Raw genomic sequence first — 114,987 nt, forward strand, 5'->3', positions numbered from 1 at the left:
ACAAAGACAAATGACAAATAGAAAAACATTTGCAACTCACGTCCCACATATACCAAAAGCTCTTACAAATTGACAAGTGAAAACATCAGTGGCTCAAAGAAAAATGGGCCAGGATAGCCCACGAAACAGGAAATACAAATGCTCTACCTCACTCTTTACAAAAGATGCAAATTAAAAGCCACTGAGACAGTATTTTTCTACTTAACAAATTGGCAAGAATCTACATGTTTACTAAGGCAGACGCCTGTAGAGGACACAGGTCCTCTCATTCATGGCTAGTGGGAGTGTGAACTGATACAATCTGTTTGGAAGCAATGTGGTAACATCTATTAAATCACAAAGGCATGTTCCCTTTGGCCCAACTATTCCATTTCCAGGGATTTATCTGACAGTTACTTTTTTGCACATGCAAAATGACCTACGTCCAAAATTATTTATTAGAGCATTATATGCAATAGCAAAATATTGGAACCAACCTAGATGGACGACTACATGAATAAGACACCGATTAAATAAATTATGGTACAGCCACAAAATGGAATGCCACACAGTTCTAAAAAGATATGAGGAAATTCTTAAAGAACTGATATGGGAAGTTCTCCAAGATAAGATATTAAGAGGTAAAAGTAAGGTACAGAATACAGGGAACACTGTTAGTGGTTTTTTTAAAGTTAGGAGATGAAAGACTATATTCATACCTGTTTGTACCTGTTTTAATAATACCTCTTAAAGGATACCCCAAGAAACTAAATAGTACTGGATACCTGTTGGAGGAATAGAAACTGGGGGGATTGGGGACAGATTTGGAAAGGAGCCATTTTCTGTATCTAGGTATAGTTTTCATTTTTGAACTATGTAAATGTATTAGCTTTTTTTTTTTAATGGTAACTGTTTAAAAAGAATATGCTGAACAAGGGAATTAAATGGTATTTCCCTTGCTTCACACCAGTTAAAGCCATTCTTAGAAAATATCCTTTCATAAACATAAATTAGGCTGCTCTTTGCATCCTGCACAGGACGCCACTGTGCTGGCATTCCACCTCCCCACCCATGAGTGTCAGCCCCAAGACAAGGGACAGTGAACTGTCATCTCACATACCCTGCTTTGGAGCTCTACTCCAACCATCCTGGATTGATTTTTTAAACAAAACAAAACAAAACAAAACAAAACAAAAAAACGATGCAAAAATAGACAGCCTGGCCCAAGAAAATCTTTCTTTGGGAAACTAAAGCTTATCTCCCAAACCATATGGTAAATTTTTAATGAGTTTATGCAAACTCAATACTCATTATGGAGATACAACTAAATAATTTGGAGTTTCTTATTTTAAGATAAAAATTCATACTTTAAGATAAAGATTCCTTTTGGAAAAAAGAACACAAAAGAAAAAAAAGCCTGTATGCCTCTGACATCTCCCGCCAGTTCTCCATAATTTGTAGTTTCAAACACGATGGTGGTGTCCTACATTTCCTTCAGAAGCAACATTTCATGCTCCACCACTTGCTCGCTTGACATTGGATGCGTGATGGTTAGTTCTTATGTCTTAGATATCACAGACATAAGCAAATTTATGAAGTACTTTCTTTCCGTGAGAACTGTGGCTATTTAAGCCACTGCAGCCACAAACTATCTTGACGTGGGCTGTCACTCTCTGAGTTAAAATGGGGACGTGGAGTTCCCACATCACTGCCCACTGCTGACTTATATACTCTCTCAACTTGTGTGCTAAGCAAGCGCATGTTTGGAAAGGAGAGTTTTGCTCTCTTTCTGGGTGGCTTAGCTCCTGCTCTAATAGTTCCTGTATTCCAGCCAGGTGTCCCAAGATAGCAGGGACAAAGTAGAGAACTGGGGAGGGGCACGAAGGAAGCAGCACTCCTCCATTTGCGGAATCACCATCCACCCCCACCCCACTGCATTACTGCCTCTTCTTTGTCTTCCCAAGCCACACTCATTCTTCAAGACAAGTTAGGTGTCACCTCTTCCAAGAAGCCTTCTCTGACTCTCCTCCTGCACTGAGTACCCATCATTATTTCTTCATCAATTTCCTGGGCCTATCTCATCAAAACACTAGTAACACCCCACTATAATTGTCTTACTCCATGGCTATTTTCTCCTAACCTGTAAGCTCTCTGAAGCCAGGAGCTGTGCTTTATTCATCTGAACCCTCGAAGACTAAAATGGGTCACCCAGCACACAGTAGGTGCTCAGCAAAGACTTGATAAATGAATGATGAGGTCAAAGAGAGGAAATTTGACCTACCGATGGTTAAGAGCCAGCCAAGTGCAAGCCTTTCCTTCTACCATCAGTTAGAAAATACAGGAGGAGATGCCCAGAAATAGGAGCTGTCCACACAATTCAATCTCTGGCAGCAAATCTTTAACTGGATCCTTTTAACTTTCCCTGGACACTGGGCATGACCAGTAGGAGAACAACTGAACGAGCATGTTTCCCCACAAAGTACCTGAGTCATAGAAACTGTACCCACAGGGGTTGAAGGAGCTCAGAAGACAAGGGAGTGTGGTGTTCCCAGTGGGGAAGGCCCCAGTGGAAAGCTGAGCCTCAAAGAAAGGAAGTTTAAGAACTGGATTGTTAGAGAAAAGGGGAGCACAGCAGACAGAGGAAATGGCGCAATGGCTGGGGCAAGCCAATCCCAGGGTGGAAGTGAGCTCCTCTCTTTCTCTACCACCTTCCTTCCCCTTTCCCTGCATGCTGGGTTATGAGCTAGAAGGGGAACGTAAAGTTGACTAATAAAGCCCAAATTATGAGAACGGTAGTCAGAATGCAGGGAGGGAGAAGGAGGAAGAACAAACAGTTCGTGTCAGGGCAGGAGGTATTCGGTGCGATCAAATTCCTACCTGATGAGAACAGGAAGTACACAATGAGTAACTGCAAAAAGAAATCAATAAATAATTTTTTAAAAAGGTTGAACAGGTAAAGCGAGAGCTATCCAAGGAAAAGCAGGTGGAGGTGGCAATAGGAAGCAAAGGACATACAAGGAAGCCAACCTGACTATCGGCTAATTGATATAAACAAAAGTTAAGATCCACAGCTACCCATCAACATACCATGTTTCCCGGAAAATAAGACCGGGTCTTATATTAAGTTTTGCTCCAAAAGATGCTTCAGGGCTTATATTCAGGAGCTGTCCTCCTGAAAAATCATGTTAGGACTTATTTTCCGGTTAGGTCTTATTTTCAGGGAAACACGGTAATAAAATGACATTATTTGGGGACCTGCTGTACATTTTCATATTTTAACTCAATGGTTGCTTATATGTTATATGATTTTTAAGTCTGTTGCCTATAAACTCGGAAACGGTTTAAAAGTTTACGGGTATTTTGGGTTCACTCTTTTTGAACTCAAAGTGTCACTGAGTTTGCCGAACATCAGAAGTACAAGCTCTGAATGAACTGCTCTCAGGCAGCTCTGCCCAGTAATTTGCAGGTGGGCCCATTCTTAGCTTCCGGCTCTCAGAGAATGATGTGTGTTTGTATGTCTCACTTCACCCCACTGATGGGAACTTGGCCTCTGATTGAGTTCGGTTTTGAATAATCAGGTGTTCAAACTTCATAGGAATCACATCTTTTCATACGGAATGAATGCTTCATTGAAGACAAGTGCTTTCAAGTTGCCTTGCTTGGAAGAAAAAAGCAGCCAGGATAGAAATACTTTCTTCCAGAAGTACCCTCCCTGTCCCAGACCAAGTCAACATGGGGAGGGAGTCCCTGGAAAGTGCAGGCCCAGGAAGGGTGGGGGTAAGGCGGGGACTATTTTTAGCCCTGATGTCACCTCCTGACAGCCACTGGCGTCAGTGGGCATAGGGCCTGCCCATTGGACCGTGTTCCTTCGCCTGAGTTCCAGGAGCTGCTGGCTGATGAATGGTTCTTTTCTGCAGGGAAAAATGCACTGTCCAGATGAATGGTGGGATTGTCTGGGGACTTGCTGGGAAAAGGTTCGGCGTATTGCAAAAGGAGTGTTGGATCAGCCAGTGAAGAGCTTCGTTTCCAGGCCTGCCCAGGTCCTCTGCCCTCACCTCTCACCTCCTTACTTGTCCTCCTTTGCCTTCTCTTGTCACCCGCCCTCCTCCCCTTCAGTATCCCACCAGACAGTGGCCTCAGCAAGGAGGGAAGAGAGGCAGATGTGGGGAGCCCCTCAGCGGGAAGGAGGAGCACCCGCAGCCTACCAGTCACGGGATCCCTGCCCAGATGTGACACTGCCAGCAACTGTCTTGCAGTGGCTACAGACAGGCTGGACCAGGTTTAGTGGGTTTCACTTTGGTTGTACCCAAATCCTGGTGTACCTCTCAGCTTGCACCTGAGTGTGTGAAAATGAAAAATAGTGTCACGTCGGTCTGATGTAGATGCAAGCAAGATAAAATAACCCTAGAACCAGGGTGATGGGTTTGAACAAGATTAATTCCGCATCAAGTCATCTTATTTGGAATTTAGGAATCCATACATTTTCCTACCTGAAATAGGGCCTGACTTAACCCCAGAGCCCAGCCGTGGACTGAGAGTAAAGATAGAGACTGTTCACCGGGCCCCTCTGGCAGGATGGTAGCATTCAGACCGCCGGACCGGTCTTCATGGAGTTAGTATTGGTATATAACTACCCAGGCATATAGCAAGGAACACGGGCGGGCTGTGGTCCCAACTCGGTCCCCTCATCTCTCCAAGAAGTAGGTAAGGGTCCTCTTGCCAAAAATGGTAGGCAGCCAGCAGACTGTCCTATGGAATGTGCCTATTGTAAGGCTTTTGCCTCAAAACTATCTCAAGCATGTCTGCCTAACCCTGAATGAAACCTTGTTTGGTTTTCTTCATGTTTATAAACATTATACAAATAGAGTCATTAGGTGCGTGTTCATTTGTGAACGGTTCCTTTCACTGGCTCCATCACACGGTTGCTGTGATTCCCTCCCCCGCCCCCAGGTTAACGCATGAGCCGTCATTTATTTTTCACTGTGTGTAGCACAATTTATATATTCATTTTCTCCTGGGTGGATGTGTATGTTTTTTCCAGTCTTTTGTTATTAGCAACAGTTCTGGTGTGGAAATTCTTTTTTTGGTTGTTGTTCATAATGAAAACGCTTCCACATCTCTCCTAATACTCATAGGGAAGAATTCCTCTAGGGGGAACAGAGTGAAATTTCTGGGCCATTGTGGTATTTTGCATCTTTAGCTTTTCTAGATAATGCCAATTTTTTCCCCCCAAAGTACTAATTTACACTCCCACCAATAGTACTTTGCTCTATATCCATGGTATTGTCTGAATTGTCCATTTTTGCCAGTCCAGTGACATAAAACAGTATCTCCTCCTTGTTTTAATTTGCATTGCGTGATTAATAATGAAGTTGAACACTTTTCATATGTTCTTACCCATGTTTCCTTTTCTACAATGTTCCTGTTCTTATGTCTTCTCTACCTGTATATTACGTGGTTTATCGGTTTTTTTAGTGGTTTTTAGGAGTTACAGATAATAATCTTGTTTGTTGACATGTACTACAAATGTCTTCTCCCGGTTTGGAGCTTTTATTCTCACTCTTTTTCTGGAGGCGTATAAGAATTCTTAGTTAAGGGAGCAGAATTATCAGTCTTGTCCCTGATACTTGTACTTTTGTTTAAGAAATCCTTCCCTACCCTCAAGTCTTAAAGATGGTCTATGATTTGTCTAAAAGGTTCAAATTTTACCTTCTCCCTTTAAGTCCTTATTCAATCCAGACTTGGTTTTTGCACATGGGATGACAGGGCTCCAATTTCATTGATTTTTCCACATGGACAGCTATCGAATACTCTAGCACTCCCCCACCTTTCTGTAAAGCCACTTCTGTTATTTTACCAAGTTTCTAAATATGCTTCGGTCTGTGTCTGGACCCTCTCTGTCTTTTTCCAGTGGTCTTTTTGTATATCCCTGTGCTAATACCTCACTGACTTAATTATTATTGCTTTATAATGAGGCATGATAGCTTGTAGGGCAAATCCCTTCCCTGTCCTTTTTTCCTTCTAGACTGTGTTGGCTAGTCTTGGATTTTTGCCCTTCCACATAACTATTAGAATCAGCTTGCCAACTTCCATGAAAAACCATGTTGGTATTTTTATTGGAAATGCTTTAAATCTCAAGTTCCAATTTGGAAAAAATGGACATAATGTCCTTATATTTTATTGCTATTGTAAATGATACCTTTATCTAATTAAATTTTCCAATTGTTGCTGATACATAAAAATGCAAATGACTTGTTTATTTTGGGTTTATAATTGGCAACCTTGCTAAGCTCTCTTATTAATTCTAACAACTTCCTGTGATTCTATGCAAACAATCATATCATCATGAAAAATAAGAGTTTTGTTTCTTCCTTTCTAATCTTATACCTTATAATTTTTTTTTTCTTTCTGCCTTATTGTACTGGCTAGGAACTGGCAAAAGCAGAAATCCTGTGTTATTTCTTCTTGCTAAAGGATCTTCTTTTGCTATTTCATCACTAAGTGGAGTATTTGCTGTAAGTTATTTTTTATACATAGATGTCCTTTATAAGGTTCAGAAAACTCCCTTCATTTCCTGGTTTGCTAAGTAAGTGTCTATATCATAAGTTAATGTTGGATTTTATCTAGCAGTTTTTCTGCTTTTATTGAGAGAATGGCATGTGAATTTTCTCATTTGATCTGTGAATATGGTAAATTATATCAGGCAATTTCAAATGTTTAACCAGTCTTGCATTTCTGGGAAAAACCCTCTTTCCAATTTAGTCATGATTTGTTGTCTCTTTATATACTATTCATTTAGTTTACTAATATTTTCTTTAGGATATTTTGTTCATGAGGAAAATTAGCTTATAATTTTCCTTTCTCATATTGCCCTCATCTGTTTTTGCTATGAAAAGTTTTTACTAGTTTCATAAACTGAACTGGGGAGTATTTCCTCTTTTTCTATTCTCTGTAAGGTTTGTGCAATATTTTAATAATGTTTCTTAAAGTCTGTTGAAACCTACTTATAAAACTACTGAGGCCTGGCATTTTCCTAATGAGAATATTTTGTGCTACTATTTCAATTTATTTGATTCAATGATTATGAAACTATTTAATTTTTCTTTCACTTTTAAGTCAGTTTTGATAACATATTTCCCATTGATTTGTCCATTTCACCTAAGTTTCTGTGTTATTGGCATATATTTGTTCATAGTAATCTCTTACCTTTGTAATCTCTACTGTATCTGTTAAATGTTCCCTTTTTTTCCTCCTCATATTGATTATTTCTGTCTTCTCTCTTTATGTCTTTATCAGCCTTGCTGGAAGTTTGTTAATTTAATTATTCACATCAAAGAACAAACTCTTTGTACTGATTATCATTTTTTTAATTCTCTATTTTATCCTATATTTGTTTACTACTTCATTAATTACTTCTCAGATCTTTGTCATTTTATTCATTCTACTTTCTTTAGGCTATTTTAATGTTTTTTTTACTAACTTCTTAAATTGGAAACTCAATTTTTTTATTTTAGCCATTCTTATTTCATAATATAAGCTTTTAAAGTTGTAAAACTCCCTTCAAATACAACGTTAGCTGCACATCACAAATTTAGATACCGTGTTTCCCTGAAAATAAGACCAGGTCTTATCTTAAGGTTTGCTCCAAAAGATGCGTTAGGGCTTGTGTTCAGGGGATGTCATCCTGAAAAAATCATGCTAGGGCTTATTTTCTGGTTAGGTCTTATTTTCGGGGAAACACGGTATGTGGTATTTTAGTTACATTACTAAAGCATTTTGTTTTCCACAAGACAGCATATAGCTCCATGATTTATTACAAAATGAATACTCAAGTAACCACCAACTAGGTGAAAAAAAAAATAGAATATTACTTGTGTCCCACAAAACCCCTGAGTGTCCCTTCCTGGTCACTATATTATGCCACCCTCTCCAAAGCTAACCATTATCCTGACTTTTATGGCTATCTTTTCCTGTTTTAATAGTTTTAACTCCTAAGTGTTTGCCCTTAAACATAAGCTTAGTTTTGAAAAATTTTTTGGTTTTGTTTTTTTGTTTGTAAATGGACTCATACAAAATATATTCTTCTGAATTTGGTTTTGTTCACATAACCTTATGCTTGTGAGATGCAGCTATATCATTTATAGGTAGTTTATTCACTTTAATTGCCTATAGTTTGCCATTGTATGAACATATATTGACTTATTTATCATTCTACTCTTAATGGACATTTGAGTTGCTTCCAGTTTGGATTCGTTATGAATAATGTTGCTATGAACAATCTTGTAAGTCTCTAAGAGCATGTGTGCTTCCTCTACTTCTGCTAATTATATATCTATTAGTGCAGAATTAACTAACTCAAAGGGTATGAAAATCTTCAACATTAGTAAATAGTAACAATTGTTTTCTAAGACAGTTATATCAAATTACACTCCCACCAGCAGTGTAACTACTACTCCACAGTCTTACCAACACTTGGAATTGTCTTTTCTTTCAATTTTGCCCTTTCTGATAGGAATGTAATCATTTCTATTTGCATTTTGCTGGTTATAATGATGTTGAACACCTTTTCACATGTTTATTGGGTAGAAGAGAATACTAACCACTGCTGAAGGAAGAATTAATAAACTGGAAAGTAGATTTGGAGAAATTACCCAGAACCTAGCACAGAGGAAAAAAAAATTGATGATGAAATAGAAAATTAAGTGACATGAATGATACAGTAAGAATATTTAACATAGAACTACTTGGAATTCAGGAATAAGATAATATAAATAATAGGAAGGAGTCATATTTGAAGAGATATTAACTGAATTGTTCCAAGAATTGATGAAAAACACAAATCCTCAGAATCAGGAAGCCCCATGAATTCCAAGAAGTTCAAATTAAAAAAAAATCCATATTAAGATTCTTATGTCAAAATACAGCATACCAAAGGGGAAAAGATCTTAAAAGCAACCAGAGAGAAAACAATAATTACCTATTATGGAATAACTATTAGATTAATTTCTGACTTCTCCACAGCAACAAATGAAGCCAAAAGACAGTAGAATAGTATTTTCAAAATGCTAATAGTCAACTTAGAATGTATATTAAATGATAGTTTCTTTCAGGAACACAGATGAAATAAATATATTTCAGACCAACAAAAATAGAAAATTTACTAACAAGCAAACCCCTAAAGCAAAAGACCAGCCCATTGGTGAAATGTGGAAACCATCGAGAAACAGGAAATTCACAGGAACCAAAAAGGAAGACAGGGAACACCTTTCAGGTGTCACACCAATCCTTCTACCCTTTTCCTAAGAACTAAAAAAATATAATTTCCAAAAAGTTAAAAACATGTCTCTTGTACAAATACAAAATAAACATATGTCAAGAACTGTCCAACTTATTTATGAGGAAATCAGCCGGACAAAGGAGCTGATTCAAAGCAGGAGAATAAAATGAAGGATTATGTAGTCATTAAAGAAAGAAGATGAAGATGTTGGAATAAGATTGCTAGATTAAGTACAAAACAAGTTAATGTGCTACGGCCAATAAAACTATATAACCTTTAGTTATATTTTCCATCAGATAGAAATCCTTTTAATATCTACTAGAGAAACATCTATAAATTATCATGCTGCTTCACAGAGTATGGGCCTTTAATAAGTAGTAGAAAGTGAGTCCAATAAAGGTATGTTCCCTACGTAATTAAAGAACACTTCTTTACACAATGCTCAAGTATTGACATTGAAAGGACATGCTGTTCTCCTTTTGTCTTATTTCCAGATTTGAGATAATTTTTAACAGAACAAATCCCCACATAATGAAATGAAAGATGGCAGCACTGTTGGTATCACACAGATGTGGCCATAGCTAAGGTCAAAACTGACCCAACCTAGCCTACTCAACTTCTCTGCTATTGGGAATTGGGACATCCTCAAGGCTCCCACTGGAACTAAGGAGCAAAGTCTGCCATTTTGTGGCAACCATGTTTGTCCATGCTCATACCAAAGAAGTAAAAGCTGGTCTACAGAGAAAAAGAATCATAGATCAAACAAAGAAGCAACGAGTCCAGGTGACCCCAAATGAGAGAAAAGTGAGGATGAAATAACCAACTAGTTTCTTGATGACTTTCTACCCACTTCCTTATTCCAGGCCTTCATGAAACTCAGGCTGCAGTTCTTGGCCTTAGGTTCTGTGAAGTAGTCCAGTATTCTTCCAATCAATTCCCTTTTGTACTTAGAGGGAGTTAAGTGAGTTTAAAAAAAAAAAAGAAAAAAGTACTCCATGATTTAAAAACCCAGAGAATCAAGACAGAGAGCAATGAGAGACTTTGTTCAGTCAATGCAACTCCAAGGCTCTGAGTGCAAGACCCCCTTGATATGCCAGAAGATGTCAGTTCTTATGTGTTTCCTGTGAACCCCGGGTAAGGATACCCTGCTATGCAGTCAAGAGCCACACAGTGGACAGTTAATTAGGACTTTGAGCCAAGAGCTGCACTGGGCTAAGCCCATGAACTCATTTCCACAACACACGTGGCATCTCCAGGAAGACAATCACATCTTTCCTCTTTCTAGCTTTGTGTTGTTCATTCAGTGAGCTCACAGCCCGTAGTAGGTCCTCTGTTGTCTATATTGATATAAACAAAAACACAAGTAAAACTCCGCAGCCCTTTCGTTTGATTTACCAGGTCAATTTGGGGGTCTAATTTTAAAGTTAAAATACCCACATCTCGAATGGGTATTTTCGCTTTTATATTGAAAATTTTTTTTTACATGTTCAATCTTCCACACAAATACTAGACACTAGGACATCTCTTTAAAGAATCAAGGGGAAAGGAGAGAGAGCCACAGGGTGGAGGGGAAGACAGAGCTGTGATGAATGACTAGGAAGATGAGTGGGGAGGGATGGGTCCATGTGAGAGAGACAAGGAGAGGCCAAGATGACATGAATTGAATCTGATCATCTATGGTAAGCATGGGAAAACCAGATATTACCAACTATTTGCCCTGTGTAAATCGGTCTGCAATTACTCTGGTGCATGTGACAGCAAATAAGAAACTGGAAAGGGGCTTTCATGAAGCGCTTTCCAGAATGTGTGAAATAACAAAAGGTTGAGTTTTCCATGTCAGCTCTTTTGTGCAATCACATCAAATAGAAACTCAGCAGGCCCAAGGGCCACTGCTGCTTCTAATTACGGCCCCAAGGTAAGGCAGCGCGTCGGGGGGTATCATCCCAGCAAAACATAAATTCCGCCTCTGTCTCTAGCAGCAGCAGGCTGATTTGGGCTCTGTGTGCTGTGTTTGTTCTCAGCTTGCATTAAAAGTGGCAGGCTGCACCTGCCTTCCAGACACCCTGCAAGCAAGTTTATTCTAACGCTGGTTCTCTTGTTCAAACAACTCAAAGCATGGGTAACAGATGTTAAGCAGAAAAGAAATGAGAAGCAAAGCATTTTTCTCCTTTATGTGTGTGTGTGTGTGTGTGTGTGTGTGTGTGTGTGTGTAGGAAGGGTATTGAATATAAAAGAATTACTACCCTATTTCCCCGAAAATAAGACCTAGCTGGACAATCAGCTCTAATGCGTCTTTAGGAGTAAAAATTAATATGACCCGGTATTATATTATATTATATTTTATATTATATTTATTATATTATATTATATTATATTATATTATATTATATTATATTGTATTGTATTGTATTATATAAGACCCGGTCTTATAGCAAAATAAGACCGGGTCTTATATTAATTTTTGCTCCAAAAGATGCTCTAGAGCTGATTGTCCAGCTAGGTCTCATTTTCAGGGAAACACAATATTGCTTTCTTCTGCAAAAATGATATCCCATCCAACACATACGTGTCAACTCTGAAAGTTTGGGTTCTGGTCAAGGGCCTTCCTTCAGCCATGTGTCTAAGGAGAGCGATTCTCACATTTTAGTGATCACTAGAGTCACGCAGGAGGCCTTGCTAAAATGCAGATCACCAGCCTCACCCCCAGAGTTTCTGATTCAGTAGGTCTGGGGTGGAGTCAAAGAATTAGCATCTCTCCCAAGTAGTCCTGATGCTCCCGGTTCAGGGACCACACTCTGAGAATCACTGTTTTAGGACATAAAGAGAAACAGAAAAGGGGAAGAATCATCAGATAGGTAACCTCCAATCCAGCCTGTTGGATTTTTTGAGACACAGCTGGTTGACAAAGAAGAAAGAGCTGGATTTAGATCTGAGCAGGTATGTGAAAGAACAAGCTGAGAGCAGGCAGAAGAGCGTTTTAAAAATGATTTCCAAGTAAGGAAGGAGGTACCACTGGCCAGAGAGAGTTGGATTCACATTTGCACCGGAGGGGCTGCCCCAGCTTCCTCGGTCTCTATCTCTATCAAGGCCGTGAGCAGGACCCTCCCTCTTCATTTCTTCCCTCTCATAGGAGCTCTGGGAACCCGCTCCCCACCTTCCACCCCAGTTATTGCCACCACTCTTTCTCCTCACTGCTCCACAGAATCTCCCCTTGTAGGAAAACCTGGCTGTGGCAGAGAAAGGAGCTTCCTCAGCTTGGTTCCTAGTGAAGGAGGGCTGAAAGTCAGCACATTTTGGGTTTTGTTGTTTTAGGCCTGAGCTGCAGGACACTGTCTGCCTCCAACCCATTCTTAGCCAAGCAGCCCTCATGCTCAGTCAATCCTGCCAGAGGTGGGTCATTTTTTCTATTGTGGGGTGTGGGGCAGGGGGGGGGCTGTCTTATGGAGGTTGTCAAATTAATTAAACAAGGAGGAATTTAGATTGAGGTGTCTCTAATGCCATGGCAGCCTGTGCAAGAAAACCAAAACCTAAGCTTGTGAATAATTCAAAGTTATGAAATCAAAACACTAAGGACAACCAATCACAAACAGCCAGCTGGGCTGTAAGCCAATCAATTTAGTTCCTTTCTTTGCTTCTGCACCTTCTCTATAGAAGCCTTTCCCCTGGCTCCTGTCAGCAGAATGCTTCTATTAACTACTTCCTATTTTTGTGCTGTCCCATTCAAATGAATTTTTGTGCAAATAAACTCATAAAAATGTTAACAGACTTCAGTTTCTTTTAACAAGAGAAACAGGAATACAGCATTCGTTTTTCCGTATGGATTTTCCTTCCTCGCTGACCCCACCTCCCCACTGGCTCTCAGTGAGATAGTATAGCCTGTAGTAATGAAACAGCCGTGGCTCCTGGCCTCAACTACACACAGTATGAGTCGTGGGCAGGACCACCTCTATACTTCTCAAGGCCCAGTGTCAAATGAAAATGCAGAGTCCTTTGTTCAAGGACTACTAAGAATTTCAAGATGGCAACAGCACAGCATTAAACGAAGCATGGGCTCCTCTACATATGGGGCCATGAGTAACCACACTGGTCGTAGGCCCCTGGAACAGGACCTGGTCATGGGAGTATCTACAGGAGCCTTAGCATTCAGATAGGAAGTTCTGAGCCGTCCCTACTCTGGGATGCTGCCCCACTGGCCTGGAGGGAGCCTCTCCATTGTAGGCTCTGTGGAAGGAAAGAAAGGGAAGTGACGTCAGAAGAACAGGAAATGCAGTCCCTGACCTCAGAGACTCTCCGGGGCCTGGGGGAGGCAGACAGACACCAATCACTGAAGAACAGATTCTTTGAACAACTTTACAGGGCGGGATGATGTGGCTGACCATGCATGCATCTAACTGTGCTTGCTGGCACTTTCCAGCAAGGTTATCCAGGAAAGGTAAACAGAGGAGACCCTTGACGTTCGAGGACAAGAAAGGTGAAATTGCATAAAGAGGCTCAGGCACCTTCTGTTTGATCACAGAAGTTTCTGTCGGTTTCTGGAGGTCTCAGAATTATGTGCAAGTCAGAAAGTGAATTACCTGATCTCCAGGTCTCTCCCAGCCCTATGAATACGTGCCCACCCCAATTTACAGCAAAGTTCACAGGTATATACTACATAACACACTATCCTGAAACTCAGTGGCTTAAAACAACTACCAGTGTTTTAAATCTCGCAATTTTGTGGGTTAGGAATTCAGACAGGACTCAGCCATTCGATTTTTCTGTTTTACATGGTATCAATGAAGGAGGACCCAAGACAGCTTCACTCACATGTCTTACACCGTCACGGGGGTGCCTGGAAGGCTGAGCTCAGTGGGAACTGTCCTCTGGGACACCTATATGTGACCTTTCAAGGCTTGGGAATGCAACATAGTGAATTCTCACATAGGAGCTCCCATGAGCTTCATGGAGCTCTGAGCTCCCAGAGGGTAGGTATTGCAAAGAGTCCAGCAGGGAGTTTCAAGTCCAGCCATGGAAATCCCAGAATGTCACTTCTGCTGCCTTCTATTGATCAAGAAAATCAATAACGCAAGCCCAGATTCAAGTAGAAGAAAATTGGACTCCACCTCTCAATGGGAAGAACAGAAAACAATTTGTGGCCATTATTGATCATTATGAATGTGGTTTATACAAGAGAGAAAATAGGGAACTCCAATCAGCATATCCACGGTCAAAGAAAATGCCTAGACTCGACATTAAAATATTAGGGAATGAATGTACATTTAATGGTTTTAAATAAAATGTTTAAGAGATACAGGCACTATTTTTTATATTGATTTCTCAACACTTTTTTCTTTATTTTGACCAATTGTTTGGGGTAAGAATCTCTCTATTGTAAGTTAAAAAACATTCAAGAATTTAGATTCATGACAATTCCTTATTTGTCTTTAAGGATTCAAAGCACAGCATGTGTTTGCTGATTCGGTGCAAAAACAAAAACAAAAAACTGGGTGCTCACTCTTTTTGGCCCCAGGACTTCCTGCTACAGCCTCGGCGGTTTGTATTGTGAAGCTCTGATTCCTAGAGCTAAATTGTCTTTTTCACCTCTCCACTGTCACCTTGGCCAAACCTGCCATTTTCTCAGCCCCATTTCTCTCAAAGATGGAGACTCTATCCTCTGACTGCTTCTAACTTAAGCGGGGTAATGCTCCTCCATCCAGAAAACTAATGTTTTCCTTACTCTGATTTTGAAATACCCACCATATACCAAGCACTCTCATGGAGTCATTATTGCGCGGCACCCGCCAGCTTCACTAATCATCCCACCCCAAGTGCCATCCATCATACCCTCAGTTTCTACAGACCCTATCAAGGGCCCACCAAACCCAGCCCCTCAGAGTCTTCTCATCCTTTGCTGCCATGGTAATCCTCGTCTCTGGTAACCGTCCTCTTCCATAAACCTATCCTCATGCCTAGGGTGACTTCTCCAATAGTCTCTGGCAAAATAGGACCTACACTTTCAGACTATCCTTCCCCTTGAGCCTTTTCCATTTAACCTCATCCATGGCTGTCTTTGCCTCACTTTGAGTTCCAGTGTTCCTTCCGCCTCCTCGCCATGCCATGTCTGTCCCTGTAGCCTATGAATCACAGGGGGACTGCTTCTAGCTTGTTACCCATATGTGTCTTGTTCCCCACTAAAATGCAAACTCTTTGAGAGCAGAGCCCATGGTTTATGCATGCGTTTTTGTTTTTTCTCACATGGTATAGACAACAGGAGTGGATTTCACAACACATGCTCTAAAGATGTGTATTGAAAAATTAAATGTCTAAAATACATATACTAATTGTGCCAGGCACTGGACTAAGCCCTTTATGTTATTTAATTATCATCCTATATTACCTCCTCTCACGTCAACTTTAACAAAATTCAACCAAAGGGAAAGAATTTGGATGTCCCGACATAGTTCATTATAATAGGATTTGGCGTCTGGTACAAGCACAGCTCAGAAAGCCAAATAAAGGCATGAACGTCGTCAGGTGGGGTCAGTGGCAATGAGCTCCTGGCAGGTGAGCTTGAGTTGCCTTAGGAGGGACATGGCTCTGACTCCAGGCCGAGAATGGAACAGATAATTCTCAGCGATGGAAACCAACCATGTGTGAGCGAGGGACAAGAAGTAGGTTTCCTGTTCTAGAAAAGAGGAACTGGGTAGGAGTTCTGAGGAATGAAGTTATGGAAGTGATGGGTGGATCAAAAACTCCACACCCTCAAAACAGTCAGACTTTAATTGTTTTACTATATATTTTTACAAATACTGGAACCAGGGACAAAAAGAACAAGCCACAGAAACTCGTACTTGGCTCATGTCAAGCGACAGAGCCCCATACCATGATCTGAAAGTCTGTTTGCTATTGAACGGGTGATTCAGAGACCCAAAGGCACTGGCATGTCTAGTGGGCTCACTGGCTCTGATGCCAAGTGGGAAGGTTGGGAGCATTTGCCAGCAGTCTGCTCTGGTACACGCTGTCCCTGCCCAAATCTACTGTAGTAATTAGCTTTGCTCATTAGTTTCAAGTAAATAATCTCCTTGTCACAGCTGGGATCCTTTATCAGAACAGTGGACATGAGGGTTTGCAGAAGCAAATGACTTTTTTCCCCTGGAATTCCCAGAGGTCTGAATGAGGCAAGGAAACTTCCAAAGTTGACTAAAATTTCTAAGGAATAGCTCCACCTAAGAGGTAGAAGAGTCAGGTATTAAAAATACGAAAAACAACAACAGCAAAAGAGAAAAGAAAAGAAAAAACTTTGGAAGGAACATTGATCTCTTTTCGAACGCAGTTTAATGGTTTAGATCAGCAAGCTCACACAGTAGCTGCTATGTACCAGGAAATGTAGCCCCTGCCCTGGAGGGGTGTCCAGTCCAGGGAGAGACTGACCAGTAAACTGGTAATAAATGCACTAATAGCACGGATGCACTCTGACAGCAGAATGTACAGGGGGAGGGCACCCTAACCCAGCCTGGTTAGGCTTCCTGGTGACGTGACTCCAGCACTGATTGAAGATGAGAAGGAGCAGCCAGGAGCATTTCCGCAAGGTTTGTGGGGTGAGGAAGGGATTCAGAGGCTTTTAAGATAATTTGCAAAGTACATGTTATCATCCTTTCATCCCTTGGTCTCCCATCATTAAGCCCATTTTGAAGGAGAAAGTAAGAAGAGAGACTTGGCTCTGCCCCCAGAGTGCCTGAGGGCTTGGGGTTGGGGGACAGTGCTGGCAAGGTGAGGCAGGCCCCCCGCCAGCTTCAGGGAGTACCCCGTGGAGGCAGAACATCCTGTCCCTGACCCTTTAAGCTCTGCCAGGGGCACCTGCAGCGCCCTTAGTGTCAGGGGGCATCATCATTGCCAGGAAGGGTGCCAGCCTGCTTATTTATTGTTTCAAGGCCTGACTGGGCCAGAGCTCAACACCCAATCCCATTCTCCCTGCACAGTGACCCTCACTGTGGAATTTAACCCAGGGCTGCCCAATAGAGGAAAGGTGACACGGGTAAGTAGAAGGCAAAGGCGATATGTTTTCTCTTAGATTGACTGGAAATCATAAGTTGGGGAGAAAAATGAGGCAAAGATGTAAATAATTGCTAAGCGCGTGGACTTTGGAATTAGACAGTGCTGGGTTTAAGTCCCAGCCCTGCTACTTCCTAGCTGTACGAACATGTTCCCTGGGCTCCCTGCCCATCAGTGTTCTCATCTATAAAGTGGGTGCGATGACAGTATTACCCCAGTGGGCCGTTGTGAGAATTAGATGCAGTAATATGTGTAAACACTTCATGCAGTGTATGGCACACAGTAACTAGGTGATATATATTAGCCATTGTATTTCCCTGTCCAATCAACGCACAGGATGCCTGAATCCACCAAGAGTGTCACCTGATTCATCTAGACAGTTGCCTTTGTTTGATCATTTTGGAGATAGCCAATGCTTTTTTTTACACTAATACTGTTGTTTTGTGGGGTTTTTTTAACCAGAAATTGAAAAGATACTTTCTAGTAGCAAAGAAGAGTTCCCGGGAAAGATCAGAGCTAGAACTAACACAGGTTCTCATGTCCTTTGGGGCAGAAGGGGTTTATTTAATGGGATTTTGCCTTATGGCTGCCCAGCCCCTGCTCATGGGCACATTTACTGATGTGTGATGTCTCAGAATGGACAATCCCTTTGAACAGTCTACCTGGACCACAGCATCGCGAGTCCTGGGGCGAGCTGAAGTAGAAATGAAAGGACCGTTGCTGTTTGTTCATCTGGACTAATTCATGTCACTTTTACTTTGATTAGCAGCTACTAATTTCAAGGCATTACTTTAGAAATCACTGTCTTAGCCAGGGACAATGAATGCGCTGTCCCTTGATTATAAAATCGACTTTTCATCCAGTCGTGATCACAATTGGCAAACTTACTTACAGCTTTGTAACAGCTCAGTGTTTGAAGCACACGGTCATAGCCATGACCTCCCTGGAAGCAGGCAATCGACGATTTTTACCTGTCTTAGAGTCTGTGAGAATTGAAGTACCTGTAGAGCACCATTTGACTACACAAGGCAGGCGGGCAACCAGAGCTGGCCTCCTGATTCCAAAGCTCTTCTTGTTAATAAATCAGGCGACTTTTGTCACAAGGAGAGGACACGCTGCACACACATTCTTTATCCTTTGAAACCTAGAGGACACACTTCTAGGGCAGTTGGCTCGAGTCAGGGTATGATTTCAGGCTCTGGAGCTGGAACCCCTAAGCTTTATTTATGCCACGATCCAGTCACCCAAAAAGAGAATTTTGCAACTGGCTTGATCACAGTCCAGATTCTTCTGTTATCTGAATTAGAAATATTCAATCCGTTGGCCAACACTGAGTGGAAGAAACCTCTGGGGCTCGTAGGCCTTCTAAGGGAAAATGATGGCATGACCCATTCTCTGGAAAACCGCACGTACTGCTCCAAGTAGTCCAAGCTTTCTGACCTCCGGGACACACACTGTATCTTTTCTCAGGCTTTATTTAATCTTCAGAAATAAAACGAAACTGAACTGACAGTGGCGTAAGAATTCTTTGTGTAGGGGCATCAAGCGTTGTGGCCACTGCTCTCTTGTAAAGTAGGTTTTGGGTAGAGGGCTTAGCGGGAAAAAGAGGTCATCCTGTGCCCACAGAATCTACTGAGGTCCATGCACCCAACTGGGCCTCTCAGTGTTCATGGTCCCCTCCCAAATAGAGGGGAAGCCACAGGTGGGTCCTAGACAGGGGTGCACATGAAACATTCAACCAGTCATTATGGTGGATGGCACTGGAAACCACACCAACAGAATGTTGAACTTTTCTTCAGGTGGCAAAAAGACAGGCCCAAGATGCCAGGGCTACCTTAAATACATTCTGATTTTCTTCCGGGGCACTGCCATTTACTGAACATTGACTACAAGCCCCTTGCCCTCCGCAACCGAGGTCGGACAACTAAGTTCGTGAACTCATCTTAGAAAAAGTGCTACATCCCTCAATGCTGAATATCACCATGGTCTTGCCTTCGAAGGACTCGCCTTGGGAAGCTAGGCATCAATGCAACAAGTTCGTGAACTTAATTGTCCGACCTCATATGTTGTCTATATTCCGATGACACACTCGACCTCTAAGTCAGCCTGCACTGACAATTCTGGACTTGCTGTCCCACAAAACAAAGAAACCCCTAAAGGTTCAAGCCACTGTCCTGGGTGGTGTCTTCCCTGCAGCCTAATCCTTTCCCGCAGCCAGAGCCATGGCCTTCTCTATGAAGGGCATTCCCCCAGCAAAGAGCCTCCCTTCTCTGTGCTGTCATTTGTCTCCCAGCATTTGGGAGGAGGGGGCAGGTGGACTGCGCAGAAGTGATGGGATCCAACTGACCCAGGAGAACAACACAGGAGTGCAGATGCCCTGACCTCAGCAATGCCCAACCCAAATTTATCCGGAAAGTTGGGGACATTTCCGCTCATGGGAGCCCCAGCCGAGGTGGTGGTGAGTGACAATTGCCTGTCCTAGGATTCAATAACCCCAAGACCCTGCTCTCAGACAAATGCGGACTTAGAAAGACTAAAGACAATTCATTCTAAAGGGAGAATGGCTTGATTTATGGTGTTTCTCAGGAATGTGTGTGTGTTTTAAAGAGAAGGCCATTGACCTGAAGACTGAAGGCAGATCTTTGGACATCCTGATAGGTGGTGGGGACTTACTTTGCAGCAAGGAGCTGTACCACGTAGAGCGTCCACTCCGCTATGTGCTAGATTCTCCCTCCCCCTGTGCCCAATAGGGTCAGTCTTAGGTCACTGCTTTTCCTCTGAAATTAGAATCTCCTCATCCAGCTGCTGGGAAGAGAGAACAAAGCTGCCAGCTGATTATTATTCGAGAACAAAGCAGACCATTTATTTTAGCAGGTTCAGAGCCATTTATCTCCCCAGGACACACGCTACAGTGTGTGCTAGCTTCCTTCGGTCCTCAAATCCTTAAAGAGTGTGTTGTTCCTCTTGCTGAAGCAAGACAAAAGAGATCTGGAGAAAGAAATTTGTCGCAGCAATGACCTACGGAAGCTTCGCTCTCCTTCCTTTGCTGCCTGGACTTCTCAAAGGTATCAGGATTTCCTGTCTCTTCTAGAAACCACAGGCGGGTGAGGGAAGGTAGGAGAGAGGAGGACTTGGGTGGCAATCCCCACTTGGAATAGAGGCAGCCCAATGCCCTCAACACAACTATGCTCATCAAGGATTTGGGCTGCTTTGCTGCTGAGAATCTAAAGAAAGGATTGCCAGCTAAAACACAGGAAGTCGAGTTAGATTTGAATTTCAGATGAACAGGGAATTTTTTACTATATAAATACAGTCCATGGAATATTTGAGACATGCGTAAAAAAGGCGTTCGTTCTTCATCTGAAATTTAAACGGAACTGAGCGTCCTGTATTTCATGTGCTAAACCTGACAATCCGATGATATCATCTCTCCCTCCCCGCCATCTCCTGTACCTTCCCCCACAGCCGGCTCTGGCCACAACACAGTCCTGGGCTGGTCCCCTGAGGTGCAGCAGACTCCCTTTGCTGAAAATGAGGATGTATGGGGGTACACACCAGAAGCATGTAGGATGGTGTAGGTCCATGTTCAGTGTTGAACAGCTTGAGAGAGAAATCTCATGGAGTGACGCTCCATGTCTGGCTGCTTCATACTTGCTCGCCTAAGGTCATGCTGAACCCCTAAACAACAAGTGAATACGGTCTGTGCTCTCAGAGAAGACAGGGACCATTTCTCCAGAGGAGAAAGTGAAATGTATAAGGGAGGCCTCCCGCTTGCATACATCAATCTTCCCCTTCCTCATCTGCAACTTGGGGGGTTAGGCTAGATCCTTAAGCCTATCCTGTTCTATAGTCTGTGACTCTGGGCACCCCTGACTCATGGGAAAGTTCAGAATCTCCCTCCTTGTGGTGCTGTCCAGACTGACCCAAATCCCAGGGCACCCAGGGGTCCAGCTCCTATTCGCAATGGAGCTCCCAGAAGCAAACTGCTTCCCAACTCTTCCTGAAGCACCTGATACTTCTCCACTTTCCTAGCCACTCCCTCCCATCCCGAATATGGGTCCTGTTTGGAAGTCCTCATTTGGGTTGGGACTCCAAGCCTTCTGGCTTTCCCACTGGTCCTGGTTTGTCTCCTACTTCCCCGAGAGTAACCAGTCAATCATAAACACCAGTCATTATCCCTGATAAAGCGTCACCTACCCCAATGTAGGCTGGAAAGCACTTGCATGAATTCTAACACCATGAGGACCAGACATAAGGGCTTGATGGGCGAGTCCTTGGTGCACCTCAGAACCTTGGCAAAATTCACTTTTAAAGTAATATTAACCCAGTTGTACCCAGTCCTTCTTCTGAGATATCATTCTTCCCTCTCACTGCCATATCTTTATTTCCTTTTTTGTCCTTATGTCTGTTTTAACTGTGTTCTCTTTCACCATTTACGTTCAAGTCATCTCATCCATTTCAATTAATTGAACAGTAAAGTCCTTAGAAAGGTCAGTCCTTTTTTTCTTTTTTAACTAATTCCTCTTTAAGATCTATCTAACCAATAGCTTGTATTTCCTCTCTCAGTCTCTTCCATTTTTTTTTCTGCCCAAAGCAAACCATAAAATATAAAGTTCCAGTGAATTTCAAGATTCACTTGAATTTATATTTTGTGAATTTATATTTTTGTGACTTTTGTGACTGTGCAGTCTTCTGAAAACACTCTGCTTTTCCTTTTCCTTTTTTTCTTACAAAAGAGAACTCTACCCTCTCAAGCATTTTATTGTTTGGAAAATAGACACAGAAGAGTTTAGTCATTTGCCCAAAGACAACACTGGTGAAAATTTCTGGGATTAAGAAAAACAATAAGACAGGATTTTGTGGTAGAGATTTTTCCTTCTATATTTCACTGATAACTTTCCCAATGTCAGAATTTTATAACTCTGTAACTAGCATCCTCCTATAGTTCTCATGGCTGCTAATGGCTGTATTTGGGGGCTTTTTTTTTTTTTTTTAAACTATGAGACTCTCCAAGCTTAACATACCAGAATTCTGGCTTTATCCTCGGTGACTAAAATCTCTTCAGTATAGTATCTATTTCTATTGTTTTGTAAAAATGACAAGCATGAGAAAAGGAGCTCAAGGAAAATACTGGGGCCTTGACAGTGGATGACAAAGCAGATTGTGGACAGAAAAGGGGGTTCTATGGCAAGTAACCTCACAAAGTGATCTGATCATAAATTCCTAACTGGGCAGGTCGTGGTGGGGAGTCACACCCCAGGCATACAACTTCCTTAGCAAGAGGTTTATCTTTGCCTTAAGCAAGCCCTGTCCATTGTTCTTGAGCATCTAGGAGAAGACACCTTTGAAATACCTCCTTTCAGATCCCACCTTCTAAAGCCTGACCACCCTCAGGAGAGCACAGAATCTCAACTATGCCGTAATCTGATCCCACCTTGCTTTCTCTCACCTTCCTATAATCTTCCTTACATTTCCTCCTTCATTCCAAATACATAAAAGAAACTGCAAACTCTTCTTCTCCAAAGCATTTCTCTCAGTCTGTTCAGATCTTGATTCCAGGTGTATCCTCTGTTGGACTCAAATAAATTTTTATAAAAATTCCCTACAGGTTTGGATGTCCTTATGTCAACAAAACGAACAGGAGGCCCCCACTTCCCTCAGCTAGAAGGTCATGTGAGTCATTCTCCTGCCTCTCCTCCAGACCATGCCAGGCTGATGTTTAATATAATACTATATATCCAGTGAATGAAACTTTACATTTCAGGGTCTCCCAGGGAGTTGGTTCGTTCATTCATTCATTTGTTCATTCACTCACTCATTCATTCACTCATGCAACCATTTATTGAATATCTCTCACATGCCAGGTAAGATACAGGAAACATAAAAGTGAATAGGAACCTGTCTGTGATCTCAAAGAATTTACAGAGTGATGCATGAGACAGAACTACAAATAATAAGGGCACCACAATGCACCTGTATGTGTTAAACTGAAAGAACTGACTCTCTATTGCAATGGTTCTCAACCCTAGGCAAAATTGTCTTCAGGGAACATTTAGCAATGTCTGGGGTCATTTTTGGTTGTCACAAGTGGGATGAGAGGTGCTACTGGCACCTAGTGGTTAGAGGCCAGGAATACCGCTAATGCATAGGACAGGATCCCACAAGACATTACCAGGATAATTCTGAATTATCCATATAATTTTGAAATGATCCTAAAGGTGAACAGAGCACACGGCTGAGAAACCCTGGTCTAGTAGGACAAATATCATGTGGTCGGTTCTATCTGGTTGGCTGAGGAATTTGTGTCCATGTAGCTACCAGTGTTCTTGACTGCCATTCATTGGCTTTTACCGCTAAGCAAGTTACTTCACCCTCTTGGCTTAAGTGTTCTGATCTATAAAATAAAATTGGAGTCCCTGACCTCCAAATACCCTCCTGTCTAAGAATCCATGGCCCTTATTAGGCCAATATTTGTGCTGCCACTGAACCCTGCTCCTGAAAGGAGATCTTTACCCAAGGACTACTTACTCCAGCTCCAGGTCACGGGCAGCGGGTCTCCTGCACTGATCCAAGGTCTAAGTCAGGGAGGGCAGAGTGTGACTTCTGCCCAACGACCTCCAGTTAGGGTGTCTCCTCTATCTTCAGAGCCCAAGCTTTCCCACCAGCAAGGAGGAGACTGCCTCCCTGTGTCAGAAGGAAAGGTGGAGTAAATGGAGCAAGATGGAAAATTACCCAGATGCTGCTCTAGTGACGGATCCAAACTTTGCTCCCTTTTGGGGGTTCTGAGGTACTGAAGGAGTAGGAGAGACTCTGCTCAGGACCAGCTCTGTGACCTAGGGTTGGGCTGGGCTAGGAAGGGGTTCGTATCTCTCTATGTGTCTTTGGAACTGCCTCAAGGAAGACTTCTGTTATTTGTCCCCCTGAGGGGGAATTAGACATGGATTCTTGGCTACATATTTTAAGCACTAGGGCTCGGTGTGAGTCAAGTACCCTCAGCTTCTCTCTCTCTTCCCCGCCCCGCCCCCCTCCATCTCTCTATCCCTCTCTCTGTGGCTTCAAGTTCATTCACCAAACAGAAAGAGCTTTCCAGAGCCGAGGACTGGAGGACAAAAGCAGCTGTGGAGCACAGGGGAGGCAAAGCCCCAGGAGGATGGAAAGACGCTCCCGTCTGGGCCTAAACATAAGGTCTTTTCAACACTTCTGCGGTGCTGGCTGTAACCAGAAAGGCAGGAGAAAGGGAGCCATGGCAGGGCCAGCACTGGCAGCTATGTTTATTTCTGTGTTACTGGCTCACTGTACTGGCAGAAGAGCATCAAGGTCTGTCATTGGAGTCTTTGTGTCCTCTCCACGGCTAGACCAGTGCCATGTGACATGGCAGAATCTGTGCACAGTGAACAAATGAGTGCTCTTCTTTTCTTTTTTAATAGAAGAAAAACTAAAAGTCAGAGACAGTAAGTAGCATGCCCAAGTTGCTTAAACTTCTAGGCAAGGGGACTTCTCTTAGTGCTGCTTACTAGTAAATTTTCTTCATTGAGCTTATCAACAATGTTCCTAAGTCAGTTAACCACATAGTTCCCATTCTTTATGTATTCTATATGTGTTCATTGTTTGGGTTTTGGTTTGGGGTGTTTTTTTTTTCCCCCGGTATAATTTACATTCAGTTAAACGTGCAAACCTTAAGTGTACATCTCAGTGACATACATACACATATGCACACGCACACAGCAAGCACCAGGCCAAAAGATAAAACATTTCCGTTATTCCAGAAAGTTCTCTCATGCTCTGTTCTAGTCAATAGCCACCCACCACACAAATCAACCACTTGTTTTTACTTCTATCACCATACTCTAGGTTTGCCTATTCTTCAACTTCATGCCAACTTCATATTGTGTTGTTCAATATGTTTTTTAGGTTCATCCATGATGTGTCGATAATTTGTCCTTTTTTATTGTTGGATAGTACTCCATTATGTGAACAAAGCACATTTTGACTATCCTTTCTCCTATTGATGGATATTTACATTTTTTGCAGTTTGGGGCATTATGTTTTTTTGAGTTTTTCATTAGTCTCATGTGCCTATTTTAATTTTTTATTCTGTGAACAACAACAACAACAAAAAAGCCAAAATGGAGTCACTTTTGCTAAGCCACATCACCACCACAAAAGTTAATACCTAAGTTAATTGCAGTTTCAGCTTCTCCCAGGAATGGAATTTTAAACCAATCAGTCTGGAATTTCCTGATCAACACTTGTGAGGTAATCTGCCTGAGAAGACCCTTGCTATCCCCTAAGAAAGGTGACCTTCCACTCTTTTAACTTCTCAGTCCCCCTCTCTTTCTTCCTGTAAAAACCTTCCATTGTGTCCAACCTCTTGGAGCACCCGTCTAGTTGACAGATGATAGGATGCTGCCCAATTCACGAATCGCTTAATAAAGCCAATTCGATCTTCACATTTGTTTGGTTGAATTTTGTCCTTTAACAATTCAAGCTTTAACGAAAGTCACCCTCTAGCATCATGAGGTAGAAAGAGGGACGAGATGATCTCGAAGGTCCTTTCAGCCACGACCTCCTCTAACCAGCCTTGTCTCTAAGAGCTGATTTCCAGCACCTACTTCCATGGAGTTACGACAGCGTTTCCTCTGAACTGCAGAGCCGAGTCCCGTAAACAGTGATGTGGCTCCTGCACCCATGAGTTTGCCGGCAAAGACTGGAGATCTTGTTCCAGTACAAGAAACACCCATGGCTCTTCACTGGATGGCGTCTGTTCTTGAAGGAAAGATGTTCTACCCATTGGAAGCAACTTGAAAGCAGCCAGTGGAAATGATGGGACGTACACATAATAGATGTATCTACTTCAGGCAATTTTTCTGTCCTCCACAAACACAAAAGTGGTTTCTCCCTTGAGATAAGTGGGGAAGAATAAAGTCCACAGTGGGACTGTTACGCGGTCTCCTATACACTTTCATCCGACGGAGTCTACAAAACTCTAAATGAATTCCTACCACTCATTCTTATTCTTTCTTTCATTTTATTGAATCCTCGCTCTAATGGACCCGTATGTCTTGCAAGTCTCATTGCAGTGCACAATCCAACTCCATTATAAAGTCAGGCATTCACTTAACTAGCGAATGGATCTTTTATACTCCTGGGCATGCAGAGAAAAGATTGGGAACAATCCTTTAGAGGAAACACATTTAAAAAAAAAAAATCTTTGCCTTAAGATTTATTCAATAAATATTATTGAACCAGAAAGGTTTGAACGCCTCATGGTCTGAATTATTACGTTGTGCTACCTGACATCCAACATGGGGACAAACCAATGAAGTCCTCCCGTCCTCAACGGAACCCTGGGGTGGAATATATACCGTGACTGGGCGGTGGGAGAAACACATATTTCATCCCATTCCCTGTCAGTCTTCTCTCATCTCTCCTAGCTCAGCCCTTGATCTCTCTTTCCCTCCACACCTCTCTTATTCTCTTCCTTTTCCTAATTAGTTCCATCTCTCTACTGATCTCCACTCTTTACATGTTCACAGGAAAAAGGAAGAGATCAGCCAGAAGCAGATGTCACAAGTAAATAGTCTTTCCTCAAGCCACTCAGATTCCTATATCCCCATTTTAGGAACTGTTTGTCCCTCAGATCACCCCACATACACCCCAGGAATACCTCATCTGCACCAGCTGACCTCATGTACCCCAGTTATTCCAGTGCCTTCAAATCAAGCTACACATCTCCCACCTCCCAGTCACTTTGCTTGTCCAAGATGGGGAGTGAAAGTATTCTCTGGGATCCTAACGAGCAGGTGGAGGTCCCTGAGCTCTCGTCTATCTCATCCTCACAAGAGGCAGGGCTGGTGCGTCCCTGTTCCTTTCCCTAAGCTGGTCTCACTCTCCCTTTTCTTAAAATGACGACACCACGTAAAATCAGCTCTGACAGTCTCCTCCCACCCCAGTGAGCCCATCCCAGCCCCTGGCCCGCACTAGCTCTGATGGCACCATTCAAACACAAAGGCATTTTTCTAATCTCTCCCCACCCTCCACCCACCTCTTATTCTTTCAAGAACAAATTCTTTCCCCCCAGCACTTCTACATTAAGAGGAAAAGAAAAACAAAGTTTCTTCCATTTTTGAAAGCTGATGAAAATACACTAGTTGTCAGTTTGTCAGTTATTTATCAAAATCTGATTCAGAAATGAACTAGTCCTGGACTGAGTTTAGATTTTAAGGACAAACCTAAAAGAGCTTCTGAGGTATTTTTTGAAAATGCACCAGCAGTGGCCAGGAGGTGAATTTGCTAAGCTGTGGTTATTGGCATCGGGATTGCAAAGGCAGGAAATTCTGTGCATAACTAGCCTGTGTTCCCGAAGCCTGCTGGGAGCAGGAACCTCCAACTCATCCCTGGCTATTTCTCCTGGGTTCCCAGCCCAGCCACCCACTGGCTCTGAGCAGAACCACTGTATATATTAGTTACAGCTTCACAGCATATATTCACATCTTTTCATCGAATCCCTCCTAGGCAAGAGTTCAGGGGAGGTGAAGAGATCTAAGTGGCAGAGACACCAGCCATTTCTTCCATAAAGTTTCAGCAATGCCTTCTCCTTCTCTGGAATCTGGCCCAAGAGTAGCCAAAAGGCCCACCCCAGAGAACTTTTCATTCTCAGAAACTCCTGGAATCACCCCACCACCACCACCTCCACCTCCACCTCTCTGATGCCTACACCCACCTCCCCTCACCACACACACACACACACACACACACACACACACACACACACACAGTGTATCCGCCAGGGTCGGCTTAACCTGCTATAACAAACACCCCCTACATCTCAGTGGATTGACATACTGACGGGCATTTTTCTCTCACATGTAATATCTGCTGCACTTACCAAATATTGCCTCGATCGTGAGTTTTTTCCTAGATATATATCTTGCCTTCCAGATCATAATTCTTTGACGAACCGAGACTCACATTTTTTTTTTATGTAACTGAGATGTCGCTCTTTACCGTTTCTAGTACAAATAGCATACTTCAACCACATCCCAGAGTTGACAGTAGCTGAAAATTCAGTCCATATTTTCCAAGACCCCAACTCCTTTCCTTTTAAATATCCAAAGACATCTGATATGTGTCCTTTTAAATATCCAAAGACATCTAATAAGATATCTTATTAGTATGTGGGTAGGGAATGGGGGAGAAACTGCAAAGAAAATGAGAAGTCGTGGGAAGGGGCAAATCTTATTTAGTCCTCTCTAGCTGTGCCCACAGCAGGGCAGGGTGATAGCTGAAGTAATTACTCTTTCTGGGTTTGTAGTCGAGATAGGGAAAGTACCCCCTGGAAGCCACAACAGGGAGCCCTCCAGGCTATGCTCAGTCCAGAAAAGTCCGAAAACAAAATGTCCGAGCTCTTCCCCCAAGGATCCTTTCAGCTACTTTCCAAGGTGAGACAACCCCAGAAGAATTGGATCAAGATGGGCTCCAGAATCACCCCCTTCTCTCCTGCCTGTCACATGGATTGATCAGATATCTAACTAGCTAGCTAGCTATGAGTACCTATCTCAAACTTTCTGCTAACTTCACTTTGGGGATTTAGTTGCCCACCTCTGCAACCGGCCCTGGTTAGAGATAGCCTGCTACCAACCCCAACAGATCTCCCTAATTCTGAATCTCAGGAGAAAGGTAAAATACATGTGGTAGATTGTATTAATGTCCACCAAATACCCCATGTTTCGATCCTATGGGAGAATTATACATCCCTGCCCTGCTGAACTCAGGAATTGCTCTGGGACTTGTTTTAGCCATTTAAATATGGGAGGAATTGAAATGTGGGATGTGTGTCACTTTGGAGCAGAAATTGTAAGAACCACAGTGGTTTACGTGACTTTCTCCCTCTGCTATGATGACCAAGCGGTGCTTCCTATTGAAGCTGCTCCGTTAGCTAGAATGAAAACAACATGGAGTAAAGCCATGGTCAACTCATGATGACTATGCTTCATGAGTGACAAACAAACCGTTCTTATTGTTGTAAGCCATTGAAACTTTGGGCTTATTTGTCAAAGCAGCATAACCTTGCAACTCCTGACCAATAAAGTGAACATACAGCCCTTCCCTCCCAGAATACCTTGGGACTCCTTGTGCAAATCAGACGACGACTTCCTCCCCAGAGCTTTTCGTACCAAAAGAGGCCTGTCAAAGCAATTATTTTGCATCTTTTCTCCAGGTCTCCTGCCTGCCTTTTATCTGCTTAGTAAACGAGGAGTCTCCTCATCTGCCCTGAGGTGTCCATCTAGTTCTGTGTCTGCAGAAATGGGCAGTTCTTTTTGCTAAAGAAGGAAAAACTAGCAACCCCCTCAGAGGGGAGTGCCACCACTCGTGTTTTCCCTACAGTGGTTTGCACATGGACTCCTGCGAATGTTTGTTGTCTGAAGACAGCTGGAATAATTCTGAGAGACTTGCGTAGCATCATAAGTAAAGTCTGAAAGCCTGAGGGATAGATGGGACCAACTAAAATTTATTCCATTAAATCTTTATATGGGCTATATGTCTCTGTTTCAGCAAACAACGAGGTGGGGGTGGGGTAGGGACGGACTTAGAAGCAAGGGTGTAATTGGTTATTTTTCATCTGAGAAATACGAAGATCCCAGGCTCGACATGTCAAGCAAAAATGCAGTTGCTTTTTCTCTCTGGCCTCTAGACAAGGCACCTGCCTTTGGAATGGAGTGTATACAGCCATGGGGTCTACACAGAGCCAAGCAGCTGAACTGATCGCGCTGCAGATGTTTTAGTGACATGTAAATCCAGTTTCAGAGGTTTTGCCAGTGCAGCCCGGCCCGGATGGTATTTCCACTAGAAGAGAGATCTGGCCCATTGTGTTCACTTGGCCCATCAATTGGTGGGCCTAGCCTTCACTCCCCCAAATGACTGCTCTGGCTAGCAGAGCTGGCAACGACAGGTGTTGAGGCCTCACATCGACACGGACTGCATGATCGGGCCGAATGTTCTTTTCCCTCTGTGCACAGTGGACCTCCACGTTGCAGGAGGGCAGCCTGGCCTGGCCTGACCTGGCACAAGTGTGCATGAGCTACTGAGTCATTTATGTTGGCAACCCTTGAGGGCCGATGACTTTTCTGCTTTGTAGGCTGGCACTTCATAATTACAGCTGTGTTTCGGTTGTCATACCAAACTACCTCACTTATAGCCTTAAAATAGAATCCAGCCTAAAGGTGCTGGCTGCACAAAGAGGGAGTCTTCACAAGACTCAGAACCTGGGGGCTGAGCCAGAGGGCAGGGCTTAAAGCTAGACACAAAAGTTCTAATTGTTAAAAAAGAAAAAAAGAAAGAAAAGAAAAGAAAAGAAAAGAAAAGAAAAGAAAAGAAAAGAAAAGAAAAGAAAAGAAAAGAAAAGAAAAGAAAAGAAAAGAAAAGAAAAGAAAAGAAAAGAAAAGAAAAAACCGTGACTCCTCCCTTCTCTTCTCAGGATGGAAACTAAACAGTGCCACAACAAAATTGTTTCCAAATTAGCAACCTGAATTAACTTGGAGTTCTGTCTCCGTCACACTCCCATTCATTCCTTCATTCATTCAACATGGTATGTACTTACTGGATGGGATCTACTCTGCTTGCCCTCCAGATCAGGGGGACCCTGGGTCACTCTACCGTGCACCTAGGAGGCTGACGTCTACAGACCACATCATCAAGCTCCCTTGCCCTCTGGCTACCAGGTCTGGGCTAATGGGAGGCACGGGGTAGATATTAGAAAGTGGGAGAGGAGAAAAATGAAGGCATTTATTCCCGTTTCCTCCCTGCTGGGGCCACAGTCCACAGAGTTGCGTTCTTCCACCTGGTGCACAGCTCCTGGCAGGTGGCCCCTCTACTATAGATCATTGCAAACAATTCATTTCCTATCCTTGTCCTTTTTTGTCCTGGAGTGGTGGATTGCTTTCCTAGGGCTGCTGTAACCAAGTATCGCAGACTGGCTGGCTTAAAGCAACGGCAATGTATTGTCTCATAGGTCTGGAGGCCAGAAATCCGAAATCAAGGTGTTGGTAATACCATGCTCGCATGGAAACACTTAGGGGAGAGTCCTTCCTTGCCTCTCCTAGCGTCTGGCAGTGCCAACGATCGCTGGGGCTCTTCGGCTTAGAGGTGCATCACCCCAATTTCCATCTCCAGCATCACACAGCGGTCTTCTCCCTGTGTGTCTCTGTGTGTCCCCTTCTCTTCTTATAAGGGCCCCGTCCTACGGGGTGAGGGCTCACCCTAATGACATCTCAACTTGATTACATCTGCAAAGACCCTATTTCCTCATAAGATCACTTCACAGGAACGGGGCCGGGGGCGGTTATCCCTTCAAAATAGCTGCCTGGGGAACAAATTTTAATCCATAACAGATAGTAACAGCCTCCCACCATGGCTTGTCCCCGGATTGGTCCCTTCACCCTTCACTCCTTTATAAACAGTCCCTTCATTAGACTCTTTCCAATGCCCTGGTAGAATGTGCCACCTGTTCCCTCCCAGGACCTGGACCGAGAGCTCACCTGCCTGCCTGACTGCCTTGTGATGGAGAACCTGCAGGTGCCAGAAGGTGCTGGGGATACAAGAGCGAGCAAAAACTCGCACAATCCCTGTCTTCATGGGGCTTACAGTCTACAGTTTAATAGGCTTAATCAAAACATCACAAAGTAAAATTGTACTTGGGATGAGATGCAAAGGACAGGTTCAGAGACCCACGAACGTGCTTAACTGGGGAAATCACTCCGGTCAGTGAGACCAGGAAGGGCTTCCCAGGAGAGGGACACTGGAACCGGAACGTGAAGGGTGACTGGAGTCAACCCGATAAAGAAGGGATCTGAAGGCCCAGAATAGTTACGTCACAGTGTCCGTATCTCCCTCCACTGGGGACCTATTGTCATTTCTATCCCAATCCATTCACAAGTGACTCTTCTCTCCAAAAACAATTTACGCTGCCGCCCCATCAGAGAACCCAGATACAGAGGAGAGCACGCCAATTAGAGGGCAAGACACCTCCAGGCTGCAGATAAAGGGCAGCAACACGTCACAGGGCATGGCAGGAGGCTGGCGCTATAGAAACCACGTGACAGCGACGCCCAGCACACACGGAAGCCTTAACACTTCCAACACTGAAATCACAGCGTGTATGAAACCAGTGCCTCCGACTTCTGTGCTGGGCCTCAGCTGGGGACACCCCAGAACTTCCTGTTTGCTCTCTCTCCCACTCGCAGCTCCTTCTCTAAGAAATCAAGGTGTGCTTCTGATTTTACCTCTTCAATCTTTCTCAAACCCATGCCCTCCTCTCCTTCACTGCTAGCTCCTGCCCTGATTCAAGTCCTAACTTGGCATCTTTCCCCAGATCTTTGCATCTCCTCCCTCCTTGATTGGTTTCTGCCCTGTCAAATCCACCCTCAATAGTCCAGCCCCGAGAAAGCCAACCACCTCCCTCTGCCCAACAGTGACCCTCCACGACTCCCTGTTCCTAGCAGGGTATGGTCCAAGTGTGGCATATGAGGCTCTCCAGGCCTGGCCCTGCCTCCCCTACTGCCTGGCTCAGCCTTGATCTTCCCACAAAGCCAAACCACTTTCAGTTCCTCACATATATCAAGTTGTCTCGCCCCTTGGTGTCATTTTTCAGGTTGTCCCATCCCTCAGCATACTTTCTCCCATAGTCTAATTAAATCCAACTCATCCCTGAAAACTTAGTTCAGGTGTGAATACCTCCAAGAAGCCTTCCCTGATACCTCACCTCTCTCATTTCCTACCATAAAAGCCTCCATCATTAAATCTAGCATCACGCGTTCTAAATATCTGAGGTGTCTATTCCCCCCGCTTGAATGAAGATTCCATATGGCAGGGACATGTGTTGTTTAGCTTAATATACCTATTACCTGGCACAGAGAAGATGCTCAAAACTAGAAGAATGAATGAGCAAAGGACAAACAATTGGGTTACACCACTTCTGGGCTGGACCCTCAGGATAAACAGAATCTTCCCCCACCCGCCGCACCTATTACTATTTATATTACGTGGGGCCAGCCCAGGACTCCCTCTATGGCATCAGGTTTCCAGTGAGGAGAAGCGGCTTTATTGGTGTTCTATTTTCATCTCAGTCTCTGCTAGGCTGTATATGGAAGTGTTTACCATTTAGTAGTTATTTATCCCTTCTAAGTTTCAGGTTGCCATACATAAAATGGACTCTGTTCTAGCATCTACCGAACAAAATTGCTGTGAAAATTGAAATAAAATAAGGTGAGAACTCAGTAAATTGTAGATGTGAGTAAACTGGAAAATGATTGGTACTGACAAGAGATATACAGGTAGATGCAGTGGGAGTTCAGAGGTAAAAATGAATTTGAAAACTGTTGCCTTAAGTAGCACCCCACCCCCCAAGTATACGTTAGATAATTAATAGATCTGGGAAGCTCCACAGTTGTGGTTTTACTGCAATCTGTTACAGAAGGCAATGTTTTCCATTTGCTTACCAGTCTCAACCAGAGTCTGCAGAATTGCAGCAAGAACAAGAAAAATATGGAGAGAGGAAAGAAAAAAGAAAAAAATCAGTGCTCCAGGCCAGGGTTTCCCAAGACTTCAATTAGGCTTCTTGAGAAACTGGAGACATTTGCCTGTAGCTGCCAAGTTGCAGTGGTGGGAGAAAAGGCCTGGCTTATCATCTTATGAAATGAAATTGGTTGCAAAACATATTTGCTCCCAGCCCAAATCCAGAAGCTAATTCTCATCCCAGTCTAGTACTTAGTAGGTGACAGTTTGGAGATCTGAGCCTACAGATGAAAAAGTCCAAGACTGGAGGCTACAATTTATGATTTCTGGCCCTGGTTTCCCCGTGGCCAGACAAGTCATGTCCATCTTACCCCTCAGCTCCTTTCTCACTCACAGGAGTGTCGGCAAAAACGAGGTTTGGGAGTGGGGGAGCAGGCGACTTCTCAGCTTCAGCAACAAACGACAACTTTTCAGTGGGCAACTACAGTGTACCCGGTCACATGTTCGGTCCTTTGGGCAACTCGTACAGATGTTAAAAAGAAGTCCACTGCACAGCAAAGGAAACCATCAACAGAACAAAAAGGCAATCTACAGACCAGAAGAACATATTTGCAAATCATATCTGATAAGGGATTAATATCCAAAATATATAAAGATCTCATACAACTCAATAGCAAAAACACAAACAATCTGATTTAACACAAACAATCTGGGCCAAGAAACTGAATAGATATTTTTCTAAGGAAGACATACCAGTGGCCAACAGGTACGTGAAAAGTTATGCTCCACATCACTAATCATCAGCGAAATGAAAATCAAAACCACAATGAAATCCCACCTCACACCTGTTAGAATGAGTGTCATAAAAAAGACAAGCGATAACAAGTGATGAAGACGTGAGGAAAAGGGAACCCTTGTGCACAATTGGTGGGACTATAAACTGGTGCAGCCACTATGGAAAACAGTATGGAGGTTCTGCCAAAAAGTTAAAAATAGAGCTATCACATTACCCACAGTTCCACTTCTGGGTATTTATCCAAAGGAATCAGAATCACAATCCTGAAGAGACACCTGCAACCCCGTGTTCATTGCAGCATTGTTCACAGTAGCCATAGAAACAACCTAAGTGTCCATCAACAGATGAAAGGATAAAGAAAATCTGATGTATACATTCACGCATACACACATTGGAATATTATTCAACCATGAAAAAGGAAATCTTGTCATTTGCCACAACACGGATGGACCTTGAGGACATTATGTTAAGTGAAATAAGTCAGACAGAGAAAGACAAATACTGTATGATCCCACTTTCATGCAGAATCAAAAAAAAAAAAACTGCATAGGAACAGAGAACAGATTATTGGTTGCCAGGGGTGGGAGATGGAGGAAATGGGTGAAAGTGGTCAAAAGATACAAACTTCCAGTTATAAGGTAAATAAGTTTTGGGGATGGAATGTACAGCGTGGTGACTATAGTTAATAATACTATATTGTATGCATAAAAGTTGCTAAGAGAATAGAACTTAAAAGTTCTCATCTCAGGAAAAAATGTGTAACTATGTGACGTGAAGGGTGTTAACTAAACTTATTGTGGTGGTCATTTTGTGATATGTACGCATATCAAATCATTCTGTTGCACACTGCTGTTATATGTGTTAAATGTACGTTATATCTCAATAAAACTGGAAAAATAAAATAAGGATCAAAAATTTGTAAGATAACTGTTTTAAAAAGGAAGAAAACTACAGAGAGAGAACTATACAGCAGACGCAGAGAAGTCATCAGAGTGAGGAGATCTGACCTTGCAAGTAAGAGGAGTGGTTTGCTGGATCCAGCTCCTCTGGGCTTCCAGAGAACCCACTAGCAATTATTCAGAAAATTTCAGTCATTTGCTAAACCATCAGTAGCTTGAAATCAGCCATAGTGGGGGTATTTTCACCAGGAAATTGGCAAACGCTGCACATCAGGGCTTCCCCCAGCCCTCCAGAACTGGTTGACCAGCACTCCACTGAGGGGGTGCCAAATGTAATGCTTCAAGGCCAGCTATGGAATCACATAGACCGAGGTTCAAATCCCAGCTCCATCATTTACTAATTGGGTGACCTTGGGCAAATCACTTAACGCCTCTGAGACTCTCTCTCTTCATGTGTATGTAGCACACATGTATGTGCCAGATATAGTTCTCAGCACTTTATACATGTGAATTCATTGAGTCCTCACAACAACCCTATGAAGAAGGAACTATTATTATCCCCATTTTATAGATGAGGAAAGTTGAGGCAAAAGGAGATTAAGGAATTCAGCCAAGATAACACAGCTGCAATGTTTCCCCACAAATAAGACCTAACCGGAAAACAAGCCCTAGCATGATTTTTCAGGATGTTCGTGATATAAAATAAGCCCTACCGTATTTCCCCAAAAATAAGACCGGGTCTTATATTAATTTTTGCTCCAAAAGAAGCATTAGGGCTTCTTTTCTGGTTAAGCCTTACTTTCGGGGAAACACAGTAGTAAGTGGCAGAGCCAGGATACAAAGACAGGCAGTCTGGTTCCAGAGCCTGCCCGCTCACCTGCTAGCCCTGCGCTGCCCAGCACAGTAGCCACTGGCCCCATGTGGCTATTGAGTACCCCAAATGTGGCTGGTCTGAATTGAGATGCGCTGTGAGTGTGAAATAGACATTGGATTTCAAAGACTTATTATTTAAAAAAATAGAAAATACCTCATTAATACTTACATTGATTGTGTGTAGAAATAATATTTTGGATATATTGAGTTAAGTAAAATATATTATTACGATTAATTTACCTATTTCTTTTTACTTTTTTAAAAGTGGTTACTAGAAAATTTTTAATTACCTTGTGACATTACAGTCCTGTTGGAAAGGGCTGTTCTATACGAACTTCACAGCTTGAAATCCATTAATACAAATAAAGCACTGAGCACAGCGCTTGGAACAAATTAACATCCACCAGCTATTACTGATATTCGTGAAATTAATCGTTTTCAAACGTTATAGTCAAGTTTTGGGGGGTGTTTTTTTTTTCTTTTTTTCAAGCAACTACTTATAACAGATAAAAGAGTTCTGATTGAAGCAGAGGACATGCTAAGATCCCCTCTCAGTGGCCCATTTACCCTGGGTAACACGCCCACATGGTTAAACCATCCTTAAATGTCCTTCAAGCTTTAGCACGACACATCTGTAATTTCAGAGAAGGTAAGGAAGCAGTATTGGATAAGATCAAGGTGTCTATGGCAGCGCTTTTAAAATGATGTGGATCTTAAATGTGCTCCCACAAATGAGAATTGGTAATTATGTGACGTGATGGAGGTGTTAGCTAACACTGCGGTGATCATATTGCAACATATAAGTGCATTAAATCAACACATTTTACACCTTAAACTTGCACAATATTACACGCCAATTATATCACAATAAGAAAGACTTAATCGATTAATTAAATACCAAAAAAATTATCACAGAAAAACACTACCATTTTGCTTGGGAGAATCAAAGTGGTTTTATCCCAGGTCTAGACACAGTTTAGAAAGCAGGGTCTCATATGTGAATGGGGGAAAGGGTCACCTATGGGCCCCTGGGTCATCCCCTGCATATATTATACCTACACACTATGGCACGTCTCTAATTCTGATTTTCACAACCTGCCAACTCCCGATCCCTACAGACCCTGGGGACGGTTCTAGAACTGGCCGTAGGCACCCATGGTATTGCTAGGTCTAGCTCCAGGGAAGACATGACACTCAGCTCAGACACTACAAGGATTCTGCTGTCCTGCAGGCAATTTGGGGCTCCATCAGCCCGGCGTCTGCAAGGCAAGCCTCCCAGTTCCTCCTGCAGCCCTCGCCCTGGCTCTGGTATGTGTGTGTGGACAGGGAGAGCAGCCAGCTCTTCGTCGGGCTCTCTAACAAGTTCCACGAGTCTGTTTGTTAAAGAAAAATTCCAGTGGGTGCATCCAACACATGGAACTCAAGTACAGAAATTATATTTATCCGCCCCACTGCCAAGCCGATCACATGCCCCGTGAGTCACTCCAGATGTGCTCAAAAACAGTCTTCCTGTGGAAGCCCAGTGCCCCAATCCCAGAGAGAGTCAGAATAAGAGGTCCCAACTCCTGTCCCCCCAGGAGGCAGCCTCTGCCTCCATCTTCTGAGTTCTTGTGAAAAGAGAAGGTGGTAAGAACAGTACCATCTCCCTGGGAGGACCGTACGGGCATCCCTGTAGCTCCTGAGGACCCACTGGGTGCTTCTCACCTTTGTGGAGGAAAAGATGTGTTGGAAAACATTGCTGCTTCTGCTGTTGTGTTACGATGCTCAGGCTACTGTATCCCACAGGTGGAGCAGGGGTGAGTTGCTTTTTCTTTATTTGTTTGATGCTCATCATTCTTCTTTAAGTACCATTAGGAATTTGGGGTGGGGGAGTGTAGAAGGGAGAAGGAAATAAGAAGCCCCATATCCTCCTCCTATCTGGTCTCTGCCAATTGCTTTATGCCTCTTGACACGTTAGAAGGTGTTAGAAGGTGGTGGGGAAAATGACACTGAAAAAAAGTCAAAGCCACTGAGGGGACTTGGCAAGATGGGGAACAGAGATAGCATCCTTCTCTGACGTGCCAGACGTCATCTTTGCTTCATACCATGTGGACACACTCCCTTGAGTTTCCCCCAGCCCCAGGCGGCTGCAGCGGGACAGGGTGTGTGGAGAGCAGGTGCTCAGGTCTGACGCTCACGCGCTGGGGCTGTGGATGCAAGGGTGTTACCTGGGGAACCTGACAAGAGGCTCTGGGCCCGCACTGCACGGGATGGGGTCTCAACACTGCGGCCTGATCAGGAGTGGACACAAACTTCCAGCTGGTAGAGCTGGCCCAGTGGCGGGAGACGAAGGGTAATCCTTCAGCATCTTCGTGTCTGCCTGCCTGCCTGCCTGCCTGCCTGCCTGCCTGCCTGCCTGCCTGCCTGCCTGCGGCTCCCACCGGCTGGCCAGTCCACCTCCAAAAGGAAGGGGCCCAGCATGGTGTTGTCCCTCATGGCCGATGTCCTTTCCCTCGGGATGCAGCTCCCCACAGCCGGAATGTCATCTTTTCTCTCTGCCCTGGGACTGGCTCCAGGTGGCAGACCCTGACAGCACGTTCAGCCAGAGTATATCACTGTTAGGAAGTGAGGGACCAGTAGCGCTGACCACTCCGTGCCAATCTGAACTGAAATCCTCCCGCCTGCCGCCTGAAGTCAACTGAGGTCTCTCTCCCAGAAAAAACTGGAAAAATAAGTCAGGCTCATAGGTGTTTCTAGAGATCCAAAATAGGATGAAGACTGGCATGGAGGCGTAAGGATAAGCCTCCTGGTTCTCAAGGAGAGTGTCGGGAAAGGAAGGAACAGCCAAGTGGGAACAGAGTGTGCAGAGCATATGGATCTGAAACAGCGGGGAGGGGAGAGGGCCAAAGCCCCTGTGCTTACTTGGGGTTTTTTCCCCTCATTTTAAAGCCTGAGATTAGAGACTTGTTAGTTCTCTGAGTTGAGCTGTGAAATGATTGTTGCCCAGGGGCAAATAGTATTTTCCTTTATTTCTGGTAAGACCATTACACACACACACACACCTCCCTGCTCATCACGTGCACAAATTTTGGGGGTAACACTTGGAATCAGAGAGCAAAGAGATATTGGAGTTATGGTCTACCACTTACCCGTGTGTGATACCGGGGGTACTTAAGTTGCCTACAAAAAAGAGATGGTCATATCCACTCTTCCTAATGCACAGGCCATTAGAGAGCCGAATGAGATGGTCTGCTTTGTAACAAGGCTTGCAAACATCAGATAAAAACCAGCTACCCTGTAAGGAGCTCAGAGATTTGTTTCTGTCTCCATCCAGCTAGCTGTGTGATCTCTGGCAAGTCTGTGCAAGTCACAGACAGGTAGCATACTAACAGTAACAAAACTTACCTTCACTGTGTTGTTGTGAGAGTCAGAGTCAAAAATGTAAATAAAATGCTTTGTAAATGATGAGGTACTCTATACATGTTAGCCTCTTAAAAAATGAAAAAAAAAAATTCATTAAAGAAAAGCTTGACACTCTCAACAGAGGGTTCCAGAGCAGCACCCTGGGAGCAGCTGCTCGGGCCCCCACACCGTCCTCTTGGGAAGGACTCTTGGGAAAGACTTGGGAAGTTCTGCCCACAATAACAATCTAAATAAAGACCCAAAGCCAACACAGCTGAAAGAGACCAGGCTGAGGCAGCAACGTTAAGCGCTAGATTAGTCCTTCACGTCAGTGTTCGGTCAACAAATGATATGGAGTCCCTCCAACCATCATCAAAACTCTTCCACATAGTTGTTTTCATTTTTGACATTTTTTTTCTGATTATAGAAAAGAATACACGATTGCCATCTTTTTTTTTTTTAAGACGGAATGGGAGTCACACCCAAATTTAAAAAAAAAAATTTCCAAATATACTTACTGTTTGTTCCTTTCACCTTCATCCTTACCCTACTCCCAACCCCACCCGAAATCCAGGCCTAATTTCGAAGAATTCCTTTTGGAAATAGTCTGAGGGTGACTATTTCCACCGCATACGCCAGCCCCAGCTCCCACCCTCCACCCCCCACTCTGCCCGCCCAAGTGTGGAAATGTAGAAATAAACCCAAAGGGAATACACCCTGCTGTAGGACATCCCTTTTCCTACCGGTCCCGCTCGCAGCCTCTCTGTAAGAAGCGCTGTCTAGGATTCCGCCCTGGGAGGTAGTTTTTCCACACCAGGATCACTGCTCCAGCCCCACCAACCTGAGTAAGACCGAATGACTCACCTGTGGTTAGCATGGCCAGCGGGGAACAGGACACACCTGGACCAAATCCATGCCCACCTCCGCTCCTGCCAGAGCAACCCTTGAGCGGGCTGGGGGGATAGACTAGCCAGTCTTTTAAAAAATATCTATGTATTAATTACTATATAAATATCTATGTTTTTGTTAAATACATATAAATCATTTCTTTTTAAAGCAGTTTAATAGGGGAGGGTAGCCCTTCAGTTATGTGGTGGAATTTATGTCATTTTCAGGTGTCCGTCTGAGTGTTGTGTGCGTTTTCAGTCCTGAGTGTTCCATAAAGGCCTATGGTCAGTGTTCAGTGAGTGTGACAGACTAACTGGTGTAGCATGACGGAGTACACCATGTGGAACCACCTCGCTCACTCCATGAGGCAGGTGTTACATATTTTGACCACTTCCAGGTAAGAAAACTGCAGTTAGGGAGGAAATTCATGTGCCCCAGGTCACGCAGCCAGCAGCAAGGAGAGAGCTGGATTTCGATGGCCCCCACCCCCAGAGTGGTATCAGAGTCCCACTGTCATTCATCCCTTCCAGGGGCTCCTGTGCTCCCAGCAGCCCCGAGCTCCCCCTGGGTGGTGGGACATTTTGGCCAAGGGGAGCTGACACATAGCAGCCGTTTCAGAAGCACTCCCTTTGGACCCCAGCGCTCCAGGCCAAGCTCCTGGCTTGCTCACAATATCACAGTGTTTCTTGAAGGGTTGGCCCAGGAACAAAAAAGTAAATGACACCAGTAGGATCTGGCAAAAGATCTTTTATAAATGAGAGCTTTTCCTTTCCACACCCACTGGCGTTTCCATAGAGTTGCTTCAACTGATTCATTAAAAATATGGTTGTATTTGGGCTTGACTTGGTCTGCAGTTGGGATCCTTTCCAACAAGCTCTTTGGGAGAAATACTGTGCACAGCTCAGTGAAAACCATGGTTTACCTTAATACCGCTCTGTCATAGCGACCGTATTGGGGGATGGGCGGGAAGAAGAGATTTTTATCCCAGATTATAAAAAGCCAAAGAGAAGCTCAGGCTCAAAGTAAAAATAGGCTTCTCTGTGTAGGGAGACTTCTGCCTATATGTCTGGGCAAGAAAGCTTGGAGGGGTGAAGACTTGGGGGACACAGGGGCCAACCTTGACTGAGATGATGAAAAGCAGCTTCTCCCAAGCCAGAACTCCTTGGAGATGAAGGGAGGGCATGATGGAGACAGGAAACAACTTTCTGATAATTCACCGGGACCGGTAACCTCAAATAAGTTCTAGAATCAGTCTGTCAGAAAGAGAAGGAATTAGTGAAGTACTCTGTTAGAAAAGAACGGAGTTTAGTGATAAAGGTAGTTAAAGTGTTTCTGTGGGGTCATTTATTCATTCAACAAACCGTCATGGACAGAATGCTAAGCATTGGGAATACAGCAGTAAACAAAAGGGACATCCCATGCCTTGTAAAGCTGACGTTCTAGTGAGGGGAAATGGACAACAAACACATATAGAAATAAAACATCTGGATTGTTGGGTGGCAATAATATTGGGACGGGTTAGAGGGTATCAAGGATTATAATTTTAAATACGGCAGTCAGGGAGGGCCTCCCTGAGGAGGCGACTAAAGACCTGAAGCAAACATGCGAGTGAGCGATGCAGTTTCTGGGAGAGAGTATTGCAGGCAGAAGGAACAGAAGCGCAAAGGCCTGTGGCAGGAGCACACCTGGGGTGCTCGAAGAGCAGCGAGGAGGCGTGTGGCTGGAGCAGCCATGAGCCAGGGGAGAGCAGCAGACGAGTTCAGGGACATAGGGAGAAGTCAGGTCATGCAGCACCGAGGGCCCATTTGAAAATCTGGCTTTTGCTCTGCGTGAGATGGAAAGCCATCGAGGGTTATGGGCTGAGGAGGGACATCACCTGACCTATGTTTGTGCAGAATCGCTTTAGGTGCTGTGTTAAGAACAGAAGGAGGATGGAAGCCAAAGATGGGAGCAGAGACGCCAGTAGGACAGGTGATGAGGACTTGGACCAGGGGACTAGCAAGCAGGGATGAGACAAGAAGCAGCCAGGTTCCGGATAGATTTTGAAGGCAGTGCCAACAAGACGTGCTGATTAGTGGGATGTGAAAGGAAAAGTCAAGCGTGACTCCGAGGTCTTTGGCCTGAGCCACTGAGAGAGATGGGAAGACGGCAGACAAAGCAGGAAATGTGTGTGTAGGTGCATGTGTGTTGGGGGTTGGGTTGGGGATCAGGAGAGATACCTGTCACCCATCTGAAAGGAGATTCCTGTAAGGCGATTAGATATATAAAAGTCTGACCTGAAAATGTAGAGTTGAAAGTCAGTAGGGAAGTGAGGGCAGCTGAATAGAGAGAGCCCAAGATGAGAGCTGGACTCTGCAATCTGAAGAGCGAGGAGAGAAGGAAGAGCTGCCAGCCAGGAGGGATTGTTTTTAAAACAGAAGACGTAACATGTTTTCTCGCTGACAGGAGAGATCCAGTAGAAAAGTAAAAATGAAGGATGCCGGAGAGAAAGGGGGAGAGGTGAGCATTATTTTTACTGGAGGCCGTGCACACGTGGGAAAGGTGGCTCGAGACAGGAGGACGGACACAATAACAGAAGAAGTCGGTGCATTTGGGCAAGAGGCAGGTAACTGGTTAAAGGAGGAAGGAAAAGGTGTGAAACTGAGTAGGAGGCCTCAGGAAATGGGGGTAATGTTTGGGCAGCATGTCAGGGCCCGTGTGAGAATAACAATCGGAATTTCGAGGGCGACCACTTAACATGACGGTTGTAGGTTCCTCCAGCCACATGCAGGTGCACCAGTGCAGGTGTGGAACAGGTAAGGAGATGGATAGTGGTTCTGCCAAGTGATTGCAAAGGAACAAAGAGGGACCAAAGGAGGTGAGGCTATGTACGAGACAGTGACCATAGAGTTGGAGTCATTTGAACTTGCATGTCACAGTATAAGTCAAAGGTAGAGAATTTTTTTTTGAAAACCACGCGTGATTCATTTAAGAGTATGTTCTGTACCATATGCATTCACAGTTCAGAACATCATCCTGCCTGTAGTTATTCAAAACTGAGGAACGCCCAGTCTTTGGGCAGATGTGCCCACAAAAGGATAGCACTACTCACCCTACACCCTATTGGTGAGATGGGTTCTGGAGCCTAGGAGATCCAGATTTTAATTTCAATCCTATAACAAGAAACTTGGGTGGCAGAGGGCAAGTTCCTTCCCCTCCAAGTCTTTTCATCTCTACGTTGGGATGTGAATATTGACCTGACAAGGTGCATACGGAAAGCACCAAGCACGAGGACAGGCATGCACGGCGCTCATGAGCTGCTGTTATGTCTGAGCTCCACGTTTACACAGCTGTGGTCTGAGGTCCACATATGTCTCTCGACAGAAAACATGGGAACATGCTGTAACACATGATTGCTGCGTCTCTGGAGCCAACGTCTGGACTGACTCAGCGCATGTCGCATGACCTTTCCCAAGTGAATCATTTGTTCTATGCTGGTCAGTCCAATGCATCATAAACACTCCAGTTCTCCAGAAGGCTCATCGGTCTAGGAAGTGGAGGAGGGGAGAGGCCAGCAGGCCTTCACACAGGGAGACGTGCGAGTCTCTGGTGTTCCCTGGTCACGCTGAGTGGTTCTCGTGGGCGCATTCACATCCTGAAGAAATAGCTGGAGAGTGGGCTGGGTGTGTAGCATTGAGTGGAGAAGAAAGAAACAAATCGGCCCAGTTGTACAGCAAAAAATGACACAGTCCGTGATTTTGGACAAAACTGCCCGGCAGCTTCTTGCCTGAGGCTCAGTGCTCAGGTGGCACATAGGAGGGCACGGGGTCTCTGGTCTCCCCAGCCCACTCCCCTGTCCCTCCTCCCTCAGAGAAGCCGCTTTTGCTAATGGCCCACCAGCCGGGAGCACTCAGGTCTCCCTCCTATGAGACGTGCAAAGACAATGCTGCCCAAAGCAGTGTACCAGTCAGAGAGTGAGGAGGAAGCCAAACGTAAAATGACCTCCATAAATTAGGGAGATGAGATGGAAGGGAAAGGAAGAAAGACCAGCAAAGCACAAATGCAAGAGTCCCGAGGGATGTTTTGTCTTGTTGTTGCTTTTTTTAATACCTGGTTTATTTTTGAAAACATTCCAAACTATATATTATTGAACCTGCACTCAGAGCCCAGCTTTATGCAGACCTGGAGGGGAAGCAGAGGAAGCATGAAGCCCATTTGCTTCCTCCAGCAGCTGGCCATCACCGGCAAGAGGTGAAATGTGTAGAGTGGATGCAGAAAGCATAAGGAGATAGGGAAGGAAAACAGCGTCCAGTGGGGGAAAGGCTTCCTGGGGGAACGGGGCCGTTTCTCTCATCAAGCGAGAGCAAGTCTAATTTAAAGCTTTACACACAAACCTCTTGTTGCCGGTCAACTCTTGTTTCGGCTATTTGCATTTCTGGCAGGGCCCAGGCTTCTCCTTTATGGACAAAAACATGTGGAGTGACTGCACGGTTAACTTTTTACCCAAATGTTCTGACACGGAGCAGACATAACTTACCTCTCAGCCACCATCTGCAGCATCTCCAGCAGAGATGAGTTTATGCTCTCCAGGCCTCGTCCCTTTCCTAGGGAGTCAGACCTGGGCAGCCGCTGAGATGTCCGCCCAGAGCTGGCTGCACTTGCACAGCCCAAGGGGGTATAAAGGCCCCTGCCTGACACGCTGTCAAGTAGCTACAGTAATGTGAGGGGTACCTGCAGAACATAGGGGCAGTGGGGGTCGGGGTGGGACAAGGGAGGGGTCCATCTTTCTGATTCCTGTGCTCCCACACATACTTTCTGAAGCAATCATCTGTCCCCTAGCCTAGAGGCTGAAGCTATTTCTAACAATCTTCCCCAAACTGTTATCGTTTTAAAAAGCATGAGAACAAGGGCCATTGGAAACAATAATGTTTCTATTATTAAACTCAGCTTTGATTCAGGAAGCGTTTTTTCTTCCCAGCTCTGTGAGACTAGGGGTCCACCTGGGTGAGCATGTTACAGGAGCTGTTCGCAGGGGACAGGTGAGTGAAGAAAGTGCAGGTCCAGCTGTCAGTAATTTCCCTCCCGGGACGCAGCCACCTGACGTCTGAGGTGAAGGCAGCGGAAAGGGTTCGTGCCCAGGATATTCATCCCCTCCGAGCCCCTTCACCTGCAGGAGTGCTCGTTTCTTTTCGGGGAACAAAACCTTTAATTTCACAATAAGAGAGAAATTCTGGAAGAAGAAGTAAAGAAGTAAACTTACTCTCAGATTGCATCTTGAGAAGGGGGTTCGTCCACCTTTCATGGTAGGAGAAAGAAACAGGTCACATCTTGGTCTGGGACCAGTTCTGGTCTTGGTGTCATCTCCCACCGAGGACAAAGCAGAGTCCAAGGACACACCCTCTTTGTGTCTCTCCTCGTTTGCCTTGGTCTCTTCAGAGGACCCCGGAAGGCCGAGATGGGAGTGAGCTTTGCATTGTGGCACCATCTGCTTGGCTGTGGAGCTGGATAGCCCAGTGGTTATCAACCTTGCCTGCCCCTTACAATCACCTGGGAGGTCTAAATATTCCTACATCCACCCCAGAGATGCCCATGAACTGGCCTGGGAGGTGGCCTTGGGCACTTGGGCTTTTTAAACCTCCCAAGTGATTTCTCATGTACAGTCAAGGTTGAGAGCCCCTGGGCTAACGGACGAGTGGCCACGCAGCCACCTTGTCAAGTAGCCTCAGGTCAAGCGCACTCTGCCTTGACCTTGACAATGGCAACCTTGGCTGCCATTAGAAGCACCTAGAAAGCTTTTAAAAATCTGACTGTCCCAGTCGCACCCTAGTTCAATTAAATCAGAACCTCTGGAGCTGGAACTCAGGCGTCAGTGTTATTGAAAGCCCCTCGGGTGGTTCTAATGTGCGGTCGACGTTGCAAACCCACAGAACAAGAGACACCTCACTCCCGAGCTCCACCTGAAACTAAAGGCAGAGGCAATCAGTGAACAGAGGCAAAGGCCTTCTCGAGCCCTAAAATCTATGATTCTGGGGGAAATTGGCATTTTTCCAGTAAAGAGAACAAATTCTGCTAAAATGCTGGGCTAGGAAATACTGCTCTGGATTCATAGGCACCTTCTCCACATTGGTGTGGGGAAGCAGAGCTGCTCACTCCCCCCGCTAGTGGACCACGGCCTCCTTCAGCACGTGGAGTTGGTCAGCCAACACCTGGAAGCCTGCCAGGCTCTGCTGGGGGTGCAGAAACCTAAACCATATTTATCCTAGCCCCTGAGGAACTTGCGGTATAGATAATAAATGAGTACAGAGAAAGCAACATTATAGCAACACTCCACCCAACCAGCTCCTTCCAGGAAGTGGGAGATCCCTACCAGTGAGCTTTTCGGCAAATGTCTTCATATTGAAGATGTTTCATTTTTATCAGGTTGGATAGAAAGCTTTCTAAAATGCTTCTGCAGCTCCCTGCCTTCTTTAACACTGGACATCGCTGGAGCCTTTCTTGATGGCCCCAGGGCACCATGACCAAGAAGCAGAGCTGTGGTGTATGGTTATGCAAATTTTGCATTGCACAACTCCAGGGGGCACTCCTTACCTCGAAATCTGATGGATTTTCAGTTAGTTGCCCAGTGTTCTGGGAGATCACAATCCAGGGTCTTCAAGAAGCTGTGCCTTTTTCTATCAGCGGGCAGCAGGCTCGCCAGTCATTTCTGCACAGTGCCCTGGAGGGGCTGCATGGGTGGGCAGCACTGTCTGCTCCCAGCCTGATGAGAGCCTGGAGAACTGCCATCTGTGATTATTCCTACATCCTATAATATAGTGTCTTCTCCTTTACTTGCCCTCAGTCAGGTCCTAATTCTTGCTACCTCCTTTACCAGAAGCAGCCCATCCATCTTCCTCCAGAGACCATTTCTCAATGCACCAGGGAGGAACAGCATTAACAAGTCATTGACTTTGTCCCAAATGCATTTCTAAGTCAGCCAGCCCTTGGGGGAAGCCCTGAGCTTAGCTCCACACACCCCTAGAGCCACACGTCCTGGTCTTCCTTCACTTTGCCGCCTGTGTCCAGATTCTCTGCAGCTATATTCCGAAGGGCTGGGGAATAGCCAGAAGTCTGATCCTCTGATTAAAAAGGTTGTCAATAAATATAAGGCAGCATTTCATACTGATAAAGTTGCTAAAATGGGCAGTACTATTAGGGAACCGTATTACCAGGGAACTAACTCACTTGTGCACATTTCCCCCACCAAAGAAGAAAAAAACTGTCTGGGTTTCTTACGAGAAGCCAGGTTTGAAATCACTGGTCTGAAATAGTCCCATCTGGCATGCCTGGGAGCTCTTCTGGGACACACCAGAGCTGTCTGTCACCTCTCCTGCTTTATGACTACCACCACTTCGAGTTCAGTCTCTTTCAAGACTGGTTGGCTGACCCAACGTTACCAGAGGGAGAAGGTCAGAGTGCGCACAGACCCTCGAGCTCACTCTTTTGTTTCTTGCAGCCGTCCTCTTCCCTGCTGCCCATCGGCCAAAGAGGTCCTCATCAATGCCCCTGAATCCCGTCCTGCAGAGCTCCCTGGAGGAAGTGGAACTGCTCTATGAGGTAGGCAGAGGTGAGAGTGGCCAATGTACATCACCCCTAAGGCACTGTAACTTTTCTGTTTTTTGAAGAAGTGACCTAAGCCCCTGAAAATGAGTGGCCTCTGCTGTCATGGGGACTGGCCGAGACTAGTGTGTGGAGGTCATTGAATCCTGCCCATATCCCTCGTCTCTCCTCTCCTTTCCCACATGCCATATGATGGCATTAGGAGTTAAGCGGAGGCAAAATTAGAGATTTAGGTTTGGTCCCCCGGTGCCACTCCCAGCACCCAAGCAGCAGAGTGGGCAGTAATCTCAAGCAACGGCTTCGAGGCCAAACGAGTCAGTAGTGTTCAGGCAATGCCAAGCCTGAACGGCTGTCTGGGTGGAGCCATGTCTCCAATAACCACATACCGTGACAGTCCAGTTTCTGACTGCCCCAAAGGCTCTCTTCCTCTGCCTCTCGCATCTCTGACACCCAGACCCCACTTCTCCTCCAAACCACAGGTAAATTTCCCAAGGCCGGCTTGGTTTGTTTCAGTGGTGAACTTCCAGGTTCGAGATCTGAGCGTTCGTACCGGCGCCGCCACCCATCAGCTACACGACCTTGTATAAGCCACCTGCCTCTCTGGGCCTGAATCTTCTCAACTAGGAAATGATGGACTACAATGATCTTGAAAATTCCCCTCCTGCCTTGACATGGCCTCTTACATCCTCCATGTTCTAGAACTATCTGGCTAAGAAAGAGGCAGCCTGCTGCAGCCAAGCAGTTGAACCAGAGGGGAGATTTCAAATCCTGCTTCTGGGAACACACTGGAAAATGCACAGCGTTTGCCAAATCTCGAACATGCGAGTCATGTGAACAGATCCGTTTTAGAAAAACAGCAGACAGTAGCCTGGAGATGGATTACAGTTGGGAGAAGTTGGAGACAGAGAGAAGAGTTAGAATCCTGAGTCCAAGAGATATTTATTAGGGTCCTGGCCCTGAGCAGAGAGTGCAAGTGGCAGGCCCACCCCTTCTCTTAAAGAACCAGTGAGAAATGAGGACAAATCTCTCTATCCCACTTAATTACTAGTACAATTCTCGGCATCCTTCAATCCCCAGCTTCTGCCTTAAAGTTATCCAAAATAGTCAGTTCATGCTTTCGATCGTTGGTGGGTGGGAGGGAGAAAAGGAAGGAGGGGTTGACCCAGCACGCTAGGAACAATAAGTAGTAAGTAAACAGTGGCTTTGTACCAGGCACAGTGTCAGATGATGTCCATATTTGTCTTATTTACTTCTCACAATATGCCAGTGATGTATTTCTGTTACTCATCATTTCACAGAGGAGGAAAAGAAGGCTCGGAGAAGTAACTAACCCATCCAGGGTGACACCGTTAGTGGGGAACTGGGGACTGGAACCTAGGTCTCTTGGATTCCAACGTTTTTTCCGCAGCCTCCTCCCTAAATGGACGTGCATTGACAATCAAAACAATGGTGTCCTCAACAATGCCCAAATGCTTCATGTCTCCCTTCCTCTCGCGTTTCTCACCAGTTCCTGCTAGGTGAACTTGAGATCAGCCCGGACCTAGAGATCTCCATCAAGGACGAGGAGCTCGCCTCCTTGCGGAAGGCTTCGGACTTCCGCGCCATCTGCAATGCCGTCATCCCCAAGCGCGTCCCTGACATCCGCAGGCTGAGCGCCACCCTCTCCAGCCATCCTGGCGTCCTCAAGAAAGAGGACTTTGAAAGGACAGCGCTGACCCTGGCCTACGCAGCCTACCGCACAGCCCTGTCCCAAGGGCATCAGAAGGACATCTGGGCCCAGTCCCTCCGTAGCCTCTTCCAGGCCCTGAGGCGTGACTTGATGCGGTCCTCAGGCTCCAGAGTGTCTCCCTGAGAGACGCCCGCACCAGCAGGGCCCAGCATACACACTAATCCAGAAATTCTTCATTTTCAGAGACCAGCAGCAAAACATGTGCCACCCACTCAGAGTAGCAGAGATAATTAAGCCCGATGCTCTTTGCCCCTTGTAGCTTCTTGACAAGCACACCTGATTCATGTCATACATAATGTGATGTAGGCTGGAAGAAAGGGCTGGAGTGGTCATTCAAGATGACTCCAGAGGCCGAACGGGTTGCCTGGTGACATGCAGAGTCTAAGATACGCTTCAACACTGAGTGCCTGCCACAAATACCCAAGAGTGAGGACAGAACTGGAGGAGACATCATAGAGGTTTGAGCATGGTGGGAAGATGGGGGACAGATTTCTTTGGTTCTAAGAGATCAGGGTGCGGGGTTGAATGAACATCTTTCTGAAGGTTCTGTAGTAAGAAAGAAGCTAGAGCCACAGCCAAATAAATACAGTGTTAGCCAAGGATATACTTCTCAACTTTTCCAAAAGTCGCTGAAAGGAATCAGTTAGAAAATCGGTAATTTGATGACCTATATGTCTTGACCCTTCTTATCTGAAGGCCGGTCTAAAACAGAGAAGAAACATGAAGGGGGGCGGGGGGCACAGAAATGCTACAAAAGTCATGCCTGTCTTTTGAGCAGAGAAAGCAAGCTAATGCAGAGAGGGTCACCTTAATGAGGAAGTGGTACCAACAGCCATGCCTTTCTATCCTAACACTAAAATTATGCAGCAGCATCAGAGAATGAAGTGCTCCAAATAAAATCCTAAATGATTTTCAGGTGACAGATTTTTTTGGCCCTTACAAATGCCAAGTTTTCATTTTAGCAGCATTGATTTGATATAGTTTGAAATTATACATACGAAATTCCTGAAGCTTTTATTTTGCATCTTTGAAACATTCTAAGGAAGGAGGTGGAAAACATAATCTCTAAGATGCCTGGACTTCTGAAATTTCCACAATCATTTCCCTAACTGTAAGATATTACAGAGAGGACGCCTGGACCTAAGGGGGCTGCTGGACTATTTGTACCAACACTGGAAAGTCCATGGCTTTGCTAATTGTGTATCTGGTCTGAGTTTTTCTGCTGCCTTCCTCACAGTCGGGCTATAAGAGGTGCATTTTCTTTATGACCGATATCACTTGCCCTTTATATTTTGTTCTTTCTTAGCTGCCATCACCTAAAAAACAAGATAGCTGGGCTTGTTATAATTTTATGTTAAATAAGAGTTAATAGGTGAAGTACCTGGGTTCTAATAAAGATCCCTCACCAGTCAGAGGTCTCTCCGGCTTCTCCTAGGTTTGCAGCTGGGTCCTGAAGCCAGGGTAGCAATGAATAGGTGAGGATGCATTGGGCTAAATTTGATTCTGAAATGAGTATTTAACAATTGCCATTCGATGATGACAAAAGCTGGTCTGGATTTCTGTAAAATCTTTGTAAAACTGAGCTTTGCCTAGCGGGAAGAGAAAAATAGAGCTTTGCATTCTAATGTTCTCAGGCTCAGAAGTTTAATAACTGACTCTCTTTCTTATTCCCTGATTATACTGTTCCTTTACCTCCCTCAAATGCAGACTGATATATGCTTTTTTGTTCAATTTTTGTCTTTCTAATACTGCGTGTTCTCTACGACATGTTCACTTTGCTCGTTGTTGGTGTCTCTGCTGCTCTATCTTTGGGTCTGATTCAGATTATCTTTGCATCCATTTGACATTTGCTCGCTCTATCTCTGCCAGCCCGCATTCATTCTCTGACGCACACTGGCTTTCGGTCTCCTTTGGGTATCACTGTCTGACTAAAACAAAGGTCGGTGTACAGGCAGGGTGGCGATTGCCCAGAAGGCAGATGAGCCTCACAATCTATCTTCACTCTCGGTACTTTCCCTTGATGTGGGTTGGGGAGGGGCGTCAGTAGAGGGCTCAGTCCCCACCACTCTATAAGAAATACCCTGGCCATCAGAGTCTTGCATCACACCCTGTGATTCCGCCCCATCAGAAGGGATCTCAGAGCTTCCCTTCAGTCACCAGCTGGGAAGACCCACCCTGGTAATTCCTGCTTCCCAGGCCATCATACACATGGCTGCTCCCGGGAGCAGGACATCCATGGTGGAAGGGTAGCTCCCAGACCAGTGACAGCAATGGTCATTCATTCACCCTGCAACAAAAAATTAAAGGCACTGTGCTTTTGTGCTCGTAAATCAGGGCGCATGTATGTGGCAATATATGACTGAAAAAAACAAAAACAAGGAAGGCATGACCTTTTTTAAAGACAAATAAAAATTTTATTTTCAGTAACTAGATGCTTAAAACACTATTTTAGTCTGAGTATAAATTGCTTACCCACAAAAAGTTTTATAACAATGGCTTCATTTACATGCAAAATCAAGTATTATGCTCATGACTGACACCCAAAAGCCTGACTCTTTGCCCAGTGAACAGGGAAGTAAAAAGACTGGACAGAAACAGAATCTTGCATTTTGCCTCATTAATACCACCACACTGTACATACCGCAATCACAACCAAGTCATATTTTATCATATTTACTCATAAACAGAATAAATTTGGGGTGTGACATTTGTAGTAGAAACTTGCCTGTGACTTATGGAACCAATTCTGCCATTTCTATACTGCTGGGAAATATGAGGATCTATAAATTCTGGAAGTTTCCTCTAGAGTTGGCATCCTCACAGCTACCTCTGATGTCACTCAAGAGACATTGAAAAACATCTCTGCGCTGAAACTTTCATTGCTCTGTCATCTCACCTTGAATCCAGCTAAGAGTATCACATACTGGTAAATCAATCAGAAGGTATTCCCACGGGTAAACTGGTCTAAAATCAAATGCTTGTTAAATGACTTTCTATGGTACCCCTTACTCTCCAAACCCATTTTAATGTCTGACTTTTTGTGTGTGTGGGAAAAAAGCACAACATGAATTTACCCTCTGAACTATTTTTAAGTGGACAGTACAATAATGTTGACTATATGCACATCGTTCTGTGTTCAGATCTCTTTTCATCTTGCAAAAATCGTAGCTATGGAACAACAACTCCTTTTTCCCCTCTCCCCCAGGCCCTGGCAACTGCCATCCACTTTCTGTTTCTAAGAATTTGACTACTTTAGATACCTCATATAAGTGGTATTTGTCTTACATTTCTTTAAGCCTTGTATTCTGGAAAATGTTTTCCTCATCTGAAAAAAATGGATAGAGTACTGAAGAAGAACTACTGGTCTTAATGTGTCATTCACCTTCCCTAATTTTATTTAACAAATATTCACTAATGGTGTAATAAATATGACATGATCGAGTTACTAGGCTCAGTGGAATCTTTTGTTATCTCAGATTTTCTCACCAAGGAATTTTGAAGTGGTTCATGGATTTAACGTAACGTTGATTTCCACAGTTATTTATTATTCATCCAGTCTCTTTTAATATTTGCCACCAAAACGTTGTACGTGCAGTATTATTCATGCTGAGTTTCAAAATCATCACAGAAATAAGGCCTGAATGTAGTAAAGACAGTAGCCAGTTTTTAACATGCATTTAAAGAGATAAGTCATCATAGCCCATCCTATGATGGCATGATAATTTCTAAGGGGACCTAGGATGTCCACGGCTGCAACTGCCTTAGAAGTCAAGAAGAACTGGTTTTCTAGAGTCCCTTCTCCAATTACTTTACATTTACCCTGGGGATCATTTCCAACTGGTATAGCTGTAGACCTTGGAACGCCATTCCTTGCATTCCGTAAATTCAAGAGAACCTGGGTTTCACAACCTTTAATTCTCCTCAGCCTCTCTCAGATCAAGGCAATGTTGCTGAAGACCACCACTTATGGAACATTTGGGGTTGTCTTTCTTTCTTTTCTTCCTTACCCCAAATCCACATGGCCTTTCTGAGAAAGGCTAACAGCATCTCCCTATCTATAAGCAGCAGAAAGTCGAGTCCAGCTGCTGGCAAGGGCCTGTCCCTGAACTTGTCAGTTTCTTCCTTGCCTTCCCACCTCCTCCTTGCAGCCCAGCCAAACGAAGCCTTCTGCTTCTTTTTTGGTAAAAAGCCTCTAAGAGAAGCATTTGAGCACCTACTCCAGCCAGAAAGACCACTGACGTCTGGGCTCCAAAGACCTCTGAAATGATATTGGCATCTAGACTTTTCCAGAGAGGCACAGCTGTCCTTCCAATTCTCCCTACAAAGGTCTGTGGTCTTTCTTACAAGCTGACACCCTCTGCTGACTCAGACGCTTTATCAAATTCTCTTTGCCACCAGGGAAGTTGGAAAGGTTTAATACTGTACACTCTGGGGAAAATTTCTCCAGAATTAACATTTTGTTTTCTCCCTGCCACCAGACCGACCCATCATCTTCCCAAGGGCTAGGGCCCTCCCAGAGAAAGCTCTGTGTCCTACAATCTGCAACGATAAAACTGTGCTTGGGGAAGTGGATTATGTTTACAATGATGGTCATCACTCCAGCCCCTAGAATGTTTGAAAAACAAAAATAAGCTTTGCAAGTTGCCTAAGTTCTGCAGAATCAGCAGGCCCCTGCTGGGACCAATCAAGAAGTGCCTTTGGAAGAGATACTGACTCATTCTTTCCAACGTGCTGATTGGCTGTGAGGGATGGGCGGGGCTACTGCCTCTGTCTGGCTTCCCATAGGTGAATGAAAGTTAAGGTGGGCCTCCAGATAGATTTTGTCCCGTGACAACTAGGAATGTCTTGGGGACTTTTTTTTTTCTGCTCCGGAGGCCCAGGCTCAAGGCAAATTATAAGTGGAAAATCAATTTGAAGGAAAGAAATTTGAACTAAGTTAAGGTGCCACGTCCTGGGAGAGAAGCCCAGGCCTATCTGAAGTCTGCATCCTCCGCTGACAAACTCAGGGGGGCTTGATTTAAGGAAGGGGGGGTACTAGATTTTTTTTTTAAGTGAAGGGGGTACAGTGAGTACAGGTAGGAAGTGAAACTGGTACTACTACCCAAAACAGGCCATCAGAGAAAGAAAAAAAGGATGGAGGGCAAAATGTACTCTCGGTATTTTTAATTTTGTAAAGCCTTTTAATGACTTCTTCAAGGCCGAACACCTGCAGCAGAGGTGTAATTCTGATTGATTAAGGGGGCTTTTGGTAAGCCCTAGAATGAAATTACTCCATTACTAATCCAGCAAAGAGGGGACCCACTATGTCCCGGTTTACCATCCTTTGCCGGTTCCTTTCTGCTGGGCATAAAACCATGCTCACCAATCCCACCTAAAACAGGAGACAAGGAGCCCGGCTTTTTGTGCAAGCAGGGGCTGTAACTGCCCTCCTGTTCTGCCCCAAGACGAAACAGGACTCTCGGCAGCCGAGGGAGGCGTAAGAAGTCTTTCTGGACCCATTGCGAGCATCGTGAGGAGCTAAGGCATTTATTGGGCCGACCAACCGGCCTCCGAGGGGGCCACGAGCGCACAGAGGTCCAGGATGGGCTTGCTGAAGGGCCTTCTCCGAGCAAGGAAACTGCTGCTGGTCATCTCGGTGCCACTCCTGCTGCTGCCTCTGCCCATGCTCCACTCCAGCAGCGTGAGTACTGGCCTGTCCCCTCCTGGGGCCGGGGGGTCAGGTGGGAGGTCAAGGAGGGGTGGTGGCTGGAGAGAAAGGGGTGTTTATGCAGTTCCTCTGTGCTTTTCTGTGCGTTTGAAGAAATGGAAGTGTTTTCCTTGAGGACGCTAAAGTACTTTCTTCCTAAAAACTGCCCTTTCCATCCCTCTATCTCGTTCCCAGTCTCCCATCCAATGCCCCCAGCCAGGAGTGAGGTTAGAGAGGCCACTGAGCTGCCTGATGTGTGTTCCACAAATCAGTGGCCAGGCTTCCCTAGCAGCAGGGATGGGCCCGTGGGCCGATAAGAAGAAGGACACCCAGCCTCCCGTAGTTGTCAGGGCTCAACATGTGACCATCTGTCTGTGAGAGCAAGTGGAGATGCGGGAAGGCCTCCCTTCGATGACAGTGAGGACAGGATGGGGAGGGAGGAGACTGGGGACGGCAGGACTGGGGTGGGGTGAAGTGGGGTGTGGCCCAGAGGGGCCTCTCCTGCACCCCAGTGGGAGAGCCTCGGGCTCTGATAACCAGGATTGGAACGTTCATCTCCAAAGTTCCCTCTGAACTTTGAACTGAAAACAGAGTTCAGCATCTCGGCTTGCGCTGGTCCCTGGCATAACGCCCTTTATTTGTATCCTCTGTGTTCTTGAAGGACAGACAGCAAATGACATGATTAAAAAAAAAGAAGCAAGAGCCCCCAACTCGAGACCATGACCGAATTTTTGACCGGGTTTGTGTGAGCAGAGAAGCCCCAGCTTTTGCTCGATACTCATCTTGCTTCTCACACCACCACTTGCCTCCCTTCCCTCCTTGCTCTCTCCTCTCCCTCTCTGCCCTCCTCCCTCTCCTCCTCCCTTCCCCTCCTTTTCTTCCTCCTCCTCCTCTTCCCCCTTTTCCTTCCCCTCCCCTCAGCGGCTTTAACCACCCCCCCCCCACTACCCTTGAGACTTGAAGAAAAATAAACTAAGGGAGCTTAATGGTGTTTGTGGGCGGGGAAGAGTGCCGTCCACACAGCGCCCTGAGTAACTTGGTAACCAAGATTAAGTTGTAAAGTTAAATAGAGGGGATTAGGAGGCTGCTTCTTAAAAACGAACTGGCTTCGATCTTTAGTAAAATAAACACCCCCAGAGCGCCAAGGAGACTCTGATTAAAACCGGGCTGGGATTAGCAGACAGTGATTACTGCTGACAGATTTCTTGGCCTATACACTACTCAATTTTCTGCTTCATCCAAATGAGCTGATTTTTTTTCATGTGTTTTTTTTTCCCTCAATACCAGATGGATTTCAGGGAATGCTAACGGAAGACTCACTGCCCTCTTCTCCATGGCAGTGTCAGGCACCCCCCTGTGAGCTCCTAAATTAGCCCCATCCTTGGGGACCCTGACTCTAGAGTGCAGTGTTCCCCACATTCCATTTTGGGACCCTGTCTTTGAGCTTCTTAGTTACCAATGGCTAGTGAGAAGTGGCCACAAAAATGAAAAGAAAAAAAAATTAGTGAAATTGGCAAAATAATCTATAAATTTGAGGGGAAAGGGACGTGGTGGGGGGAAAAGAGGAGAGGGAAGGAAGGACAGGGAGCCTATCCTCTTGTTTGCTTCTATCAATCATTTTTGAAGAGATTTTTAAAGCTGGACCTACAAAGACCAAAAAATAATGCCCTTTCTTGACCTAGCCCCTTCTTTCAGACCGAGTTCCACCCTAGGACAGGGTTTCTCAAGAGCCGAACTAGTGACACTTGGGGCCAGATAATTATTTGTGGTGGGGGGAGGGCTGTCCCATACATTGTTGGATGTTCAGCAGCATCCCTTTGGGTGCCAGTAGCACACATTTCCCCTGCCCACCCCCCAGTTGTGACAGCCAGCAATGCTTCCAGATATTATCAAAAATCTCCTGGGGGGCAAAATTGTCCCCAGTTGAGAACCAGTGCCTTAAGAAAATAGAAATACGGTACCTCAGAGCTTCCCAGTCAGTGCACATGGGTCAGTGGAGGGCAGATGTCTTGACCCCCATATCTCTTGGGACAGCTAGAAAAGCCTGGGTGGCTGATGCCCTCAGAACTGGACGGACGCAGCCTGTTTGCCACCTGCCCCAGCATGCCCTGCAAAGATGAGTTCTCTGTGTGTCACAGTGTCAACAAAAGCCCTGCTCTTCTTCCTCTGTGGTGATGTAAAAGCACCCTGAGGTGATCCGTGCCCGCAGTAGGCACAGACCAACCCGTAGGATGGCTCCCCCCCATTCCTCCTCCTGGCTTCAAACCTTTAGATTCTGATATTTAATCCTGAAGATTCCTAAATGGACTTGTCTGCTCGGGGCTGGAGCTGAGAGAAGTAACCTGGGCAGAAGCGCCTGGCCTCCAGTTCTGATGGTTCTTCAAAGTGACAGGCTACATTTTGGGAAGGGTTAGAATGACCCTTTTTCCTGCCCAGTGCTTTCAAACTAGGGGCCCAGACTCAGCTGACCATATTACAGAAGAAAAGCGTACAAGAGGGGGTGTGCGTAGCTAAGCCCTGCTTCAGTGTCCCCGGGGGGGATAAAAGTTACACCCAACCCCCAAGGTAAATTTCAAAAAGGCTTCCCGGTCATTTATGACAGCAGCGTCACAGACCACAAGCCCCTTTCAGTGAAGTTTGGATGGGATATCACTGGGGTGGCTGAACTCCATGGAAAAGGAGAGCAGAGGCATGCAGCTCTTACCGTGTTTCCCCGAAAATAAGGCCTAACCGGAAAATAAGCCCTAGCATGATTTTTCAGGATGACGTCCCCTGAAATATAAGCCCTAATGTGTCTTTTGGAGCAAACAACTTAATATAAGACCCGGTCTTATTTTCGGGGAAACACGGCAGTAGCAGTCAGGAAACTTCTGATATGGGGAAATGCTACTTTTGAACACTCTCCCTTATTTGTAAACAGGAGCAGAAAAACAATTGACAGCACTATCCCTGAAAGGCACTGTCTGAACACTTACCAGCCCCTACACACCAGCTGAACAGTGGCAGTGACAAGGGGCCTGGGATTCTCAGAATATTTTCTCCAGTAGATAAGAGACCTGTAAGGCCAGCAGAAGGGCCCAATTCACTTCAATCAACATAGACTGACTGATTGATTGATTGATTGAGCTACCCCCCAACACTGGCCAGATGTGGGGACACAAGACTCCTGCAATCAAACTTCGTAGAATATTTTGGGGTGTCTAAATATAAGCTTGCCTGTTGAATTTTGAGAAGGTCGAGAAGTGGCAAAAGGAAGTTTATGTAAATTCCACAAGTGAACTGAGTGAGAAATATATGGAAAGACCCTCTGATGGGAGTCTTTTGGTCTTTTTTCTGCTCTAAGGAAAGTCCAGATAACAATGATGGTAGGTTATCCTGTTCTCAATACTGATGGATGAAGGTGGCTTGGTGACTTCCTCCAGTAACCTATTCTAATTCTTAACAACAGTTACAATAAAAAAGTTTACTTTGGATTACCCAAATTCTCCTAATTCAAACCAAAATGGTGCCTGGTACAGGGAAAGTTTTTGGGTCTCGTTCTCAGTCTGTCTGTCTCCCTGTCTCCTCTCCCTTAACTAGTGGCCTTGTAATGACCAGGACAGGAAAAACTGAAGGTTCTCAGGAAGGTGTTAAGCACTTCTCAGTGAGGGACAGATATTCTGTCCCCTTTATCTTCAACTGGCGTTACGACCTGCCGTTCTGTCTCCTTCCCAGAAAATAGATGGGAATAAGTGGACGCAAGTGGGCTAAAGGGCTTTGAACTCCTTTAGGTAGTTTTATTTCCACAACAAAGGGTGTGTTTCTCTAAATTGCATTCTTTTCCAAGTGGAACCTTTTTATTTTTCCACTATTGATTCTGTTGTCTTATCAGCACTTTCAAAAAAATGTTAACTTCTCTCTGATCTTTTGGCCCCAGAGGAATTCTCAGTGGGAGCTACAGTCAACAACTGTTGGGGCCGGTTCCCACTTCTCAAGCCCTGAGCCTGTAGCCCATATCAGGGGAGAGCCGGTCCCATGCAGCCACGCTGGGTTAATCACTCCCGATGCCCCTCACTGATCATGGCGGCCCTTTGTAATTTTTGTGCAAGAGTGTGAGGACACATGTTCTGAACCCAGGGGAGAGATAAACAGAACAAGATTTGTCAGGTTCCTTGATCACCAGCCAGCCTCAGGGCAGGTCAGACCTGAGCCCAGATGGTTTAGAACTATGTATAAATTGAGAAACCCACAGCCAGCTTGGATCTTCTATACAGCAACCCTCCGAGCCCACTGTGAAGGCCCTTGGATGGCGACCTCTCCCTAAAGTAAGCCAGTGACTTTTCTCAACACCATGAGTCAGCGCCACGCCAGGCAACTGGCATTACTGGAAGCCAAAGTTAAGGAGGGCTGATTTTGTATAAGAATGCTGTACTAATTTATTCTTGGCACCCAGGGGTTGTGCCGCCAGCAAAGTGAGTGGCTGGGGAAACCACTGGTACATTTCCAGGCCTTCCCTCCAGTTGGCAGCACTCTATCCCTTTCGTCAGAAGATGCTCCCATGTGCTTTCCACCAAGCAGGTGGAATGGAGTCCCAGAGCAATGAGAGCCAGACACTGCTTAGGGCATTGGTTCTCCACCAGGGACCGTTTCCCCCCAAAGGGACATTTGGCAATGGCTAGAGACATTTCTGGTGGTCACTGTTGGGGAGGTGAAACTGACATCCAGCGGGTAGAGACCAGGGATGCTGCTATGTATCTTACAATGCACAGGACAGCCCTCGTAGCAAGGAATTAGCCAGCACCCAGTGGGCCGATCTCAGCGCGCACGTGACCAAATTACGCAGATCGATCCCTACCTTTATCTACCCCCAAGATCCTCTAGTGTGCCATCACCTTGACACCAAAATATCCTGGCCCAGTCCAAGCTAAAGCTGGGAACTCTGCCTGTAGTACAGTATATGATCGTGGCTCTGAACACGGCGGTTAGATTCGGTCCCCATTCTTCAGTGTCAGGAACCAGCCGAGCTGTGATGTCCTAACCGTCCCATGGCCACCCTGCTGCAAACCACTGCAAACCACAAGCCAAGCATCTGTTCGTCCAAGGAGCAGCCATTACGTCACACACCCATGGATGGGTCCCACACATATCCACCACACTCCCTGGCCAGGCGCGGCCTTGTACCAGCCAAGACTGGGTCCCAGTGCCCATGTCTGAGTCCGGGGGCCGCTGCTGCTGCCGCTGCCCTGGGTGTCATCTGGTTCTCAGTGGCAGTGGCTGTCCTGTGACTAAATGCCCTTTTCCCTCCCCTTCCAGGAGGCTGCATGTGCATACGTGCTGATCGTGACTGCTGTGTACTGGGTGTCTGAGGCGGTGCCTCTCGGAGCTGCAGCCCTGGTGCCCGCCTTCCTCTACCCATTCTTCGGAGTCCTCCGATCCAGCGAGGTCAGACCCCTTATGGCCCAGCCCCCTACTCGGGTCCCTGCCAGGCCAGTGACAGAGGGCTCCAGGTGAAGGGAGATGCACAGGCACTTGAGGACAAGGCTTTTTCACCCTCCGGAAAACCACTTAGCACCAAGCCTTTGCACGGGCTGTTCCGGACCCCGAGTTCCTGTCCTTCCACCCGTGACCCGTCTCTCTCAAACTGCCCCTTTCAGGAGTTTGCGAGGGTAGTATGACCGTGAGGAGACAAGACTGTCTGGACAAGGGTTAGGCATTGTTACCGCTGGGGCCAGAGACAAAAAGCACTGGGAAAGCCAGAGGGCAAGTTTTATCGTTTGAGGTGAAAACTCCTACCCCATCGGTCCGATAAAGTGGCTGTGGCTACTGATGATATTTAGCAATTGGGTTACAGGGAGCAGCTTGGGCCAAGCCTGCAGCACTCAGATGCGAGGGAAATGCTGTTAAGATAGAGGGCATGGGGTATTGCTCTTTGTGAGCTAGTTACCTTTGCAGACAGAGAAAATACCTGTTCCACCACCACCGGCCGGCCCCTGCACCAGCATGTGCCATGGCTCACCGGGAAAAGCTAGGCTGGGCATCAGCAGGAGCCCCTGTGCCAGATGCATCATCTACTTGTCACCCCCAAACACACCGTGTGCTTGCCCAGCCCCCTGCCGTGTCTCAGGCTGTTCTTCTACCTTGGAAAGTTCTCTCCGACTCCTTCAACCTTTAAAATCCAACCCAATTACCCTCTTCAGTGAAGTCTTTCCAAAGACCTTGGCTAAAAGTGTTGTTTCCTTCCCTTGGAGCCTATTTGATGTCTTCTTTAAATGAGCTACACCAGATACAAACTTTCGACAGATGTGTCCTTTCTTCACCAAGACCCAGGCCCTCTAGGATTTAAGAAGTCCCTGGCAGGTGTATGCGCAGGCCATCCTGTTAGCCCTTAGTTAGCGTTTCTTGATTGCAGTGTTTCTTGATGGTGTATCAATAGTGTACTTTCCATATGAAGGTATGCATGGGAATAAGATCAGTGTGACTCGGGGACTCTGGCTTTTGTCCCTCATGTTATTCACTCAACATTCAGAAAGATATTTTTTTCTGAGTTCTATATCTACCATGTGCAACATAGGACGTTATAGGGACCCTGAGGGTGACAAACATGAAACACGTACTGTCTGCCCTCTTGAATCTCACAGCTGAGGCCTCTGAGTTTCCCATTGTGGGCTAGATATGTGCCTATAAGTGGTTAATTTTTATGGTGACCTGTTGGTCAGCAGGTATTGTGAGTCTGCTACGTGCAAAGCTTAGACTGCCTTCTCTCTGGGGAACTCAGGTCCTGAAATGATAAAAATGACTTCTGACCTTGAGAAGTTTCTATTCCACTAGATAGAAAAAAACAGAAGACCCTCAGTTTCTGGCATTGCGGAGGATTTACACAACTCCCCACGAGGGAACGTTCTAGATAAATGAAATTTACCCTGTCAAGTGTCCAAACTTTATGTTGATCACTTTTTGATTCAAGTCTTTCTAAAGGGCTTTATAATTTCCCTGGTCTTTATGTTCAACAGAAGTTGTTGAACATAAATTAACTTTTTCTTTGGAGACTTCACAGTTTCCAGGGGGGAAAAAAAATTCTCAATCAGAGGAGCTAATGTGGGCTGGATGACAGCACAGTTGAGGAACTCGAGTGCTGGTTGAACAGCTGAACCTAAAGAAATTTGAGTAACACATTGGCGTCGGACTGGAGACAGAGCTCAGATGAAAACATAAAAGGCATGCTATCAGGTTTGCAGAGGACTCAAAGAGGCATGGGCTAGCGAACATATGGTGACAGAATCAATGTTCACAGGGTGAGACAATGAACTAAAGCTGACAAAAATAAAGTGTAATAAGGATGAATGTTAGCAGTCCGTGTGAAAAAGACCCTTGGCTTTTAGTGGAGTACGAACTCAGCATGAGTCATCTATCAGCTCACTGTGGCTGCCATCATTTCGAGCATTTACCATTTAGCAGGCGCTATGGGAGGTCCTTTACGTGTACTATACCATTTAATCCTCTGTAAAGTGGCTGTTATTTTTACCTTCCATTTACAGAGAAGGGAACTGAAGTTCAGAGAGGTTAAGTAACTTACTGGAGGTTACGCAGCTAGTAAGTCGTAGAACTTGAACCCAGGACTGTATGATCCCAGAATCTGTGCTCCTAACCACTGGTATATGTACTGAAATCTGCTGAATTAATAAACAAATGTGTCCAGAGCATCAGGTTCTGCATCGGGAGCTCATTCAGGGGTGGGTAGCCAAGATACCAAAAAGCGAGAACTAGAATGTCAGTTACGTGAGGAATGAAGAGAAGGCTCAAAAAGGGTGTGATTTCTGGCTTCTACAGGTCAACACACCAGGCTCACAGGTCAAACCTGAACCCAAGAGTCAAAGTGCCATGAGGGAGATTCCCTCTCAGGATGAGGGAAGATTGAAAGGGGCTGCCATGTGTGGTCCTGGTGTGCCCATCCCTGTAGGTACAATCCAGGCGACCCTGTCAGGGATGCTGGATGTCGGCTCTTGGAAGAGGGGTTGAAATCTCAGGACCCTTTGACTTCAGGATTCTATGATTTTCTTGTGAACACCCAGCCAGGTCTTCACTCCACTGGTATTCAGACCTCAGTCCTGTATTTTAGATTTGTTTTTAGGCTTTGTTTCGTTTTGTTTTGTCTCCATTGTGACTTTCACTACTGTCATTATATCGGCTTCTAAAGCCCTCTAAGTCCTTCTAGTGTGTTGCCATATCCTGGGACAGTCAATCTAGCTAAGATCTACCGTTTATAGGAGAGTGGCATAGAGGTGGGGGCAAAGAGGTTCTCTGAGGGGTGTCAACAGCCTGGTTTGAATGCTGGGGCCTGGTATACCTCCAGGATGCCCAGGGTCAGGAACTCTTCCAGGAGTGATTACCTCTGCTCTCACCAGCACACACACACACACACACACACACACACATACACACACACACACACACACTCTGCTGTCTCAGTGGTCCTGCACTGCAGGCCCCTGGCAAGTCTTGTTCAGATTCCAGTTCCTTCCAGGTCAAGAGAGGCAGTGAGGCAGCTCCGGCTGCGATAACAAAACAGCCACTGCAGCCAAGTGACACTTGAGACTGATGTCATGAATCTGCCTCCCTGTTTGTTCCTGATCTTTCTGACCCACTGGATTCCTCTGACTTTCTCTGTTTGTTTAAACCTAGGGGCATTTCATATACCACTCTCTCCTCTGCCCTTTTGGCCTCTACTCACCATGGAGGCTGACCCGCCCTGCATACAGGCCTGGGGGGATGTAGGCCAAGCATCTGGGCCTGGCCACCTGCCAGAATCCAGGCTTTCCATCACCCACAGCCAGCCAGACACTGCCCAGAGCTGAGCTCCATACCCACACCTTACTTGGGGACTGGAACAGGAACCTATAGCTCTCACAGCCTTTTAAAGACAAACAGTGTTTCTGTGAGAAGATCTATTCCCTAAGAATGAACCAAATCTTTGTCCCTGGGCTCAAAGCCCAACCCGATTTCCTCCACTGGGGCAGTTCATCCAGTCCCAGAGAAACTGGGGGCACTTTATGCCAACATTTCCAGCTATGCAGGACCTGAGCCAACTTCTGGGCCAGGTCAGCACCCATCTGGGCTCTCTGCTTTAGACTCCCCTAGGGTAGGGTTTGCAAAAGGTGTTTTTTAAAGCAACGAAACCTTTTCTTTAAACCAAATCTTAGGAGACTCAATACATGCAACCGATGGAAGAGGAAGTCCTACTCCAGTTGGGGGTGGGGACCCAGAGCCCTGGCTGCTGGGGCACTTCTCACGGGATCCCCTGAATTTTCAGAGGCAGTGAGTGTGGTTTGAAAGCTTCTGCCATTATATCAGGTGGTTTAGGTGATTAGGAGGAACCCACATACACTTACCCAGCAGAAGCAGCATTTCTGCCCTGAGGGAAAGTCTGAGAGCCAGACACACTAGATGTGGCTGCATGGCTGGGGAACTGGCTGGAACGGTGTACTGTCAGACTCCAGCTCTGATGGGGAACCAGTCCAGACATCCCCTCCTGGGGTCTACAGGATTTCACTGCAAAATTGTTCAGATGAACCAAAAAAGCCTCAAAATAGGCCCATTGCCCGAGGCCACCACTGGTCTCCTGAGGGGTTGTGACATTACTGCCATTTGAAGAGGCTCACTCACAGCTGACCAGCAAAGAGCCTGGGTCAGAGGCCAGCTGCAGGGTGATTGGTTGCCTTCCTGAGGGGACCCACCCAGTGCCACCAAATGCCTGCATTAGGAGAACAGACACAGTCAGACCCACATATCCTACCGGTCCCTGGCTGCCTCCACCATGAGCGAGTACAGTGGCCGTGCAGAAAAGGGTCAGGATCCAAGCTGGGAGTCAGGCTGCACTGAGTTTGCATCCGCTTTGTCACTAACCAGTCTTGAGCAAGTTGTATAAGCTCCCTAACCTGCCATTTACTCATTTGAAAACTGAGAGGAATAGACACTCCTACCTCCTGGGGAGTGGTGAGGATTTTAGACTATTCTGAGTGAGGTGGTACCTATCACAGCAACCGGTTTATGGGCCTGAGGACTGGTTGATCTGTCACCGTCTTCCCTTGATGGGAACGGCAGGGAGGGAGACGCACATTCTTACTGAGAAAACACTGAGCTGAGGTTAACATCCAGATTTCTATTTTCCTCAAACTTCTAGGAATAGAGCCGCATCTCCTCTCTGTCCTCTCTCCTAAAAAAAAAAAAAAAAAATCTTTTTTAAAAACTAAAACCCGAATATATCTAGAGAGCAGTAAATAATTCTGTGTCTCTAAAAGCTCATCGCTAACAGATGTCACAGGCAATTCACTAACAACTAACAACGAACTGGAGAGTTCACAGACTACATCGTCAACATTTAGGTCCTTGGGCCTTTCAATCCAGGCTGGGGCAGAAAGCTCTTGCGATACATTCACCCTTCCCTTAAGGAAATTTGGAGGAATCTTGGCCTTTTAGGTCCACCTTGCTCCTTGTTGTTTCACTTCTTTCTCTTATTCCCTCATTCGATCACGCTGGCACACCTGATACCTAACCCTCAGTTTCACCATGAAGCTTTCTGTCTTTTCTCACTTTCCTTAATGATCATGATAACATTGATTAAGGACTTCCTATGTGCCAGGCACTGTTCTATAATAAGAGCCCACATGCATGATCTTACTGAAGGCCTGAGTCACGATGGATTACATGAGCTACGTGTCATCACTGTCACCACCAAAAAGGTTGGAGGGACGAGTCACAAGCGTTCAGTAGATTGTCCAACAGCGTACAGGTCACATGGCCAATCCGACATGCAGCCAACAAAGCAACCACTCAACTCCAGGCAGTCGGAAGTCCAGAACCCATGCTCTAAATCGCTATACTCTGCTCCACCTTGGCAAAAGCAGCCTCCTTGAGCCCATTTCTTCTAAAACACAGTGCAGAGACACCGCTGCTCTCGAAGCTCAGTGATTTGGCAAACTGAGAAAACCACAGAGCAGAAAAGCAGGAAGGCAATACAACTGCCAAAGCGAGTGTCACAAAATCCATGCCATGCATTTTACTCGTGGGAGGAGCACACATTTTAAAATCTATTTTCTTTCTGTAGCTAATCCTAACAAGCTTTGTTATCAAGTTTCCCAATTCACAGAATATTAGTCTTGGCAATTAGATAGTGGGGGGAAAGAATGCTTGTGGCAAGAGTGAGTACAAAACACATTTTAGAAAATAATTAAGATCCTTAAGAATCCAGGAACTCTGGTGTTCCCTGAGGGGTTCTGAGTAACCAAAGTTTTATTGTAAAAGAAAATGGGCTAGACAGCTAACAGCCACCACCATTGGCTGGGATTTTAATTTATAAAAGCAAAAAGACAGCCTTGTACCTGGGCCCACTCTGTGCTAATGGCCTCAGGACCACTTAGTAACAGGAAGTACCTCCAGAAATCCTGGCTGTCAGCGTGGTGGCCATGCTAGCTGGTTTGCATCTGTCATTTAATCTTCATAACAGCTTTACAAATGGTAGGGACTCACATAATCCTCATTTATTTATAGATGAGAAAAATGAAGCCCACAGAGGTGGAATAACTTGCCCAGGGCTCTGCGTGCCCTCATTCTTCACAACTTGACTACATGACCTTGTAATCACAAACTACACCCAGGCTCACTGCCCAAGCACATGGCATTGCTTACATGGGGGCAGGGAGGGCACTGGAACAGACCTGAGCCCACCAAACACCAAGTAAGAAAACAGCACAGAGGCAATATGCCGCTGAAGCTGGTCCTGGGCCCATGTACTTAGGGTCAGTGTCAGGACTTCCCTCCTTGGTAGACAGAGGAAACTAAAACACCAATTTTACCACAAAGCTGTCTCCTAGATATTCTGGGAAGGTAAGGGTGCAGTCAGAAAGGTCCTAGGACCTCAGTTTAGCTGTAGCCCTCAGGTATCCCAGAGGTGCTTCCACCTCCCGCTAGGGGGCAGCATCTCCACCCTTGGGCAGGGCCCAGAGTTACAAGCCCAGCAGAGCAGGGGGCCATCTGGGCACCGGGGAGCTGGAGTTGAGGACCAGAACTGGATTAACCAGAAGCAGAGGGCTCTTCCTCCAGGAAATGGTCACAGAGAGGGCACATGTGCCTCCTACACAAACCTCATCAACCAGACAACGAAGTCACTGTGAGACAAGATAAGCGGGAAACGGAGTAGACTGTCTTTGACTTTTACGTAACCAAAGTGCTACGTGCGGAGTTTAAAAAATCAAATACTGAACAGCTCACAGTGAAAAACCAGCAGTCTCCTTCCCCACCCCTCCCCAAGTTCCACCTACCCCCACCCAGAGTCAGTAACTTTTAAATGTGTTAACCGCTTCTTCTAGTATGAAGCTCCACATTCCTATATGTCTTCTGATTTTAATTCTTCAGTTATCACTTTTAGACATTATTAGTTGACTCCCTGTTATAGTAGATGAGAACAGCCCCCTCCATCCTCCCGAGATAAGGCATATCACAATTTTGTTACTTTAATAATCAAGTTTAACAGTGTGATTATGTAAATATCGTTTACTTAAACACTATATATTTCACATTTCCTTTTCTGTTCAATTTTTATTTTTCTTGCAGATAAAAATGTTCTTGTTCTTCTTACTTTAAGAGGGTTTTTAAATGAGAAGTTAAACTTTCTTTTTATATCTTTTCCTCTCGATTTCTCTCTTGGTTCCATTGTGGGGAACAATTCTCACGTCTGTGGCAAATATGTATTGAGCATCTACTTTTGTGTGTTATTCTACTAGGTGTTAAGAGATAGAGAAAGAAACATGATAGAGAAAGAAACGTGGTGCTTGGCCTTTTGCAGCCTAAAATTTAGTTGAGAAACAAGAGAGGTTCACTCAAAAAAATAAACAGTACAAGCATGAAGCAACAATTCCAGCGTTGCCCTAAATGCCCTCTGAGGTGTGGAATTAATGATGCCTGCAGGGAACGTTCTGGAATCAGAGGCTAGAGTCACAAGGAAGGTTTTCTGGAGGACACCAGGCCTGAACTGGGCTTTGAAGTCTGATCAGTCTGTACAAGCAGAGATGAGAAGGGAATGTTGCAATTGAGGGAGGGAACCAATGACGAGTTGGTCCATGGACCCCAAATATATGAAATATGTTTTTAACAGACCTAAGTCTCAATTTCCTCATCCTTAAAAAGTGAGAAGTTGATAACTGGTACTGTGGTTGTGTAAGAGAAAACCCCTATTCTTAGGTAACATACACTGAACTGTTCAGGGGTAAAGGGCCAAATATATGTAACTTATTCTCAAATGGCTCAGAAAAAAAATATGTAGACAGACAGGTAATGTACGAGGAGTCCTCGTACTATTAACATTTTTGGAACTCTTTGGAACTTTGGGTTATTTGGAGTTATTTAAATTGAAATAAATATTTTTTTTAAGGTTTAAAGCTAGTGATAAAGATACCCTCAAGAACTCTATCCTAAGGAAATCATCAGATTTATGTAAGGTTAACAATTTAAGCAGAAAATTATTGCTCCATTTGTAGTAGCACAAACAAAAACAAAACACCAAAAAACCTAAATATTCAACAAAAAGAAAAGGCCAAATAAGTTTTATGGTACATTATGCTGCCATTAACGTATTTTTGCAATAAATTTAAATCTCATAAGAAAATTATCAGGGTCTGATGTAACATGAAAAAAAAAAAGCAGGATATAAAACTGTACATACTATATATATCCAATTATGACATTAAAAAGTGGAAGAAAATATACCAAAGTATTAACACTAGTAGGATTAAGGGGAATTTCATCTTTAAATTTCTATATTTTGAAGTTTTCCATCACGATCATGTATTGATTTCCTAATAAAAAATGAACATAATTTTCAGAAAAGCTAAAGAAAAATGAGATTTGGGGACAAACCCAGGGTTATTTTGATAATTTTTTAAGGATTAAGATAAAATTACAAGTATATTTATTCTTTGAATTTATATCATAACTAAATAACTGTTTTTATACCTTTAAAAAAATGGAGAAGAATATCTCTACCTTATGGGGTTATTGGCAGGATTAGAAGAAATATCTTTGTAAAGTTCTTAGTATAGGGCCCACCCAAGGTAATACGCATGTATGTATATATAAATTTTAAAAATATATATTTTAAATAGATGTAAAACAGTTGGCTATTTTAATAGCCCTCTTGTCCCTGCTTTTTGTTGGCCCAGCCTCTGGTTGAGAATGAGTTTTCCGGTGGGGGGATGGGGAGAGGCTGGCCCGCGCTCCCTGCCGGGGCTGGGCCCCAGGTTGGCGGGCCGGGCCGGGGGTCGGGCAGCGGGTGACTGCACTGGCCTCCGCAGGTGGCAGCCGAGTACTTCAAGAACACCACGCTGCTGCTGGTGGGCGTCATCTGCGTGGCGGCCGCCGTGGAGAAGTGGAACCTGCATAAGCGCATCGCTCTGCGCATGGTCATCATGGCTGGAGCCAAGCCAGGCATGTAAGTCGCACTTTGGAGCCTCCAGCCGGTAGTGCATGCTCCCAGCTCCCAGCTCCCAGAGGGCCAAAGGGGCACGTCCGCTTCAGGTGGTTTTCCTACCAATGAGGATGGGATGGGCCACGCGGCTCCCACCTTTCCCTCCAGCGAAAGGGCCTAGGACCATGGGATAGAGTTGACTGTGTGATTCTGGTGTCACTTATTGTCACAGTCTAAATAACTTAGCTGAGCAACCTAGACTGCAAGGGCAGCAGGTTATAAAAGATAAGGGACTCATCAGGTAAAAACAAGACGGACCAACATAAATTGTTTCCCACCCTTTTTCCCCGTATTTCAGGAAACAGGCTGGACAAGGAAGTGGTACCTTCTCCTTTGTCATTTAAGGAGACCTGAAGGTTTCCTCCCATCCACCTTGAGTTTTTGTTGTCACTGGTTCAGATCGCAGACCTGCGAGACAGGTTGCGTTTGACCCGGCGTCTGCAGTGCCCTCAGTGGCTTCCCCTTTTCCTCTCTGCTGTCAAGAAGGCCAGCGAGAGATTCCCGGCCCTGGGGAATGTGAAGGAAAGTCAGGATTGACAGTTCGGGGTTAACCTCACCCCTGCTCCACTGGATAACCCTGCCCTCATCTTCCCGTTGGAGAAGCCTTCTCCCCTCCTTCTAGCTTACAACTTTCTTGCTATATTTTATGTAAGCTGCCCTGACGCCTCTGGGTGTCAAATAGGGTCTACACAAATCATATGGGATTGGTTTTCAACATTAGTCATTACAGGAATACAGGTTTTGCTTACACGCACGCTCCTGTCTCCCAGTTAACTGCAGCTCAATTCAGCGTAATTCCCCCCTCAGTAGTAATAATCTCGTACCCCACACGCAACCTCCTAGGCACATAGTGGCATTTCCTCGCATCACGTTGGGACTCTGAAGCTCTTTGAAACCTCTTGTACTAACCTCAAGAATTTATATCCCATTGTGTTTCCACTCATTTCTATTTATCTCATTCCCCTGCGAGTTTCCACCCCCTGTGGTGCTCTCTGTCCTAGCGTGTGGGGGGCAGGCAAACTCGTGTCACTGTAGCCTAAACAAACACACCATCAGGACTTTGGCCTACCCAGACATCGGCCACATGTCAGATGTGTGGTCCCCGACTGTGCAGTGATCCCACCTAAAGTAATAAACACGGAACTCTTTATGGAGGCTTATCTTCTGGAAATGAGAACCGTGTCTGTACAAACACGCACAGCACGTTTCAAAGTCAAGGAGAAACAGCTGGAGAGTTACCTCGGTTAGTGTTTTCCTCCGAGCATTGGCTCTTTAAGTTACCAGCGGAGAAAGTGCACACCATGATGTGGACACTTCTGTGACTTCAGGGGCTGTACTTTCAGGTTGACAGTGGGACCAAGAGTGGATAGAACTGTGAGCTCCACCATTGGTCTCTGTCTGGTCACTAATATAATAACTACTGTGACTGGGCTGCAAAGCAAGGAATGTCATGGTACTCGGGAACTGCTGGCTGCAAAGGCAAAACCAGAATTCCTTTATACACACAAAACACACATTGTCACCAAGTTAACGTCTGCAGAGACGAGCAATCACTAAGTCCATGCCCCCTGACTCCACTCCCAGAGCTGTTCTTTGCTTAAAGTCTCCCTTCTGGCTAAGGCCACTAGTGCACGAAGTATGATTCATTCACTCAACAAATATTTACTGACTGTTTCCTCTGTGCCAGCCATGGCAGTGCAGCGCTGAATGTATGACATACAACATACATACAGACATACAACCCCGGTGTTCTGGGTAAACAGCCCCGGTTTGCTAGGCCAGGACCATCGGATTGGGCGGAGCACCCACCACCCCCACCCCACCCGCAGGAGCCCTGGGAGGGCAGCGTCCGGGCCTGGGACATGGCCCTGCCGTCGGCGCTCTGCCCAGCCCTGCCTGCCTTCCAGGCTGCTGCTGTGCTTCATGTGCTGTACCACGCTGCTGTCCATGTGGCTCTCCAACACGTCCACCACCGCCATGGTGATGCCCATCGTGGAGGCCGTGCTGCAGGAGCTGGTCAGCGCCGAGGAGGAGCAGCTCGTGGCCAGCAGCGCCGGCACCGAAGATGCCGAGCCCATCAGTACAGTTTGCTGGAGTGTTTCTACCCTTTGCCCTGCTGCCCTCCTCTTGTGACACTGCCCAGCTGGGTGCCCACCCCCACGACCCCTCACCTGTGTGCCTCCCCTCCATCCCCTACTAGCCCTTGTTGCTCTTCCCCCCACTGCCAGCTCTTCCTTCTTCCCCCACTTAGAACAGCCATCCCAGCTCCCTTCTCCCAAATGGTCAAGGCTCAGGGCCAGCCTCAGGTCCCACCATGCCTTGCAGGGAGGGGAGAGGGAAGGGAGTCGTCAGGCACCAGCCGCCAGCGGGAGCCTTTATGCCCTATGTCCCCTCCCAGCCCTGAGCCCCTGAGCTCGAGCCCTGCCCTACAGGGTCAGGTCCAGCCTCCACATCTCACTTCCTGCTTTCCTTTGCTGCTGTAGGTCTTGAGGTCAACAACAGCCAACCTTCTCTGGAACTCATCTTTGTCAGTGAAGAGTGAGTATGACGGCCTTTGTCCCAGACAGCCTGTCTAGGTCCGTTCCCAGGTCAGGAAAGCTGGGACCTGGGCCCAAAAACAGCTCTTTTAGACGTATAAGCCATGCTCACATCTTGCCACACCACCACCTCCCCAAGCCCCGATTTCCTTTCCAGACCCAGAAGCCACTTGCCAAGATCTTGAGGGTAACCCCCTTAACCACAGGGCGCTGGCGTGATGAAGGAAAAAAGAAAAAGACCACACTGAATCTGAGGCAGTGTATGGACTGCCTGTATATCTGCCAAGTAGAATTCCATCTAAATCAACGTCCCTCTTGGGAGAATAATACATTTAATCCATGAATGGAAAAATACTCACATAATAGATGTCACTGGAGAGTCTTAGATAATCACAGATTGTTATTAGGTATGGTCTTACTAGATGGGGTCTTGTTAGATATGGCAAAAAAACAACAACTAGATGACAGGTCGGAGCTTAAAGGACAGTTGTTGAGAGAGCCCTTTGATGATGAAAAGATGCTAGAAAAGCAGAAGTAGTCTCTGACACTCATGTGAGTGGAGATCCACTAACAGATCATTTCTGTTGGCAATTCGATAGCAAAATGTGGTCTGCAAGGTATTCCTTGGATATGACACTTTAAAAATGACATTTGTACTAGAGCTCAGTTTTGCAATTTGCTTTTTTCATAAAAAAATGGAGCCCTCCCGTTGAGCGAAATGAGCACACGTAATGGGACAGACATAGAAGGCTGCCATCAGGAAATGGCTTTCATTTCCTGCCACCACTGTCTTCCATCACAGCACACTGGATTTCCCTCCCCGGCCCTTGATGAGCGCTCTGGCAAGTCCCACAGGTCTTCTGGTTCCTGTCAGACATTAGAACGATCTCCCTTTCAGACATTCAGCAGCCTAGTCCATAACGATCTCCCTTTCAGACATTCAGCAGCCTAGTCCAGTCCCACAACAAAACTTCAATCTCATCTAGAGCTTCTCCCCACCTCCTCTCAGGCTCACACCCACCTCCCTTCTGCCCAGGTCTGCAGAGCAAAAGGCAAAAGCCAGCAGGGGAGACAGCTGACCCTTGTCTCACTCTTCCTCCACCGCCCTCTTCTCCTCTGTCCTCCCCCAATTCACTCTGCTGCCCTGACTTGTCCAGGGTGAGGGCAGAAGCTTCATCTTTGAAGGGGCCAAAAGGATCTAGGGCTGCAGGACTTGTAGATCGGGGCGTTCCCTGGAGGCTGCCTCTGCATAGCCCTGGGCCTGATGGCGGGGAGGCGCTTGGACGACCGCTCCTGCCCGCTCCCTGGTTCTGTGCTCTGGTGGTTCACCCACCCCCCCAGCGCCTTGGTGCCGGGGTTGCTTCTGCCTCTGGGGCAGGTCCTTTTCAAGGCGGCTATAGCTCAGCTGCCTGACGAGACTCTTGAACACTGAAAGCACAGGCTGCCCCCGTGTCAGGGGGTCTTTCTCCTCACTCTGGCGTCTCTGGCAGGGCCCACTGGCCACTGTTCTTTTCCAGACAAAAATGTGTCCCCAAACTCCCAAGAAAAAGCTCAAGTTGTCCCTAGAACTCTCTCAGCACTGGTGGGAGCCAGCGCTGCTGGCAGTGAGGACGACCAGCGCCACCTCCCATGCTTGTGAGGGGTTCTTTGCCGGCCATCCTCACCCAGCTTGGGACAGAGGGAGGAGAAACATCGTGCCACTCTACTCCTTGCAGGCTAATGACGCTCTCCAAAGAACGCTTCCCTCTGAACCCCCACTCACTCCTTAGCCTTTCCTGGTGTAGCCTGGAGATGAGTGAGAACCACAGGACCCCAAACCCTACATGTGGGTCCAACACCCCTCATTGGTCTTCTCAGTGGGTGAGCTCGCAGCACCCACTGTCCTCAGAACTAAGACCAACCAGAAACAGCCACTGAATACTCAGTTTGCCGGCAATGCTGTCAGTTCAATTCTCACCTTCCTCTCTACTCGAGGCAAAGGCTGGGGACTGACAGGTATGGGGGACGCCGTATGCACATTTGGCTACCATGCCCTCCCCCACCCTCGAGGGGCAGGTACTGACCAGAAACTCTCCTCCATGTTCTTGTTCTCACTCGCCTCTCACCTTGTGGGAACCGGCCTTCCCTGCTCCTATCACCTCAGAGAAGCATTTCACATCTTTCTCCTTCTAGATAGTGACCTCCAGAGTCAGCCAGTGAGCAGGGGTCTGAGGCCCAGACAGGCGGAGACGGGGTCCTATCTGGCACCACCACTTAGCGCCCCACAGCTCTCAGGAAGCTAGTGCCCTGTCTCTGCCTAGTTTCCTACGCTACGTGCAGGGAGTGATGCCTGCACCACGGACCTGTTATGAGGCTACACGGCGCCATAAGGATTAAAGTCCCTATGTGATTGCCGAGCACCTAATAAGCATTTGTGTTAGCGACTATCAGGAGTATCGGTTCTGCTTCAAAGGAAATGCTCTGCGTCCCCACCAATCCTGACAGCATCTCTGGAAGGTCTGGAAGACAGGGGTGAGGTTAGGCTTCTCGGAAAACCGGAGTCTAGAGGGGTCCCTTAAACCAGTCACCGATGTGTGTGGGGGGTTCCCATCTCCTGACATCTGGGCCACTGCTGACTTTCCTGCTTCCTTCACTTTGTTCCAGCACCTCGACTACAGACTCCACTTCTCTGATGCAGAACAAGGTATGGCATTGGGTTTTTCCTGTGCTCTGAGATACAGTGGTACCTCGGTTTTCTAACATAGTCCGTTCCAGAAGACCGTTCGAGTTCTGAAACGTTCGAAAACCGAGGCACGGTTTCCCCAGAGAAAGCAATGCAAAATGGATTAATCCATTCCAGACCTTTAAAATCAACCCCTAAAACTGCAAATTTAGCATGAATTTTACTATCTACTGATACCATATATCCATAAAATTGACAACGTTCATAAACCGAAATGTTTGTCAACGGAGACATTTGAAAACTGAGGTACCACTGTACTTGAAAGTCCCTCAGGGTAACTCAGTGACAGAGATGCCTGACAGCTTGTCCTAGAGCCCCGTGGCCTCCACTGAGAGCTAAGAGGTGGTCCCTGGGCCTGGACAGGCTCCTGGCGAGGGTCATGTAGCCCCAAAGCCCAGCCCTGAGCACTGGGCAAAGCCCCCGAAGGTCCAGGTTGACCTTTCCCACAGAAACATAATACTCAGACCGGTCCAGCTTGTCCTGGGTCTCAGATTCATCCTTAGAATTCCTTTCAGGGGGATTCCATTTACAAAACTCTTATTCCAAGAAGGGACACGTGTACCTGCACACTGCTCCTTGGCTGCCCCACCCCTGAAGCTGGTTTTACATCTCTTCGTACATCAGTCCAAACTGTGGGTTTTGTTGTGGTGCAATTTCTGTTTTCATTTTGTGTTAAAGAACAATAAAGGATTCTTCATTAGCTGATGAAGTTCCAGAAAGCCGAGCTCTCCTCTAAAGACAGAGCCATATTCCGCCCACTTTCAAAAGCCTCTTCATATGAGGTGTTTGATACCAGGCGGATGGGACCGTGTGAGATGCAGGCAGGCACAGGGGGGATGGCTGCCCACTGTGGATGCCCTCCCTGGGTCCTGGTCTCCAGTCCCCTCGGGGCTGAGGCATGAGGTGCCGCTGGGACGGTGAGGTGGCACTTCTCAAGGCCCACCCCACATCCTCTTCCTGACAGCATGATGGTCTTTGTCCCCACAGAACCTGAATGGCGTGTCCACAGTCAGCAAACCCGTCAAAACAGCAAAGCACCAGAGCAAGAAGCAGCCCCCACCCCAGGTAATTAAATTGCATCTCCTGACCCTGTTTCCTACATGAAATGCCTTGGGCTTCCCTAGGGAAACTGGTCTTGAAGTTGTGAGGGCGTCAGGCTAGTGAGCTGTCCCCGGGCCCTCGTTATCCACAGGCAGGTCTGGCCCTGCGTGTGCCACGCATGTTAGGATACAACACCTAAGTCTCTGTTGACGCAGCAAGTCATGCTGCCGTCTGAGCCCCCATTTCTTCAAGTACAAAAGCTGAGGATTGCTCTAGATCAGAGGTGTTCAAACTATGCCTCAAAGGTGCCTCAGGGACACTGCAAATATTTTATTTGAAGATCCTGAGATTTTAAGGCAACTGCTTGTCTCTGAGAAGGGGATGTTCCTGGCACTGTACCCCTGAAACAAAATGCAGAAGTCAAATAGAGGTGGACGCTGGTGTAAAACCGCAGCTGTCACTTATCACCCGTGACGCACAGTTTTGTGTTCGTCAAAATGGTCTCAATTACTTAACATCCATCATCATCGTAAATTTCGCCATTTATTAAACACTTATGATGTACCTTTTCCCCATGGCTGTCCTACGATCTGGCCTGCTGACTTCTGCTCTAGGCCGCTCTGAGTCTCATGAAGACTCCCTGAGGGGTGGCCAGGCCTGCAGGGCAAAGCGCACGTGCTTCTTTACTTTATACTTGAGACCAGAGGACAGTAACCTCCGACCCTGATGGCCATCATCTGGACCAAGCAGGGCCTGAGAGGACCACAGCAAGGCTGAGGCTTATAGGCAAGGAGGTGTGGGGAAGTGGGGAGGAAACACCAATAGGCAAAAAGGAGAAATGACTGAGGAAGGAAGGAAGGAGAGCGTCACGTACTTCAACCCTCTGCCCAATGAAAGCTGGATTCCTTCTATCATCCAAGGCTTATTTTTTTTTTAGTCATCGCCCAATCAGGATTGTCCTTCTAACTCCACATAGAACAACCATCTTCTATTTGTTATTCAGACACAAAGTGGAGAGCAACCACTTTTACTGGAGTTCAAGGAAAAGACAGAACATGCTGTTAGTAACATTAACAGCCACAAAAATAATAGCTTGCCATTCATTAAATGCCAGGAAGTATTCTAAGTGCTACATATGTATAATCGTGTATATTACTTCATCTACTCTTCACAACAATCTGGCAGAGAAAATAGGATTTTCCCCATTTTACAGAAGACACTGCAATTCGGAGGGGCCGCCCAAGTTGGGAAATGGTAGAACTGGCATTGGGATTTGTCTCTCTGACACCCTTTCCCCTGCACCCTGGTGCCCGTTTTTCACGCTTTATGTGCCGGACAACCCGAGCTGGGTTGGAGAGACCCAGTGATTTTCCTTCGGTAGGAAAAGCCACCAGTCCTGAGCCCCGGCGCCAGGACCCAGGGAGTCAACAGGAAGTACAAGTCCCAGCACGACCAAATGATCTGCAAGGGCCTCTCTCTGAGCATATCGTACGCGGCTACCATCGGGGGCCTGACCACCATCATTGGCACCTCCACCAGCCTCATCTTCTTGGAGCACTTCAACAAGTAAGTCGTTCACGCGGTCAACACACACTTACGAACCATCCACTCCATGTCAGGCACGGGACGGAGTGCTAAGGATACAGCAGAAAATGGGGCCAGGGCAGCTTCTGTACCGAGAGGGAAAAGAGACAATCAGCTTGAACGTGACGTGTCGGGCAGGATTCTGCTGGGAGAGCCCCCCTGGGGGAGGTCACTCAGTCTCAATGCCTCCCCAAAGAGGCGACAAAGGAAGTAGGCCTGAAGTATGAGTGGGAGTAAACTAGATGCAGGGAGATTTTCCAGACAAAGAAAACAGTGTGTCGGAGGGTTCAGAGCAAGAGAGCAGAGCACAGGAGAGAAAATGAAAGAGGGCAAAAGGGGGCCCGGGAAGTGGACAAGAGATCACGATAGGCCTCGCAGGCCCTCTAAGGAATTTATACTTCATCCCACAGGCCGTGAGGAACCTTTGAAGAAGTTTAGGCAGGAAGGGAGATGATCAGATTTATAGTTTTGAAAACTCATTTTGGATTTTAGAAATGCAGAATGGACTGGAGAAAGCAGGCAGCAGGTAGACAATTTAGGACACTGGTGCACGTGCCCAGGAGAGCGCTGATGGCGGCCTGCAGGGCAGTGGACGTGGGGAGGAGAAATGGTCAGACTTGAGAGATATTAAGAGGTAGACTTGACAGGCCTTGGAAGGACTAGAAAGAAGGTAAAGCCAAATCTAATTGTCAGGCTTGTGGCTTCTGCAGCCGGAGACACAGAGTTGACCTGGACCTAAATGAGGGGACCGATGAGGAAATGGTGACGTAGAGATTGCGATGTCCAGTTAAGAAACAGGAGATCTGAACCTCAAGAGAAATTTTAGGCAAAAGACATAGATGTGGATAGATTTGCAGTGGCCTGCAGAGCTGTCTTCATGGACATGCAATGTGTGCGGTCACTCAGGGCCACCAAGCTTGCCTAATGCTCTGCTGTCACCAACCTGAAATTCTTAAGAATTTTTGTACAAGAAGCCCCACATTTGCACGGGGCCCCACAAAGGAGATGGTAGTTGGTTCTAGTCGTATGCATATAAACTGAAGTCGTAAGAGTGAAGGGGATTACTCAGGACAACACACAGAGTAAGTAGAGCAGGGGGCATACATATTAAGTCCAGGCATTTAAAACAGACTACAAAAGAGAGAATAAAACAGGAAAGACAGGGAAGAGAAAAATCTAGTGTCATTCCACCCAAGCGAAGAAAGAGATTCGAGGAGGAAGGAGTGGTCTAGAGTGTTTAAAGTTGCTTGAATGATCAAGCAAAATAAGGACAAAACTGTATCCATTCGACTTGGTGCCACGGAGGTTACAGGTGACCTAGGCAAGAGCAGTTTGGTTAAGTGATGGGAAAGAAGCCAAATTTCAGTGAGTCGAAGAGTAAGATGGAGGTGAGGAAATGGAGAGTTGGCTGTGAAAGGAGGAGAGATATGGGGTGGTAATAAAGGGAGATAATAGAGAGAGTCATGTAGCGGTTTTAAGATGGAGGTCATTTAAACGCTGATAGGGACCATCCAGATGAGAGGATCATTAAAGATTTGGGAGAGGGGGATGACTGATAGAGTGATGTCGCTGAGAAAACAAGAAGGAATGGGAGCCAGAGCAGAGTGAAGAAATTAAGCATGGACAAGAGGAGACACACAGCTTTCGTTTCAGTGGGAAGGAGAAACAGGAAAGAAAAAGGGAGGAGGAAGAAGGGAGAAGTAAGGACATGGAAGTTTAAGACTCGATTCCCCAGGGTCTGAGCTTCATGGACTCAGAAGGGCCCCAGGGTAAAGGAGCACAGGCATTATCTAGACTATAGCCATGGCTTACACAGGGTGCAGCCTCGCTCCCCAGGACACACCCCCCCCCCCCGGGCTGGGGGCCACAGCTCTGCCAGATGCTGAATGAGGACTCCTCAGGGCAACGTCCCTAGGACCCTACGACGGCAGAGAAAAGACCTGGAGAGTCCACGTCTTGGTTTTCCTATGTGCACAGTTAACACCTGGAACCTTCATGAGATTCTAGAGGCTGAAGTTTTCTGAAACTGATGCCCCATGTCCCCCAAAGCCCACATTCCTTCAGGGACTTTATAAACAAAGAGCACCAGACTGCGCTTTCATTCTCTGCTGTCTTGAAAACCAGATGCGTACACTTATCAGAATCTTTATGGAAATTAAGAGCAAACAACTCCTGAGTGAGTCTCCTGCCTGCAAAGCATATACACTTCCGTGAGTCAATTCTGGTTGCTAGATGCCTTTTTTAGCTTACTTCATAATTCCTGGCCGGGCTCTGTACGGTTGCAACTGTCAAATAAGTGAGCACTAGATACATGTTTTACCGTATAGTTATTACCTCTACGTTAGCTCGGCTATGTCTTTTTAAGGAGCATTTAGCTTATCACGTCCAAAATAGCACATGGAAATCCACCTTTTCTAATCCCTGACCTGGTTCTTCCCCCTACAGCCAGTATCCAGCCGCAGACGTGGTCAACTTTGGCACCTGGTTCCTGTTCAGCTTTCCCATCTCCCTCATCATGCTGGTGGTCAGCTGGTTTTGGATGCACTGGTTGTTCCTGGGCTGCAAGTGAGTCCCAGGGCCCTGCCAGCAAGGCAGAGGCTCTCCTGTCCAGCCAAGGTCACAGCGCAAGCCCTGGAGGGTGCTGCTTGGGAGGAGCTGCTGAGTAAACACAGAGGATGCCCCTGGGACTGGATGGCGAGTCAGGCATTGTCTGTTGTAGATGCTCTGAATACACACGAGTTCTGCACTTGACCATCAGCTCTGCAACGAAATGGTCTTAATTCCCACCACTGGCTAGACGAACCGTCCGATTTATAAAGTCGGAACTGAAGGGTGCTCCGTGCAGTTTCTTTGCTCTCAAAGCATAGAGAGTAATTTCAATTCACTTCTAAAATAATGTGATTCCAAGTAGGAGTTGCTTTAGGCTTAATTTTATAGACACGAGGGATTTATACTTAGAAGTTGTGTGGAATATACTCATTTCCCTCAACATGACAAGTGGGAAGTTCCTCTTGCAATATTATTTCTAACATTAATCTACTTAGCAAACCTTTTCTTCACAACCAGTAATCCACTCCAAATTGGATGCACGTCAATAACGGGAAGATATATATAAAGTTTTGCTATTAGTCCATAGAACCTGAAGCCCCCATTGGTCAAGGAATGTTCTCTGAGCTGACATTATTATTATTATTATTATTATTATTATTATTACTCAGAGACTGTAGTCAAATCAATGAGGGCTGAATATTTCTATACCTCCAGTGTTGCAAATAGAAAACCAACACACACTTTCACCCTACACAAGCCTTGCCTCTAGACGGAGAAACATAGACCACACACACGTGTATATGTAGAACACACGAATATATAAACATCTACACACATATGCCACATCAGTCTCAATTATGTAAAGACAAGTATGGAGAAACAACGCCACATAAATACACCTGCACAAGTCCACAAGACGTCGCTTCACACTGATACACCAGGTGCATGACCCAAAAACCTCGGGGAGAAGGATAATGAGAGGCTGTGTAACTTGGCAAATAAAAGTTGTATGACAGGTGGGGTTGGAGGGCCAGGGTGCTAGTGGAGAGGAGAAAAGTCATCAGAGCAAGCCAGTAGTTTAGTATGTGCTTAATACTTGACCTCTGGGCCTCAGAAGTGTGTTTCCTTCATTCTTTCGCTCATTCTCCCTTCTCAGTTTTAAAGAGACGTGCTCTCTGAGCAAGAAGAATAAGACCAAAAGGGAAGAGTTGTCAGAGAAGAGGATCCGCGAGGAATACGAAAAGCTGGGAGCCATTAGGTAAGAAATCAGCCACTCGCCTTCTCTTTCTCCAGGAGAGAAAGCGAGCACAGAAGCACCTTGCTCTTGACGATCCCTTGAGCTGGGGGAATTGTCTACAACCCTGAACCCGAGCGTTTAGAGATGTTAATGAATGCCAGAGTCTGGCCACGATTCCAGGTGGTCACGCTTCCCCTTCACCATATTGAGTCCAAGGTATAACCGTGGCATAGAGGGTGGAGGACCAAGAACAACTCAAGACAGCACGGCCACCCTGCTGGCTGAAGTCTCTCGAGTCAGGATTCTCCACATTGCGCAGAACGGGCCACCGCAGGTCCAGGGGCCCCTTGTAGGGAACTGGGCACTTTGTACTATATTTAGAGCATCGAGCAGCATCAATTACAGACTTGAAGACATAGGGTCTGCGAGTTCACTCACCAACTCGCAGCCATTTCTATCAGCTTTCCCACAGCCACCCAGCGTCCTAGTTTGTGCTCTTTCTCCTTTTATGGCAATTGGTATATACAACTTTGGGTGAAAGGATTCAGGTTTAGGCTGTAGTCTTTTAAACTTTAATTTATAAAAGGAATATATGTTTATTGTAGAACTTAGAAAATACAGGAAAATATACAGTAAAAATTGACTTGTATTCCTAGCCTCCCAGTGTTAACTGTTAACTGTTACCGTGTGTTTTTCCTTCCAGGCCTTTCTGGTGCAAAATTATATGTATTTTTGGTAAAATTCAATCCACACTGAACAGTTTCATACCTTGCCTTTTCTCACTTAGCATTAGTTATGTCCCCAGGTCATTAACTCTGCTGTTAGCAGCAGGATTATTAGGTGTATCTCATTTTAACATACGCTGAAATGTATTCAATGTCATGGGATATCACTGGATATGGAGGTTGTTTCCATTTCTTTTAATATTTAATTTTTTAATAGATACTTTCTGTATGCGTTTCTGGTTATTTGCTTCGATAAAAGGACCAAATTTAAGGCTTCTGAGATATATCATCAAATTGCCTCAAGAAAGTTGTAGCAATTTCTACTCCCACCAGCACTGTTCGAGGGGCCCATTTCACTGCATTCTCCTTGCAGGCTGTATTTTAACTTTTTTATAAAATGTGTCATGTTGTGTTCTCTTTCCCTTCCCACCTACATTTCTCTAGTAAACATGGCTAACATTTTCTGGCACGATAGTGAAAAAGCTAACAGAAATTTTCCAGTTCCTGGAGCTGGTCTTTCTGTTTTATTTTATAGCTACCCTGAAATGGTGACTGGATTTTTCTTCATCCTGATGACCGTGCTGTGGTTCACCCGGGAGCCTGGCTTTGTTCCCGGCTGGGATTCTTTCTTTGAAAAGTAAGTGATACTGTTTTCTCCTTAAGAACAACCCCTCACGTAAACTCTTCTGGCACTTTCCAATGGCATCCCCTGCTAGACTCTCAGGGACAGACATGGAGCCAGGAAAACACTTTGTTCCCATGAAAGTCCCCTCTTTTTAGGGAAGCTGCAGTGTGCAATCAGGAAGAAAATAGTCAGGAAGAGTCCGAGTCAGGGGGTGGGATCCAGGGCTGCCATTTATCCCTCTCTGTCACCTTGGTCTTGTTACTTAAGCTCCTGGAACCTCAGCCATGTCATAGATGGTTATGAGAGTTAACAGAGCAAATGTCCATAAAGTAAAATACCAACTGTGAAGAGACTGCGGCCAGCGGGTGGCTGAGGTGTGGGGGGAGACGCAAACAGGGGCTCCGGTCCCTGCATCTTCCCCTGAGGGTCATGGCCACAGCCCTCCAACTCACCCAGCACAGCTTCTCATTTGAGAAAAGACACACGTGGAGGTGTGAGCCTCGCAGGAAAGAGGGCCCATCCTTTTCTGTTCTCTTTCCTCTACGCAACTCCTTATCACTCCTTCTAGGCCTCGCCCCAATCCACGGGCCTCTAAATTCACACTAGGGCATCCACCCTAGCCAGGCCGTGCCTCCACACAATACCATTGCCCATTAAATCCACCGCTGGATAGGATGGCAAAACTGGCAAGGAAGGTTGCCGTGGCCTCTAGTCTAAAAAGAGGCCTTGTGTTCAGACGATCCCGAGACATCGTGTTACCCCGGGGTCCCTGAGCCTCCTCCTCCAGCCTGCTTGTCTCTTCGCTAGGAAAGGTTACCGTACCGACGCCACCGTCTCCGTCTTCCTTGGTTTCCTCCTCTTCCTGATTCCAGCGAAGAAGCCTTGCTTTGGGAAAAAGAAGGATGGTGAGAGGAGTTCAAGGGGAGAAGTTGGGGCTGGCTCCCGTCAAATTACACCCAAGTCAGCATTTTCAGGAGGAGCCTGACCAAGGCTCAAAATAGCAGAGCGGCCTCCCAAATCAGCCGGTTCCTCAGTTGGGCCCCTATCTCCACAAAGCACTCCGCTTATGGCTCACCTGGCCCTCCCTCCCTATCTACCTGAGATCCAGGGGAAGACAAGGAGCCCTCGCTGGGGATGGAGCCCATCATCACGTGGAAGGACTTCCAGAAGACCATGCCCTGGGAGATTGTCATTCTGGTGGGAGGAGGCTACGCGCTGGCTTCTGGCAGCAAGGTAACCCTTGAATTCTGTTCTCATTGGCTCAGGTATTTTCCCAGCTACTTTACCTAACAGCTTCTGGGTGGGAAGATTCAAAGGAGCTGAGGGAGAGGTGAATGTTCACCCAAGTCCCTGGGAAGGGAAGCAGTACCGCCAGGAACAGGTACCCTGCCCTCTCTGAGCTTCTGAGGGAACAGTTACAGGTCAGCTGGGCCACAATGCAGGGCACAAGGGCATTCATACCTCCTTCACGGGCCCACACTACCACAGGCAGGTTTATTAGCTCTGTAGCCATCTTTTTCCACAATTTTGAGAATGGCGATAGGAGATGTGCCTATAAAGGCCCAGAGACACCCCAAAGGACACACAGCAAATTGTCCCTCAGTCAGTCCACGTGCATATACTGAGCCCTTTTGGAGAATCTAAGCTGATATAAATGGTCCCTGATTGGGAGGATTTGGGATGCGCTCTTTTAAAGGGAGCCGATGGGAAATAGTTGAATTTCCTAAATGCCAGCCCTTCCTGCAATAGAAAACGATCCTAGGAACGAATCAGGTTACGGTTCACTCTGTTTCTCCCTGCACTCTCTGTACACATTAAGCCGTTCTATCCTGGGCTCCCTTTTGCCCACCCATTCACTGTGGTACAGTGGTCTCTGCATCACTAACAACGTCACAGAGCCCTACACTTGGAAGGAACCTTGGAGGCCAGGGTCCCATCTTCTACCCAGTGTGAGAGCTCCCTCCATGACACCCTGGGCTTAAACACCTCCAGTGACAGGCCACTCTCTAAGCAGGGAACAAAGAATAGTTGTTCTCTACTTTCAGCTCAGGTCTTTTCTTCTGTATGTCTCCCACTGACAGTGCTACCTCTATTCTCTGGAAAACTCTCCAAGGTAATAACTACTGACATAATAAAAAGTTATTAATTCCCTTAGATCATCTTTTTTCCCCAACAAAAATTCCTTAGTGCCTGTAACCATTCCTCATAGAAGTAGTGCCCCCTTACCAGGCAGGCTAGTTCTTTCCTCAGGACTCACTAGTTTGCCCTGGGCCTTATTCAAACACGGTCCGGAGGCAGTCAGAGAAGAGCAGTTATATCACCCAAGCCCCGTCTCTCACGTCTGATCCAAGCACCATCCTGTATTTTCACGGAAGCTTTTACAAGTCTTTACTGGCTCTCATATCAATACGGATATTGCAATTGCAGTCAATGAAAACCCTTCATTCTTTTCATTGTTAGCCACTGTTAAGCCTCAGGTCCTTCATCCAATCTTGTATACAGGCTTTCAATATTTCTAATTCCAAGTTCAGGATATCATATTTAACTTTATTGAATTTCAGTTGTTAGTTTTGGCCTTGAAGCTAATCTGGCAAGATCTTTTTCTTTTCAACCAAAATTGTGCACGTATGACAGATAGTATAGTTGACATTTCTGTAAAACCCTGACTCTACTCATTCTAATAATACAATTCAGGTACAATGTATATGATTCCTACTGAGTTTGAAATAATTTCAGTCTTGACAGTAGTGAGGAAAAGCCAATGTAAAATGTTTTCATACCAAGAGTTGAAGAAATTAAGACTTCCTTTGTTGTGTGTTTTCCTAATTTTGCAGTCTAATTTATCAGTTTATCTCAAATTATGTATAAAATAATTCTAGAGAAACAATAATTGCCATTCAATCATTTCACTTTACTTACAAGTGCTATTTGGGTAACAGGATAAATCAAACTCCGTTTCTTGATAAAATGTAGTGTTTCCACTCAGCTAACTGGTTTCCCTCCCATCTTTGTCTGCTGAGCAAGGTTTAATGTGTTACAAGAGATAACAATTACAGAGTTCCCACAGGCCTCAAGGCTCTGCACCAACCATTAAATGATGTAGTCCCCACATACTGCATTTGCGACTCTCAGTCAGTTGAGAAAAAAACAAGAAGTGCTCCAAGGTAAAAATGGCTACAAACAGAGAATTCTGACGTCATCGGTCATCAGTGTCTATCCTCGATCATCAGCTTGCCATGAGGTAGCCAGGGTGCTGTGGAGATCAAATGAGCTTTTGGTGAAGTTGGAGAAGAAAAAGTAGCCACTGCCAATGGAGCGAGGCTGTCTTTAATAGTAAAACATGAGTAGGGCTTACAGCTTGAGGAATCATAAAATGCCACACCTTGCTGTCTGCCCTAGTCCCCATTTCTGATTGCATTTGCAGTCTCTAGGGTAAGTAGGAAAAAAATCACAGCACGTCAACCATAGATGGGAGAGGAACAGGGAGGGAGATTTCATAGGCAACCTGGGGTTTTTAGTACAAAAACTAAATGGTGACCTTAATTTGGGGGGGAGCCGGGGGAGAGCCCTCACCATTGGCAGAGGAACAGCTTCCAAACGAATGAATTCTTTCAAGTGGGAATATTCATTCATTGGATATGTATACATGTTGCTGGTGGAAACGGTTCAAGAGTGGCAATATGCCTCATATCCTGCGTTGTCAGAAAGCACTGGCACATCACAGAGCCTGATGTCAGGCACCATGGAACTTGAACCTAAAAGGGGCTGCATTGCCGCAGAATGACGTGCTCCCAGGCCTGCACCGAGATAGCCTTGGACTCCCCCTCTCCTTCATTACTCGTGTAGAACGTCTTACGTCCGGCCCCACCCGCCGCAAAACACAGGAAAGGTTACTATCCATAGATGTTGACAGTTTTTTTTCCCTTTCTCAGGGGTGATAAAAGGAATAGATTTCAAAGGCAGAATTAAGGATTGCATTTGGCAGTCTGTTGATCGGCTGCCTAGAGGGAGAGTGTCAGAGGCTGGAGAAAGAGTAATGAGGTGGCAGTTGAAGAGCTGATTGCTCCAAGATCTTCAACCCCTGCCGAAGCCGACATGGGCTCACAGCAAAGCCCTACAAAGGACATGGCAGTTAGGGTGGGTGGCTCTCCACTCCCTGTGACAGCGACTGACCAGGGAACCCTAAGACCGAATGCTGTACTATCATAAAAAAAGAATTTTCTGGGCTAGATAAAAGATCAAGTCGCAAAATCAAGATTGCTGCTGGAACTAGGGAGGCAAATTAGAGGACTCCTGCGTGGTGGTTCCTCCCAGCCTCCCCGTGTTCCCGACCTCCTGGACTCTAAGCGCCAGTGAAATGTGTTTTTCCTGCTTTCTTCTGACTGTCCCCGTGTCGGCCTGCAGAGCTCCGGCCTCTCCACGTGGATTGGGCACCAGATGCTGACCCTAAGCAGCCTCCCGCCGTGGGCTATCACCCTGCTGGCATGCATCCTCGTGTCCATTGTCACAGAGTTTGTGAGCAACCCAGCCACCATCACCATCTTCCTGCCCATCCTGTGCAGCCTGGTGAGTACAGCAGGGTTCCCAGACAGGCTGCCCCAGGGGCGTGCAGTGACAGGCCTGGGCCAGGGAGCCGCTGCCACGGCTGTATTCTCTTCTCTGGTCATTTCCACTGATTGGTATCCATACCACAGTTTAGAAAAAACTTACCTTTTTCAAATAACAATTGACAGTAGAGAAATTAATAAACCATAGCAAGGGTTCTAGAAAACCTTTTCCAAAAGACTAGAATTTGTTTAGGGGCAGCCCTGAATGGAAACAAGATTGAACAAAATAACCTTAAAACTCTAGGATTCCAACTCCCCACCACCATCATCCACTTTTCTCTCCTGAGATAAGACCTAATACCAGGGGCCAGAGAAGTAACTACAGAAAATGGAGGCAAAATGCTCCCAGAAGTACACTCGGCTGCAAGGGCCAAGACCACAGCTCTAACTGCCATCACTTCCGCCCAATTCCAGTGTCCAGAAGGTTCTGAGATTGGGGAGTAAGGGCAGCCTCTTACCACGACTTCAGAACAATGTTATAAATGGAACGAGGGAGGGGCAGCTGCCAGATCTTAGCCTGGCTCAGCAGCCCCTAAGGTAGTGCCCCACACACCATGTGCGTCCCGAGATGGAGCCTGTGACGTCAGGCTCCTCCCCATCTCCAAGGAAACAGTACCCTCCCACTTCCTAACGCTGGAGGCCCCCACCCCTTGCTTTGTTCCTTCAGAAGCCTCCGTCCAGCCCCTCCCTTCCACCTCGAGTGTGTGACAGGGGCGTGGGTGTGCCCTTCGGTAAAACTCAGCCGCCCTGAGGGCCAGCCCATGAGTTCAATCCATGGAAAGCAAGTGTCTCACCTAGAGGAAAGCCCCTTAATTCTGCACCCCGAGGGTGAGGGATCTCTACTTCAACCAAAGCAGTTTTGTGAGATTTGTGCTTGAAGACAGACTTTCTCACCTGAAGGAGAAAATGTAAAAGCCACTTCCTTAGACCATCACCCCCAGGAGGACCTCGGAGCCCGTTTGCACAGGCAGTAAGCTGCACGCGCACCTTCGGCTTGGCCAGCACGGTGTGCCCTTGGGGCTAGTGATTTCACCAGCCCTGGCACGAGGTGTCTGGCCAAGGCCAGCCAACAGGAAGCCATTTAAAGCACACTGGTGGCGCTGCGCCCAGGAAATGCAAGTCTGACGTCAACGCTCGTGTTTCTGTGCGTTCTCTCTCGTTCCAGTCGGAAACGCTGCACATCAACCCACTCTACACCCTCATCCCGGTCACCATGTGCATCTCCTTCGCGGTGATGCTGCCTGTGGGCAACCCCCCCAACGCCATCGTCTTCAGCTACGGGCACTGCCAGATCAAGGACATGGTGAGTCCCGGGTGCCCTCCGGGCGGCCCGGCTGCCAGGCTGACTGGCTCCACAGCCGCCTCCCGAAGCGGGTTGTTGGGCAGCAGTTGTCCCTGGACTGTCAGCACGCAGTCTGGTGTGGTGGAAAGAGTGGTACTGGTGAAAACGTTTGGGGTTGGTCCCTAAGGACCAAGAACAGTAATAATGTGCCCCACAACCCATCTGGGAGAAAGTGGGGACGTGGAACAGGGACAGGACGTGGGCCCGTTCCAGAAGGCATGAGCCTGCCTACAGTCTTTGCTTCACTTTCGTCATCGGACCAGTGGGGGCAGTCATTCAAAAAGCTGCTGGTTTGTTCCTAGAAGGTGAAGTATGAGAAACTGCATGAACCTAAGGTAAAAGGTTATTTTGAGAGAAGAGGATCCTTCTGTGGAGCTCTCCCCCAAGCAAGAAACCCTGAAGCAACAATGGCAAAAGGAAGCCCCCACAGCTCGTTTTTTAGTTTTCAGCGGGGCTCACCAGAGGGCTTTGCGGAGACATCTTCCTGCTGATTCTCTGGCTGGGCATACCCACCTTGCACTCCTCCATGTATACTCACTGCTACGCTTCGTAATACCCGGGGTTGATGGGGGCTGGGCAAGGATGAAAAAAACTAGTACAGATTCCTGGGGCCTGACTGTCTGAAACAGGGCCCACCCACCCTTGCTGAGAGTCTCAAACATTTTTTCACTAGAGTCCAAACTCATTCTCAGCAGCCCTGAAGTATCACATGGAGGAAAGGAAGAGCGAGCTTCCAGCTGGTGGCAGATATTCAGATCCTTTCTAGCATTCAAACTACTCACCTAGGTCACCTGTAATTCTTCAGGGAAGGGAGGTCATGAGCACCCCTCCCCCCATCTTACTGAACTACCGTGTCTGTCTCTCACACTGAGCTCTGCCCCAATTCTTCTGTCCCCCACCCTCTCCCCCACCGCTTCCTCTGCCGTGCGCCCCCACCATTCTACCCTGGAATGAAATGGCCAGAGGCAGTAATTTTCAACAGCACCAGATGACAAGAAGTGAGCCAGGCCTGGGTTCTATTCCCAGTTTCGGCACTGACTCGAGACGTCAGTTTCCTCACCTGCTAAACAAGGAGGTTCAGATGAGATGCTCTACCGGGTCCCTTTCAGGTCTAATCCACCTCAATCTAGCTCCTGTGGAGCCTGCCCCTTGCCTGCTAGGAAACATGGGCAGTTTTCCACTCCCAAACGGCCCCGGGGGCCAGGATGACTAATGTGTCCAGGGCTTAGGCCACAAAGCAGAGAGGGGACTCATCTAGTTATTTGCTTGGAACAATTTCGTAGCCTTCATTTTTCCTTTGCAACTTTCCCAACTTAATGCCAGTGAGTGGACTTGTGGTGGCCACACGCTGTGTGCTTGGTAACACCCTGGTAGGATGCTAGCTACCCTTACTGCACACTTTCCCATCTGGCCCTGGCTCTGCCATCCGTCACCCCCGCTCACCTGTGAGCGTCAGTGCCGTGGCAGAAATGGAAGGCGTCAGACTCATTAAGGTGCCATTCCCTCAGAAGAAAGACTCAAAGCTAGCATGCCTGTGTCCCATTCCCATGGAAGGGCTACGCAGAAGCAGCCAAACTATTTCCCCAGGTGAACCCAAGATACACAACTTCCATGACTGTTCTTTGAAAGAAAAAAAAAAGGTAACAGTGGCAAAGATTTCGTAGAATATAGCCCCTCCTACGAAACCCCACACGTGTCAGCACACTGAGGGCTCTGAGAAGTTCCTGCCCCACAGAGACAGGGGCAACTGGGTTCAATGCATTTCCCTATCATGTCGCTGCAGGACCCTTTTTAGCGTAACTCTTAACGTTCAAATCTCTGGCGTTCTGAGTACATACCTTCTAGGCCTCCCCTTGCCATTGAGTGCTACAAGGAAAGAGGATTTTAATGGCACTCTCCCAGCCCAAGCCCTCCCTGCCTTTCCCACCCTTCCAGTCCTGTCCCACCTTATGGGGCAACACTAAAGAACCCCAGGCAGTGACTGGAACTAATCAGGGCCAAGTGGATGGGCTGTGATCGGGTCAGGGTGGGGCGGGGGGTGGGGCATCGATGGGGAGCACTCGGGATCTGTCTACTGCCCACACCCAGTGACTAGGCTACTCTGGTTTGTCCTGCAGGTGAAAGCTGGCCTAGGGGTCAATATCATTGGCCTGGTCATCGTGATGGTGGCCATCAATACATGGGGTGTTAGCCTCTTCCACCTGGACACTTTCCCAGCCTGGGCTGAGGTCAGTAACATCACCGATCAGGCCTAACACTGCTGGGCAAATGGCCCAGCCAGAGGAGCTGTCGGCACCCAGCAGAACCTGACCCACAGGCCGAGGAAACCACCAGGAGCACACAACCCCCACCAGAACATTCCGCCATCTACCACCTCAAGTGAGCTGCAGGAAGCCTCCAACCACCAAACACACAAGCTTGGATGTCAGTGTCTTCTTCTCTGCCCTCCTTCCTTAGCACCCGAGCTCAAGAAAACCTCACCCCTTCTGACTTCCTTGTATCCAGTCCCTCCAATCCTTTCTGGACAGGAAGAGAAGCGAGCCTTAGTTGCCCTCAAGAGGCAAAGCCTCACAAACTTACTAGCCTCACTAGGCTTGAGGTCATTCTTATTTTTTTAATCCCTTTTTAGGAGTTAAAGGAGAAATCCAAATCATCCTATCTATGCAAAGTGACAGCGAAACCAGTGACATCTCCTCTTCTGGAGGAAAATCTCACCCAGAACTTGAGACCTGACATAATTAGCTGCTTTCTCTTAAGCGTTTCTATCCTAAGTTCTCTCCACAAAAAAGCAATTCTTTGTGGCAGTCAGTCCTCTTTTAGCACACTCTGATTCCCTTTTAAGCATCTCTCTTCAGTGGCTTCTCTTTACCTTGGCACCACATTCCTGTAAAGAAACAGTGTTCCCCTTTCGAAAAAAGCTGATGCTGTTCTCGCTGTCAAGGGAAAAGGAAGTAGAGGAAGAAGACACACTGATTAGCGTCTCTCTCCACTCATCACTGCCCATCAATTTCATCGTGTTGGGTCAGTGCTGAGAGAGAGAAAATTGTCATACCCGTCTTATGAAGGAGGCCAAAACTATAACTAAGACCACAGCACTATTAATGATGTTTGACTGGCTTTCTTCTTCTGGGTGGAAGGAGAAGACACACACGTACAGAAAGGTCCAAACACATCAGTCACTTGCTACAAGTAGATGAGCTCTTTCAGGGGAGAGGAGATGTCTTATGTCTCTTACCGTCCCCAGCAACTTACACACTATAGTAAACTGTAACTGCTCAATAAATGTTTTCCTTGAGAACAATCACTTTGGAAATCGAGGCCACCTTCTTCCTCCTGCAAACCATGCCATTTTCTCCATGACAGAGGCCCCTGCTGTATGACGGGACAGCTCCCACCTCCTCCGGTTTCCTGGTATTACGTATGTCTGATTTCCACCACTCGTTACTTGCTTATGGCAAAAGGAGTACCCCATAATTATTACATTGTTTTAATTGATTTTAAGTTACTACTGTTAGTATGTGCTGTTTTCGCACAATAATTTATCAATGAAGTCACGCCCTTGGTTTATCAAGGATCTGTGAATTGTAAAATTTCTTTTGTGCCAATCAACACTTACACGCTCTGATCACAGCATGTGACTGACCAGGTTTAACCAGGAATATTACAGCTTCTGTCCTGTCCATTAGCTGAGGCCAAATTATTTGACCACGTACAAAAGTGACAACCTAATGAACCCAAATAAAATACCAGTATTAGGTACACTACAGCTGGTTTGACCTAGCCAGCACCTCGACAATTGTTTTGCTTTAAAATGTTCAGAAGAGTCAGGGTGTTTGCTGCTATTGTCAGCCTAGCCAAGTCGTTGAATGGCTGACCCATCACAGAACTGAGCCATTCAGCCCCTAAATCAGACAGTAAGACAAAGGCGCAGATAACCGATAAGATTCCAGGAGTATAAATAACTGAAAAGAGAAAGAAAAGGTCACTTAGAATTAAGTGGACTTAGAAGTACTGGCCACTATTCAGCTATTGGAGAACCTGACTCGTTCCTACGAGGAAAGCAGTGCAACTCTCCACGGCAGCTGCTGCCAGGGGCTTCCAGGGGCGAATGCACTGGACTAGCCAATCTAGAAAGAGTGCTCCTTCAGCCTGGTCTGACCGTTCTAAAGAATAGCACTGTTCTCTCCCCAACCAGAGATTGAAGCCAAACAAGACTGCTCATTTTCCAGAGACAGGAAATGTCAGATATGACTAACAATTCCTTGTCATCTAAAACTACCCTGTGTTGGACAATATCTAATAGCTCTCCTTAGTCTTGTGTCTCACAAATACCTTATAATTTGATTTTTATCTTCTATCACAACACTACATGGATGGAAAAGCTGTACGTGACCATCTTATACCAGCTCACTTGACAGATGACAAAACTAAGAAACAAAGACACTATAGTTGCATCTTATTCTCAAGTCAGTTATGTATCAAATTTGCTTAGTCCCAGTTGCCTTTAAAATTCCTTTAAGTCTCCCATGAAGTACAAGGTATACAATCCTTTACATTAGCATTTACATGGCACAAAGACTCGAGTGCCAGCTTTTAATAAATAAAAAAATAGCTACTTTTCCCCCCAATGTCAGACTAAGTCCCTGTTTCTTCACTGGTACCAAATAAGGTGGGTGGCTTCACAGTTAGGGCTCATGTTTGACAAAGTATCTAAACACTAGAACCACTCTCAGTAATTGCAAGTTGTTCGAACCATTACAACCCACAGGGAACGGAGACCCCCGAGTTTACGGGTAGCTCATTCCGGGGCTGCCCTCACCGAATGGACACCAAGCACAACTGCCCGCACTATTTCCATGGCACCTTTTCCCTGCCCCGGTCCTGTGCGACTGCACCTGTCAGATGATGCAGCCACACTGCACCTTTCCTAAGCTCTCAGCATGGAGGCAACGGGTGAGGCAGGCCCAGGATTCGGGGCTTGCAGTGCTCCAGCCCCGTCCCCTTTCCACCAAACCTCACTGTCTGTTCTCGGCTTCCCAGTGCCTTGCAAAACATGCCATCCATTAGGTACATGAATCAATATGTTGCACCCAGATGTAGGAAAGATATAAACTGAACATTTGAAAATCTGAGTGTCTCAAAATATTTTCCCTTCACCACCCTGTCCCTTTCCACAAGGCCCTAATAGTCAGGAGGGAAAAAAGAACTCATTCATCTTGCAAAGTCCAAGATGGCAAGTTGAAGAAAAGCCTCATTTGCTCCAGGACAGTACACAGTGTCCTGCAGGAGGAGTACCAGAAAAAGCATTAAAATGTGGAGACCTCGGCAGAAAAACAAACACTGCACCGTGTCCAGGGAGCGAACTGCTTAGAGGAAATGAGAACATTATGCATGTTACACACAAGTTCTAGGAACCCATATGCACAGACAACTAGAGAAACCACACACTGTCACTCTCTCTATAGTCACACAAATGAGAACTGGGTGAATGAGTTAGGAAAAAAATGAAATAAAAGTTGTTCCTTTAAATCAGAAGCCGGTAACTGCTTAACGGCATGAAACACAAAGTCAGAAGGAAAGTCTAAAGACATCAACTGGTAACTAAAATACATAAAGTAACATAAACTACAGCCCCTTTTGATGATTTTAAATAAGGTGGTTTTGGTTTTTTCTCTCCTTGTTTGAGAGGGTTATAGTTTAAGGATAAGCTTTTCAAGCTCAATGTGTTTATTAGGTTCCCAACAGCAGTCCTGAAGTCTCATTTTTCACATATGAAAAACCTTCAGCAGTATTTTGAGTAACCTTTCTTTTATTCAAGTATGGCGGTAAGTTTTCTTAACTCACATCAACAGAAGTTTTCAAACATTTTTTAAAAGAAAGGTCCGTCTTGCGATGATTCTTCCCATCCCTCCATCGGTTTGTGAGGGAAGGGTCCCTACAAAACTCACGGGGAAAGTAACTTTCAGTGACATGATCACAATCGCTGCAACCCCCATCCACAACTACCCCCTAAAACTGCCGGTTCTGGGTTCCTTCTGTATCTCAGTGAAGACCTTGCCTGAGAACTCCGAGCCCCTTATCACTGCTGCAAGAACCTAAAACGAGTGACCGGTGCCCACTAAGTCAGGTAGCAGTGTACCAGGCGAAGGTGACCGAGAACGGATTGGATGGCTCCTCTCGTACAATGACACGACAGTGAGGCTAAGTGTCACTCCTGAGGGAAACCCTCAGGCCACATGAACTTTGTTTACAAGGTTCGATACAGAAAGACCTGACCTCCTAACACCTAAGTGACCTTCTTCCCCTAGGAGCCACACTGGCAGACCACACACAAATAACAATGACGGATACCTAAGCTTGTAGCATTTTGAACACCCTCAAGGGGGGTAAGCCTTTATCCTTCAGGGTGGTATCCTTCAGTTGCTAACAATTCAGTCATTTAAGATCAAATCTCGTGAGCCAGGTGGTATAATCAAAGTAGACACTGTAGATTTTCATCAACAACCAAGAGAGTGACCACGGAATACTTACACATTTTGCAAGGTTCATAAACTGGTTCCAAAAGTGACTGCAGAGAAACGCAAGTATTCTCATCAAAAGCAGCATGTTTGCACTAAGATCTACTATTTATTGGGCAAATCTGCAAAGCACTGTGCAACACATCACATACATTATGTCAGTTATTTCTCATGGGAGCCCTATGAGGTAGGTATTGCGTCCAGCTCTTAGACAGTACAGCAGTTTCAGAAAAATAAGCCATCTGCCTATGATCGCACCGCTGGGGAGACGCCAAAGCATAATACGATGCTAACTTGTCCCGGATGAACCGACAGGGACAAAACTTCTCTCCACGTGTGAGAGATCCACGCTTTCAAAGAGAAGCAGAATCACTTCATTTTACAATCACATGTAGCATCAGTGTCATCGCTGTCTGAAAAAAGGTGTCTCTAATTCTTCCAGTTTACTGATTCTGCTCAAGTCTTCAGAAATAGCATTCTCAGTGAAGCTGCCCAAGCTCTCTGAAACAAAACATGCAATGAAATGGGACTTCCCCTATAATTAGTGCAAATTACACTTTGGAAACTTTAGTTTACAGCTATACCTTGCAGAGATACATCCAATAACATTAGGTTCAGCGATATCACTATAACAGCAGAAGACAGGAAACATCAGGAACTCATTAAGTAAATTACGGTGTATTCATTCAGTAGAATCTTATGCAGCCAAAAAAGGAAAAAGTTTCCTTGCTTCCTTATATACCTTTTCCCATTAAAAAAAAAAAAAAAAAGGCCGGGGCAAACTCTGTATAATTTGTTACTGTTTGTGTAAAAACGCCTTGCACATGTTTGTTTACGCACAGAATCTTTCTCAAAAGTTTACGGTAAACTGCTGACAGTGCCTGCCTCCAGAAAGATGAACTCTGGATGAGCTAGGGGTAGGAGAGGCCCTTTGTTCTAAATCACTTTTGTATCTTGACCCATGGGACAAGTGATGTATTCAAACATTTTTGTTTAATTTTAGAAAACGGATTACTGATTATACATTTGAAAATTACAGCGGTAATTTCTAATTGCAGAAGAAAAACAAAACGTTTTCTTTGGAGAACCACTATAAAGTTATAAGGTACATTTTTTTAAAATAAAAAGGCATAAAATTTCATTTATAGACAATTTGTCATTTACCCATCATGTAATGTCAAATGTACCTGTAATCCCTTAAAATAAGTATGATTCTTTTCAGGTAAAAGCCACATTGAATACTACATCATTAAGGAAACACAAGCATACTAGACTCTGAATTCTACTGAGGACAAAGGCCATTATTTTACATATTTAATTCTCCAGCTCCTGACGGGGTTCTCAGAATACAGTTTCTCAGTTAATGAGTAGCAAATTCATTGTGGTTTAAATTGGCAACTATGGAGTTATATATGTCAGGTATACTGACAACAGTGTAAAATAAAAGGATAATTCACCAAAAACTGGCTTCTAGATTTTAATTTTAATTACCTTGAAACAACATAATTTAGTACCAAATGTTTAAACACCCATTATAATTGCTAAACTGAAATTATTTATACCTGATCAGCTATACAAAACTCATCGATTTGTCTTTTGAAAAAAGGCAGTAGAAATCCCAAAGAATAAGGGAGAGACGGCTAATTAAAGGTCACGTTTACTAATCTAGCACCATAATTCCAGTCTTAGGACCTCTCAAGCGGCTGGAAGGAGGAAGGGAGGAGGTGAGGATGTTAGAAAAGTCAGGACAGTTCTTAACTTGTGGCCCCATTTGCGCTCTAAGGCAACGCAGGGTCTGAGACTGGAAAGAAACACAAAAGCTTTTGGTTTGGATGGTAAAGGAGGCCCTCGAGAAGAGCAGACTCAGCATACGGGTATCCTGGAGGCAGTGCTGGAGGTGGCCTCATGAGCTAGGGGGTTTCTTCTTGGCATCCAAGTCCTTTTTAATGTCTTCAAGTTTTTTAGCCAGGTTTGGCATCTTTAAAGAGAAAAGAGATTATTATAATTTTGCATCTAACGAATCAATATTCTTTTACTTCTCTTCCTCCAAAGATAAATGGTGGTTGTACAAGTTTTTATTTTCCTCTGAAAGAGACCTGCTAAATAGTGGCGTTTCTTAGCCTCGCAACTGCGTTAGAAGGATCTCAGAAGTTGTAAGCTAAATGCTCCCTCCCTGAAAGCGAGACCCCGACTTCGACTTTTTTATACACCCACTTAGCCCCTCAATTCAGTGCCAAGCAGAAGTTATACATATAAACGATAAATGGGATATAAGTTAACAAAGCCCCTGCCTAGGAAACCATATGACTCAAGTGAAGGTTGACAGTGGGAATTCCCTTTGTCACGGTAAAAGCTTTACTACAAAAGTTAGTATCATGTTTCCCGTTCTTGTCTCTTTAAAACAAGCATTGCCTTTCCAGAATCCCCTTGATGGTTTTCAGCTTCCTCATCTCTAAAGTGAGGCTAATGCAACTCCCCACTTCACAAAACTGTCCTCCTTGAATGTGCTAGACCACCCACAAAATTCTCAGTCACCTCTACTAAAGGGTAGGAAGACTGAAAAGATTACCCAATTAATCTTTAAATTCTCACTTGTCACATGATTTGCCACAGAAATGTAAGAATCTAACTTAATACAACTCGGGGCTAACACAGCCCAGGATCACCATAAGACCATCTAAAGTGGTGGGATTTTGCCCTCTTGTGGTGATATGAAGGACAGATGCTTCTGTGACTTCCATTACTTTTTTTCAAACAATGGAAAATGTCTCTACAAAATTCAGTCCTTTTCCCTCAGATCTATGGACCCCTTCTAAGCTGGAAGGCACACCTTACTTCCACAAAGACCAGTCACTACAATTAGTTACATGGAATCATGAAGGATGTGGATATGCTCACTTACGTCGTAATTCTGAGCCAGATACATTCCAACCAGGTTGCCAAAAGTAAATCCAAGCTGAAAGAATAGAACAGGAAGAGTTATACTGAGTTCTGTGCCATCTGACACCAAACCAGACTACACAGACAATATTCTCCTAAGGAGCTCGGGATAGTTAGAAGACCGCAGGGTGCCAGTCTAGGGCTGGACAGTGCAGTGTGAAATTCACATCTTGCTTCTATAAAATAGAAATATCCCCCCAAAAGGTTAAAGAGAATACCAAAAAAATAAATGGTAGCTCTGAACAAATCTACTGCAAATTATCCTTGTCTCCTCACAACCCCCATAAATACTTGACTGTACGTTCTAGAAACCCAAGCCAAACTTCTGATTTTTATTGTTTCAAGCTGCAATTATTTTTCTTTTTTTGGTTATGAGCATTGTTCTTCCTTGCGACATCAAATAAAAATAATTCAATTTTAAAGTGTTCAGGTAAATCACAGGATCTTAGATAATGAAGGAACTTTCACAGTTCCATCTCTTCATAGTTCAAGAACATAAGACCCAGGATAGTGAAGTGACTTGTCAGGGTCATTCACAACGAGGAACACAGGGCAAATCAGATACAGATACACGCTCAAAAATTAAAATCTATGATGACAAAAGAAGAGGAAATTACGACATACCACCCAGAGAGCATATGGCTTGGCACTCTGCCACGGGTGGAGTCTAACAAGCAAGACACTTAAGACCTACAGGGAACACAGGTCCCCTGACCAGCTCGTACTCAGTGATAAGAGAGGCACACATTTTAGAGAACTATAAATGCTCATCCCACTGCTGACTATTCTCCCAAACAACACTGTTGCATGAAAATTTAAAGCACTCCTTTCACACCAAGAGAGCCAATACTCATTAAACTTCGCATTTTAATGGGGATCCCTGGGATTAAAATTCCCTGGGATTTTCTTCCCCAATAATTTATAATCTCCAATTGGACACCTCATTTTTAATTCATAAATTCGAACTGGCATATGATTTTTTTTCATCATTTTCTTTAATCAGTGTTGTGCCTCTTCAATACACAGCACAGGTTGACGTAGAAACACAAAGTGTGGCCGCCATACGCCTTGTCTCCTGTTGGATATGCATATGGGGAACAGAATACAGCTGGGTCTTTCCTAAGCTTTAAACACCAAAAGCACAATTTAAATTGGTTTGTTGTTAAAAATTAAAAAGCATTAAAAGAGGCTATCTAATCTCTAATCATAGACCACTTTCTGCTCATTTGATTGATCAGATACATCTTGTGAAATAGTATTTTTATACTATTCAAAGTGGCACTATGAAGCAAAATGACTTTTTTTTCACTCCTATAGGTTGAAACCAGGTAGACAGAGGTTTTCTAAATCCAGAAAGGGTATTAAGTTTGCTTAAAAGAAAAGAAATCAACTGAGAATTGTTAGCTCTAACACCAAAAAAACCCCAAAAAACATGGTGTTGAAAAATTTCAAGAAAAATAAACTAGAGTTTTGAGTCTACCATTATCTAACTGGGTATCTATAGGAAAGACATTAACCTCTTTGGAGGTTTGCTGGAATTTCCTGATTTATAAAAACATTACACTAACAAAGTTTCTTCCAGCTACAACATTCTAGGATTCCTGGTCCTTACCATGGTATCTCAAAATAAATAGGGTATGTCTAATGCGGCTGCATTTTGGCAACTTCAAACATCAAGGTGCATAAAAATATGGCAGTTATTTTAAAACACAAAACAAAACAAAAACCATGGGTCTCTAGACGAGTCATATCCAATTCGTTTCAGGATACTGCCAGGTCTACCAATGGGTACTGTAAAATTAAGTACACAACATAAGAAGATAAATGTTGCAGATTGTTGGGAAAAATGCATGAAGTGCGAAAAGCATTTATATGTTGTTCATGGGATGCTCCATAGGCAAGTTCAGACAGAAAAAAATTAAGTATCTCAGAAAGTAAAATCTCAATCTGAGGAACGGTGCCTCATTAGTCTGAGAAGTTAGCCTGGAGCCAGATGGATGGTCTTGAATGAGGCTGAAACCTCTCTGCAGGCCAAGAATGCTTCACATCTTCCAGGCCAAGACCTGGAAGCCTCATCCATTCATACAGCTGGATGCTATCCCCATGTCCCCCTCCACAGCACATGGTCCCCCCATGGTATTCCCTGGAGAGAAGGTGGCAAGCAAATGTGAATGAATTGTTTTTCTTCTTAAAAGTCAATGAAGGCAATGGAATAAAATGGAGGGTCCAGGAATAAACCTTTACATTCATGATCAAGTGATTTTTCCACAAGGGTTCTAAGACATTCAATGGGGAAAGACTGTTGTTCTACATTCACTTTCATGGCAATAAGCCAGAGTGAATAGTACCTGACAGATCTGAAATATGACTCATCAAATCACATATTCAAAAAGTACACACCCAAACCCATGTTATGACAGAGAATCTGAACCGTCTTATATTTACTGACAAGGGCTTAAGAAATCTAAAAATCATCTCATTTAATTTACAAATGTAGCCACAACTAGCATTCAAAAGGATATCTAGGAATGTTTTATGGTCTCAGGTGAGAAAAGCTAAACACTGACATGAAAACCAAAAGTACACATTACCTAACATTAATAAGAGAAATACTCATAATTTTATTTCTCAATTTACTTTCAGCTCCAGAAGCTGTCAGAAGAGGAGGCAGGAAAAAAAACTGACCCCTTTTTGTGTCTCAGTCTTCAACCACTTCAGATTTGGTGTGCAGAACATTATCAGATGTGTTTAACAACTGCTTCAAGTAATAATAAAACCCACATTCTGTACATTAAAACAAAAATCTGCTGAGGATATAACCTACGAGGTCTGACAATTAAGTTCGCAAACTTGCCACCGTGCGCTTACGTTGGCAGCACTGTACAAACAGCTCGGTAAGGGTTTATATTAACCTTGGACTATCAGTGTCTCACAGCTGTGTTTCTGTGGACGTGTGGCAGTGTCTTGCTGAGTGGCGTTCATTATTGTTGTTGCATGTTTTTGTGTGCCATCGAGAGAATGGCTGAGCTTGAATTAGAGAAATGAACAAACACAAAATTTCTTGTTAAACTTGGCAAGAGTGGAAGTAAAATCAGGGATATGTTAGTCCAAGTTTATGGGGATAATGCCATGAAGAAAACGGCAGTGCACAAATGGATTAAATGTTTTTCGGAGAGGAGGGAACGTGTTACTGATAAAGAGAGGTCAGGACAGCCAGTAACGAGCAGAACTGATGAAAACATTACAGAAATTTGTTGCACTGTGTGTCAAAATCGTCGGCTGTCCGTGAGAAGCATAGCACATCAACTAAACATTGATAAACAGTTAAGAAAATCTTAACTGAAAATCTTGGCATGAGAAAAGTGTGCAAAAATGGTTCTGAAGGAGCTCACCAAAGAACAAAAGCAAAGAAGAATCGAGGTTTGCCAAGACCTTTTGGAGAGGCAAGACGATGTTTTGGGCCATGTTATCGCTGGTGATGAAACATGGGTGTACCAATATGACACTGAAACAAAGCATCACAGTGCACAATGGAAGTCAGCCAATTCTCCACGACCAGAAAAGTTCCGTCAATCCAAGTCAAGAGTCCAAATGATGTTGCTAACCTTTTTTGATATCAGAGGGATTATTCATTATGAATTTGTACCAACTGGACAAACAGTTAACCAACTTTATTATTTGGAAGTGCTGAAAAGGCTGTGTGAAAAAGTTAGATGAAAACTATCTGAACTTTTCGCCAACAATTCATGGCTCTTGCATCACAACTATGTACCAGCTGACACAGCACTATCTGTGAGGGAGTTTTTAGCCAGTAAACACAGAACTGTATTGGAACACCCTCCCTACTCACCTGGTCTGGCCCCCCAATGACTTCTTTCTTTACCCAAAGATAAAGGAAATATTGAAAGGAAGGCATTTTGATGACATTCAGGACATTAAGAGTAATACGACGACAGCTCTGATGGCCATTCCAGGAAAAGTTCAAAAATTGGTTTGAAGGGTGGACTAGGCACTGGCATCGGTGCTCGGCTTCCCAAGGGGATACTTCAAAAGGTGACTGCATTGATATTCAGCAATGAGGTATGCAGCACTTTTTCTAAGATGAGTTCGCAAACTTAATTGTCAGACCTTGTATGTCTTCTCTTCTACCACCACAGAGAAGCACATTTTTAAGGATGTAAGCTAGGTTTTATATTCAATAATTTTTCCTTTTAGAATGAAGAGAGAAAAAAAACCTCTTAATTCTTTACTGAGCCAGTAAATTAAATAGGGACATTCATGAAAAAGTTAGTAACACTCCAGAATGAGGTACATCAGGTAGAACTGGTTTGCCTGTTTTCAAAGCTGATTCAAATATTCAAATACCTTATGAATATCTGAGAGTAGTAATCAGGCAAAAGAGGGACATCTAATTAAATAAATGAAATCAATCACAGAATATTAACTAAGTGCCATGTCCTTGGGAAATCAAAGTATAAGGTATGTGGCTTCCTCCCATGGAATTTATGATCTAGTCTAGAAAGACAAGACTAAAAGACGAGAAAGTGCAGTCAACAAAACACTGCACACGTCACCAAAAATGGTGGTCTGAATGGGCCACACAGTTTAAGTGCTTTACGTTACAAAGCTAATGGAATTCATATTAACATAAAGGAGAAAAATCATATGATCACCAGACAGGGAAAGAGCATGATAAAAGGCAAGAGCCAAATCACAATAAAAACTCTTAAACTAGAAATAGAAGAGAATTTCCTTAATCTGTTTAGAAAATATCAGAAACACAAACATTATACTAAAACCTGAGAAGATTTTTACTAAAAGGAGAAACAAAAGTAGAATATCCATTCTCACTACTTCTACCGGAAATCCTAGCTTTGGGGGCCGGAGAGGGGTAAAAATTGGAAAGAACACAAACTCATTTTTGCCTTCACTGGAGAGATGATTGCCTTCACAGTATTGTCTCCCCTGATTGACTTCCAAGTGAATCTACAAACAAACTACTGGAGCTAACTGATAGGAAAGATTGCTAAGTACAAAATCAATACAACAAAATAATTTGCATGTCTATACATCAGCAACAACTAAGTTGAAAACGTAATTTTGAAAAGGAAGCCACTCACAACAACAAAAAGTACCTAGAAATAAATATAACAAACAGGGGCAAGACTATTACTTAGAAGATTAAAAAAAAGAAAAAATGATGCAAGACATGTACAACCTAAATAAATGGGGAGACGATAACAGTGTAAAGATTCCAGGACTTTAAAGTCATCAGGAAGGCTCTGGAAACAACATGGGAGCTGGTCCATTATGAGAGTTGGGAAGGCAAAAAGGAGGATTTAAAGAAAAAGTGGCAAGATATGAAGGCAAGAAGGTCCATAGGTTGGTGTGGATCAGAACGATTGGCCTAGTCAATCGAAAAGAGGACGTATGTTTGAAGGGCAGTGGGAAAGCAAAATGGGGCTAGATTAGCAAATCTTGCAAATCAAGTAGAAGTGGTTATGATTTGACCTGGAAGGACCCAGGGACCGCTGAGAGTTTCTGAGTGTGTGAATAAGGCCGATTCTGGATGATCACTTTGGCAGCTGCAAGAGAGGGCAGAACCAAAGGCAGTGGGGGAGACATACACAGAACGAAAGACAAGCACCTTGCTTTTTCTGTGGCTCATCAGACCATAGCAGGAGTGGCATGTTTTAAAAAGAATTCAAAAACTAGGATATTCAGAGAGGGGTAACCAGCAGGAACCTGAAATCATGAAGAACGGGTGGAAGAAACAGAGCTGTTTAGCCTAAAGGAAAGACTGCTGGAGTGGGGGACAGAGAGAAGTACCGAGACAATGCTCTTCAGACACGTAAAGGGTTGTCACACGGACGGGAATTGCTCCTTCACGTCAAGGAGCAGAACTGGGTCAAGACACGGAGCAAAAATGAAAGCGGTTACCCGAGAGCAGAGAACCTGTGATACCTGGAGGTGACCCAACGTAAGGGGATGCCCTTAGTAGTGGAGACTAAAGCCTCAGCACGCTGGCTGGACTAGAGAACCTAGAATAACACTTCCAACCCAAAACTGACACTTCCACACCAGCTAGGCCAGTGTAGCGCGTCCAAGGGTGGAGTAAAACAGACCTGCTCTGCGAACTTGGCAGTGGGAACAGACAAACAACTTTCACGAGGTGAGCAATGCAGGACTCGACGGCTTGAAACAACAGCTACATTACTAAGTGCTTGCTATATGCAAGGCAGCCTTCTAACGTTTTTCCGTGAGTTAACTCAGGCTCTTCCCAACCTTATAAAGCAGGTACAATTATTGCCCAGGCGATGTGGAGGAAACTGAGGCACAGCAGTTACGTAACTTGCCCAAGATTATATAGTGCGTAAATACATGTACCAGACATCGCTAAAAGACATGGGGAACGAAGGAGAGAAATAAATAAAAGATTAGGTCAATATTTCACATTTTTGAAAGGCAGGACCGTGCAGCGAAGAAAGAGGTTGGGTGTGGGGCATGCGTTGCAGGGTGGGGGAGAGGTAATGAGTCCGGGCGTGTTGAGTCTGAGGTCCTGGATATGACAAGAGATGCCCAGTCGGCAGCTGACAACGGGGAACTGGAACTTGGAGAAAAGGATTCAAGGTAGTTTGGGAAGATGCCAGTGAAGAGCGGGAGGTGCCAGGGAACACACCTGCCAAGGGAGGGTTAGAGGGAAGAGCAGCGAGTCGAGGACTGAGCCTGGAGAAACACCCAGTGACCAGAGGGAAAAGCGGCCGGGACAAACAGAGGAGAGCAGATAGGGCCACTTCCCAACTGGAACACCGAGACACTGCTCCCCTGGGCCTTGGAGGGCCAGCACCACAGCCGGTCACCTTCACTCTGTGCAGGTTCTTCCATAAAAATAAATCCGTGCGTTGTAAGGGGAAAGAATGTCGGGACGGACTGAGCCGGCGGGATCCACAGGCCCAGGGAGGAGGGACTGAGGACGAGGCCACTAGGAGTACCAAGCGCCGCCGCTTCAAGAGGTAAGAAAGGCAACACAACCACAGGCGGCGCACACAAAGCCTCCAGCAGCGTCCGGGCGGGCCTCCCTTCCACAGCTCCAGAAGTTTCCTTACAGCAACTGGAGCTCAACCATATACCACAATTAGGACGCCACTGCGGTAAAAGGAAGGGGGAAAGCAGCAACGGGACACAGGGACAAGTTTTCAAGATTGCGATGACGGGCCAGTATTTCAACCCAAGGCGGAGCGAACAATTTATAAGCACCACGAGCAGCGCTGTGGCTTTCAAACAGTGTTCCAGGAACACTGCAGGAAACAGCTTGGAGAGTTCCAAACGTGTGATGACAGTGCACATGTTTCACCCGTGATTGTTCCATCACTGCCACGACTCGCCCCTTCACCTACGCTTCTGAGGGTAAACGCCTCTCCATTTCTGACAAGGAACGAAATCAGAAGTACTGATACCTTGTAAAAGAGAAGTGGAACAATAGCTGGGTGCTTTCGAGGGGTCCCGCTTTAAGTACTTGAAGGTACAGACTCATTTTTCATCCTCACCACAAAACCATGAGGTCGGCCCCATTTTCAGAACGTGGAAACTGAAGCAGAGAGAATTGAAATAACCTGCCCATGTTCCCACAGCTGAAAACTGACGACTAGGGTTCAAAGCCCGCCGTCTGACGTCATACACACCGGGGCAGGAAGGCTGGTCACAGGTGAAAAGCTGGAGATCTCAGGGACCGTCTACTTCAAACCCATTGTTTTATCAAAGAAATGGCTAAAAGCAAAGAGAAAGACTTGCCCAAGTTCACAGAGTCAGCAAATCACTGGACAGAGTTAGAACCAAGGCAACAAGGCATACTATCCTGTTCTTTCAACAGACGCCGTGAGGAGGTGGGAGAACAGAGCAAACAAGACAATATCCATGTTCCAGCTACTTCCGAGCTCGGAATCTAATGAATGGTTCCAAGCAGCTCTTCTTAAATGCCAAGAATTCTGAATTCTCAAATCAGCCACATCCATATTTATACACAGCAAAACTTTATTCCAGAACCAAATACACTCTCTCTGCAAAAGCACTTATCAAGTTCAGTGTAATTGAACGACCCGTCCTCCCACTTTACCAATGAGCTACAACAGGTGCTACAATTATAGCACCTTATACTTTGGGGCAAACTGATACTGTGTTTAAACTGAGTGTTACCTACACCGAAGGAACAGTAATTATTGCTGTTACTCCCAACCGAACACCAAGTTAGGACACTGGAGAAACGTCCAGAGGCAGAGGAGCGACCCGACCCGTCTTAATTGGATAGTTTATGTCAAGGATACCCCCTTCGGGCCTAGAAAATTAAAAATTAACGACCATCTCGAAGAGGACAGAGGGGGCATTTTCCCCGCAATCACTTCGATAAAGAATCTAACATGTGAGAAAATCTCTCATCCTGACACCAGGTCTCCACTGACCCCCTGGAGGACATTAGAATACCCGCCTCTTCCCAGAGCAAAGCATCAAGTTTTGACGGCACAGAAACTGGCAAGAAAGACCTTCACTTGGGAATTTGATTGGCAAGACCTCCTGAAACCTTCACCGGGCAATCTGAAATACACCGAGCTTTGCCAGAACGCCGGCTTTGAACTGAAATAAAGAGCCTTGAGGATTCGTTGACTCATGGTTACCACTCATTTTGCCCCTAAAATGAGCATCTTGGGAAAAAGTACGTGTGAACCAGGGTCTGTCTCATGCCAGCCACCAGCCATCCTCTAAGTCTGGAAGCTCTGAAAGGTCTGACGAGGGCTCCCCTAAGCCTCCAACTCTGACTTGGCGTTTCTGGGCCTCGTGAGGTGGCTCACGAATTTATAGTTTATTCCTGGCCGTCCCCGCCCTCCTACGTTCTCAGAAACGCCAACCAGCAGGAATCTAAGCCAGGGCTTGGGGCAGTGTCCGTGTCGGGGCAGGAGTGGGGACGGTGACGAAGTCCTGAAGGACCCGAAAGCTTTAACACGAGCTTTACACAGGGGCGCGGGGCACGACACACAGTAAGGAGCTCTGAAAATGCATCCTCTGGCGGGCACCTCCAAGTTTTAGGGACTTGAATGGCTGCAGAAACGTACTGGGAAAGGGTCTGAGCGAGGCAGGAACAAGAGCCCGCAGCCCACCCCGAAAGGCTGAGGGCAGGCACGGGGGCTGCAGGTGCCCCGCCCCAGGACGGCACGGCGGGGTCCGGAGCCTCCGGCGGCCCTGAGCCAAGCCCCCGGCCCGCGTCTCCGTAGCTCCACTCACCAGGAATTGGAGCATGATGTCGGCGAGGGAGCGAAGGGCGGTAGATGCTCCTTGGGCCGTTCCTACCCAGCCTCCCCAGGCGCGAGGGGCAGAACCCGCCGTCGGCTTCCGGGTCACGCCCCGCCCCGCCCCGCCCCGCCCTCCTCGTCTCAGCCGGAAGCCGCTAGCGGCGTCCCGGCTCCCCCTGGCGGAGCGCCCTGGAATTACCACCTGAATTGCGTCAGTAGTTAAGAGGGACCTGCCTTTGGAGTCTCGCACAGCTGGGTCAAATTCATGACTGCCTTGTGCTTCCCGGCAGCCATGAACAAGTTACTTAACCGCTCTGAAGTTCGCTTTCCTTCTCCGTGAATGGAGCTAACACCAGCTCCCTTGTTGAATTGTTGCAGGGATCAAATAAGACATGAGGGATCAATAATTGCTTGTCATGTGCACGTCCTGGCTCCACACAGAGCTAGGCCATCATACTGTGGGCCACCACCTGCTCCTGGTCGTCAAATCCCTTGACAACCTCCATCAACGCACATACTTGCAAAGCCAGACACGCTTTGTCTTTACACTCAGCCTTCTGAACTCACCCTTACCTGCTGTCGTGAGTAGAACTCTGGTTGCAAATAATAACCAAATCATGTGAGCTAAACCCTATGGCTGTTTATTATAAAGATCAAGTGGACAACGAGGGGGGACAGGAAAGCTATCAGGAATTTAAGCAGCATTTTTTCTCCATTTCTGCTTTTTTCTCCGTATACCTGCTTCATTGTTCTCTTTGCCATCCAGTTTTTCTTCTGATTTCCAGAATATGACCACCGTAACTTACTCATTAAATGAGGCAACCAGTAGAAAGATTGCATCACCCTTTCCTCACTATTTTTAAATAGCTAGGAAAGGAATACTGATTAGTCAAGCTGGTGTCAGATGCTCCGCTATCAATTACAACCAGAAGGGGCGGGGTCTCTTTGAACTAAAGTGCCTGCCAAGAGGGAGGAGATGCTGGTAAATGGTTATAATACATTCTACTTTCCACCATGTCTAGATGAAAACTTGACTCGGTCAAGTGTTGACCAGTGCTTCTCAAACTTCAGTGTGCACTCAGATCACCTAGGGATCTTGTTGAAGGGCGGGTTCCGATTCAGTATATCTGAGTTGGGGCCTGCCATTATCCATCTCTACTAAGCTTCCAAGTGATGCAATTACCGGTGGTCTGTGGAGCACATCTCAAGTTGCAAGATGCCGGACGGTGTGCTCCATGAGGGTGAGGACTTCATCTATCGATTCACAACTGCATCCCCAGTTCCCAGCAGGTGCCTGGCACAGCCTCTGAACACTAAATATTTATTGAAGTTCCTTGAATAAAACCTTATCCCCTTCTTACAAATAAAGCCATAAATGAAGCCTGGCTATTCCACTAAGGTCTTTTCAAAGGCTCTTTCTCCCATACCCCAAACAACCACAAGGCATGGAAAAGGCAGAACTCTTGCTACTTGGATATTATTAGGGAAATGTCCTCATATTAATCTTAAAAACACCTTTACGATTCATGTCTTCTCGTTACCCCTTTATGGTGCCTTAAGCTACTAACTTCCTAAGCAGTCCCCTCATTTTTTTTGTCGTTGTTGTTATTGCCATTTTATTATTCATATTTTGTATCTTTTTAAAAATTTTTCAATTACAGTTAACATCCAATATTATTTTATATTAGTTTCAGGTGTACAGTTTAGTGGTTTGGCATCTGAGAGCCTTTCTTTCAGCCCCAAGCTATCACAAGCATGGGTGACTTCGAAGGCTCTATACTTATTTTCCAGAATCCTTACTTCTGGTGTGACCTTCATCCTAACACCACTTCAGCAATCCACTACCATGTTCATACGCCACACTTTGTTGTCTGCTAGACTTGCTCCACCTGTGAAGTATTATATTCCCAAATCCTACTTCCTGTCCCATAAAATTTTTTACCTTAGCCAGATCTCCACTTTCTCAGCTGTTCCGTATGCTCACAGCTGAGCTTCCTCTGGCTTCACTCCTTTTCTCTCTGGTCTAAACCTCAAGAAACCAGAACTTCAATCAAGGATCATTAGCCTCAATTCTCTTATCCACTTCTTTCTATGATACTTGCCTTTTAAAATTCTAATTCTTAATCAATCTGCCTTTTTCACTCCCACACCAGTGAGTCTAAACATCAAAGAGAGAAGATAGCTCATTCAGCAAATGATATTGATATTCACTAGTATGTTTTCCACCTGGAAAAATAATAATGTTGAGACCTGACCTCACACTTTACATATAGATAAGATACAGATCAATAACAACTTAAACAAAAAAAAAAAAAGAAAATTTCCATTTTTCTCCAGTTTGGCAAAAATCAAACTGTATTGGAAAGAATCAGAAAACAGGCTCAGCTATACAGTATTGATATGGATACCAATTGCTAAAACTTCCTTGGAGGGCAATTTGGCCAAAATCATCATAAGTTTAAATGAGCATACCCTTTGTCTCTGCAATTGCGTTAAGCTGTGTGTGCTCAAAAACATTTGTTGTAGCAAAAGATTAAAGAAATTGTTTCAAAAAAGAAAATGTTAATCAATAAGTAACTGATTAAAATAAATGAAGCTATATACATACATTGAAAGAAAGGTTTATGTGATATAGAAGTTTATGATACAGAAAAATCTTCAAGATAAGTGAAAAAAGCAAAGTGTTGGTATGCAAAAAGGTATTTTATGGACATCAGTTTAAGAAACTGATTCTAAAGTTTATATGGAGAGGCAAAGACCCAGAATAGACTATAATATTGAAGAACAAAGTTGGAGGATGAATGCTACCTGTGTTCAAGACTTAAACTGTAAAGCTCTAGTAATTAAGATAGTGTGGTATTGGCAAAGAACACACAGATAGATTAATGGAACAGAATAGAGAGCCCAGAAATAGACCCCTATAAATATAGTCAACTGACCTTTGACCAAAGAGCAAAGGCATTTCAACGAAGCAAAGTTAATCTTCTCAAGAAAATGATGCTAGAACTGGACATGCACATGCAAAAGAAAATGAATCCAGACACAGACCTTACACCCTTAACAAAAATTAACTCAAAATGGATCACAGAGCTAAATGTGAAACACAAAACTATAAAACTCCTAGAAGATAACATAAGAGAAAACCTAGATGACCTTGGGCATGGTGATTGATGCCTTTTTAGATACAACACCAAACATGTGATCCATCAAAGAAATAATTGATAAGCTGAACTTCATTACAATTAAAAACTTCTGCTCTGCAAAAGACATTATCAAGAGAGTTTGAAGACAAGCCACAGACTGGGGAAAAAATATTTGTGAAAGATGCATCTGATAAAGGACTGTTATCTAAAATGCATGAAGAACTAATACAACAATAAGAAAATAAGCCAATTAAAAAATGGGCCACCAGAGGGTAAGGGGGGTGGTAGATGAGGGTAAAGGGGATCAACTATATGGTGATGGAATGAGAACTGATTCTGGGTGGTGAACACACAATGTGACATATAGATGATGTAATACAGAATTGTACACCTGAAATCTATGTAACTTCACTAACAATTGTTACTCCGATAAACTTTGATTAAAAAAATAATTGGCCAAAGACCTTAATAGACACCTCATCAAAGACGAAACACATACAGATGGCAAATAAACATTTGAAAATATGCTCTACATCATGTTAACAAGGAAATGCAAGTTAAAATGAGACACCATTTCATACCTGTTAGATTGGCCAAAATCCTGAATACTAACATGAAATGCTAGTAAGGATGCAGAGCAACAGGGACTCATACATCGTTGGTGGGAACACAAAATGGTACAGCCACTTTGGAAGACAGTCTGGTGGTTTCTTACAAAACTAAACATACTCTTACCACACGTCTGATCCAGCATTCGTGCTCCTTGGTATGTACCCAAAGCAGTTGAAAAGTTATGTCCACATAACAACCTGCACAGGGATCTTTATAGCAGCTTTATTCATAATTGCCAAAACTTGGAAACAACCAAGATGTCCTTCAGTAGGTGAGTGAATAACTGGTACATCCAGACAATGGAATATTATTTAGCACTAAAGAGAAAATGCTATCAAGCTATGAAAAGACATGGAGGAAGGTTAAATACATATTACTAAGTGAAAGAAGCTAATGTGAAAAACCTATATACTGTATAACTCCAACTGTATGAAATTCTGGAAAAGGCAAACCTATGGAGACAATAAAAATGAGTGGTTGCCAGGGGACGTCGGGGTAGGGGTCGGGTAGGCGGCAGAGTGTAGAGAATGGAGAATAAGCAAAGGGTAGAGGAGTTTTACAGCAGTGAACATACTCTATGTTTCAATGAGGGATATGTCATTATACGTTTGTCCAAACCCATAGAATGTACACCAAGAGTGAATCCCAAGGCAAAAACCATGGGCTTTAAGTGATTATGATCTGTAATGTAGGATTATCCTTGGTAACAAATGGACCATTCTGGTGATAAGTGATAATGGGGGAGGCTCTGCATGTGTGTGGGTTAGTGGGTAAACAAAAAATCTCTGTATCATCCTCTCAATTTTGTTGTAAACCTAAAAGTGTTCCTAAAAAATAAAGTCTTGGGGAAGAAAAAAGTATGTTATTGGAGATGTGAACAAATAGGAACCCTCACCCCACTGGTAGCAGTAAATTGGCACAAACACTAAGAAAAATATTGCAATGGCTAGTGAAATTAAAGCTCTTAATCTCCAACTCAGGATTTCCATTTCTAGTTATAGAACCCAGAGAAGCCCATACATGGAGACACGTATGACCACCATCACTGCAGCACTGTGATAGTAAAACACTGGGAACTTCAATGCATACCAGTCCACCAACAGAATACATGAATTAGGGTATTTATAAAACGTGACACTACTATTCAATCCTTATAATAAACAAGAATGAGGAATTATCAAAAACACAATGTTGAACAAAAAAAGCAACCTGCAAATTGCTCCGTAGTATGACGACACACATGTAAAGATTAACAACCTGTAAAAGTACTTTTTAATGAATATGTATGAATGTGTATGAATATGTATGTAGTGAAAGTATAAAACATGAATGGCAGAGATCAACAATGAATTCTTGACCATGGTTACCTCTGGGAGGGAAGTAGGGGAATGGGATCAGGGAGTTCAGAGGTGCCTCAGCTGTTTCTACCATATTGTATTTCTTTAAAAACAGTAAAAGGTCCAGAGCAAATATTGATTTTAAGATTTGATCCAATTAGGTGTATGGCGTGAGTGGGTATCTGCATGTTAGACGGATTGTATCATTTCTATGATTGAAGCACTACATATTTTAAAAATTGGAATGAACAATAAAAGCAACGTTCGAAAGGATTTTTTTGGAAACAAGATATTCGGTCTCAAAGTATCAATCCAGATTTCTTATTCATTACAATGGGAAAAAGATGAGCTTTGCAATGGAGATATGTCGAACACTACCTTAACTAAGGGTCAACCTTAACATATGGGACAAACTGATATGTACCTCCTGATATGATATGCGGAGGGCATATCATACCTGTAGAATTGCATTCTTGTCAAAAATATTTAGCCTAAATCTAACTTAAAACAAATCAAATTGTGGCACCATTTTCAAAACAGCTAAAAAATGTCAATGTTATATAAAAGACCCCTCTCCTGAAAAAAAGGGAAAGGAAGTGTTCTAGAATAAAGGAGACTAAAGAGATAACTAAGTATGTGGGATTCTTGATTAAATCTTGGGTTTAAAAAAGAAAAAACATTCTATAAGGATTTTTGGAGCAACTGAGGAAATTTGAATATGAACTGAGTATTAGAAAATGTTAGTGTTTTATTGTCAAATGTCTTCTGTATGATGATATTGTGATTAGAAGGAAATATCCTAGTCCTTATACGCTGAAACATTACAGAAAAAGTGCCATGTCTACACCAACTTTCAAATACTGAAGAAGAAAACCAGTGTATCTACATTTCAATGTGCAAAATGTCAACTGGTGAGGCTAGCTGAAAGGTGTATGAGTTCATCGTCCTTTTCTTTCAACTCTTCTGAAGAGTCAAACATTTTCAAAATAAATTGGGAAAACAATAGCCAAATATTTAGAAAAGGCTAGATTGTGTACGAACAGCATTTTTAGCTCAAAGTTCAGACATATATTTATATATCACCATTTTATAAAAACTATAATGAGAACAAGGAAGGCACTCACCTTTTTGATTTTCTAATGCCACCAAAGTGATCAACTCAGTGAAAACAACGCAGTAAGACCCTATGATTATTTAGTATTGTTGAGGAATAGGCGAACCTACCCTTTCAATGCTAAAACCTTTTAAACAAAATATCTACAATGTTTTTATGGCTTTTACTTTGCTAAAAAGCAAGTGCGGCACCCAGCAGCCTCTCTCCATGCCCCAGGTAACAATACTGAGTCAGGCAGAGAATCTCCTGGCTCTGTTCAGCCTCACAGCCTGGATTTATTGTACAAGCAGCACTTCTGGTCAGCCTTTTTAAGCAGCTGCAATTATTCCTGCCTCTCCCTTCCACACACTTCTCCCCTGCTCCAACTTCTGATCCACAGCCAGCTGTAATTTTGGAAGAAAGGATGGGAAAACAAGACAATGAAGCTTAGTAAATTCAAAATCTTAATTTCAAATTTAGCTAATATCTCTGACCTTCAGAGGTTTAACAAAATGCTTGGATTCTGTGCCCCAGGCTCTTTTCTGATCATTTCTAAGTTCATGCCTGTGTTCCAGATGATAAAGATTGCCATGCGCCTGACCAACGGAGCAGCAGTCATTATTAATGCATTTTGGACCCACCTATTTATTCATTCACACCCCTCTAGGACTTCTATTTAGTAACAGGGTGTTTTCCAGCTAAAGACTAATGTTTATAAGTGGTGGGCAGTAAATTTATTTCAAAATGGAACAATAACAAAACCTTTTTAAAAGGAAGCTTGGGGCCCGGCCCGGTGGCTCAGGTGGTTGGAGCTCCATGCTCCTAACTCCAAAGGCTGCCGGTTCAATTCCCACATGGGCCAGTGGGCTCTCAACCACAAGGTTGTCAGTTCAACTCCTCAAGTCCCGCAAGGGATGGTGGGCTGCGCCCCCTGCAACTAGAAAAACGGCAACTGGACCTGGAGCTGAGCTGC

The 114,987-nt window shown here is 45.2% G+C and overlaps 2 protein-coding genes and 2 long non-coding RNA genes across 5 annotated transcripts; 2 read left to right on the forward strand and 2 right to left on the reverse strand.

Moving 5' to 3' along the window:
* The first annotated feature begins 37,899 nt into the window (after nt 1-37,899).
* On the forward strand, nt 37,900-54,646 carry FAM180A (family with sequence similarity 180 member A). Its single transcript, XM_033098768.1, has 3 exons — nt 37,900-38,163; nt 48,108-48,208; nt 49,719-54,646. Exons 1-3 carry the CDS (start codon nt 38,088-38,090, stop codon nt 50,061-50,063), a joined length of 522 nt encoding a protein of 173 aa, XP_032954659.1. The 5' UTR covers nt 37,900-38,087; the 3' UTR covers nt 50,064-54,646.
* On the reverse strand, nt 42,150-47,217 carry LOC117018056 (uncharacterized). The gene is made up of 3 exons (XR_004422167.1): nt 45,876-47,217; nt 45,010-45,071; nt 42,150-44,294 (listed from the first exon to the last, which is right to left on the reverse strand). It is a non-coding gene; the product is annotated as an uncharacterized LOC117018056 (long non-coding RNA).
* A 177-nt stretch (nt 54,647-54,823) lies between the features above and the next one.
* On the forward strand, nt 54,824-92,388 carry SLC13A4 (solute carrier family 13 member 4). Of its 2 annotated transcripts, none has more exons than XM_033098766.1 (16): nt 54,824-55,620; nt 60,919-61,047; nt 69,948-70,084; nt 72,028-72,200; nt 72,604-72,658; nt 75,301-75,340; nt 76,367-76,444; nt 77,802-77,986; nt 80,450-80,569; nt 81,711-81,812; nt 83,052-83,153; nt 83,949-84,046; nt 84,244-84,374; nt 87,546-87,707; nt 88,914-89,051; nt 91,208-92,388. In XM_033098766.1, exons 1-16 carry the CDS (start codon nt 55,522-55,524, stop codon nt 91,343-91,345), a joined length of 1,887 nt encoding a protein of 628 aa, XP_032954657.1. In that variant the 5' UTR covers nt 54,824-55,521; the 3' UTR covers nt 91,346-92,388. The 2 variants fall into 2 exon arrangements, with proteins under 2 accessions (XP_032954657.1, XP_032954658.1); XM_033098767.1 differs by having other exon boundaries at nt 84,250-84,374.
* Nucleotides 92,389-95,536: 3,148 nt separating this feature from the next.
* LOC117018333 (uncharacterized) lies at nt 95,537-107,946 on the reverse strand. The gene is made up of 4 exons (XR_004422216.1): nt 107,822-107,946; nt 98,511-98,564; nt 96,193-97,586; nt 95,537-96,109 (listed from the first exon to the last, which is right to left on the reverse strand). It is a non-coding gene; the product is annotated as an uncharacterized LOC117018333 (long non-coding RNA).
* Between the last annotated feature and the right edge of the window lie 7,041 nt (nt 107,947-114,987).

The sequence above is a fragment of the Rhinolophus ferrumequinum genome, chromosome 26 (assembly GCF_004115265.2).
Source record: "Rhinolophus ferrumequinum isolate MPI-CBG mRhiFer1 chromosome 26, mRhiFer1_v1.p, whole genome shotgun sequence".
Taxonomy (NCBI): Eukaryota; Metazoa; Chordata; class Mammalia; order Chiroptera; family Rhinolophidae; genus Rhinolophus; species Rhinolophus ferrumequinum.

Bases quoted from the DNA above. Each gene is read 5' to 3' on its own strand.
- FAM180A (XM_033098768.1), top strand. From the start codon at position 38,088: ATGTGTTGGAAAACATTGCTGCTTCTGCTGTTGTGTTACGATGCTCAG. The intron at 38,164-48,107 runs GTGAGTTGCTTT...TGTTTCTTGCAG, and splicing joins ATCCCACAGGTGGAGCAGGG to CCGTCCTCTTCCCTGCTGCC. The intron at 48,209-49,718 runs GTAGGCAGAGGT...GTTTCTCACCAG, and splicing joins AAGTGGAACTGCTCTATGAG to TTCCTGCTAGGTGAACTTGA.
- SLC13A4 (XM_033098766.1), top strand. From the start codon at position 55,522: ATGGGCTTGCTGAAGGGCCTTCTCCGAGCAAGGAAACTGCTGCTGGTC. The intron at 55,621-60,918 runs GTGAGTACTGGC...CTCCCCTTCCAG, and splicing joins CCATGCTCCACTCCAGCAGC to GAGGCTGCATGTGCATACGT. The intron at 72,201-72,603 runs GTACAGTTTGCT...TTGCTGCTGTAG, and splicing joins CGAAGATGCCGAGCCCATCA to GTCTTGAGGTCAACAACAGC.